The sequence below is a fragment of the Carex rostrata genome, chromosome 3, assembly GCF_964058835.1.
Source record: "Carex rostrata chromosome 3, lpCarRost1.2, whole genome shotgun sequence".
Taxonomy (NCBI): Eukaryota; Viridiplantae; Streptophyta; class Magnoliopsida; order Poales; family Cyperaceae; genus Carex; species Carex rostrata.
In genome coordinates, this window is record NC_135920.1 from 3,520,357 (window position 1) to 3,654,135 (window position 133,779).

A 133,779-nucleotide genomic window follows, 5' to 3' on the forward strand; every position below is an offset into this window, starting at 1 on the left:
ATATAAACACGGTAAATGTAACTGTTGATTTTGTTATTAATATAAATACGGTACGCATGTGAGTGTGTTGAGTATATTAAAGAAGCTTTTATAATCTTTCTTTCTAAAAACACAATGTCTTTAGTGTTTGTGAGGGGGGAGGGCAAAAAATCGGTTGTGCGAGGCATTCATGCGTGGAGGTTACCCCGCAGAAAACAGAGGCTACCACGCAAAAAATTGACGAAGCGGGGTGTCCATGCATAGGGGCAACCTTGCAGAAGCGGAGGCTTTCACGTATAAAATCAGTTGAGTGGGAGAAAGATCGATGGAGCGGGGCGCCCATGGATAGAAACTAATCGGACCAAACTCGTTTGATGACCAGTGTACGCCATTTGATTTTAATTTTTCACTTTGATTAACAGATATGATCGAATCCGAATTAAACCTACTTCGCCTGTCCAAATTAAATCCGAATTTCAATCCTTCCCGGTCTCTTTGTCACCACATTTTTTTTAGTTTTGAAGGAAAATGAGAAGCTCAAAAACATCCCGCCTCCAAAATGATATTTCCTCGTCCTCTGACGCTTGAATCCGTATCCTTTCAGGATACCTGATTAAATATGACTGAAACGGACGGTCCAGATTTACTCTCAGTCAGTGACCTTCTGTTTCAGTCAAATTCAGTCAGGTACATGGGAGGATACGGATTCCTGACGCTTCCTATATACCTTCTTTGTGGAATTTTTTTGATAAACCATAATTAAGAAAATAATTTTTACTGATCCAACATGATTGCTTTTTTTTTTTCAAAAACCAGAAGGACCGGAGGAGCCCTCCGGTCTCAAATTTTGCCTTTTCTCAAGACCGGAGGAGCCCTCCGGTCTTAACAATTTTTTAATTTTTCCTCACCTTTTTGACTGATAGTGGTGCGGCGGATCGTGCAGCGACTCATTTTTTTTTCTTTTTTTCACCTTTTTTTTTCTCACCAAAAAACAGAACAAAAGATATTGTTAGATGTAATTTAATATTATTATTTTTACATACACATAACAAAAGATATTGGAACTTATTTGATAGATTTAAATAATTTGAAAAATCATAACACATAATATTTTTACAAGTATTTTAAATTATCATGAAACAAACTCGAAATGATGCAACTTGGTTATGTGGACTTGGCAAATATAATGTAAATTATTCCTACAAATTCTAGTTTAATATTTAGTTTTTATATCGAAGTTGTTAAAAAAAAATGGAGATATTTATACCTTTCAATTTCATAGATAATTTAGTATGAAAATAATTTAATGAGAAGAATACAGGCGCACAGATTTAGGAGACGAGATAAGCAAATCATTCACCTCAACAAAAAAAAGAAAAAAAGATAAGCAAATCATCCTATTCTATTGGTCCATTTTTTATCAATTCAATCAATAACCTCCTGACGCGTATCAGCTAACGGAGGGGACCAAAGTTTGTTTTTTTCTTCTTCTTTTTTGAGAAAAGACAAACCTGAACTGATTCATTCAATTCCTTGCGACCACGTCAAAAAAAATTATTTAAGACCGACCGGCCATCCGGTCTTGGTTATTAATTTTTGGAGAGACCGGACCGGCCATCCGGTCTTAATTTGTTTAGGATTTTTTGGATCTTCTGTGAAACATGAATTGTAATGCAATTGTAGCGGAGAAAACCGATTAAAAGTTTGGGAGACCGGAGGGCTCCTCCGGTCTTGAGTAAAGAAAAATTTTAAGACCGGAGGGCTCCTCCGGTCCTTCTGGTTTTTGAAAAAAAAAAAAACAATCATGCTGGATCAGTAAAAAACATTTTCTTAATTATGGTTTATCAAAAAAATCCTTTGTTGTGCTCTCCCTCCTCAATCCTACCGGTCGTGTAATGTCTTAGAATTTAATTGTAATTATAATATATGAGAGATAAATAAGTAGTAATGGGTCTGGAATAATCAGTGTATGAGTGTATCAAGTCGAAAAAATTAGCTATATAGCTACAAATTAATATTCATTTAATTATTGTAATCAACATGATGTCTCTTGCATCAGATTACCCACATATTATCAAAATTCTCCAAAATCCCTCTAATTGCCATTTCCTTCCCGTGAAGAACATGGACAATTTGTGAGCTCGGTACCTCCATTTTTTATATAATAATGATATATTATATGTAAAAATAATATATCATTATTCCAAATAATTTTACATGTACAACTGAAGCATTCAAAATAATCTCATATACCTCTCTTTTTTGCCTCTATAATATCTTCATTTTTAAACTTTAGTAACTAAAATTTTTTAACTTAAATGTTAAAATAAAGTTGTTATGTATATCTATCCTATTTTCTCTGCACATTTAAAAAGATCATGATATCTTAATTTTGTTTTGATTATTATCGAGCTTGTAAATAAACTAATATGAATAATTTTTGAACGTTGAATTGATTTTTCAACTTACAGATTCATATAAAATAAAATAAAAAATGATAATATTTCACATGCATATAAACAATAATTTAAATCACTTCTAACTGTTATATTTTTGACAAATAAATTTTACATTTTTTGTTATTTAATAATAAAATCATATTAAAAACACAAAAAATGAAAACATCCGAACCATCTACTAAAATTATTCAAGATATCTTTCCGGATATGGTGTAAATAATTTCTAGATATTAATTTTTAACTTATTGATTAACATAAAAATAAGGGAAATTTTTTTTTATGCCACTCCAAAACATGGAATTTAGGAATTTGCCACCTCAAAACCTTAAATTAACTAATTGCCACTTCAAAATCATTATATTTAACAAATTGCCACAATTATACATATAATTTAGATATTTGATTAAATTTTTTTCTGAAAATTCAACAAATTTCAATAGTGACCAAAATACCCCGCTGAAGATGGGGATCTAAATGTGATTTTTCCGTAGTCTTCTGACAGCCCCTCTGAAATACAAGTAAACTATGAATACTCTCTGCCCGGGTTCAAATTTACCAGTTAGAACTGCTGTCTGCTCCTTGCCTGTTCGTGTACCGATTGGTACCGTTTGTTTCCTTGGAAACCTTTGTCAGTTTCCAATTTCTCCAAGTGTCTGTCTCTTGTGTATGCAGAGAGCTCTTTTACGCATCTCACCCAAAGACGTGTCCCAAACCGACTGAACCGTCTGATTCGGAGTCATAGAACACATTTAACATCGCAATTTCAGTTTCTTCTATGCATGACATCATGCATTAAAATGTTCTCCTTTAGCATAAAAAAAGATAAAAATTTAACCTTCATTAGAGATTTTCAACACAATATATGGCGCCAGACATCTTATGCTATTCATACCACCTCAGCCAAACTCAAATTTGTTTATCCATCCCTAACTGATAACATAGCTCCGCTTCTGATTTGAACCAAACTTTATTTATAATCAAAATTGTATAAGCTATTGACTATTTGAAGTTTTGCCATTAATTGACTTCTACCAAGTCATTTTCTTAAGTCAAAGTTGAATAAAAGTAAAACAACATTTCTCAACTTAATTATGCTTAATGCCTTGTCTTAATGTTTAATTAATTAAAACGAAATTAAAACGAAAGTATGGGAAATGAAACAAAATTGGTACCAGTATCCACCTCGTACCAGTTTGCCTACTGGTACACTGGTACCGGTGTTCTAGTGGTTCGGTTTCCTTATCAGAAACAAGGGGAAAGTCCCCCCGGTTCTAGGTACTTTAATATAACTTGATACATGCATATCTTTAACCTTGAGAGAACAAATAAACAAGGCTTTTATATGAAACTAGAACAAATAAATTTTGCAGGAAGGGCTCTATTGGACACCGCGCTGTCCTATTCTCCTATTTTGTATTATTGTCCCTGATTGCATTCTATGTTTACGGGTTGTGCACCGTTTGTCTTTTTCTATCAAATATATAATTCAGGAAGGGCTCGACGGAGAAGGTTTTAAGAGGAGACTGGAGAGACCAGTTGGATTTAAGGGGTTCAATTGAAGGGTAATTTTGAAAATATCAAAATATATTTTATTATACACTACTTTTTAGCAAATTTTAATTAAATATCTGAATTATATGTATAATTGTGACAATTTGCTAAATATAATAATTTTGGGGTGACAATTAGCTAATTTAAAGTTTTGGAGTGGCAAATTTCTAAATTCCATATTTTAGAGTGACATAAAAAAAATTTCCCTAAAATTAAAATTCAAAAGCTATAAATTTTTATGTTCATGTCAAAAAATCTATCACGTGCGATGGTTTTATTTTGTCATTCAAGTTTTATCATTATAGTTATTAGATTTTGAAAAATAAAGACACGATGACGATATAAAAATAAAATAAAAACATTTCAATCATTTTTCTTATTTATAGTCGTTGCCTGCACAGATGCAGAATCGGCAAAGATTTTCGAAATTTTTATTAATATCCAAAAAAAAAAAATTAAGATTTACAAATATGCATCTAAATTCAACTTATTTCCATATCTGTCCAAACTGAGAAATTATTTCTCGGATCCAGCTTCTATATCCATAAAATAATTTTTTGGAACCAGTGAGTCTCTTTTCGGAAAATTATTTTCCGGATTTAGGGTTTTGAAAAATAATCTCCTGGTATTGGGATTTTTTGATATTTTTTAATTAAATAGAAAGTGTTATGATTTATTTATTTTTTTGTATTCAAATATTAGAAATATTTTTATATTTCTTTGAAAATATATATAATTGAATTTATTAAAAAGACTGCGATAAATAATAAGAATTAATATTTTTAAGGCCGGATTTTTTGCGATTATAAGAATAATTCAAATTTTTTTTTGTGTTAATGAAAAAAATAAAAATATTTTGGATCTAAGTTATTGATCTCGATTCAAAATTCTCTTTTATGTAAATAAAGAAAATATCGTGGTCTTATATTTTAAAAAAAAAACAATTTGATCTGACATTTTGACAAACCGAAATTATTTTATATCAATTTTTTTCAAAATAGATGTAGTATCTTAGAATTTGAATGTACTAGAAGGACCACGATATTTTCTTTATTTACTCAGAGATTACTTTTGAACTGGGATCAATAACTCAGATCCAATTTTTTTTTCAATAACACGCAAAGAAATATTTTTAATTTTTCTTACAGCGACAAAAAATCCAGCTTGAAAAATAATGATCTGGGTTATATGTCACAATCTTTCTAATAAATTCAATTATATAGTATTTCATCTATTTTCAAAGAAATATAAAAAATATTTTTAATATTTCAATACAAAAAATAAATAAATCATAATATTTCTATTTAATTGAAAAACCCAACACCCCCCCCCCCCCCCCCCCCATCCTTAGAATTATTTTCCGGAACTTCAAATCCGGAAAATAATTTTACCCAAAGAGACTCTCTGAATCCGGAAAATTATTTTTCAGATATTGGGACTGGATCTGAGAAATAATTTATCGGATATTTGGCCAGATCTGAAAATAAGTTGACTTTGGGTGCATATTTGTAAATTTTGAAATAAATTTGGATATCAATAAAAATTTCGGAAAGATTTTGCTATTTGCAAACATCATTCTTGTTCTATAAATAGCACACTCAATAAATATACAGAGGTTTTCCATACATCTGTTGTGGTTTTCCTTGTCACTATGTTCTTGAAATGCTCTGCGCTGCAGACAGCTGAATAGTTGGGAGACAAGGTAATAAATTCAAGTAACAGAAAATAAATACAGTATAATATCAAATTATTTAATGAAGTAATTCAAATTTGACATGTATCTTATTCAACTAATAGAATTAAAAAATTTAATTAAAAATAAATAGATAATGTTTTGTAAAATATAAATAAGCACAATGCCACAATACTCATAAAGAGTCTCGCTAATACGATATCAACTCCAAAACTAATTGGATAAACTTCAAATGACTAATTCAAACTGTTCAAACTGATTTATTTTACGAGTAATGCGTTTACATGCAAAAAAATATTTATTTTAGTTATTTTAGTATCAAGTCAAACAGTAAAATATATTAAGAAAATAAATTTATTAAAATTAAATTAAAAACTCTTATGACCACTTGTCTTAATATTAAATAAATTATAAAAAAAATTACATGCAAATGCACAACTAATGAAGTATATTAGTTTGAACAGTTTAAATTTATCATTTAAAGTTGATTTAATAAATTTTAAAATTACTGTTATATAGACTGAAATAACACTGATACAAAACTCCAATGTAAAATAACACACTATAATTCGAATGTTCGTCAAAACAGATAAAAATATTAACAGAATAATTTTTGCTCCATGCAACGCACAAATCATATAAAGGCTCATAAGCTGTACGAAAGGCTCAAAACTTCTGTGTCAATATATTTACACGTCATCTAAAGGCTCAAAACTAATTTTTATTACAACTTTTGTAGTTTTCCGTCCTATTAACAGCCTATCGCTCTCGGTATTGGTCCATTCAAATTCCTAGGAGGCCACTTCAATCACTCTGTGTTTTTTTTTTGATTAAAAACCCGTAGGCATGCATTGATTGATAAGAAATTCTTACACACCGGTAGGGGTTTCATGGGCGGGCGGGTACGGGTACCCCGGTATACCCGGGACGGGTACAAGGGTATAGTCGGGTATATTTTTCAAAAACCATACCCTATCCGTCCTATATCCGTACCCGTGTATCCTTGACGGGTAGGGCGGGTACGGGTATTTTTTTTTTTTTTCTGGTTTTTTTTTTTCTGTTTTTTTGTTGGTTTTTTTTTTGCTGTTTTTTTTCTGGTTTTTTTGTGGTTTTTTTGTGGTTTTTTTGTGGTTTTTTTGTGGGAGGGAAAAACCGAATTTTTGAATTTTGAATTACAATGAACAGTGGTCGGATATCGGGTACGGGTATGGTCGGGTATTGGTCCAAAAAAACGAGTCCGGTCCGGTTTTTGCCCGTACCCGCGTACCCGAGTACCCGACCCATACCCGGGCTCGGGCACGGGTACCCCGGGCGGCGGGCACGGGCGGGTATGATCAGGTATACCCGACCCGGGTATTATTAATACTCTACACACCGGTACTAAAATTAAAGATTCTTGAAATAAAAAACGACTACTAGCTACTTATACAGGAATAATCCTTTTAGAGGAAAATTAAAGCTACCTAAAGATAACGAAATTATTGAAATTATTGAAGCTGACTAAATTCTACTGATCTTTCACTAGTCTTGTTGACCCAGTGATTCTCTTCTCTCATATTGTAGTAAAACGCTGATCATTGATTCTTTCTTGTATATTCAGACAAATTCTGTGCTTGGGTACCCTGTGAACACCCTCTTTGATCTTCTCACCCAGTTTGCCACACGTTGAGCTTCTTGTACTGCCTCCCTGAGGATTTGTTGAATTCTAACCCTGTGCTGTACCTGATGGTACAATCCGGTACACTCACACATCTTTCAGCCTTTGACTGAGATCGAATCCACATCTTTCGAAGAAGAGTGGGGTGTCTTTACCAACTGCGCTACGCAGGGGTGACACGTGCTACTGCCTCTGCTGCCTTCCAATGTGTTAGAGCTTCTGCATTCTGTCCTTTTCTTGTTGTGCTCTCTGTACATAGCACTGCACATAATATTTGGGAGATTTTGTTAATAGATGAAAAATTAAAGTGAGGAAATATAAATACAAGGAGCAGGACCACCAGTGAGATGTGCCCTTGCGTGCGGTCCACCGTATGCCACCGAGACCTCATTTGATAGATTTATTTGACAACGGTGGCTATCGACCAATGCCTACCAAACACTGGTGCGGATTTTGATGTACAAGCATAAATATTACCAGTGGCGGAGCCACTTGTATCCAGGGGTAGGCAGCCGCCTACCCCTGGATTTTGAAATACGGTACCAAATTCGTATATAGTTGGTTTGGATTTAGGTTTTGTCTACCTCTAGATTTGAGTTTTGTCTACTCCTGACTGAGTCAAAACTCTCAATTAGTGAAATTGGCCGAGTCATTACAATTTTGATAGTCTTTCATCAATCTATTTTGAAATATTCCGATAAGAAGAATGTTAATAAGAATGGTATGATCGTGGTATCACAATAAATTTGTTATTTTTCGTGAAAGGAATGGACTAAAATGTTTTATAAAGTAATATACTGAAATTTAATGTAATGCATTAAAATATTTTTATTATGTTTAACTATTCAAAATGAGCTGAATTTTAATAAAAGAGTCTTGTGAACTATGCTTCAAAGTAAACTTTCAAAAAAATTGAGTTTTCGATCTAATTCAGTGGATTTCTACCAATTTTCTCGATTTTAATTCATGGTTAATTACCGATTCCGCTTTCAATGAAAATTATTTAAATAAAATAATAATTATTATTAATATAATAATAATTTATTTTGCCTACCCCTAATGAAAATCCTAGCTATGCCACTGAATATTACATACCACATGAATATTTTTTTAGAAAAAGATTGAAGCAAGTTTTTTAAATTTTAATATTCTCGGAGGGCAAAAAAATATCGAATTGGATTTTAACAGTTAATCGGATTTAAACTCATTAACTAATTGAATACTTGATAAAAAAAAAAACAATGCTCTGATTTATACTTTTTAATACTCTGACTTGTAATTTCTGATGCGCTAACTTATAATTCTAATTATCAATCATAATTCAAAAAAAATATTTTGATTTTTAACACTAAATTTAATCTGAATTACAAGTCAAGTATTCAGAGGAGGACAATAAAATTTCAGGAGAGCAAAGTCGATCAAAACCGATAGATCACCATAAAACTCAAAATCCATAGCCCCCCCCCCCCCCCCCCCCCAAAAAAAAGTATGTAGGTCCGCCCCTGTATTTTATTTTTATTGTTCATAAATAATTTTTTATTTAAATTCCAAACTCATAATTTTTCATACAAAAAGTATTACATTCTAGCACGTGGATTATAATGTGCAAAATAGTCACAAGTATAAATTATATATGAACTTAATTTGTACCAACTTAATATGATAATATCTGATAGTAAAAGATATACATAATTGACTCTAGACAAAATTTTCAGCTTTAAGATTCATGCAATCAAATCCGAACTAATATTAAAGACCTCTCTATATTTTAAATGGAGATGGGATGAACTCTGTTTACAATTGAACGCCTGATATGCTGCTCTTTTGTGTATGCGAACTCTTGGAAAAAATGTGTCTGTGTGAGCGCACTACGGTGACTCCTTTACAGTAAATATCACCTCACTGTCTCTAGCTTACATCTCAATATCACGCTAGAAGAAGAAATCAAGTTACATCTCAACCGCCGTTTCCTATCCAAACTTTTTTTTTTTTTTTGGGAGAGAATGTCGTAGGCACAATCCAAACAATTGTGTCCATATATGATACGTATTAATCAATTATTTAATACGTGTTCTGGTTATTATGATATAATTCATCAATTCACTATATTGACTAATAATTTATTAACCATTATTTTTTGTTCTCAACCTTTTAGATAGTACAAAAATAACACTATTTAATTCCTATCCAAACAATATTATTTATCTATTATTTTACTTTTATTATTCACATAATATTATATCACTATTCTATACTTATTTTTTTATTTTTCAGAAGAGTAATACATTTTTTATTTGTAGAATTTTTCTTTAACTTTGTGTTATTTTATTAAAACCATATGTATACAAATGAAACCTCTTTTATTTACCAGTAGCACCCAGTCACAAGCTATGTTACTCGAATACTTCATATAAGATCTCGTACTCGTATCGAATATTGATACGTGTTCGAGACGCTAGCTGATGTATCGACTTATGTAGCTTATCCGTTGAAACTAGATACGGAATTATTACTGTGTGATATGATACGGCTGTCTGTATGAGATATGACGGGATACATTAATTATTTTGTCCGCTGTGCGGAGTTCACCGATTTTTGTTCCTGCACCGCCAGTACACCTCTGGATTGGCCCACGGGCCACAGCATTTATAATTATTTTTATTTTCCTTACTCCAAGTCCCTTTGAAAATAATTGAATTTTGATTGCTCTCGTGAATCGAATTCACGCCTTCTTAATTTTCATATCGTTATGTCCGTATTGTATTTGGTACGATACTCATATCAGTATCTATGCAACATAGTTCACAATTCACAACTTCATAACTTCATAAATTAACCACTTGCCTAGAAAGAAGAAAAATATACTATAGAATAGCTAAAATGCTCTGTTTTTTTTTTTTTTTTTTTTTCCTTTTTGAAATCACAGGCGGAGGATCGCTATAATCTAGGGCTAGGCAAAAAAACTCGAACTCATAACTCGCTCGTAACTCGCTCATTTATAGCTCGTTTAACTCGGCTCATTTACAACTCAGCTCATTTACAACTCGAGTTGGCCAACTCGTTTAATAAATGAGCTGAGTTCGAGTTGGCCCCAAAGCGCTCATTTATAACTCGAGTTACATAAAGTTACATAGTTTTGGTCACAATAAATCTCAAAATAATCAAACCCGAATATCTAGACTGTTATTTGTGCTTTGAGATTCGTGTAAAGTATGTTTGAACTTGTATTGTAATACTATCATTGGTTAAACGAGTTACAAACAAGTTGTGAGCCAACTCGAGTTGATAGCTAGCTGAGTTTGAATTTGTGTTGTAATACTATCACTGGTTAAACGAGTTATAAACGAGTTGTGAGCCAACTCGAGTTGATAACGAGCTGAGTTCGAGTTGGCTCTACAACTCGTTATTATCATCTCAACTCGAGTTGACTTGCTTGTTTATTAAACGAGCCGAGTTCGAGTTGGAGGTAACTCGCTCAAACTCGGCTCATTTACAGTAATAGTACAATCATTAAAAAAAATAACCTTCAAATCTCAGTACATGGGTGATGGGACTCACATGGTTGAAAAATAAAATTGATGTTCTGTTCAGGAAACATGATTCGTGTCAGACGAGCATACCCTAGTCCTGACTACTATTTTTTTTTTTAGGTGAAAGCCCTTAGGCCTTAGGCGTACCTAGTCCTGACTACTTGAACGCACATGCCCGCACATGCCCGAACAACAAATTTCTCTCTCCTCCCACTCCCTATAGTTTTTTTTTTTTTTTTTTTTCTCCTTTATTATATTTTTGCTACAAGCCAAACGGGGAACATAATTCTTCGCAAAAAATAAGCAAGTGTACTTATCAATTTTTTTTTCTTACTATCTTCCAAAAAAAAAAAAAACTATTTTTATGCAGATTTAATCTGCAGTACACCAGAACCGATTTTTTTTATTAATATCCATGATTAAATAGAAAAATACAGAAATATTTACGATTTCCGATTTTTTAAAACAAAAAATCTCTAGACGGTCGACTTTATTTTTGGACCGTCAGGATTCTCGGCAGTCCAAAAAAAAAAATGGAACGCCAAAATTCTCGACGGTTTGAGCATAATATCATTTTTTTTATTTGACATATTTGTTTCTGATTTGATATTCGATTTGTGATTTTTTTATTTTTTTTCAAATATTTTTATTTTTCTTTCAAAATAGATAAAATACTACATAATTGAATTTACTAGAAAGACTGCGACAAATAACCTGTATCAACATTTTTCGGTCGGAGTTTTTTTACAGTCATAAGAAAAATTAAAATATTTCTCTGTGTTAGTGAAAAAAAAAATTTCGATATGAGTTATTGATCACGTTCAAAAGTCACTTCTGAGTAAATAAATAAATTATCATGGTCCTTCTAGTATATTTAAATTCTAAAGTACTCCACCTATTTTTCCTAAAAGCTATGTTATATTTTTAATATTTTCATAAAATAACTTTTAAGGAAATAGATGGAGTACCTTAAAATTTGAATGTAATAGAAGAACCACGATAATTTCTTTATTTACACATAAGTGACTTTTGAACCGGGATCAATAACTCAGATTTAATTTTTTTTATTTTCCTTTCAGTAACACAGAGAAAATATTTTAATTTTTCATACAACTACAAAAAATCTCAATAGAAAAATATTGATCCAAATTATTTGTCGCAGTCTTTTTGGTAAATTCAATTCTATAGTATTTCATTTATTTTTAAAAAAATATAAAAAATTTCTAATATTTTAATAGAAAAAAATAAAATATCATAAAATCTTCTAATTAAAAAAAAATCAGAAATCAAATGTAAAACATTCGGCTGATTGTCAAATCACAAAAAAATGATATAATGACTAAAATATCGAGAATCTCAGCAGTATGGATAATTTTAAATGTTTTCAAAAGTGGTGGACATTTCTATATTTTTCTATTTAATTATCGATATTAATAACAAATCGGCCACCTGAAATAGAGATGCAGATTAAATCTATGACTATCTTTTAAGTAGTAGTCAGAAATATCATTGCTATTTTTAGGAAGTGCAGATTTAATCTGCGTTTCTATTTGAGGTGGAGCCTAATTATAAAAATAGAATTTAAAAATAAATATCAGGAATTAAGAAACAAAATTTTATTTTTACTAGAGATGTAAATTTGATCTGCGCTCGACTCGAAATAGGGATGCAGATTAAATCTACGATTGTTTTTTAGAAGTAGTCAGAAATATCACTGTTGTTTAGGAAGTGCTGATTTAATCTGCGTCTCTATTCAGAGCTGAGTCTAATAAAAATAGGATTTTTCTAAAAATATGTGTTTATTTTTGTAAGAAAGATAGTATAAAAAAATAAATCGGATGCACTTATATTCCGACCACATAGCATACAGCCGTTTGTGAAATCGAATCATCTCAAAACACGAGTTCCAGAAAACAATGGCGGCATCATCCAACAACGGAGCTTTAGCGGAGCAACAATTGTATCTCCCCCCATCTCTCCCTCTTGAAGGCCGTGTTGCTATTGTGACCGGCGGTGCCGGTGGCATCGGCTCAGCTGTCTCCTCACACCTCGCGTCTCTTGGTGCCAAGGTGGTGATTGCTTACATTGGCGATTCCGGCCCCGTGCAAAAGCTTGTTACTGCCATAAACTCCACTGCTTCATCTCCACGCGCTATCGCTGTGTCGTGCGACGTGTCGAAGGATTCTGATGTGAAATTGCTTTTTGATACCGCTGCCTCGACCTTTGGCCCCGACATCCATATATTGGTCACCACTGCAGCGGTTCTTGATTATGATTACCCAAAACTTGCCGAGACGAGCGAAGAAACGTATGACTACATGTTTAACACAAACACGAAGGGGACTTTTCTCTGCTGCCGCGAGGCGGCTAACCGGTTGATTCGGAACGGGAAGGGACGGATTGTCACATTCTCCACTTCAGTTATTGGGTCCCTTCGACCCGGGTTTTCCATCTATGCAGCCTCTAAGAGTGCAATTGAGACGATGACCAAGATAATGGCAAGGGAGCTGCGCGGAACTGGGATAACTGCGAACGCAGTTGCGCCAGGACCGACCGCAACTCCAATGTTTTACAATGGTAACTGTTTATTTCTTTAATTATAATCTTTTTCCGGGGTGTATGCATAAGTAATGCCTTAACTTGCAAGACTTTAAAAAAAATCATGTAATTGAGGACAAAGTCTTGGCACAGCATCTAATTAAATTCTTAACCAAAGAAATTGTATTAAATATTCTATCAATATCGCTGTAATTGGTGCTTAAAACCTCTCAGTACAAAAGAACTTTTACAACAATTTGGTATATTTTATGGACAAGGCTTTAAATTGCAATTATCGTGTCAACACGGAAAGGCTAAAAAGTAGCTATAGTTAGCTATTGCGCCGAAAAAGGTTGTAAGGTTATAGCTTTCAAGGTCCGAAAAAAGCTAAGCGCAGCTATTTAGAACTCTAATTATGGATGTAAAATTCATAATTAGTGCATTCTAACTACATTGTCATGTTCACTCTGTTTAATCATCCTAATAGAGTTGTTTAATATGTATCTATATTTTTTCTGTAACAGGTAAATCAGAAGAGGACCAATCGAATATCATAGCGGAAGTGCCGCTTGGCCGGCTGGGGCAGCCTGAGGATATCGCACAGCTTGTTGGATTCCTCGTCAGTGATGCCGGGGGGTGGGTCAATGCCCAAGTTGTACGTTGCAATGGTGGCAACGTCTAGGTTATTAAAGGGTTAATTGATTTGCACCGAGCCATCGATCTACTTTTTCTTTTTATTTAATTAGCACTATCCTTTTCTTATTAGATTGTGATTTGATTTGAGGTGGAATTAATGGGATCTTTAGTTTGGTTAAGTTTCAATTTGTTAAGATAGTAGCCAATGTTTTTCGGTGCTTGTAAGTTAAATGTTAGGAATAGTCCATGCATGTACTCGATGTGACAATGGAATAGATTAATTTTTTCGGGTATTAGATATAAAGTATTACTTGACTGAGAAATTTATTTATATGCAATTTAATGGGAAATGATATGCTTGAGTATCTCATTATTATCCTTATTTTTTTCGTATAGTCTATTATATTTTTTAAATATTAACTTTAGACATCAAATTTGAATTCGATGAAGTGTTAAACTGTTAATATTGTATTCTCAAGCGTCAATAAGGATGTGAGAAATTATCCTAAATAGTTGACTTATTAATTTTAATAAATAAAGTTTTTAGATAAAAAAATATTGTATAAATAAAGCCATAATTCTGATTAATCGAATTAATAATTTCACCGGTTGAATAAAGGAGTTCAAATCTGCTACAATTCCTCTCTTTTCCTCGTTTTCTTTCTCTTTCTCTCTCTAGATAGCATGGTATCTTGGTATGTTTGGATGAAGTGAGAATAGCACGCTAAATTGCTAACTCAGGTTTGAATGAAGCGAAAATAGCATGGTATCCTGGTATGTTTGGATGAAATGTGAATAGCATTCTAACTCAAATTTGGTTGTAAAATAAAAATAACTAGAATAGCTCTTTTGACATTTGTCTTATTACAATAGTTAAATTTAACTTTTAGTAAAAATAGACTATTCTAATAAGATAAAAGAGTTTAATTCACTACTCTAGCTTATTCAACCACATTCAAACAAAGAACAAGCTATTTCAAATAGCTTTTCTAAAAATAACATATTCTTACTCCAACCAAACATACACATGTGAATTGACAATACTAATTCGAATTAGTGAGCAATTTTTATTTTTTAACTAATCTGTTTAAATCATAAAATAGCTCCTAACGCGAATTAGTGAGCTATTCTTGCTGTTCTGAATTAGCGTCGACTTCATCCAACATAACTCCGGATTTGTATCCTGAATAAAGTTTTGTATGCATCTCCCGCAGGCTAGGATTAAATTTTTATAAACAGGCCAAAAGGCCCAAAATGAAATTTAGGCCTAATGGACAGATTAGGATTTCAGTTACCATCAATAGTATGGCCCAGTTTCAGATAAACTCTTGAGTTATCTGACAGGGAACATAGATTATCTTATGAAATGACTTAATTTTTTAGTTTATCCAAAACCGAGCCTTTATAGAAGTCACGCAACAATATTAATAGAAATTGGGCTACTTTAAGATTGGTGTTTTAGAAATCTGAATGGTCTGGAAATTTCACAGAACTCGAAATTTGAGATATCTCGGAGGATATGAATTTTTTTTTATTATTTTTTTTTGAGATGACGGAGGATATGAATTCAGTCGTGCATCGGTGCAGTACATTGTCAGGCGAGTCGGGGAGCAAAAGTCAGGTCACTTGGATTTATTGTAGCCAGACGAACTGCTGCTCTATGTAGCAAGTTGCTAACGTCAAGATTTTAATGGCATTTTTTTTTAGTGGGTCTATGGTACTATGCATATTACGATTTGGCACCATGCCATAGCTCTATATTCGAGTTTTCAAATCCTAACGGTCGATCCGAACCGTTCATCTTGTTCTCCATATTAATATGTGTTTGGAGACCAAATGTTACATTTTTTGAAATTTTTTTACTATTTTTTTAGATTTATTGAAAATCACTGTTTTTGGATGGTCCAGAATTTTCAGATCAAGTGATTTTCTAAATATCTAAAAAAATAGTAAAATTTTTTCAAAAAATGTAAAATTTGGTCTCCAAACACATATTAATATGGAGAACAAGATGAACGGTTCGGATCAACCGTTAGGATTTGAAAACTCGAATATAGAGCCGTAGCACGGTAACAACCCGTGATATGCATAGTACCATAGACTCACTCTTTTTTTTTTAATAAATGTTAGAAGTCAAGCTATCAAACTATTAAATATCTCTATTTATGACAACAAATAATTTCTCTCATCTGAATTTTGAATGCATGATTTCTCACATAATTACTATGTGCCTTTGAATCATTCTCAATCTTGATGGCAATTTAAAACTTCAAACTCTTACGGGATTAACGCATTGGTAATTGGAGAGAAGGGTTTTAATTGACAGTGGCATCATACGGAATTACGGTCTGCTGCTGAGTGTAAATTGGAGTAATGTGGTCTGACTGGCACTGGCAGTGGTAAATGCGAAAGGCAAGTACCAGATAGTTTCTTATAGAAAGAATATAAAGAGTTAGGCTGGGGTGCTATGGATAGCATAGTGGCCTCTATGCTACGGCTCAATATTTGAGTTTTCAAAATCCAAACGGTCGATCCGAACCGTTCATCTTATTCTCCATATTAATATTTGCTTGGAGACCAAATTTTATAATTTTCCGAATTTTTTTACTATTTATTAAGTCACTTTGAAAATCGCTAATCCAACGGTTTTACTGTTTTGTGCAGCCACCGTTGGATCAACAATTTTGTAAAATACTTAATAAATAGTAAAAAAATTCAGAAAAATGTAAAATTTGGTCTCCAAGCAGATATTAATATGGAGAATAAGATGAACGGTTCGGATCGACCGTTTGAATTTTGAAAACTCAAATATTGAGCCGTAGCATAGAGGCCACTATGCTATCCATAGCACCCCAGCCTAACTCGAATATAAATATGTTTGAGATCAGATTATTGCTTTCTTGAGGGATGTATTTGTAATTTTCCTATTTCAGCCGTTCCTTTTTTATTTGAAATTGAATTGATACTTTTAATGGATTTTGTATTGTGTTACATATCAATATCATATTAGCAAAGGTTCTCCCTATGTCAGATATTGTCACCAGTAAGAAGGTTCTCACTAGCCGGTACAGAATGCTTACCACTTTGTTTTTCAGTGTCGTAAAAAATGGGATAAACGACTGATTAGTTGGTAGTGGTAAAAATGGGATAAACAACCGATTAGCAAAATTACAAAATTACAAATAAATTGAAAATTGCAGAAGTTGAATCCAATTACGTTGAATAATCCAGCATAATTACCGTGAATCTTAACTGAAATATCAAACAAAAATATTGTTTTTGAAAATTGATTAAAACTAATTAATCTGTTCAATTTAATTATTTTATATGTTATTAAAAAAAATTAAGTTCATAATGCCTTGTTCCTTGAAAAAAACTCTTGATCGATACCATTGACTGAGTCACCTATTCAGATCCGGTTACGCAAGTGTATCCAGTCGGGTACTGATTCGGGTTGGGTCGTTTAAAGATGCCATTAATAGTAGGTGCATCTAGGGGTGGCAAAAAAGCTCGTAGCTCGTAGCTCGGTCATGATTCGCACCTAACTCGTTCATTACTGGATCGAGCTGTTAACGAGCTAACTAGTCACTAGCTCAGTCCAGGATTAACGAGTTCAAGCTGGGGCTTAGTTTGATTACCTGCTCACAAGCTAGCTTGGCTAGGCATCAATTTGTGACTTTGTATGAATTTGTGTGTATTTTATACTGTATAGCTCGATCCAAAAAGTTTGTAGAATTTATTTTCTTCTTAAAACAAGATCCAGCCATACCCAGCGAGTCTGCTCGGGCTGGTTTGTTACGATCTCAAGCTAAGGTTTTAGCTCTGATGCCCTAGGTCCAGCTCGTTTGGTTGTAGCTCGGTCCATAATTTAACAAGCTGAGCTAAAACCTAGCTCGGATCGAACTAGCTCGTTACCACTCCTAGCTGCATCCTTGACATGAGGGCCCCACTTGATGTCGTTTTTCTTGAGCAAAAATAAAAATAAAAAATCAACTTGCCTTTTGCGCTGCATCATTGACACTTGATGTCACAGTTCAATTTGCCGATTTGCGCTGTCCGAGTCAAATCAACTTGCATTTTGTTTGTTGTCACGTTACGCCGATCCAAACCGATTGCCTACATATTCGGTCAGATTGGCCTGTTCACATTATTTTGAACAAGCATCCTCCGTCCATTCAACTATAGTTTTTCCTGTAACGGGTCAGTTTCTGAGAAAATAGTGATCTGCTGATTCTATAACTGATTGTACCGAAAATAGTAGATCTTATTTAGAACGCATCGATCAGATGAGCAAAGACGGTTCAAATTATTGAAAGAACCTGGGCAATACACCGGTTTTAAATTGAAAAGCGTAATATTTGCTTGGTATATGCAGACCACGTTCATGCTAAGTTCCTGAGCTCACCTACCTGCTTTAGAAGCAAGATAATGGCAAATTGGGGGGCTTCGCGACCCGATTTTTTTGTAATAAACTTAGAAACCCTAGCTTTATCTCTCGCCTTCCAGAAATTCTCAATTCTTGGACGAAAAGAATACGGATCAATTGAAGAGCACGTATAGGTAATTCTATCTTTTTTGGCACTTTTCGTCCTCGATCTGTTCTATTTCTCATGCAAACAAAGAAAATTATGTTCCTTGAATTTCTTGGTTTTTCTTTATTGATTAAGCCCCGTACTATGAAATAAAAGTGCTTTGTTTCGAATAACCTCCGACGTTGTTGCAGTTGAATTTTATGTTATCGCTATGTTATGCAGATTGTTCTTAAATTTATAACAATAATAATAATACGAGTTTATGTAAGGATTTCACTAATATAATTGCCTATCTTGAGTAGCTTTGTTCATCAAATTATTGTCCATTGAGAAAATTTCAATATAATTTTCTTTGAGGAAAATTTGAATAGAATTTTTGCTATCTGGTACGGAGCTATGAATATTCAGAAGGCCTTTTCATGGAAATTATTTAAATTATATTGTTTTAGTATGCATAACCTTTCCCTTACTAAAGTTTCTACCTTTTCTTTACATATTCCATAGTTTGATAACTAATAGATACTTTGTTTTTCTGTAATTTAATCTCGGATACATAATACAAACTGTCTTATATAATACCAAATAACACACCATACTATCAAATGATCCCTCCTTATGCAACCCGCTTCTTGAAAACTTTAATAGTTGCAAACTTGTAATAAATCAATATTTCCTTTGCTATTGTACTAGCTTCTGAAAATTAAATGGCACAAGAGAGCTGGAAGCAGGAAACAGAAGAGACCGAGTTACGAGCACCAGATGCTCCGATTCTCTGTGCCAACAACTGTGGTTTCTATGGTAGTTCAGTTACAAACAACATGTGTTCAAAGTGCTATCGCGAGTTCATCAAGCAACAACCGCTCCTCTCCCAACCCACCCGACCTGCTGAGAAATCACATAGCATGGGCTCATCGTCATCTCTCCTGTCTGAACCAGCCGCTGCTGAGGCATCCACAGTTGCTGCAGAGGTGAATGCCACTGAGGATCTGAAGATGAACATGCCAGCGAACCGCTGTTTCTTTTGCAGGAAGAAAGTCGGTCTCACAGGCTTCCAGTGCCGGTGTGGTGGCACATTCTGCTCTCTGCACCGGTATTCTGATATTCATGAATGTTCCTTTGATTACAAATCCACAGGTCGTGCGGCAATTGCCAAAGGAAATCCGGTCGTGAAGGCTGATAAGATTGATAAGATATGATGTATGATTGCGGGTTAGGGAAGAAAAACAGATAGTTTCTTAGAAGTCAACTTCATTTGCTTGCTACTATGGACAGTTCAGCATCTCTCAATTGGGGTGGCGGGGATTGAAATTTGTGAAAAAAAAGATAAACCCCTGTGTATATTGTGTGAATTTCTTTTTAAAGTTCTTAAAAGTACCATCCGGGTCACAAATGGCATGGCGTAGGAATTGCAGGTGGGAGATTGGTGATTGTGATGTCATAATGTTGATTTGGGTATTGAATGGGAGGGTTCCTACTAGTGAGACTTGCACAAATTATGTCCCATTCGTTTCTCTTATAAATTAATTTATCTTTGCATGAGTTATTTTGTTTTTCACTATTTCACAACTTGCTAGTGTCATCATAGTTTTCTGGCATAAGTTGATAAGTGGAAATCTATCTGTCATGTATGGTTCTCTGCTCAGACGATTGTTTTTGTCTGGTTGGCCTTAGCTAGTAGTTATTGGGGATCAGGCATCAAGAAAAATTAATTTACGCAATCTTGCTCTTTTCATGTGATTGAGAAGCTATGAAGATTATAAATTTGCTGGCATGTATGGTTCTCTTGCTCTTTTGCGTATAGGAGAACTAGTGAATTGTGACTTTATGTTTCTAGTTAAACGGCGTTTATCTTTCCAGTAATTGGTAAAAAAAGGGGCTTTCAAAGGTAGTCCCAAGTATCAGCAGATGTTCTGGATGTATATTATATTTAACAATTTATATTTAATAAAATAGGAACAGCAGTGCAGTTGTCTACAGGTACCAGTGATTTGGTACCGCACAAAAACATAAATTTGTTTCAACTTCCAATTAAATAGTAGTGCCTATCCCACTTTTATCAAAAAGAAAATTTAATAAGAAAGGAAAAAACTTCATCTTCATGTTATTCAAATTACAAGGCTCTTTTTATTAATATATAATATATAATATATAATTTGTACGCTTTCGTTGTTCAGCATATATATTTAGATGTTTTTTAATAGTGACGGGGGTGGAGCTGGACTTTCTGACTATGGGGGTCATGAATTAGGATCAATCATATAAATTTTTTATGTTGCGAATGAGGATCATTTTACTCTAGATTATATAGAAAGCTGTGTATATATACAAAAAATTTGAAAAAAAAAATGAGAATCAATTAACTCTGATTGACTTTTACTCTCTCCGCCTCTGAATAGTGATCTCGTTTTTTACATAAACTGGAGTATGCACCCTTCAATGTACATGCAAAAATTTTGCAGTTACGGTCAGTTTCCCCAAGTTATCAGCCCTTGTAAAGTTATACCTGAGCCGTACTGGCAAAATATTGCTTCTAAAATCATCTGAGGCTCACTGCTGCTTATAAATTGTCTGGATTGTTGTACATATATTTGTTTTATTGAATACTCGTGAATTTTCTAGTTTGTCTAAATATATTCGTCTCATGGACAATGGGTTGCTGTGTTAGTGAAATGCTCGATGTCAGCATCCAGAGCTACTTTTTTGTTCTCCTGGCTTTAAATTGTGCATCAGTACAGTCTACCGCCTGTCTATAACTATAACAGTGGTTGCGCCTCTTATCTAACCCGAACTGTTGATTTTATGTTTATTCTTTAATCTGAACTATCTAATCTGTTTTAACTCAATGCAGATATTCCAATGTTATAACAGCTGCGGGCCTTTATCAAATCCAACTGTCGAACTCAATCATGGTTTAGATGACATGTTGCCCAATTGTGCCATCAGCAGAATTAAGCTACATGATCTATCACCGTAACTAATAAGCTTTCGTATTATATCATGTTATTCCGATCCCAACCATTCAACTTCGTTGAGATTCGTGTATGAAAAAAGTTTCTTCATTGAGATTCGCGCATGAAAAACTTTGATTGAGATGGGAATAACAGAACCAAACAGGCTCTCAAGTGCCCAAAATAATAATAATGTATAGATGGGGTTAAAGCCCAAAGCCTGTATTTCATTTTCCAATTCTGGGCCATTCTGAGAAGAAGGGAATAAAATTCAATCTGCTTCTAATTTACTAAATTGCCCTTGTCGTTGAGCCTGCCAATCAATCGACCGGATTCTGATCCAGGTCTCGCTGAAACCCTAACCCTAGCTCGAAGCTCCATTCATGGCCATCGCGAGAACAGGAGTTTACATTGATGACTATCTTGAGTGTAAGTCTGTTGTTTGTTTGTTTGTTTAGTCGTTTTGCATGTGTTCGTTGGTACCATTATTTACATATAAATCCTTGCAAAATGTTATTTACTATCAGAGTATCAATTTACCTCATCTGGGCAAAAGGAAAACTTTATGTGCAAATTGACAATTAATATTTATTTTACAGCCTGTACAGCAATGCTACAATGTTTACTTTGCCAGTGTATAAATGCAAAAACTCCTTTTATTTACTTCTTACATTAGAATCTAATTTTTTTGTAATAGATTCAAGCACATTGGCTGGAGATCTGCAGAGGATTCTTTTTACAATGAGAGAGCTTGATGAAAGAGCTCAAGGTGAATTTTTCCTTTAGACATCTACACTTATTCATTGAACCAGTGAATGTTACATTGGTATTTTTAATTGTCTCCTTTACATTGCTGTTGGTCAATTTGCTTTACGGTGTGCAGTGTGCACTTTGAATGAGATATGATGCACATTGGTCTTATTAATTGCATCTATTGTTTACTGCTTTAATTTATGATATTATACAGGTATTATTGGTCAGACAAAAGATCAAACGAAATACTACGTGGCAAAATCTTCTCACAGCTTAAATCATGAATTTGAAGATGAATCTGCTCTGGATAAATTGAAAAAAGAGATTGAAGCTAGTCAGGAAAATGCACTTGGCCTTTGTACAGAGAAAGTCTTGCTGGCGCGGCAAGCGTATGATCTAGTAAGTTTTTACACAGCTTAATTTACTCAAATATATACATCTATTGCATCACTATTAATTTATGAGAAAGATTACAGATTGAGAGCCATGTAAAGCGGCTCACAGAGGATTTGGAACAGTTTGCTGACGATCTAAAGCAAGGTGCTGTTGTAATCTTGTAAAAACACATGCATAATGTGACATATAAGTTTGTACCGTAAGAGGGAAATGAAAGTTTTATGAAAATATAGGTTAAGCCAACTATCATATGAGAACTAAAGCTGGTCTCTGAAAAAGTACCAGAATCATTTCCTGTTTTGTGATGTGAAACTAAGCACATTAAAGTAGGAGAATAGATAAAATCAAAACTGAAAAATGATTAAGATAAATAGAGGAATCGTTGGGATGCTTGGAGTAAAACCTCGTACTTACCTTGTGGTACGGCAAATACCAATGCATGATGCTAGAACCAAGCAAAAAGTACAGATCTTAAATCACTCCGGGGCCGTTCGGCAACAAAGGATTAAGCCTCCTTAAGACTTAATCCACTTCCTTTAACTTCTTTAGTCGCTTAATCCGGCTGAACACCGGTTCCTTAGCGCGGATTAAGATCACCTCCTTTAGCCTCCTTTTGCCCGGATCTTAATCCTCTGCCCGAACCTTAAGGCACCTTTGCCCCTTCATTTAGCTTCCTTACCTTTCATCCACAGATTAAGACAACCGAACATTGGTTCCTTAGCGCTCCTTAGGCTCTTAATCCCTTGTTGCCGAACGGCCCCTCCATGCTACCCTCATTCAATTGAGGCTATTGGTTCTCTTTTGGATCCAGAATACTACACAGGATGTACCTTGCACACCATTGCAAGACCTGGACTGGTACATTACCTGAGTGTTTTAAGACCGATCCTATAGGCTGTTTTCATGTATTCTTTATAAAAAAATATAATGTTGTGCTCAAATATTTCTTGATAAGCCATGACGTCATAATATAAAAATTTAGTATAACTAAAGAATGTATCAGTGTTTGGTATATCAACAGGAATAATCCCTGGTTAATTTTAACTTTTGACAGAGGGGAAATTACCTCCGGACGAACCAGCAGTACTGCCTCCACTCCCCGTTGCATCAAGGGAAGAAAGGCGTAAAGGGGGGAATGGCGGTTATATCACTCCACAATCCTCGAAGCGGTTGAAGCACGAGAGGGAATGGGACGTGGACCTCATGCCTCCTCCTGGAAGCAACAAGAAGAACAGCACTGCCACCTATGTCGAGCCCGACCAGCCAATTGACCCAAATGAGCCGACCTACTGCATCTGCCATCAGGTACCTTGCAAAGGATGTGTTATTTTATTCATCCTTGTCTATTTTATTTTAGTTGATTTATATTGAGAATTTTGGATTACTGAGATGTTGTTCCTTTCCAGGTGTCATATGGTGACATGATCGCTTGCGACAATGAGAATGTAAGTTATCTTACTTGTCTATGATTTATGAACTAGATCCAAGGCACACCTTAATACTGATGATTTACTGATTGGGTGTGTATTATGCTGACATTATGCCGGTTGCATTTTGTACTGCTTTATACCAGTATTAGGGTTAGTATGCATTCTGGTTGGATCAGATGATAACTGTTGCATCATTGCTGCTTTTGTTGATTTGGTTTTCCACTTAATTGTACGTCAATGAACGTGACTGATACTGGATAGTTGATCAAGTCTTATAATCAAGTGTGGCCAGTAGAACACCATAATTTTTTATTTTATGATAGTTCGATACCATACCTGCCAAGGCATGTACCAGTTACTTCACACCCCTCAGGTACCTAACTTGGGTAGTCAGTACTTGATTGTCTGTTCCATATCTCAAAGCTGCCCGTACATCCACAGTGGTCAAGATGTTGCCCACCTAAGTTACCTGAGGGGAATGTACAAGTGTGGTCTGTATTGAGCAAGGTAATTATCCTCGAGGGAAGATATTTGACTGATATGCTTTTCATGGATTATTTTCTCAGAAACCCAGAGTTTTTGTAAATCTAAAATGGATGTACTTTGTATATTTATGTGCTGGTAATGTGTATCATTCATCTACAGTGTGAAGGTGGTGAATGGTTTCATTATTCATGTGTCGGTCTTACGCCGGAGACAAGATTCAAGGGGAAGTGGTATTGTCCCACATGCAGAGACAGGAACGATTGATTTCAACCGCTTGCTTGTAAGGAAAAACTTGTATTGGTTATTCCTTTTGTTCTTTCTTCGGCTATTAATTGCTATCCTTGCTGTGATCAAGGCATGTATTGTTATTCCAACAGCATGTAGTATTCAGGCAACTTTTTTTTCTGATGTGGTTTCTCTTAACTAGATATGTAAATAATTGTGAATTTACAAGCTGTGTGTTGACAAATCTTTTCAATGTTGTAACTCAGAAAATCCAAGTAGCAATTATCATTTGTAAGATGTTCCAAACTTCCAGTGCCAGCTTTTATGTTGTTGAGATTGTCCCTTTTTTTCCCTTTTTTTGAAAAACCTGCAAATTTGTGAGGGAATTGAACTTTCAACTTTTGATTAACTAGGTGCTACTTCCCCCTTCTCATGTTGTGGAGATTGTCAAATCGTCAAATTTCTTATTGTGCACCCAATTTTCATGCACAGATGATCGCAAAATAAGAATAGCTAGAATAGTCAAATCAAGAATAGCTACAGTTTGTCTTATTAGAATAGTTAAATCTTAAAATTCTTAAGAATAGTCTATTTTAATAAGACAAAAGGTTTGGATTCACTGTTCTAGTTTTTTTAATCCAACCAAACACCAAATAAGCTATTCCGAATAGCTTAATTTCAAAAATAGTCTATTTTCAATTCAAACCAAACATACCCTAGATCGTTGAAACGGTTCAATTTATATCTCGTGTTTATATTTTGAGTTGGTTACAAGAGATGTAATTTCTATTTTTTTTTTTCTGCTCAATACTTTTTTAGCAAGTTCATACTTTTTGACTATATTGTATTTGCTTATTAGCTATGGATTACAAAAGGCTTTCCATGCTATAGTTTTAAAAATTTATCGTATAAATTTCAAACTTTAATCTAAGTAGCTTAGTAAATTGGTTATATAATAAAATATCAATTTTTATTATTTTTATTTTTTATGATTTATAAAAAATGATAAAAAAATGGCTTAAAACATTGGCAATTTTCTTTTATTTTTAAGTTATTTTTTACCATATTTCATAAATCATAAAAAGTAGTAAATTTTTTTCAAAAATAGTAAAAGTTGGCATTCTACAAGTTTATTATATAACTAATTTACTGAGCTACTTAGAACAAAGTTTGAAGTTTATACGATAGATTTTTGAGTCCGTAGTACGGAAGGCCTTATACTATCCATAGCATCTAAGCCTTATTCATTGTATTTTTAATTTATCAATAAAATATAAAATTAGAGGTTTGACTTTTTTTATCTTATTTAAAAAAAGAAAATATGCCTTCCACTTCTTGATTTTAGCCTGCTAACTTAGACTACTTCGACTGATTATTTCCATTTTTTTCTCGTTCTTCCTTCCAATTCAGCTACAATTCCATTCGCTGTACACTGTGCATTGTTGGGACGATGCAAATCTTAAAAAAAGTTGAAAATTAAAGTGAAATTGATAAGATCCTGACACGTCACTACTAAAAGGGCTGTGCCTGCGGGGGTGGTCCAGTTCGTATCTTTTTCCAGCCATTATTATTTTGCTTTCTCTGATGAACCACCCCTTACCATGCCAGCATGCCTCCTCCCGGTACGTTAATTATTAGGTCAACCTTTTGCTTTCCAACATGCAAAAGGAAAATATATATATATATATATATATATATATATATATATATATAGGAGGGTTTAAATGCACCCAAATGCACTCTATCTTTCAAATTCTTTTTCTCTGTTTTCAAAGTCCAAATAGTCAATCTGAACCATTAGATGCGATCTATATATTAAGATGTGCTTGGAGACCAAATTTTACATTTTTCTGAATTTTTTACTATTTATTAAGCTACTTTGAAAATCGCTGATCCAACGGTGGCTTCTGATTTTACTATTTTGTTAAGCCACCGTTGGATCAGCGATTTTCAAAGTGGATTAATAAATAGTAAAAAAAATTCAGAAAAATGTAAAATTTGGTCTCCAAGCACATTTCAATATAGAGATCACATCTAACGGTTCAGATTTGCTTTTTGAATTTTGAAAACGAAAAAATGACTTATAAGCATATACCCTCATATGCTTATGGAAGTAGAGTAGCCAACCTCTCTTTCTCTCTCTCTCTCTATATATATAGAGAGAGAGAGAGAGACTAATATGCTTTCGGTAGCATATAGGCCGAAGTGTTATTGGTCCAAATTTGAAATTTCAAAATCCAAAAAGTCGATCTGAACCGTTCAACTTGTTCTCCATATTAATATGTGCTTGGAGACCAAATTTTACATTTTTCTAAATTTTTTTACTATTTATTAAGTCACTTTGAAAATTACTGATCCAACGGTGGCTTAACAAAACAGTAAAATCAGAAGCCATCGTTGGATCAGTAATTTTCAAAGTGGCTTAATAAGTAGTAAAAAAGTTCCAAAAAATATAAAATTTGGTCTCCAAGCACATTTTAATATAAAAATCACATCTAACTGTTTGGATTGATTTTTTAGACTTTAAAAATTACAAAAGACTTAGTTGCATGGAATCTCAAAAACAATCAATTTGACATTAACCAACCTCACACACACACATAGCGAAAGCCCAAAATGATAATAATATATTGTAACCTGCTCGTGAAACTTTTTTTGTGCAGTTCGCAGCATCAAGTATTATAATTTATTGATAAACTAGTGATAAAGACAATATTATTTGTGTGGGAGGTCGTATGTCGAAATCTAGAAAAAATAATTATTCGTGAATATTAAACAGTTAAATGGTTTGACCTATGCTTTTACTTAAAAAAAAACGTGTTATAATGTGTCGATATTGAAATTTGATATGTTGGCTTCTATTTGCGTAAATTTCTGGTATGTACAGAAAAATAAATGTGAAAAATTAGTCAAGATGTATATTTGGTCATAAGAACAAAATGATAATATTTTTTCGAGTCAGAATTATCTTCTTTTGTTTTTCAAGAACCAGTCCAAATTCCCTGATCTGTACCAAATTAATTAATGTAGAAAATAACAAAGACCGGCGATCAGTGTCATGGAGCACAGGAATCTTGTGATAAATGAATTTTGGACTTCCAAATATTATAAAAAAGGTTGTGACAACTTAATACCAATTCTATACATTTACACAATCCACGAATACATTTAATAAATATAATTCATTGCAATTGTGATAAATTTTAAAAGACTTACGATCAGTTTTAAATGACGAATTCGAACCGTTGAAACTCTCCCACCTTACGAGTGGTGTTTCTACATGTAAAAATTTTAAACATTCAAATTAATTCCGTATAAAGTAAATCGGTCAAAATTAGAAGGATAATAAATTAATTTTAATGCATTTATTTTTTAAACATTTTTTGACCGCTTGATTTTATACTAAATTAATGTATACATGTAATAACTTTTCACACGTAGATGCATCACTTATAAAGTAGGCGGGTTTTAATGGTTTGGATTCGTCATTTAAAGCCGATTTAACCGGTTTTAGACTTGAGTTCACCAAAGAGCTTGGTGAACTTAAGAACACCCTAGTTCTACTTTATTTGTATTGTACTATTTGTTGAGATTACATTACAAATTTACAACATTTAATAAATATTAAGTTTATTTTATATAAAATTTGCTCGATCAAATACCAAGGGCATCTTATGATCATCTCTTGCTATCTATACAAATAACTAATAAGACGTCAATACAAGTAAATACGAAGATAGATTTCCATAAAAGAAGTAAATACGGAGATAAATATAATACGATTATGTATTTACAATTTTTTTTACACGAGTTGTATAATTAAAAGGAAAGACACAAATTGTGCCTTCTTAACCTTCATTTTATTTTTATAACTAAAAAATATTTAAAAAAACTAGCATGATTACTTCATTTTCTATATTATATGATAAGAATTAATTATAATACATCACTGCAATCTTTATAGTTTTGTTAAATTAATTAGTTAATAATATTGTTCTATAGATGTTGTTCTTTTGTGGTTGCTATGTGTAAGTATTTTTTTTATAATATATTGTATGGATAATTGTGAATGTTGTTACTGTTGTAGGCTGATATCAATGGTGATACCAGTAAGACATGTCTTTTATATGGTTTTCATGTTAATGAAAATCGGTGGGCACGTCCGCTTTTGTTAAATATTAATAATAATAATAATAATAATAATAATATCAATAATAAGTTGTCTTTTGGTTACCACAGACGAATTAATTTATCTCGTAAGAAGTAATATTACTATAAAGACTATAATTTCTTTTATTAATTTTTCAAAAAAACTGATATGATTGTTTCATTTTTCTGAGATTTTTTTTTCTCGACGTATAATATTTAGCATAACAAAATGAATTTTTTTTATAAACCATAATTAAGAAAATCATTTTTGCTAAACCAGTATGATTACTTTTTTTTTTTAGAAAAACCATAAAGACCGAATAGACTATTCAGTCGGAAAATTTTACTTTTTTGGGACCGACTGAATAGCCTATTCGGTCCCATGCTACTTCACAGTTTTTTGTGGCAGCGTCCACAGAAAATTTGGAAAATACCCCGACCGAGTAAGGCATTTGTCCCCGTTGCACAGACTGAGCAGGTCATTCGGTCCCCTTTATATTCGTCTCACTTACCCTTCCGATATCTTGTTATTTTGGTTATTTTGGTTTATCCTCCGTTCACTATAAATTGCACCCAATTAATATATTTCATTGCAAGTTGAACCAACAAACATATAATTAGGATGTAATATATATATTAAGATTAATCAAGGTCAGAGTTTGTGTTATATCCCGAAATTTTAAATCAAATTAATATGCTAAATTAAAAATTTCGCTCAAATTAAACTTTTATTTAATTAAATGATCATTCATATTATACCTGATTAAATTAAAATGAAACTAAAAATTCCGAGATATAATTGAGTTATGAAATTAATACATATTGAATTAAGATTTAAAACTAAACTATAAGATTTATAAATTAGTTCTAATTTTTCAAAAGGTTCGTAATTTAAAAATTAGATACGATTCCTGTTAGATTATTGAAAATATGGTTATTTTAAATTAACATGTATTGGTGATTAAATAAACTGAGTTCTAAAATTTGAAATGTAAGTATATGAATTATTCATAATTCGTACGAATAAATTCATAATTTGAAATGATGTATTTACAAATCTCGTTTATTAGAGAATTATAGAGATTTAATTAGATATATTTGTATATATAAATTGATATCAAATTATTCGGATCCTAAATTGAAAAAAAAACATTCGAAATATTCGTACGAATTTAATTATAAAATCTTACGAAGCCTCGACTCGAGTTCTAAATTGAAAGGATAAATTCTAATGAATTTCTAAAATTAGTTAGAGTAGTAATTAATTTAATAAGGGACCCAGGTTGACGGTTTTACCTTGTACCAACGGACATAATTTGGTCCCAATAAAAAACAGAATTAAAATACATCACCACACCAACCACACCAATGGCCGCAGGATTTGGTGTGAAAAGTTGTGAAATAGCTTGGGACCAAATAGGCTATTCGGTCTCAAAACAAGTAAAATTTTCAGACCGAATAGCTTATTCAGTCTTTATGATTTTTCTAAAAAAAAAATAAAAAATAAAATAATCATACTGTCATACTGATTTAGTAAAAATAATTTTTATAATTATGGTTTATAAAAAAAATTCTAACAAAATTTAATGAAATCGTAACATCTCCACCTTTGGGTTGGTTCGAGAAGTGTTCGACTATTCCAGTTGCATCTTTGCAAGGGCACAGTTGGAGCATCGTACGATGATCTGGATCGTCTGTTTTAGATCCTAATTATTGGTATGCTCACTAGCAATGAGAAATATGGTCCGTAGAAGTCAAGATAAACGGTTCATATCTCTTTTAATCCTCCAATTGTACACTTGAAGGTTGGATTTGATCCGGACCAGTCTGGGACGGCGCTCTAGATTTGTGAAATAGAAATGGGAAGAAAGAAGGGCAGACAAGGGCAAGTAGAGAAGCAAACCCTAGCTCCATCCATCCCAAATTCTCTCCAAATCCCATTTAACGAACCAATAAATAGATAAACGCATTTAAGACATCTACTTCTCTCTCTCTCTCTCCAATGGCGGGAGTGAAGGAGGAGGAAGAGGGGAGGAGCGAGAGTAGCTACGACACGTCGGAGGATGAAGGGACGGAGGATTATCGCCGGGGAGGCTACCACGCCGTACGGATCGGAGATACATTCAAACAGGGCACCTATGTCGTACAAGCAAAGCTCGGGTGGGGACATTTTTCTACTGTCTGGCTCGCTTGGGACACCTCTCACTCGGTAACAACCTATTCCTTATATTCGGTGCTTATAATTTGGTTTTACTTTTATTAGTTCGGGCAGTTCCAATGCAAGGTAGCTGCTATTAGCTGTTTGTGTTTGGTTATGAAATCCAAAATGGAGATTTGTGACTTAATTCCAAGAAGAATATATAAAGTATAATGATTTCTGACATCCATTCAGTTCATTTTTGGAATTAAATTTCAGTGATTACTTAAATGAAAGGTTCGGTATTCTTGTCGTCGTTCACTTTATCTATGCAGACTGTTAACTTGTCTGTTCTTACTTAGAAGTAGTTATTCTAGAGGGAGAATTAAACAAAGGAACAGCCCCCTGTTTTCATAATCAAATTGGTGTTTGGGGTAGTAACAATGCCTGAGTACCGTTCTTATTCCCCCCAAATTTCCTAACCAAACAGTGAACTGGAGTTCGAACCAGTTGGGCATGTTTATTGGAACAACTAGATTGTGAGATTAAATCAAATTTGATGGAGAACGCTCACATCATTCTCCCTCAATAAGAGATAGAACCCTTTTAACTTCTCATCTTTGTGTTTGCTTCGGAAAAGAAAAAAATACAAATAATTTAGGGGGACTTGTTGTCTGTTTTCAACTTTTAATGTTGTTGGTAGACGGTATTAATTTAATAGGATAAAGCTGACTCCAGTAGTTTGTATCTCTGGGTTGGTCTCTAATAATTTTAAGTAGGAAGCTTTAGCTTTCCTATTGCCAAAATCAAAACAATCTTCAGTAGGTAATGGCTATCCTTACCTTTGTACCCACCAAACCCTTAAACCAATTAATACCATCCTGTAACAATCATAAAATGTCTGAATGAAGTACCCAACAGATCCCTTAAAATTTCCCCTTTTCTTTCCAGCGATATGTCGCATTAAAGGTGCAAAAGAGTGCACAGCACTACGCTGAGGCAGCCATGGATGAAATAAAGATCCTAAAACAAGTTGCTGAAGGTGACCCAAGTGACACAAAATGTGTGGTCAAACTACTGGATCACTTTAAGCACTCTGGCCCCAACGGGTCCCACGTGTGCATGGTCTTTGAATTTTTAGGCGATAACCTCCTAACTCTTATCAAATATACAGACTACCGTGGTATCCCTCTTAACATGGTTAGAGAAATTTGTCGCCATGTTTTAATTGGTCTAGATTACCTCCACCGAGAACTCTCCATCATTCATACAGATTTAAAACCCGAAAACATTTTGTTGTTGTCGTCTATTGATTCATCAAAAGATCCGAGAAGGACGGCTGCAGAGCTTATTTTACCAAAAACAAATCAAGCCGATGATGCAGCAGTTACGAAGCAGGTTGTTATCGTAGCTTCTTCATCAAATGGTGGGCTGACAAAGAATCAGAAGAAGAAGATCAAGAGGAAGGCAAAGAAGGCTGCAGCGGCCACGTCAGCAACTGGTGCTGATGGTGCTGAAGAGTCGTCAGAGAAGGGGGATGCGGATTCTGATGCAGGTAGTGTAGAGGGAAAGGGTAAAGAGAATAGAAGAGGGAGTAAGGGGACAAGAAAGAGAATGGCAATGGAGGCCGATTTGAGGTAAACCTAAACAATTCATTATCTTAGAACTGCAAGTGGATAGAGAAAGCACTTTGTTGGACAATTTTGTCATAATTTTAGTTAACATCAAACTTGTTACATTACTGGCAAATAACATTCAATTCCAAGGTGAGACCAGGGAAAAAGAAAAAGTTCCTATGTTGCCTCTAGCTATTCGATATTAAGTAACTAAACCTCTTGTGGTATTGAATACCCTGTAGCTAAGTTGCAACATTGTCAAGATTTTAACAAACAGTTTGCTCTTCTTGTACATTAATTAGAGGATGTGCTGTTTTTTTGCATGAACACGAGAAAAGCTGGATGATAGTTGCCAATGTTAATACATTTGGTTTTATTTTTGTTATGGTATAACAGACGGCTATTGTTGTTCTTGCTTTTCCTCGGTTGTTGGATTTAGATTGCCTGCACACTAGTGTATATTATTGTAAATGAATGGAAGAAAAATGCTTCAGATTGCCCAAAAGTTTTTTATATATTTTTTTAATTTGGTTACGGAGATGTTATGCACAATCATACATGCATACCTTAAAATTTACAAAATGCAAGTACTTTCTCTGCAAAACAAAATACACAATGCATAAAGGAACATGCCATTACCGATGATTTAAACCTCACATCATACCTATGCCCAAATTATCATGCTTCATTATTTCTTTATACGTAACACAATTGGCAGTTTGGGTAGATTTTAAAAAAATTGAAGGGAATAGATGGAGGTCAAACTTCCATTTTTGTAGGCATGGCAGATAAATCTAATTCTGAACAGGTGTGGTGTACATGCAGTGTTGTAACTGTCTGTATTCGGCTAATAAAGAAAATTTATTTTTTTATAGGTGCAAGTTGGTGGACTTTGGTAATGCATGCTGGACGTACAAGCAGTTCACTAGTGATATCCAGACGAGACAGTACAGGTGTCCTGAGGTAATTCTGGGGTCAAAATACTCTACGTCGGCTGATGTGTGGTCGTTTGCATGCATCTGTTTTGAGCTTGCCACTGGAGATGTGCTTTTCGATCCGCACAGTGGGGACAATTTCGACCGTGATGAGGTCAGCTATCCATTTTTCGATTATTTGTGCTTTTTTGGATTTGCTTTGTTAAGCTTTGATGGTGTTATAGGAATTCATGTATGATTAGGTCATGAAGTTTTTGGAACTTTGTAAAATACTCATATCCAATTCTTGCAGTAATGGCCACTTCTGAAGGTGGCAGATCAGGGTGCATTAGGGTTATCTCAGAGTCTGGTTCAACCATTCAAGTCATGTTGGATTTAGGTTTACTCAGGAGTCAATCGGTTCTGGCTGGGCTGTTTTGGGTATAAAGTCAAAAGTTTTGACTCAGATTTTTGGGGTTCGAGGTATATTCAGTTATTCTAGTTCGAGATGGGAGCAATCTGGTTTAGTTTTTTGTTTGCATCACTTGAGCTTTGGTTTGATTTGTTTTCAGATTATGGACCAGCCAGTTATATTTTGGATTTATTGGGTTTGGATCTGCTTTAAGAATATTTGGGATCTTGCTAGGTCAATTTTTTTTTTTTGAGATTGGGGGGTTCCAGTGTCCTTCTATGTTGGTTCAGGTAATGCCAATCAGCTCTAGGTTAGTTGGGTATCTTAGACTATGGGTCTTATTTATTTTAGAAGAGTCCATAAGTTTCCAATCAGACTTGGATCAAGTCAAAGATCTTGAAACTTCAAAATTATCATTATCATAAGGCGCAATCTATTTCGTTTCATAGCTACTTTATGGAAACTTTTTACAGTGGAACCATTTTGCACATTATACAGTGGAAGAAAACTTACCTTGTTAGTTAATCCGTTTCATCCTGGTGGCTTGTCTTTTTGTTATTGTAAAGAGTCAGTGTATCAATTGTTACATTTTTGTATGGCGTAAAATAATATTTTGAAATTGCAGTATCAAATGCTATCTAATACTAATTTCATTTATACAGGATCTTCTTGCTCTGATGATGGAGCTTCTCGGTATGATGCCACGAAAGGTACGAACAATACATTCATGCATTTTTCCAAGGTCATATCTCTGTATTCGAATAACATACTGGCTAGGTTTCATGTTACTGAGAAACTGCAAGCATGTATTGTCCGGTATGGAAACTGTACCTGTTTACAAAGCATTTTACTGAGAAACTCATGGCTTTTTTCTTAGGTTTATATTTATATGTTAGCATAGACATGCATTTCTCATTCTTGATGTTGGCCCCAAAAAAAAGCAAAGCAGTAACCTTATATTAGTACCAAGCCATTTGGAACCAGTTCAGTACTGGTAGATTCTGTTCTGTACTGTGTCAAGTCATATTCCTTGCACTATACTTAAATAGCTGTCATTATTAGGATATTTGACTTAAGCATGTCATATCTTGTCTTCTGTAGATTGCCTTGGGGGGTCGGTACTCACGAGAGTTCTTCAACCGGTATGGTGACTTGAGGCACATTCGGCGGTTGCGGTTCTGGCCACTAAATAAGGTTCTAGTTGAAAAGTACGACTTCAATGAAAGGGATGCAAATGACTTGGCTGATTTTCTAGTACCAATTCTAGATTTTGTACCAGAGAAACGACCAACTGCAGCTCAGTTGCTCCAGCATCCCTGGCTCAATGCAGGGCCCTTCACACGTGAGCCTGCCCAACCTCCAAAGCAAGAACTCATTTCAATGAATGATGGTGAGTCTGATAAGCAGAGGAAAGAGAAAGAAGAGAGAGATGCAATGGCAGTTGAGCTCGGCAATATTGCCATTGACAGTTCGTCTAAAGTAGTTGCGAATGACACTCAATCAAATCCATCAATTGTTCTCTCATCTAGGTAGTATAAGAGATGTTTTTGTTAAGTTTGTTTATTTGGGTAGTTTGGGTGATAAACTTCTGATTTGAGAAGAATTAGATTATGGTAAATGTGGTTTAGATTTGGTAGTTTTTAGGTTCTGGCGCGGTTTGATTATCATGGGGCTGCTAAGAGTGTACCTCTTATGGATTGTGGATGTATTCTTTTTTTTTTGTAGAACGCCGAGCATTCTTCAGATTCTTTTAAGAAACATTTCGATGGGTGGATTTCTTTGCTTGTGGTAATAATAATAATAATAATAATACTAAACTATGACATAATTTAGGATTTGTATTGCACTTCAGATGTATATCTATATTATTAAAGTCAAGCACAAAAATGAGGCCCACTATGAAGTTTTGGCAAAACAACCGAGTCACAAAAAGCGCATCAATGCTAACATTTACATTGCAATATATATCTATCTACATGTTATACACAATTCACATATTCTCTGGACGCCAGCACAGCAGCACTCAGCCTAGATGTTTGCTTTCATAAATCAACCAAAGCATGCTCAAGATTTTAGTACTGAGACCATGTTTATAAAATTAAATGAAAAGCTCTTACCAGTAAGCAAAAAATGATTGAGATACACTAGAAAACAAAAATACCATGATAAATAACAAAATAACAAGGACAACAAAAATAATTGAAAAAAAAGGAGGGGAACAATTACAATTTATACAACAAGTTATTGCGCCATTCGCCTGACAATAGAGGCCATGTACTTGCCGTGATGTTCGGCAAGAGCTAACTCTGTCTTGGATGGGGGCCGAGACCCATCAGCAGACACAACTCCAGCACCGTACGGTGAACCACCTCTAATCTCATCCAATTGGTGCATGCCATCCCCAAATGTGTACCCAATGGGTACATATATCATCCCGTGGTGCACCAACTGTGTTATTGCTGTCCATCTGTTTGACAAGAAAACATGCACATGTCACTACGCCAGCCTTTCAAGGAACAAATTATAAGCAAATGCAGACCGATGTATTTACAAATGAGACACTTGCAAATATACAATAGCCAACAGAGATAGCTTGCTTGAAAGGTTACATCTGAAACCGGGATATTAATTCAAATAGTATAGTGTTTTTCAATGCTATTCCCTAATTCCTATAAGGATTTCCAAATGAGGTACCAGTATTTTAGCAGACAGTTGCTAATTTATACAATCTTGCGTATTATACCAAAATTTGTGTAGAGATTGGACGCCACAAGAACATGGCTAAGAAACCCAAACTTACCACGACTCCGAATCTTAGGTTACATTGTCTCTTGTTTAATTTAGCCTTATGTCTGCCAATGTAATAATCTTGGTACTGTTACCATACCTAGTGGCTAGAGCTATCTACATATTTGAACACCAATAACATCCGTGCCCTTTACATAAAACTTTGACCTGATTTTGAATCATTTTGACATAATTAAGTGGTGCAATTAATAGCTTGACTCTCCTCTTTTTGTTGATACATCTATGTCAAACTTTGAATGTATTTGCAATTCAGGCTCCATTGCCCAAAACATAGGAGAAGGCATAGTATGCATCTAAATTACAGTAATTCTCTAATCTAGGATAGCATGTTCTATTGAGCAGTGTCCATTTGCTCAAAAAGTACATCAAACCTGAGCTTGAAATCGGCAAATGCTGTTTATAGTAAATAAGTCAGACAGAACTCCAATCTTCACAATTTATTCTCCAAATTAGCTGATATACCTAAAATATATAACCTTCCGCCTTTCTAATTCACAGACAAATTCTATCTTATTAACAAAATCGACACCGATGGCTTATCACTATAAAGAATTCTCCTTTCTACGTTAAAAACTAAATGCACATCTGTTAGCAATCCAATCACCACCACACATTGGAAAACACATATCAAACAAACAGTTAGGAGATAAAAACAGAGGCAATAACCAAAGAAATTCTTACGCAGTAGTCTCTTGGCCACCACCTTGGGTCCCAGTACTGACAAAGAAGCCAGCTGGCTTCCCGGCCAATCTCTGCTCGTGCCACAGTTTCCCGCCCATTGAATCAAAAAGGGCTTTCATCTGAGCTGGCATAGCACCGAACCGGGTCGGGAATCCAAAAAGAATGCCATCTGCCTCCTCAAGCATATCCACCTGTATTTCAGGTATTTCAGTCCCTTTATCTGGCACTATCATCTGCTCCAGTGCTTCTTTGGAGAGCGTCTCGGGGACACGAAACAGCACCCCCTCAATTCCATCTACACTTTCAATTCCTTTCTTGATAGTTCGAGCCAGGATCTCCACGTGACCGTACATAGAGTAAAAAACGATGAAAATTCGAAGTGTCCGAGGATGTTCCTCGGAGATGGTGACGAGGGTCTTGAGATCGCCAGAGTAGGGGATCGGTGGAGGCGCCGAGGTATGGTTTCTAGGGGGCGAAGTAAGGATATGGTGCGTTTTCTTGCTAGGTACACAACCCCCTCCTTTCCCCATCGCCTAGTAAGAGAAAAGGGGAGAAAATGGGAGGAAGAACAAAATTTCCCGAATTATACCGGTTTGACCAGAATTACAGAAGAAACTGCTCGAGGAAATGTCACAATACTCAAAACTCAAGTTTAATTCCAGAATAGAGCGAAACGGAGTGTCTTAAATGCTATTGGTGAGGCTATCGTGGACTGAAGACGAGTTGTAACATCCGTTGATTTGTCTCTAGTCTGGAAAAGCTTAACCTTTTCAAGTCAAGTTCCATGGCGTCAGAGCTGCCTAAATCGGATCTTATATGGCAGTGCTCGTGCGTGATGCGATAAGATCCGTGAAACCGTAACAATAAAAACAATTAGTTGGGTTTTGGATCTTTTGGGAGAAAACAGTTGAGATGGCAAATTAGTTGGTTCGATTAATTGGCTATTTCATGTATAAATTAGTTGGGTTTTATTATCATTAAAATGTATAATTTAAATTATGAAAATGATACTATATTTTGAATATGGAATTGGTATTCAAGAATCAAGACTAAGAAGATCTACATCCCTGAAACTATTAGAGTTTTTAATCTGACATGGCAGTTTTTTATTTAGAAACTATGCATGAAAATTTATTATTAAGAAACTGTTTATAAACTCTATATTGGTTAAATGATTGACTCAAATTGTTTTTCCTTTTTAATCTATTGCTGACGTGGCTTAATAGAAACTCTAAAATGAGTTTCAGGTATGTAAGAGTTAAAAACTTTAGAGACCATAATTTTTAAAAAGTAGTTAATAGTTATTTAGAAATCCTGTTGAGTTTTAGGAATGTAGATGCTCTAACAAGTCGGCCATTTTCTTTCAATCGACATAATCATCATAATTTTATTTTGAACGATGAACTACGATACATAGTGCTAAGGAATTTTTGAAAATTTCTTATAAACTATTTGTCATTATTCGTATATCAACACACACACACAGCAAGTAAACAAATTATTTTTTTTTAATGCAGAGCAAGACTTTAAATAGCGCGCTATAACGACGCTATAGCACCGTTATAGCGTTTTCGGACTATAAAAGCTATAGCTCTATCGGCAACTTGGCGTTATAGCGTACTATTCTACACTATAACGGCGTTATATGGGCATAGCATTGTTTTTTTAACTGTTATGTTATGATGCGATAAACACTATTTAAACTTTTGACGCGGAGAGTTAAAATGCTTAAAAATTTAATAACTCAAAATTTATTAAAATATCAGCATAAAATCATATCGTCAAATATTTAATTTATGTCAATACTTTATCTACATATTTTTTTAAAAACCTTTGATATCCAATATCTTACATATCACATCTAGAGATTTAATTTTAAAGTGGTGGCATGGAAAACAAATGCATCTTAACTTTTAATATATATTTTTTTAAGAGTAAGGCTACGGTGTTATGGGTTGCATAGAGGGCTACGGTACTACGGTTCAATATTCGATTTTTTAAAATCCTAACGGTCGATCCAAACCGTTCATCTTGTTCTTCATATTAATATGTGTTTGGAGACTAAATTTTACATTTTTTTTAGAAATTTTTTACTATATTTTTAGATAGGTAGAAAATCAAATAATATCTGAATGGTGCATAATTTTTTAGATCAAGTAATTTTCTACCTATCTAGAAAAATAGTAATAAATTTTCAAAAAATATAAAATTTGGTCTCCAAATACATATTAATATGGAGAACAAGATGAACGGTTTGGATTAACCGTTAGAATTTTAAAAACTGAAATATTGAGCCGTAGCTCTGTAGTCCTCTATACAACCCATAGCACCGTAGCCTTACTCTTTTTTTAATTTACCGTGGATACTTGTACGCGTTATTAAGAAATATCAAATTATCATAAGCATTTAATTAATCAACCGCATTATTGCTAATTAATCAGTACTCCATCGATATGTTTAAATACATGAATTTGTACGACACTGAAACATAGTTCATAAACTGTCTTCAGTATCGGAAATAAATCTGCTGCGATTCCAAAGAATTGTAGCAGCCTGTGATTCCAAATCTCTCTATTCATTTTTCTTGAGATTCGTGCATAAGTAATAGCTTCTTTTGAGATCCGGGCATTCCATAAAATGAAGGGAGGGATTTTGAATCGCAGTCTCCCTGCGATTCTTTGGAATCATAGCATATTTATTTCCTTCAGTACCTGATGGAATATCAACATAACGCAGTCGTTGTCAATAACTAATTTCGATTTTATTTAAGGGACACTCATTTATAGGTCAAATCTTCTGACTAGCGATTTTTTATCAGGACCACGTTTTAGAAGTTGGCTAGTGAATTTACAGCTAGTGTTAGTTGGTACTGTTGAGATTTGTATGTTTATGTATTTATAGAAATTATAGGAACTTTTTGATAAGAAAAAAATTATAAAAATCGTAAGAACTTGAATGTAAGATTGGTACTTATAAAAACTCAAAGAAAACAAGGAAGAAATACAATTCAATTTTTCTGAAATTTCCACTTGGCATCAAGAAGAGCTAGGGTTAGCTGTTTTTTTTTTCCTCTCCTTTTTTTTTTTTTTTTTTTTTTTACTGTAGTAACTGTAGCTACAGATCTGATCCGATCCAAGGCAGAGAGGAGCCGCCAACTTTCGCCCAGTTGAATCGTCGGGCTTGAGCATCGCCGGAGCTCCGCCTAGCTGTTGCTGGTCGGATGACCTAGATCCGCAGGTCTGTCTCTGCTGCTTCCGCCTCTCCTGCACAGCCGCCAGAACCGCTGTTGGTTTTACCATTGATGACCTAGCTCCGCCATTGATGACTTAGCTCCGCCGTCAGCCGAGCACAGTAGAGCAGCAGCTCCGTTTTCAGCCAATAGCTTTGTATTTTTTTTTTCTGCACAACTCCTTTTTTTTCCTTTCTTTTGGACAACAGTGATATCTCACAAACATATCTATATCCCGACCCATATTTTGTACCAAAACCTGTGTTTAAAACCATTAAATCGGTTGTATTTCATTGAAATATCTATAGAATGTGGTACTGCTGCAAGTATGTTCTTATTTTGCAGGAATCAGGTGAAATCGAGGAAGAATATGGAATTTAGAAGTCTTTACACGACCCGTGTGTTAGTTTGTAATAATCTAGAAGTCAATAATACAATAAATTATCATAAAACTTTGTTCATGAATTGAATGTTTATATCATTTTGTTGCCTTGAGTATTATTGCATTTATGAATCATTTCGAGTTCATGACTGAAATTGTGAAACTCCATAATATAGATGATATATACTCTTAAAAGGTCACTGACCAAGGTAATTAGCAGGAACACTAATTACCGCTATAAGGTTAGTATGTGGATTAAAAGATGGTTAAGTTTTACAAACCACTTGACACAAGATATCATTTTAATCACATAGATACATGTTCTAGGAACATGGTATTTGACAGACCCCGAATGAGACATTAAATAGAATTGTGTTCGTGTCATTTATGTTTTCATTCAGTGTCACGTTCTACAGTATGAGATATTTATCGTTCCCACTGAGAAATGTGTATGTGTGATTGTTATCCACCGCTGTCCGTAAAAAGCAGTCATAACGGTAGCGTTTTCATATGTATAGCTTAGCTGAGGAAGTGATAGTCTGCCAAGAATACTATTTGTCCCTCGTATCTCTATACGAGCTATAGCATCATTGGGCCCCTTGGTAGAGTTAGATTATCTGCATGCGGTATAATTACAAGAGTAATTATATTTGATAATCTACTCAAGATCAAGAAAAGATTCAGTAAGCAAGGATGACACACATCTACCTTGAAACTGATCTGATAGCTATGAGACAGAAGAACAGACACAAGTAAATAGTTTACTGGATCGTGATATTGTACAGTACAACATCATCTGTGTAATTGGATGGTCATGATGTGTTGCCAGATACCACTCATGATTATAGAAGTTAAACCAGTTTTAACTCTATTTACCAACATAACACAGATCCTATTGGGTCACACCATATAGGAGCTACTCGGAGAATCTTACTGATTAATTATAAATTGATTATAATTAATATTAAGATGGTTATAATTAATTATATGTGATATAATTAAATTATAAATGTCATTTAGAATGACAAGCAGAAACAACGGTTAATTTATAAACGTACACGTTACGTTGTATAAAAGTTACCGAACAACAACCGAAAAGAAATATAATTGTATATGACAATTATATATATTTGATTTGGATTTTAATTTGTTAATTATGGATTTGAATTATGGGTTTAAAAGCCCAAAAATAATCAAAGCCTTAATTAAAATTAAAAGCCCAAAGTCAAAGCCCAAAATCAAAGCCTTTTACTATTCATGCCTTAATGGGCCAAGGGCAAAATGGTCATTTCACACCTATGCCACCTTGCATGACACCTTAGGGTGTAGAAGCATGGAGAAGAGTGTGGAAGGGGTATTTTGGTCATTTCACATATTAAAGCATGAGGTGTCAAGGTATTTTGGTAAATAGATTTGTTTTGAGGGGTATTTCGGTCTTTTGCGAACCTCCTCAAAACACTATAAATAGAGGGGTGAGGGTAGAGAGAAAACTTACTAATTCACATGTTAATCTGATTAATTCATTAATCGGAATTTCTCTCTTCCCCGGTTTCGTTTATTATGAGATTCGAAAAAATATATTTTTGCAAACTCTGCGGTATTTCTTGTTTTGCTTTTAAGTGAAACAGAATAACTTGGAGTCTTAAATATATTTAATCTGTCCCTTTTTGGTGAATAGTGTTTCTGCAGAATTCCGCGGTTTACGGTATTTCTGGCAGAAGAAATAAACTGCTCTCCGGTTAGTCCTGGTGGATAACCGATAGAGGTATTACACGTGTGATACTCCGAGTCAATTCCTTCCCTGGTGTAGCTCTTCTCGCTCGGTCTGCATTCCAACTGTGATTTGGAAACAAGGTATAAACATGTTATATTAATCTATTTAATTGATAAATAGATTTAAAGCTTTAGAAAATCAATTATGGAGTAGATCTGTAAATAAGATTAAATGGATCTTCCTGATTCATTTAATCCGTAGCTTAAGATAGATGTAAAAATTTTTGTTTTACTCTTTCCGCACCTTAAGCTAAATCAATGGGTTTGAATCGTCAAAAACCCGACACCGTGTACCATCTCATGCGGGCCGTATCAACCTTGACTGGACCACTGACACGACCGTTGACTCGACCACAGAAGAAACACAGGCATATGGCCCGTGTAGCATTTCACATAGGTCGTGTCAAGCATTTCCGGAAACAGATCCAGAATTTGGAAATAAGGCTAATTGAAGGAAGGTCGGCCAGAAAGCTATATAGGCGAGATTTCTTGCACCAAAGAGGTTGATACATAACATATCAAGTTTTTATATATATCATATGAAGCTTTTATATCTAGCATAAGTTTTTATATATAACATATCAATAAGAAAAAAGAAGCAAATATAAACAAAAAAAAAATACTTCAATACAAATCTTATTTGAAAGAGAAAATCGAGTACACAACATTTGTAGTTTTAAATTCACAAGATTCCTCAAAGATTGTTATAAATATAGACGAGATTGAACAAAGGAAAAAAAAAAGAAAAAGAAGAGAAGGACGAGTGATTAGGAAAAAAAAAATCTTTACTTTTTTTTTATGACAGAGAAAGATATAAAGTTTAAAAAAAGTGTTTGGGAGCAAAATGGGGGATTGAGGTATGGAGGACCAAAACATTTCTATTTATTTAATTTGGAACGTATAGTTAATATATTATATTGAATTCTTTTATTAATTTATAAAATACATCCTCCTCTTATTATTAGGACTTTCTATTGAGCTGATTTTATTGAATGCTCTGCTGTTATGATTAGGACCATCGACAATTCGACATTGTCCTTTTCTTTTCCATTTTTTATTGTTTAAGAAATAAAGTCTTCCATGATCCATACATCAAAGTACAAAACCAACTCACAACCAGAAGATAATACAAAAGACTTCACTTGTGCCACCGCACCTGTTTGTGTGTGCTGTACCAATAATGTGCATCGGAAATTGATTAATCAGGCACCTGAAAAGATCCCAACTCAACGAATCCAGAACTGGTGAATAAGTCTAGTCTTACGAGCTGATTCTGTCACACACATGACACAAAAAGGAGAGGCTACAATACAAAGCAATTTCATCAATTCTTTTTTTTAAAAGTTTGGGGCCGCCTCTGTGCATTCATCGCCCAAAACCAGGAATTTAACAACTCCAGTCCTACCAGAAAATCCTGCTGCATTAGTTCTGGTCGCCCCTTCAGGCAAACCTGCTACCACTTCTCTCATTAAATTAATGTATTCCACTACAAAATAAATAAAGAACACTACAGTACAAGGAAAGAAAACAAATTAAATCACAATAACAATAGTAGTTTCATCTCTCTCTAATATACACTTGATCTGAAATCAAATCGTCCCATCACACATTTCCATATTTTCAAGTGCAAATAAATATCAGAAATCACATGTTAGCCTCTGAACAAATCTCAGACGCATTGAAAGGTATCAACAATGTCCTCCAGAGGTCCGGCTTAAAGAAGACCTGCATCTTTGAGCGCCTTCTCAAAGTCTTCTTCGCTCCTCCAGTTTGGCACCTAATTATTTATACAAGTTAGACACTTCTTGCAATGCTTAGAAAAGATCATTGTTACAAGTTAAATTCACCAACTATCAAGTATCAACAAATTACCTGTTTCAAAAAAAAAAAAAAAATTACCTGTTTCAGATAAAATTTCAAAAGTAGCCAACTGTAATCATACCAATGTGATACAGAAGGTCAAGGAACAAGCACAGATAACAGATTAGATAGCATTATTAGTACCTCGGGAATGTAGTGCTCAAAGTGACGCTCTATCTTTTCCATAATCATCTGATCCCGATCCGTGCATATTAAATTAAACACAGCTCCTGTTTCCAAAAAAATTGTGCGAGTAAAGAAACAAAAAGATAGAAACTTCGAAAAAAAAAAAAAAAAATTGAGAAATGAATACTTACCTTTACGACCAAAGCGTCCAGCTCTTCCAATCCTATGCAGGTATACCTCGCAATCAGGCTCTGATGTACCATACTTCATAGGCAAATCATAGTTTATAACCAAGTTGACCTGCCAATTTTTGTACATAAAAAGATATATGACAGAGTCAGCACAGGGTAAATTACACGTGGAACCTTTGCATAACTGACAATCAAACTAACCCTCTTAACTAAAACCAGAGTCCAACTACAGTGGTGATTCGCTGACCTCACAAACAGGGGCGGATGGTAGTGTAATGAATAGAGGGCTAAGCCCCCCTATAAATTGAAAATTTGTAAATTTGTCCTTTGAATTTTGTAATTTTTGCATGCATCAATACTTTTAGTCCCCTTGTAAAATGAAACTACACTACACAGGTTTTTCAGCCCTCCAATCTCGATTTTCTAGTTCCGCTCCTGCTCACCAATGGGGTTGATTAGCTCAACCTTTGAAGTGTTACAGATGGCAATGCGTGTACATCCCAAATTTGTCAACTCTCAAGTTTGATTTGTACAAGTGGTAGAAAAACACTGAAAAATGAATGCATTAAACAAACCTCAACCTACATTCATTTAACATCTTAACTCTTGTACAAAACAAACAACAGTTTTTTTTTTACAAATTTTCGATGTGCAAATACATTGCTAGTGAAGTACATCAAGGATCAGCTATTTCAATTTATTGTTTGAAAACCAATCTAACATTTTAAAGTATTCACAAGCACCCTGTTGATCTTGACAACACTGTAGTTGCTTGTGAAGAGGGGTCTTGTGAAGCACATTGCTTGTGAAATACTCACAAGCCCCCTGTTGATCTTGACAACACTGTAGTTGGCTTATCGAAACACACAAATGCTGAAAGCTAAAGTATTCATCCAAGTTCATTGCCATAATTAGTATCAAGATTAGATAATTTTGTACTTCAGAAGACTAAATCACCTGTTTGGGGAATATTTGACAGCTACAAGGTAAGGCAACCATACTCTTAGAAGTTAAAAAGAGCTCCATTCCATTTTAGTATTGTTTGGTGCTACATTTGGTGTTTAGATACTGTTGAAATATATGAGAGCATATTAAAGTGCGTATGTACACACACACACACACACACACATGCACGCACACTCTGTACCTGTGCTTGATCAAAACCTCGGGCAAGAAGGTCGGTAGTAATAAGAACCTTCGTTAATCCACCTTTAAATTCTCTGATGATCTTGTCTCTATCTTCTTGCATCAAGGCACCTTGGATAGAGGTGCACTCATACCCCTCTTTGACAAGAGTACTGTGCAGCTTTTGTGTGCTATCACGTGTACGCACAAAAATAATGGTCTGCCCAATCTTCTGACCAAACTCAAAAATTTTGTCTTTTATCACTTCGAGTTTGGCCAGCTCGTCAGGGCACCGCACCTTATATTGTTTTACTTTTTCTAGAGTTAGATCTTCTTTCTTGACAAATATTTGGTTTCCATCCTTGACAACTTTTGAAACAAAGGCTTTCACTGTTTCACTGAACGTAGCAGAGAATAGAAGAACCTGATTTGCAGAAAAGATTTACTATGTTTAGCCTATTCGTCACAAATTTGAATTTCAAAGTAAACTGAGAGTACAATTAAAAGTATGACCTCCAACAAACAAAAGTGAAAACAGAAAAACATGAAGTGCATAATCTTTAAAACTCCAAGTAGCGTTCCTCGAGAATTTTGCCATGAGAAGGAAATTTTAGTACATATTTTTTTTGGATAGCATTTGAATGTATACCATCTAATGATGATCGATTATTGAAAGTTACAGTTTTAGAAAGAATGTAGCATTAATGAACAAAAGACAAACCTGACAGTGTGCACTGCTTCTTTGGATGTCCTTCATGATCCTTTCTGAGTCATCCCTGAACCCATCCTGCAATATGACCAAGTAACTTTTATTTGGATTTTTTTTCAAAGAAACTGAAACTACATAAGAGTGTGCACAACAATGTTTAATGCATAAACTTTGTCTTTTTCAAAGACCTCTCTCTCTCTCTCTAAGAGAGTGAGACAGAAGGATATAAAATGCCGTTTTAATGACATTTAGCCGTATGCCCTGACATGCTCATGGGGAGTGCACATTTGCAGGGTTGAATTGATAGATAACAATATCCTTTAAATGTAAAGCTACCAAAAGTAAGGCTACCGGAGAATGGACAATTGACATAAGGTTTTCATTATATAGATTAACAACAAACAGGTCAAGAGTTCTGTAATTAAAATGCAAGTTTTTGCCACACGTACAGCATTATTGATTTATTATGGAAAAGTCAGATTCAGCCTGTAATTCTATTACTGTCTATTGCATGGATCAGGACATCTAGCTCTGTTCAATAAACACCAGGAACTGCTAGCTAAAACTGTGCTAGCTACACAAAATGTAGGTTCTGCAATTTATTTGAGCTTTCGGTATATCTAATTTGAACACAAGATCAATTAGTTTCTAGTATGCTAAAAGAAACATCACGATAGTGCATTCAGATTAAAAATACCTCAGCAAGCATGTGATCAGCCTCATCAAATACGAGTATCTTGACATCCCTGGTGGACAGCTTTCGAGCTGACATCCATTTTTTTATTGTTCCTGGTGTACCTATCACCACTTGCTCCGTCACGGGTGGCCGTTTAGCAATCGGAACGAAGTTTGATGATTCTGATGGAATAGCACACATGGAGGTTATTCCACTGAACTTTCCCATTCTTAGCAGCACAGATTGGTTCTGCATCATTAGGTCAATACAATTAAACAGTTTCATATTGCTATTGGTATTTAGAAGATACTGTGATTTCAAAGCTAGACCAGTGCTATGAATTTGGTAAAGCAAATGAAAATAAATTTAAAATAAAAGAGAGAGAGCGACAGTTAAAAAGATACAATAAAGAAAAATATATACGAGATTCCAGAAAAATTAGTGTAAGAAGAATTCATCATCATGAGAACCCTAAAAAAAAATGCTGGTAACAATAGGCAGGTCATCACGAAGACGGCATTAGTATCCAAAACTAAGATCTTCTAATATTCAACATTTTCTGCAAAATATGCAATGGCATTTTTATTTCATTTCTTGGCCTCAGTTGCAAGGAAATGCAATATGTAAAATCTGTCCATCTTCCATATATTCTATATGAATTTACAAAACAGGAAGAGTAACAAACCTGTTGGGCTAGCTCCCTAGTTGGGCATATGCAGATAGCCTGAGGTGCCTTCAAATTCGGGTCCACCCGACTCAACATCCCAAGAACAAAACAAGTAGTCTTTCCAGAGCCATTGTGCGCTTGAGCAATCAAGTCTTTATAAGGCGGTGTGAGAATCATGGGAAGTGTCACGCCTTGTATTTTGCTTGGCCGGCTGAAACCCATTTCCACATACAGACCCTTTATGAGGTCGTCAGACAGCTTTAGGTCTTCAAATTTAAGAGCCGAGGTATATACAGTGTCACCAGAGACAACCTGTATAAGAATCATATTAATGTTCTCTTCTACAAATCACAGAAGATAAGTGTGGAGTTTGAAAATAACTCCTAAAAATTCTTATATATTTACTACTCGCTTTCAGTACCTGTCTGTATAAACAAGCCAGTACCAAATGTTTACTGATTTAATAGTTCACTTGTCGTGATATGATTTATTGTGTTTCAAGTTCAGATATTACTTTCATGCGAAAAAGATCATATGCAATTGAATTGACAAATTCAACAAAAATATCGATTAAGAAAAAGAACATGTGGGGACTATAACCCTCTTACCACACAAATTTGGCCAAGTAATTTCCCAATCAGAGTAGATTGCAAGCCGAAGTCAAACTTAGATACAGCAAAACTAAGCTGTGCAAAATTAAAACCCAATGAATTAAAAAAAATACTTCAGTATTATGTAAAATGAAAAAACCAACAGCTTTGATCTGAGAATCATCAGGATCTTCAAGAAGACCAGGATCAACGCCTTTGCTGTCAGAGACAGTGAGCTCCTCCAGCTTCTTCAACTCAGCCTCAGACTCCTCCTCCGCCACATCCGCCCACGACTTCTTCTCCTCTACCTTCACCGGTGCCACTTCAGACGAACCGCTTTCTTTATCCGCCATCGAGTAGAAGTGTCAAACCCAGAGAAACAGCGATGCCTTGATCTGACGCAAGTCAATTTTAACTTTTTCCCTGCACAAAACCGAATTTGCATCCTCTAAGTCTGAGATATCTCATAATTTGCGTGACTTTTTGGAAAATCTCAACCGTTTCAATACGTACTGCGCGAATCTCAAAGCTCAAATAATACTGCCCTCCTACGTCACCCCGAATAGGCACCGACACGTAGGTCACGCAAAATATGAGATATCTCAGAGGATACGCACTCCATAAAACCACGATCGTTTAAAATATCTGGGTTCTTAATCAATTTTAACTTTCTTACGGCCCAATACTTAGGCCCAATATCTTACTCTTTAGCCCATATAACCAGTCAACTACCTTTTTTTTTTCCTTTTTAAATTGCCAGTAAACTTCAGATGAAAATTTAGATGTGCTTCTGCACTTCCTTTCAGCAAAATTATGTCAACGATGGCAGACAGCGGAGAGGAAGAGAAGAAGAAACCGGAGTCATCTAATCCCTTGGTACAACTTTTTTTTTTTCCAATATGTCAGTAACGAATAATGATTACGAGTTATGGTTAACTCGCTTAGTAGTGAATTGTCTCGCTAGAAGATTTTGATTTTGTTGAGCTGAGGAACAATTACGCAGTTTGACTATGAGTTAAAGGTACTGTAATCGGAAAAACTCTGAAATAGGTGAGGCGATGATGAATACCAATTTGCTGTTCTGTTTATAGTCCAAGAAATATTACTCTAAAACGAATATTTATGGTTCCTTCCATTTTCACATCTATTATAGAAACCGTATTTATGGTTTCTACCATTTGCACATCTAATTGGGGTGTTCTCTCTTACAAAGTCAAAAGAGTACAATATATGAAAAAAAAGGTCATCCACTCAGATGCAATTTGGGTTTAGGCAGTATGAGATCAAGTGTTCATGTTCCACCAAGCCCCTATTTTCAACTAATTTCTCCAATTTGGTGTGCTTGGTCATTGTTAAGCTCTGATTCCATTGTTTAATGAAGGGCCTTTTAAAAATCACAAATAATATTTGGTTAGATGTAATACCAAAATTTCTTTAATATTGTTATAATTTGCATATATTTATAAGATATTTGCAAATGAATAGGCTACCATGAAATTTTACTTCCGTTGTTTTTTTTGACAATTCTTCTTTTCTTCTATTTAGCCCATTTTTTGAAAAATAGAAATAGACTAACACCATGTCAAACAGGTTTTGGTGTTGGATTAAGTTCATAGTCACTGATTACAAAATCAATTGGTTAAATTGATTTGGAAATATAGGGTCAAATTTTAATCTTTTGATTTGGATTAGTTCTCCTATTGACTTGCTTCTATCTGATACAATGTTTCCAAATTTGCATTGCGGTCATTTGGTGCAGTTTTTGGAGGTTAACTGCAGGAGTTCTGGTAAAATCAGGCGCTTTGCACAAGGAACTGAGTCAAGTTTCGCTCTTCGCATAATAAACAGTAAGTTAGAGATTGGGGACCCGTTGGCACTCTGCATTGCGGCTGTTAAAGAAGGAGAGGAGCCTGTCATTTTTGGGCCCAGTGCGCCTCTTTCCAACTATGGTGACGATTGGAAATTGGAGACTCTTGTCAATGATGGTAATACAAAACCTTCAATTTCTGATTTTTATTTTATTTCTATTATTTTTTTTTTTACCAAATTTATTTTGTGCATAGAGTACAGGTTTTAAGCACCTTCTGATCTCAATCTAACACTAATTGAGCCTTAATAGGTTCTTAAACAATATTTGTTACACTAATATAACAATAATCAAGTCTTTAGTTCCAAACAAGTTGGATAGGTTAGAAATGAAACCCAACTGAAGTCACAAAACCAAAGTCAATAAATACCATGTGTAGATCTTTTTTGTGCTCCCTATATCTCTCCATAAGCTGTTTTGTCGTCGATCTCCCGGGCATAAAACTAATTTGGTTTTTCGTAACGCTTGTCATCCTTCTTAAGCTATGCTCAATCACTCTCCCAAAACTTTATTGTATGACTCATAAGCTTAATTTCTCTGCAATTTGTACAGTTTTGAATATCTCATTTATTCTTAAAAATTGATACTAATATGCTTCTCTACTCGTCAGTCATCTTATTTGATCGGAAAATGCTATTGAACAACTTAGTTAGCCACACTATCGCGACGTCTCCAAGGCACCTCCACACCTCGATGGGATGTTATCAGACCCCAATATCTTGCCTACTTTTATCCTTTTTAAAACCTGTTTTATCTCAGACTTGAATTCTCTGAACAAATCGTTTATTGATGTCATCAGAGGAGTCATCCAGCTCCATCGTGGTGCTCTCATTCTCTCCATTGTACAATTTGTTGAAGTATTCTCTCCATCTGTTATTTATCTCGTCGTCTTTCACCAAAAGTCTATTATTCTCGTCCTTGATGCATTTAACTTGGTCAAAGTCTCTCGTCTTCCTATGTTAGAGTGTAATCTTATATGTTACACTAAATAAAAAAAAAAAAACATTAAATGCTGTTCCAGTTTGGTCTTGAATCAAAGTAGTGGAATAGCAATATTTCTTTCGATGCTCGTTACAGTTGATAAGTTCTAAAATAAACTAGTAGTTATTATTTTTATAATTTAAATCTTCTTATATTTTTCAGGAGAAGACCACACACCAATGAAGGAGGCATCCTTCCAAAAGGTGGAAATATTTATTTTTATTTTTACCTCCTTTTGTCATATATTATTTTGAAGTGGAGTTTCTTATTGAACTTCTCGAATTACAGGCCTCAAAGAAGCAGAATAATGATATTGATTATTCTTGGATGGTTACCTATCTTGGGAAGGTCTTGCTCGTCTTTGCGTTCATGTTCTTTATTGCAGGCGTATATTCTTACTTTCTCGCGGTGCTTCCAGACCTAATATCATCTCTCGGGTCGTATTGGGAAGGATCTACAACACTTGTTTCCTCTTAATCTGATTTTAATTTTCATACTTTGTGATTAATATGTTGATTTGATGTAATTGCAAGTTTTTGTAAAGACATTTTTATTTATTGTTGACTGAAAAAGATAGTTGCTCGCCTCGTAATATATTGCTTACAGTTGTCGCATATGTAATGAAATGGTTTGAACTATTCTTAAGCCGCAAGCCCGCAACTTTTTAATCTCAATTTGCTTCCCTTTGATTGTAAGAAAAGATAAGTGCACGAATCTGACATCTTGAAATGCGACCGCAGCATGTAACAAAGGTTTTTGATGGTGTTTTACATCTTGCCAAGGGCTTTCCCCCCAAAAAAAAAGAAAGTAGGTTTCACGGGATGAAAGAAAGGAAAAACATGACAGAGGTTCCACTTCCACAGGGTTAAAAAGGGGAATAAAGATTTTTACGTGCTAGGAAAAAAATTATTCAGGTTACCACATACATGTGAGGTTATGGTGTTTTATGATGTACATTTATCTAGTATGTTTTGATATATCAGGTATCAATTTTGTGTTAAGATCCGTACGGGATGAAAACCAAAACACTAGATGGGACATTTCGGCAACAAGAAATTAAGCTTTCTTAAGACTTAATCCACTTCCTTTAACATCCTTAACCGCTTAATTCTACCGAACACCCGTTCTTTAGTGCAGATTTAGATATCCTTTTAGTCTCTTTTTGCCTAAACCTTAATTCTCTGCTCAAATCTTGAAGCACCTCTACTCCTTCCTTTCGCTTTCTCAACTTTCCCCCACAAATTCAGACAATCAAACATCGATTTAAGGGTTTAGGGTTAATCGTTTGTATAAAACATCAACATCTATATATAAGCGCCAACAAAAACGGTGTAAACTGGCGACCATGCCTAGACCAACCTAGTGAAATTTGCCTGGCAGTATTAACCCGAACAATAATTAAGGTGCCCAGTCAAACTTAAATGAGCCCACATCTTTGACGATGGTTACCAACTTAGCAAATCTCTAGAATAAAAAAAAAAAATTAACAATTTCTTCTAGAGCACCCAAAAAAGTAGAATCACTATTTTACCTAAATCGTCAGTCTGCATTTTAAAATGTTCCAAGCATACATTCTTTCACGTTTTTTATTATTGCTACCTGGACAAGATAACAAAACCAAAGTCCCAAAATCGCTATAATCAACAAAAAACATAGAATTAGCCTATTTCCTATTCATACTTTACAATAACACAAACTGTACAACAAACAACATTATAACCTTTGTTTAATCCTTCTACTGTTGTCTACAAAATTATTTGTCCTGACAGAGACTACAGAAACCTTAAAAACCACAACTAAAACCAAAATTCCTTCACCAGTTGTGGAGCTGAGATGCAATGCTTTTCACGACAGGGTGGTACTCGGTGTGGAGAAACTTCTTTGCATTGTCATGGCCAGGTTGTCCAAGCCATTCATCATACAATGTCTTTGCAATAGGGTTATCAAAGGGGCTTGCTATCAGTACCTACAATATTTTAAATAATACTAAGTGGCACGACCTTGGGTAGACATCCACGTTGCAATAGAATTTGCAGGGAATGAACCAAAGAATATTTAACATACTGAACCAGAGCAACACTAAATAAAGAAATCTACATAAAAAAATAAAATAAAGAAAGAAATCTGCTATGTCAAAACTGTAATATAAGAGCTCACATCTTGCATATAAAGAGACTCCAACTGTTGGAGCAGCTCCTTGCCAGACTGGCTCTTCTTTGGTTTTATCTGACCTCCCCCATTCAAGCAGCCTGGGACATCATGAATTTATCAAAATTGAACCCAGTTTATTTATTTAATAATTGAAGATTATTTAACTATAAACTAAACTAAAAGTATTTAGCTTTGATATTCCCAAGAAATACCTGAAGGGCAAGCCATAACTTCAATAAAATGGTACTCGCATTTTCCCCTTTTAACTTTACTTACAATATTTTGCAAGTTCCTAAATCCATAACACAGTGCAAATTTTAGAACTTCTTTACCATCCACCTGCGAAAAAAAAAAACCCTCCAGCAGTATAAGTATGCTTCTATATATTTCTTGCAAGGAAAACAAAATGCTCTGTAATAAAATTTATCAAATTTCTGCTATTGTGCCCCGACCCTACTGCGCTACAGTGAGAGTCAGCAAACCCAAAGAGTAAAGATACAAAAAAGCTAGATGCTGGGCCAGCGACTTGCTTAGTGTCAAAATCACACAGCTTACTCAGATCTCAAAATCCAAATTTTCCTTTGCTAAAAATAAAAAGGTATTTATGCAAAAGGGAAATGACAAAAGCAGGTCTGTATAGTTCAATCATCAAAATTAGCAATTTGGATGATTAAGAAATAAATAAACAGTGTTTACCTCAAGCACCACCTCACGATGATCAGAGTTGCGCTGGGTTCTAAATTGAACAGGGCCGTCTATTTCTCTGTTAAAAAGCACTTTTGCTGCATGCCTGAAAACTGTTTCGGCATAGCCGCCTGATCCACCAGGCACCCCATAAAGTTGTCCTTTTGCATTCACATTTGTTAACCTGTGTCAGACCATATAAACAAAATTGTGTTCACATTTATACACCTTTTCTTTTAGGTATATACAAAATCTATAGATAACTAAAAGGCATACATTCTGTCTAGTGGAGCTTCCTCCAAAGCCACAAAATCAATTGACTTTGACTGCAATAGTAACATGCACCAATGTTATTGTACTCCCATAACTATATAGTTTAAAATAGAAAGCTTCATAGTAATCAAATATTGTATCTACCTGAATCAAGTCTAGCACTTCGCCAGTCGTCAAAACAGAATCTACCTCGGCAATATTTTTTTGATCCATTGAGAAAGTAAAGTCATCCCTCACAGCCTCAAGCTTCTTATCATAACACGGCATTACCGTCACATGGTATACATTGGATGGCCTGATATTGTAAGAAGCACCATGTAACTTTGATAGATGTTCATTAATTATCATAGAATACAATGATAGTTCAGGAATGAACCAAATCTGCTTATCTTTAATTGCCTGTATAACAATGTTGTTATACCAGCAAATGTCCAGTTGGAGCAGAACAACTAGGGGTGCAAACAGATCATATATGGATCGGATAGTGGTTAAACCATAGCCGTATCCACTTTTATTTTTCGGATACGGATCAGATATTAGACGAATACGGATCGGATATCCGTTTTTTTATAACAGTGAATCACATAAATTTGTTTATAATATATATTAAACTTTATGGTATATATCTACTATTCAAATACGGATAATTAAAATTTAAAGCCATATCTGTATCCGTATCCACACGGATATTCAGATATTGGATATCTGTATCTAATATTTGGATCCGGATCCGGTCAGATAATATCTGATCCATTTGCACCCCTAATAACAACCAAACCACTAGTTCTGGGCAGTATGTAAATAAAATGTTTTTTGGTGGTTTTCTACTGGAAGTTATGTACCTGAGCCTCAACTGAACCTCTCTAGTTTTGCATAAACATTCAACAAAAGAACTTACTTGAAGCCAAGTTTCTGAACCATATGATGCTTGATAGTTGAGCCAATTACTTGTTGTGGGCTCTTCACAGAGGAAATATAAGGCAGAATAAATGAGCCAAGAGTCTTTTCTGCATAGCATATCCATCCTGGTGCAATTCACAAAAATACTTGCATAAAAACCGGTGTAAATTTTTTCTTTTAAGATGTCAATGACATATGAACGTTAAATACTTGACTAAGCCTTAACTGGGAATCTTGAAAAGCCAAGAAAAACCGCATAAAAATTTGGTACGAACATAAACAACCAAACAAACAAAAAAAAATACACCATCTGAAACTATTGTTGACTATCTACCTTGGTTTTGTGACTCCGGTTGGGTTTCATTTCTGGCCTACCAACTTGTGAGGGACTAAGGGATTGGTTGTTGTTGTTGTTATCTGAAACTATTGTTGGCTGGTATTGCCTTGACACAGGTTAGATTCAAACAAACCTATTTTTTTTCCAAGGAAAAATCACTGTTGAGGTAATCACCAAAAAACCATATTTTGGTTCCCTATAATTTTTTTGAGTACTCTACCTTCTCCATCTCGCATATTATTTACAGGTTATATGACTGAATATTGCATTTTCAACATCTTCACAATCACTCAATCTCTAAATTTTAAAGAAAGAATCTAAGTTGGCTTACCTGGGCATGCAGATGAGAGCACAGGAAGGTTGGATTCACACTCTTTACCGCCAGAAGACTCATATTTACGGTACCGAGAAACAAATTCATTACACGACTCAATAAGAGACAGATCTCGACTAGAACTTGTGTCATATACAGCCTCAACTCCAACTGACTTGAACAAGCTAGTCAGCTTCTTGAAAACCTAAAGATAAATGGAAAAAAAAAAGGTTGGTGAGTGCATTTTACTCACTGTTTTACTAATTCTCAGTAAATTGACAGATATCTACATTTCTTATCAATTCCAAATTCTTATAAAGGACAGGTCCTTAATCTATTGAACACAACCCTCACCAAACTCTGCACCAACCAATTTTGTGGTCCCATAGACAAACTAAGTTATAAGTTACAACTCCAACCTTGCTGGAGTTATTGCCATAATCTTCCTTAATAACCATCTAGGCATTAAACTACCAGTAGAGTTCACTACTAGTTAGAAGGTTGCGCTGCAAACACAAGGCAGCAAAATACAGTGTAAAGTGTGCTCTCTATGTCACCTCATTTAACTTCAAAATATCATATATGTAACAAGTGTCATGCTATCCCCAAAAGCACAGGAAATAATGCATGAATACCCCATAAAGAACTACATACTTTTAAATAACAGATAAGTAGGGACGATTTCAATCCTTAAAAGAACTTGAAGATAAGTAGGGACGATTTCAATCCCCATAAACACTGTCAATATTGCTAGTAGCTTCACAAATACATAAATGAGATATCTTGCAGATACAAACTTGATGTCTTGATGTTTTTAGGGGCACATGTGAAGCATAAGCTTTTAAAAACATTTCAAAGGTAAAAGAAAACTATCATATAGAAAATTCTAGTAGAACCAAGTACCTGAGTAGGAGATAGGTCAAAGAAAGAAGCTAGAGATGCTCGTGATTGTGGTGAAACAGAAACAATTACTTTTTCCTCTGAATTTCTACAATGAGACAGAAACTCATCCAAGCTCTGTTTCTCAAGCATAACAGTCTCTGCAGAAGTCACACACCCACTACAAGTTCAAATTTTCAAATTTTTAAGTAAACATGATGAAGCTGTAAGGTTAACAGGAGAAAAAAGAGAATATATAAGAGAAGTACCTGCATGCCAAGCAGTCTTTCAGAGAAATTGTCACCTTCTCATCTTGTGCTTTTGTGCCAACATAGCTATCCTTGTCTTTTTTCTACAATTCATGGAATAGAAAATCAGCAATAAGCAATCTTTCAGGATTAGTTTTAGTAGTCATTTTTATTACAAGTCCATACACACTACACTACACTACCCCTCCCAGAACCCCCAATCCAGCTGCTGCTGGGATTTGAACCCAGGTCTTCACTGTATGAGACATGTGCCACAGAAATAATTTTGAAGCACCATCCATGAGGTGAACATGAGGGGAAAAGAGTCACTAATGAATGGGTTCAAGCACCATCCATGAGCACAAATATGAGTATCAATAAAATGTAACGGAAAGATGTTGCCTAGAAATCTTAAAAATACTGAAATTAGCTGTGCATTTATCCTATATGTCATCCTTCCTCACACATATCCATCTAATCGGTTTTTTTATTGGAAACCTAAAAACACTATATCTAGAATTGAGCGCAACAGCATGCAAACGAAAACGAAAACACTGATACCAGCTGTGAATACGATCTGAAGCCATCATATTTTAAAATTTAATACATACACACATTAAATATAAAACTAAACAGAATCAATCACTGGAACACGTAGTTAAAGATAAAAAGGAGTCTATTTTGACCTCACGAAGCGACTCGGACTTTACACGAGAAGAGGAGTTTAGAGAAACAATGCAATTCTGCGAAGGAGCAATGAAATCGTTCAGATCCGCCAGCCTTAGCGCCGGCGAGAACTTCTCTGACATCTCCGACGCGCAATCAGAACAATTTACCTTCTCTTTTAAAAGATCTCTCTCTCTCTCAATTTTAGTTTCGTCTTACAAGGAGAATAGGGAGAGATGCGATTGGAGGTTACAAGCTGGTCGGGGAATTGCGTTATCCGGCGCTTTCGTTTCTTCCTGCTGTTTTGGGAGTCCGAATAATTATTGTGATTTCCACATGAGGTAAGGGTGGTCATGCAGAAGGAGCGGAAGGCAATTCGGCTTTGTTTTGCTATATTTGTTTATTAGGCCTTGCGCTTTTTGACTTTTTTTTTTTTGGGTGATTGGAATATTGGATGAGCGAGCGGAAGAGGTCTGGAGTTTAGGTCGCTTGGGCTTAGTACGCCTGTTGGGCTATATGGCTCTTACACCGATTTTTTTTTTTTTTGCCAAATACCGAGTTTGTTAACATAAGGTGAAAAGAATCGCTATATGAAAAAAAATAATGAAATATAATATAAAAAAGATTATCATAGATCTGTCTGGTCCGTCCGAATTTCAAATAAAAGATTTACAATTGATATCCATTGCTTACATTTACTTTTAACTCTCCAACAAATTCCGTATAATTGAAGAGGAGCCTAACCCGGCTCTTATACCGTATAAGTGCCTTTTGCACATTTGAAGAGCAGTTCCTCGGACGGCTTGTTTTGCAGCCCAAACATTTATTTTCCACTTGTAATGTAAATAAGCAAATTACCCCACTTAACCCTGTCAAAATCGGTTATATATCTCAGCAGCAACTTGAACCATTTGCATCTCCAACTGCTTACGTTTCATAATCAGGTGCTTGCGTTTCATAATCGGGTTGTGGCATTAATAGGCACACATAAGAGAGGTATACTCTAACAAGAACTTCATCGCCGCTTTGTTTTGCGTCTAGGCCTACTAAGAAGCTTCAACATATTCTCAGTCAAGTCGATCGGTGAATCATCATCATGCTCATCCTGGTTATTTCTATTATCCCCAGAAGTTTGCGTCAGCCACCCCAACGCCTCGATCGCTGCATCTCTCTCGGCCAATTGCTTGTTCTTCTTTGGCTTACCCACAAATTGCATCCCCTTGAACTCCACTATAGCTCTAAACTCGTTTGTCTTAAGGTGTTTTGTTTTGTACTTTGGGGGAGTGTGACCAGCTCGCATCAGTAAGGTCTGAAGAAGGCTCTTCGGGTTCATCCCATCTTTGATTAGATTGTTGTTCTTATTGCTATTGTTATCAATTTTTGTTAATCGTGGTCTTGTTGTATTGCGGCCAAACACAAAGCGACCTTCACACAGGTCGCCAGCCACCAGCTCCTGCACAGCAAGCATGATGTACTTGCCTTCCTTGTGTATGTCAAGTGAGGGTTCCTCGAGCTGAATTAAAGTAGATAATTGTCAGATAGAAATATCAATTACTTCAAAACAAAGTTACTAATCGCATTAGACCAGCTAATAATGTAATTAACATGAAACCGTACTGTCAGGATAGATAACTCAAATGGTTTCAAAGTTACTAAATTCTTTGTTCAAGGCTTTTAACTAGGACTTATTTATTTTGCCCAAAAAAACACTACCATGACAAATTATTAAAAATAAGAAAGAGGAGGTTTCCAGTGCCACAACTGTTTTGCCCCAAGTTGCCACCACCCTTCTTTTGGCATGGAAATATACCGTTGGATGCCTAGCCACGTGGAAACATACTATTTGTTGTTAAATGACATCTCCTTGTAGAAAGTAAAATGGTTACAATAAAATATGCAATTGATTGGATTTTTTATTTAGCCAGCCAGACATGATAGTATGATAACCTTCTTATGTTGAAATTTCTTTCTCATAAAAAACATTCCAACACACAGCATATATATGCTTGCAGACTGTATATGAAAGAAATTCCACAATAAACTTAATAATTGACCTTCTTTTGTATAAGCTTGTCCAATTCTTCTTTGAGTTGAACATAGCACTCTGCAAGACTGGGATCCATAAACAAGTCAATATATCCATTTAGCATCTTTAAGTGTCCCGCCTAAGAAAATTATAAAAGAAGAACCGAAAAGAAATAGAGAATTAAGAAAAGATGAGAAGTTCGCATGAGAGTAACAATATATCAACAATACTTTTATTGAGGAAATAAGTGTAATTACAACCCAATTACCATTTCTCCTTTAATGAGAACCCCACCGAAAAGCATAACTATGGAATCAGATACACCAGTTGAATCCCGTATGAAGACTGCATTCATTTTCACCTTCTCACCAAATACAAGCCACGGATATGGGATTGTCTGGTACCTGGCATTAACTGAATTCTGGAGCAAAATTCAGATACCAAAATGAAAATGTACTTAATTGTTATGTATAAAACATATGCATTGTTTAAAACAAAGGGGGACAACAATACACTTACTGCATAAAGGAGGACTTGGCCATCATCCATGGTCTTGAAAGACATAGAGGTCTCTCTATGCTATAAAACAAAATGCCATGAAGAGTAAGTCAACTTTTTGTTAATATTTAATAATAAAAAAAAGCAGCGCCCAAAGATGATTATAAAGACGGACAATTTTGTTTATCCAATTTGCAAGTTATCTTATACTATGGTAAATGATATGCTATATAGTACTATTGTTGAGATTTATGTATGTTTATCGTTTATTGTATTAGAATAGTTTTGGGGGGGTCTATCGGTAAATAGGCTATTATGAAATAGTCTAGGGGTTATTTGTAATAGTACTTTGTAAGGCTCTATATAAGCCCAAATCATTACTCAATAAAATAACTTTTTTGCTGAAATCTTCGTGGTATCAGAGCCCTAAAAAAAAAACAACCTAACCCTATCTGCTACAGTACCTCACCGCTACAGTAACCAGGTCGCTACAGTACCGCCTCACTCCTATCTTCTCTTTCGCCGCTCGGTCTTCGCTTTTTCTAGAGTTGGCCGACCACCAAAGGTAGTCTCTTTGTGTTGATTGGCCGGCGTGGGGGGCCTCTACCCCACAATACCCGAGAAGCGGGTTTGGATAGAGGTTTGATCGGGTTTTTTGAACTCGAATCTTGATGAGATAGATCAATACCGGGTCAAGAAAAAGAAGAAGAGGGGGAGATGGGGAGACGAGGAGATGAGGTGGATCCAGGTCTTGAGGGAGCACGATCGGGTCTCTGCGAGAGATACGAGTGATCGGATCAAGAAAGGAAAGGAATCGCGTGTGATCTGTCTCGACCAATACCTTGGCACCTCATGATGATGCCATTGCTGAGATGATGCAGGAGGAGAGTCACATGAGGATGCATGCTGAGCCAAGTGGACCTTCAGGTGCGCGATCAGCTTTGGCTGCCTCGAGATCAAGTATGACAGGTGCCCAGGGGGAGACTCATAGGTGTTACAACTGCGGGGAAACAGGTCATTTGATCAAGGTTTGCCCTAAGTCACCAAATGAGAGAGATGCATGTGGTAGGGGGCAGTCTGGGAACTGTGAACGTGGCCGTGGGGGCCGAAGAGGTGGAAGAGGAGGCAATTGGGCAAATCTGATAGTTGCAAAGGAAGAGAAAGAAGCTATTGTGGGATTATCCGAGGAGGATCTGATCATGGAGATAGTCAGGAGGAGGCAGAAAGGAGCAAGTGAGAGGAAGAGTGTGGTCACTGACACACTTGCTCTTGCCTCTAAACCCACTACTAGATCACCAGATTGGATAGTAGACTCTGGTGCTGTTAGGAAGTTTTCTTCCTATACTCACCTAGCAGTCTCAGATAGCATTCAGATAGCCGATGGTACTGTCCGGCCCGTAGTTGGTAAGGGTACTATGAGATGTACCGATTCAGTGACACTGACAAATGTGTTGCATGCTCCTTCCTTTCCCGTAAACCTGGTGTCCATTAGTGCTATTATTCGTGAGTAGAAATGCATTGTGACATTTGATATTCCAAAGATGGTCTTTCAGGAGAAGGGGACAGGTCGAATACTTGGAACTGGCACATGGCGTGATGGGTTGTGGTACATGGATAGAAAAGGTATGGATACAGCGCTGACATCTGTGGTCAATAGAGTGGAGGCAGGAGGATCTGGGGTGAGTGTGGAGGATGAGTTGCTTCTGATTCATCGGCGGATGGGGCACTCTTCCTTCAGCCTACTGGAACGTTTGTATCCATCAAAGTATGAGAAAGCTGACAAACAGAAACTTGTGTGTGATGGATGTGAGTTTGGGAAGCACACAAGGAGTTCGTATGCAAGCTCAGGAATTAGGAGTTCTCATGCCTTTGATCTGGTACACTCGGATGTGGGCCTTGCTCAACAATTTCAATAAATGGGTATAGATTTTTTGTGACTTTCATCGATTGTTATTCACGTGTCACATGGTTGTACTTGATGAAAAACAAGAATGATGTACTTGCTTGCTTCAAGGATTTCCATAAGGCAGCTCAAACTCAGTTCGGTGCTGTGGTGAAGGCACTGAGATCTGATAATGGGACCGAATATACAAACAAGGCATTCGAGAAGTATTTGTCAGTTCATGGGATACATCATCAGACCACGTGCCCTTACACACCAGCACAAAATGGAGTGGCAGAGAGGAAGAATAGACACTTGTTGGAGGTAGCCCGGTGCATGATGATCTCCATGAATGTTCCGAAACATTTGTGGGGACAAGCAGTCATGACAGCCGCACAATTGATCAACAGAATGCCATCTAGAGTGTTGGATTGGCAGACTCTGTGTATGATGTTGAAAGGAGATAATGGGGGTATTCTTTCTCCAAAGGTATTTGGCTGTGTGTGTTTTGTGAAAGATAACAGACCAACAGTGGGAAAGTTGGATCCCAGGGCGGTGAAATGCATCTTTGTGAAAGACAACAGTCCAGTAGAGAGGAGATTGTTTGTGAGTATGGATGTTACATTTCGTGAGCTCGAACCTTACTACTCCTCAGAAACTACATCACCCTTTGGAGACTCGCTCAATACAGGAGGTATGAGGCGAGAGGGAGAGAGTAGTAGTGATGGTGAGTGTGAGTGGTATTCCTTGCCCACTGATGGATTCGACTAGGATTGAGCCGGAAAAGGAGGATTCGGCTAGGGTTGAGCCGAAAAATGAGGATTCGGCCAGGGTTGAGCCGCAAAGGGAGGATTCGACTGTGGGTGAGCTGAAAGTTGAGAGGAATGGGCCTGAAGGTGGTAGAACTCAGGCTCAGGGGGAGTCGAGATATCGTGAGGTGTATGTGAGAAGAAATAAACAGAGTGAGGGAGCCGTACCTACAGTGCCACCTGTGCCAAGTCCCTTGTCCCTGTCTAATCCGACTCCTGAGACACTTACATCATCCACCTCAGACTCAGAATACACAGGTGTTATGATTCCTCTCTCTACTCCTCCCACTCCTCTTTCAGTAAGGACTCCTCGCGAGAATGCATGCATTCCTCCTGACCGATATGGTTTTCTGCATGAGATTACTCAGTTTGTCTCTTACTCACACATATCACCGGTACATAGAGCATTCATTGCATCATTAACACTGTCTCTATCCCTAAGTGTTGGCAGGTTGCTAAAGAAGATCCGAAGTGGAAAGCAGCCATGTTAGAAGAGCTCAGTGCCCTTTGCAAGAACAAAACCTGAGAACTTGTGTCACTACCACCAGGCAAGAAGGCTGTTGGATGCAAGTGGGTCCTCACAGTAAAGCAGAATCCAGAGGGTCTGGTTGAGCGCTACAAGGCTCGGCTGGTAGCGAAGGGGTACAGTCAGACCTATGGCATTGACTATGATGAGACCTTTGCGCCCGTGGCGAAGATGAGCACAGTGAGGACACTGGTTTCCATGGCAGTGAATGAGGGATGGCAGTTACACCAACTCGATGTGAATAATGTTTTTCTTCATGGTGATCTGTTGGAGGAGGTGTACATGGAGGTTCCACCAGGGTTTGTCACAAACCAGACAGTGGGTAAGGTGTGCAGGCTCAAGAAGTCGCTCTATGGGTTGAAGCAATCTCCTCGGGCCTGGTTTGATAGGTTCAGGAAGGCTATGGTAAGCATGGGCTATCAGTAAATCAATGCTGACCACACTGTTTTCTCGACAACATGGTGGTCACATTACTATGCTGGCTGTGTATGTTGATGATATGATCATTACCTGGGATGATGAGGGGGGAATTGCACAGTTGAAAGCAAAATTGGGGAATGAATTCGAGGTGAAGGATTTGGGACAGCTTAGGTACTTCCTTCGGATTGAGGTGGCTCGCGAAGCAGAGGGGATTGTTCTATCCCAGAGGAAGTATGTCCTAGACTAGGGGATTGTTCTATCCCAGATGAAGTATGTCCTAGACTTGCTTACAGAGACAGGCATGTTGGGGTGCAGGCCTACAGTTTCTCCAATTGATGTGAAGGCCAAGATAAGTGCAGAGGCAGGAGAACAGGTTGATCGTGAGAGATACCAGAGACTGGTAGGCAGATTGATCTATTTGACACATACTCGTCCCGATATCTCATTTGCAGTGAGCGTAGTGAGCCGCTACATGCATGACCCTAGGAAGGGCCATATGAACGCAGTGTATCACATTCTGAGGTACCTGAAGAGTGCACCAGGGAATGACTTGATTTTCAGGCAGAATGGGCACATGAACATTGAGGGCTATTGATGACAGGAGGTCCACAGCTGGCTATTGCATGTTCGTAGGGGGCAACTTGGTCTCTTGGAAAAGCAAGAAGCAGCCAGTTGTTGCGAGATCGACAGCAGAAGCCGAGTACAGGGCTATGGCATTGGGAGTTGCGGAGATGGTATGGCTGAAGAGGTTGTTGAAAGAGCTCAAGGTGAATCATGGAGCTAAAATGAAATTGTGGTGCGATAGCAAGTCAGCGATCAGCATTGCCAATAATCCTGTGCAGCATGACAGAACCAAGCATGTGGAGATCGATAGGTTCTTCATAAAGGAAAAGCTAGAAAATAGACTATTGGAGCTGAGACATGTAGCTACTGGAGATCAAGTAGCTGACTGCCTCACCAAAGGACTTAGCTCAATAGATCTAAATAGATTTTGTGACAAGATGGGCTTGATGGATATCTTTTGCCCATCTTGAGGGGAGAGTGTTGAGATTTATGTATGTTTATCGTTTATTGTATTAGAATAGTTTTGGGGGATCTATCGGTAAATAGGCTATTATGAAATAGTCTAAGGGTTATTTGTAATAGTGCTTTGTAAGGCTCTATATAAGCCCAAATCATTAATTAATAAAGTAACTTTTTGGCTGAAATCTTCAACTATTTTCTTTTTAATGGAATGTGCTCAAATTCATCAAAGCCAATTGCAGATTTGATTGTTTAAACAACACATTATTTAAAATCATGTTCCTTCCAATGGTTCATTGTCAGTTGATAATAACCCAAGTAACTCTTAACAACTTGAAAAATGTTGGGTGTGATTTGCAAATACAATAGAACATTGTGTATAATTTGCAAAAACCCCAAATTGCTGAAATTTCAACAACACATGTCCTGATACCATGTTACAATTCTCTAAAAAACATAAACTGACAATAATGGTAGCCTCTATGTGTTTATCACTCTATTACTAACATTAACATAACGTACCACGACAGAAGAAATCCCAGGGAAAAGCCCAGAGCAAATGATGGCACGAACCAGGGACTGGTTATGGCTAAGGTTGTTGCATGTCCTGGCATCTGGATCTACCAGATCGGCATCTTTCAAGATATAGCTAAACTGCTTTCTAAGAGAGTGGATGGCTTGAAGAGTCTGAGCTGAGAGAAAATTTCGCCAACAATACTCGTAAGCTGAGCCTTCTCTCTCAGCATCTTTCCATCCCTCATATGCACGCACAAGTGCCATGTGGTCACTATAGTCCTTTGCTGAAAATCTTGATTTTGCAGTACCAGCCATCTACATTGGGAAAGGATGCCAAAAATACTCAACATACAAGACAGATTACAGAATGTTTCTAATAAAATTGCACTGATGTGTAGAGAGTTGATGGCTTGCTGCTGATCAGTATTGGTACATTTATGATTTACAAGTAACGATTAACTGTTATCTTTTACTAATCAATCCTTCTAGAATTTACGGTACTTTGTGCATGAAGAAATAGCAACAGAAGCCTATCATGTCCAATAATTGAAAAGGAGGCCGCATACTATTGGAGAAATTCCAAACAAGGGGCTGTGTTGTAACTACAGTCAGCTCTTCTTCAACAATACAAGTTCAAAGTTCAAAACTGTAAAATAACAGAAATAATTCTCGTAAACTCATTAATCCTTGTTCTCAAACCCCCTCGGTGTTGTTTTCAAGTTGGAATTCATGTTTAAATATAATGTAGTTTATTTTTCTCATTTCAGTTAGTACATTACTCCCATTTTAATAGCAATTGAAACTATAAACACTTAATGGATAACTAATAGCAGGTTCTTGTTCTCAAATTTCTCTGGCACTGGGAGGACTTTATTTGATCATACAAAAGATTTCTCCTCTATTGCTTTGATAGCGTGAGAGCATGGTAGCAAACTGGGGCCAGATGCGCTGTTGTCCATAAAGCAAGTAAGAACCCTTGACAAAACTAATAAATGAGCAAATAGTAAACTTACATCCTTCTTGTCTTGTGGTAGAAGGAAAGGATCACGAACACTTAGTCCCGAGACAACAGTCAAAACCGGATCAAGGCAACGAAAAACAGCACCCATTATTAACATCTTTCCTAGTTTGGGATCAACAGGAAGCATAGATAGATACCTCCCTGTGCCATGAAGCAAGAAAGAGAGAATCAAAATAAGCAAAAGGAATTCACCATAGCATAACTGTGCCAGATACATTGATAAACATACCGAGATTAGTGAGACTTTCATTTTCGTTCAATGCCCCAATCATCTTCAAGAAATCAACTGCATTCTGGACCTGCATGTCATACACATTTCAATGAAGGAACCCTAAAAGTGATTTATATCAGGAATCACTGTACAAATATGTCCCTGAACAAGTATAGCAGTATGTCTGACCAGGAATATGCTGCTTTAATGGACAACATACCAATTTTAAAGAGTGTTTATTATACTTCTCCTCAACTAAAATAAAAGTCTTATGGTCAGGTTAGTCTCACTCAAACCTCATTTGATACTAAAACAAGCCAACATAAAAACCCTTGAATTGAATACCGCAAGGGGTTCAGGAGGCTGAAGAGCTGCCGACAAAAATTCACCAATGCTGCCAAGTTGCAAGCTTTTAATTTGCAAGCATAGTGAGTTGAGCGGTGTTCTAAGCAACTCCGGCAACTGGTACTCAGAAAAGGCCTCATATACACATCTTGGATAGAGGTGATAACACTCTCCTGGTTGCACGCGTCCAGCTCTACCTTTTCTCTGAAATAAGACAACCGAAGAAAAAGAGGATCATAATAATTAGCAAGCGATAAATGATATTGAGGTCTACTGAGATGAAGTTGCAATTTGCAAACAAATTCGAAGGCACAAAATTCAAAACTCAACAAATAAGCTACTGGATTTGGACGAGTTGTGAAAAGACTTAAACATACTGCTTTGTCCAATAGTTGACTTACAAAAGGGGTCAACCCATAGTACCAAAGTTGAGCATTATATGGACTCTAAGCTAGTCCTCCTGTTAAGTCAAAACTGTGTAAAAAAGGAACAATGAAGAAATACAGTAGATCAAGAAAATAAAAGAAATACGGTACTAATTACACACCAACTATATGATCAAAGGATAAAAGGAAGTAAAGGATGAAATTGCAACTTTTACCTGACGGGCAGAGGCTTTGGAAATCCAAGATGGGAGCAAGCATGGGGTATTATTTAGAGCATCATAAGTGGTCTCCTTGGCTTTCCCACAATCCACCACAAAAACTATGTCATTTATTGTGATACTTGCTTCTGCCATGTTTGTGGCAAGGACTATTTTGCGTACATTCGGAGGTGGCCTCTCAAATATTAGTTTCTACAATAATCAGAAAATTAAAATTCTGTTCCTTCTCTTCTATTGACATGAACAAATACAGGGAAGTCAAAGTTGATTACTGAGTTTTCTGGCAACAAACTTTTTGTTTGGGTGTCCTTTGCATTTAACAGGTGAGTAAATTAGACTATGTCAGATTGATACTGGATAAAGTTGAGATTCCAAGCAACATTCTATCATAACTTGAGCAAGGCACTTCTGATACAAAATTTCGAACTCAACTGAATGACTTGATGGGGATCTAATGAAGGATATTACAAGACAGGATATTAGCCTTAGTAAACACTCTTTGCTATACTCTTAAACCAAAATTCACATATGTAACTAATACATACTACAATGGTAAACTTCCAATTACACCTAAAGAAAGGATATTACAAGAAATGGCTTAAGCTCAGAAAAAAGAAATTCAGAAAAAATATATGCATGAATTATCACTTACCTGCTCTGAAGTAGCCATTGAGCCATGGCATGTGAGGAGAGAAACCCTGTTAGGATCTCCAAGCAAAGGATGAGCTTTCAGCTGATCCCTCAAGCAGCTTATGTCATCCCACCCAGTCATAAATACCAAAACTGCCCCTGGACGCTCTTTCCTACATATATGGCATAATACAGCCTCTATGAGGTTAAAGCCGATGCAATCTGGGTTCCAGTTGGACAAAGAATCACGTGTTCTTGACCCATAGCACTCAAAGCTCGAGTTCTTACGAGCATCCTACATACACAGAAAGGGTAATTATTGGACAAGGTAACACAAGAAAAGAAACTGCACTGCGTCAACCAGTTCATACCAGTATAAACTAAGCTCCAATTAGTGTTGAAAAAGAAGCAAACATCATCCACATATATCCCAATCCGGATCTGCATGGATTTGGATATGGAAAATTTATTGCACAAGTTAATGCAGACACATAAACAGATATAGATTGGATATGGTAAATAACTAAATATGTCCGGTTATGGATATAGTGTGACCCTCAAAATGCAGATATGGGATATGATATCCATGTTGGCATTGACCCTAAAAGTCTATAAAGATATACTGGTACAGATATGGATTTTTGAAATGTGAATACAGACATGGATATCTGCAGACTCATTAGAAACATCTATTTAACAATGTTCTAATTTTCATGCATAGTTATTAAATATAAAAGTGGTTGCATTATTGATGCACAATTTTGTTAACTTGAAATGCGCATGTGAACAGATTTTTGCCCAAGTATAAATACCAAATTGATAGGTATTCATTCTCTACAAAAAAATGTTAATTCCCATGCTGGTATTGTAATTTGTATGTCTATTCATTAACTAAGCCGTTCATGTCCAAATCAGTATCCATCTGTAATCCAAATTTTATCCATATCCATGGTAGTGAGTATACAGTTTTTCAGTTTTGTCCCACCACTTATTATCCATATATGCATCTGCATCCATACTAATATTTGTCAAATGAGATATAAATAGGGATGTTATTTTACTTGTCTGCACCAGTTTCACCTCTAAGCCCAATACATTCAAATCTCCTAGAGAAAGCACAAAAGAAACTAAAATAATAGAAATATATTTTCTTTTTCAAATCAACCAATTTCTAGTATTACAAAAAATTCAACAAAAATAAACAACAAACTCAGTACAATGCAAATGTTATGTAATGTTAAAATAACGATGTTCATTTTCAAAGTGCACAAGGAAGCTATGAACAAATTTGGCTCATCTGATAAGCAAAAAATCAACAAATTTGATCTTTAAAATTACAGTAACTATATTAAGGGGAAAAGAAAGGAAATTGTAAAGGAGCTTATTCAGGCACCTATTTCAGTAAAGAAAAAAATATCGAATATGTACTAACCAGACAGGTACTTTACCAATATCCCAGGCCAATTCCTTGACCAACTTTTCCATCAGATCAATTGGTTTGTTAGTTCAATTCAGCAACAAACAACAGCAGTACCTCGACTAGAGAAGTGATCTGGTTTTTTCTCTTTCGGGCCGTCAATTGCCTCTGGGTTTTCCAAAGTTTATCTTGGCCATAATCATCTAATTGGTTTGATGATGTCAGCTTGTATCCAGTTCTCTCCAGTATATCTTCTAGAAAGTGTGCCATTACAGGGTATGTAAAACCCTAACATCAAATGAATGCAGTAACTAAGTACAATATTATCAAGGTTTACAATTTCAGCCAGGGAGCTAAAACTTCAGCTTCCGTGTTTCAAACTGTCTGCAATTATTGTACCAATGTTATGTATGATTTTCCCTCAATTGTGAAATTAAACAAGCAGATAAACCAACTAGGGCAAAAATCTGGCTAAACTGGTAAAGAACTCGTTAGTGTTATACCAGTCAAATGATATGTTAAATGTCGTTAGCAAGATCCTTGTTTAAATAAGTAGCTCATTAACAATGTAGCATAGCTAAGATTATTCAATTTTACCAGAATATATTGAGAAACAAATATAATCATATCATGATTAGTTAAAAGCTGACCGGTATATGAATGGTAGGAGCCCCACCAAAGTAGCTCGAAAACAATTCAGCATTTAGTGTGGCACTCATCAAAATTAACCTCAGGTCTTTACGGCGCAATAGTAGGTCTTTTAAGACAATCAACAAGAAATCTGGAAAAAAGAGCATACATGAAAAACCAACTTAAAATGAGGCTCTATAGTCACACCTGTTAACTAGGTTCAATCCCTTCAAAATGATTAAAATGTTTTCAGATGTTAGTTATAAATACAAGAAAAATTGGGTGTGGTTTGCACAAATTGTAAAACTATGCACCGGAATTTAAAAAAAATGCAGGTTGAAAATGTGTGTTTGCAAAACAGGTTTAAGAAAACAACCTTCATTCATGCCTCTTTCATGAATTTCATCCACAAAAACATGTGTTACACCATTCAAATTACGGTCTCCAAGTAACCTCCTCAGCAAAATACCACTCGTACAAAATAGAAGGTGTGTGTCTTTTCCTCTCATCCCCTCTAACCGAACTTTGTAGCCAACCTACAAATGAACAATAGAACTTCAAGGGCACTACTGTAATGGTTTCATGAAGTAAAGGGGTCTTTTGCAAATTACACTGGTATCTTACCAAACAGACCACAAATGAAGGCATTACACTTCTATGCATATCTTTAGATAACACCCAATACCCAATAGTCATAGGAACAATGATGTTGAGGGGAAATTGACCATGTAGCCCCTGATTTTTATAATATTTGGTTTGACAAATCATTCATATCATAACTAAGCATGCTACATGAATCTGAAGAATTCATCCAAATCACTTTGCTACAAACTTGATTTATTTTGTACCATCTTATGAGATAAATGTGGAGGGAAAAATTGTCCAGAATGACCAGAAGTATGCTTTCCATCACTTTAATATAAACAGTTGGGGAATAATCTGCAGATACCATACCGATATAGGCAAGTTGCTCAAGAAAGATATGTTAGGTTTTGTTTTGCAAACGGGGGCTTATTTGCAGAAAAGGTCCAAGAATATATAAAAAAAAAATTAAAAGAAAACCATCGTGGACTTACAGATTCGCCAAGTTTTTGTCCTCTTTCAGTAGAAACTCTTTCTGCAACAGTCATGGCAGAGATTCTTCGGGGTTGGGTGCAGATGATGTTACAAAAAGCCCCTCGACCTGACTCTATCTCTGATTCTAGTATATACTGAGGCAGCTGAGTTGTTTTCCCACAGCCAGTTTCTCCAGAAATAACTATCACCTGACAAACTATCCTTTTCAATGGAGAAAGAAAAAAGGATGAAATGTTCAATTGATGCACAGGCTCTTGTTGCTGAGATCAATCAAGCATTCAATCTAAGTTTTTTATTATTCTTGATATAATCAATTTCTTTGTGTTTTTCTAGGTATGTATACAGATTTTCTAACACTTTATTGAGCCATGAAAAATATCTCATTTAGAACAAATTCGAAGAAACTCCTATCATGTTGGTATTGAATCAGATGGCGCTGGTATATAACAGTCCACAGTCAGGTAAACTTGGGTTCAATCCGGAAGAAGTTGCCATATTTCAGAGGACTGGATAGTAAATTAAATGCAAACATACAGAAGTTTATACAACATCAACATGGTGTGCCAAATTGTTTGTTCATGGGTGCCATATTTCAGAAGAAGTTGCCAAATTGTTTGTTCATTCATTTATTTAGTTGTTATTTCTTTCTTTATTTCATTTTTTTTTTTTTTTTTTTGGGGGGGGGGGAATCCAACAAGACACAATTAGCAGAGCATATTTTACTATGCTACTAGAGAAAATAAACAACAAGGAGTTTATGATTTTTTTTTTTTTTTTGGAAACAATTAACTTAGCTAAGTTCAGGAACAAAAAGAAACAAAAACCCAAAAACAAGAAGGGACCTGATTGTGAGCAATGGCAGATAAAAGCCTTTCTTTTTCCCTGTAAGCTGGAAGTGACTTCCTGAAGTTTAGCATCTTAACGCCTTCTGGTGATTCCTATTTCAAAGAAAAACAGAACTCAAATTAAAATGAAACCCAAAATTAAGGCTTAATCTTTTATCAATTTTGACTGTGCTCCTGCAAAATATCAACATATAAGTGGGGGTAAAAAAGCACCAAATATCTTGCATAAATTCACAAGGCATCAGATGTCACTTTTTCCCTGTACAGAGGTTTAATCACATCATCCAGACCCCTCTTTTTGTTGGTTTTTTTCAATAGATCCACAAATGCTTTTGAACAGTCTCTCTGTAAATGGGGCAAGGGCACATATTTTCCAGTTTTTAATCACAAGGACAATAATGGTGCAGCTGATTGTACCATATTTTGCAAGGTTACATAATATTTCAAAAAAAATTGGGGCACAAAAGAAAATTCTTCAATTTTCAAAAGCAGTGGAAGTACCATGCATGCTCAATAGTACAACAATACCTGCCAGGTCCGTTGCAAATTTTTCATGCGAAAGCTCTTTCTATGAAGAATCTTCTCCATGACACACTCATCTATCAGAGAACCTTGGTTGGCATCCGGCTGGATTTCTTTTAAATCTTCGCTCATAGAGTTATCATTTGCTTTATTAGATCTCAACATGGCCCGGTCAAGGTGGTCTTGAACCAGACTTTCTACTCTCCTCTGCAAACTAAGAGGAATAACCACCTACGTTCCACATAAAGCAAGAATAAGAATTTTTCTTCTAGGAAAATTTAAGAAAAAAGGCTGCACCAAAATTCTCGGATTTTTGGCAGTTAGAAATCAGATTTTGAATTTGGAACTTACTAGAATTCTGAATTTCAGCCACAAAATGTCTGTGATGCACAGACTAATCAAGTAGAGCTACTAGATATTAATCATAGAGAAATAAGTAGCGAATCCTGAATTTTCAGGATTCTGAATTTGGAACTCACTAGAATTCTGAATTTTCAGCCACAAAATGTCTGTGATGCGCAGACTAATCAAGTAGAGCTAATAGATATTAATCATAGAGAAATAAGTAGCGAATCCAAAAAGTTAATTCTGAGAAGTTAATTGCTCAGAAGTTAGAAGTACATGTAGAAATTGAATGTTCGGTTTTTAATAACAACAGTAGAAAATCTAGATCACTTTAGCTGCAATAAGAAACATAGTCTGCTTAGCAGACTTTTAGAACTTGCCTCTCTTTGTGGTCGCTTGTCATCAAGGTCAGGCCGGTAGTTTGGCAAGGGAACTTTACTAGCTACCACCACTTTGCCATAAATCTCACTGCATAAATGCAGATGATGAGAGAACATAAAAAATCAACACCTAGACCAGCAAGAAATTGAAAAAAGAAACATCACAAACAATGAAATAAAATAATGCCAAGTTACCTATACAGACCCATTCGTCTAGCGAGGTGAGAGATTTGTTCATAATCTCTCCTATCTCTCTTATCTCTCGAGATAATCTCTTGCTCCTCAACATTTCGCAACAACATGTCAAGTTTCCACCTCCATTCGTCAATATTTGCCACCGAAGAAGAAGGCTATAATTGAAATAACCATTGATTAAGCTAACAAACTTATAAACAAGAGACGGTCTCTGAAAATTAGGAAGATAGAAACCCCCTACCTTGTGATCTTCAAACTCGCATTCGTACTCGTCGTCTGAGAACTGATCGACGGCGTAGCCACACAAGGAGCGGTTCCGTCCGACGCGGCATGGAGACCGAAGATCTCCAGCGATGTTAGAAATGGAGGAGAGCAAGCCAGTGAAAGAACCCGGAGGAGACCTGTCCACTCTGAGGAGAAGCACCAGTGCGCGTCGCATGACTCCACCTATGGAGGCATGACCACTCTCAGGAGTAGCGAGGTAAATAGCTCAAGCCTCAAGTAGTCGAGTATTTGCACGGTACATAGCCAGACTTTAAAGTTTGTACTGTTGATTGTTGGGCCCGCTTTCAATGTTGCTCGATGAAGTTTGTAAGAGAAGGCCGTAGTGGGCCGAAAAATTACTTACCAGGTTGGGCCTTATACTGTTTACAAATGACCCGTCTCTTATTTTCCAGTTGCTCTTCGCAGTATAGAATCATAGAATACCCCGACCAAACGAAAACCATTTCAGTCGTTTTGAGATTCACGCCAGATTAAAACGGACAATTCAGATCTCAAGTATTGCATTGGATCTGAAATTCTCCCGCGACTTGATCGTGACTCGTCGGTCGTGAGCATAAAGAAAAGCCGCTATTTGAAACTTCCACAGATTTCTGCAACAGAATCTGCACAGACTTTTGTTAAACGGATGAACTATTGAAGTTAACCTTGACAGTGTTTGACTTACGAGAGATTTCCAACACCATGGACTGTTGGCTATCGAATTCATATCACCCAAGTAAGAAGTAACAAAATATTTCTGTTTAGATCTTAGACCATCTGATCAGAATTCGTACAAATATTAAAGTGACTATGTTCATTTCACCTCAAACTGATCAATCTGAATCCAAACATATCAAATATTATGTTACCTCTTGACTACCTGGCGGCCTGACTAGCAATAATTCTTAGTTTTTCCCGACCAGTGCCACTCTATTGTTTTGGACTCTTTTGGTGTAAACGGCACTATGTTTTCGAAAAGGTAAACTTATGGTCTCAGGACATTAAATTGGTTATTTGCCACTTCAAAATTTTAAAATTTGAAAAATGCCAATTCGAAATTAGAAATTATTCTAATGCCACTCTAAACTTAATTAATTTTTAATTTTTGTCACTCCAAATAATTAATGACTAAAATATCCTCTCTATTTTTCAAACCTCCAATTCTCACCATTTTCATGGCGCCTCTACTCCTCTTCTCGCTCATTCTCCTCTTCTCCAATCCAACCACCTCCTCTTATTCCCACATTTCCGCCATTATTTCCACGAAAGGCATAGATTTCGTGAAATATCTCTTGGTAAACAAAGCAGTCAAGACCATAACGCCGCTGGAGCTGCCTGACATACAAAAAACCTCGAAAATCTCTTTGATCGGTTACATGACTATGGTTGCCTTCGATCTGACACTCTATGAGCTGAATGTGACGAGTTCAAGTGTGAATTTGGGGGATTCCGGGGTTGAGATAGTGGCGTCTGAGGAGAGGAAGAGGATAGCTGAATGTGACACTCTTTCGCCATCAGAGGGATAGAAGAAGAGAGTCGGATGGAGAGGAAGAGGACCAGTAGACCAAAGTTTTGTTATGGAGAGGGTATTTTAGTCATTAATTATTTGGAGTGACAAAATAAAAAAATTAACTAAGTTTACAGTGAAATTAGAATGATTTCTAATTTCGGGATGGTATTTTTCAAATTTTAAGATTTTAGAGTAGCAAATAACCAATTTTTCCTTGATTTAATGACAAAGGTAATATTTTATGTATGGGAGGGGTTGCAGCTTCGCAGATTCAAAATTGAAAAAAAATATTTTTTTTGTAAATATTAAATAATTGAGTGACTAAACCTCTAACATTTAAAAAAAAATACTAGATTTCATTCATTTTCTGTATATCATCGTAGTAAATGACCACGTGTCAGGGATGGGCACATGCAAAACAATATGCATCAAGTTTGAGAACTAACAACACGCAAAACAAGGTCTTAGGACTCGCATGTGGACACATGCAAAACAATACACACCTAGTTTGCGAGCTAACTTTTGATTTAGTGGTATAAAAAAACAAAATCTTCTGTGGGACTCGCAGGATTGAAATAAGAATGGAAGGTTCTTTATGAATTTTGAAATTTAAAAGAGTAGATCTTCATCTTTTATCTCGAAAAAAAAAACCTGCACCTAATTCTTCATGCCAGCAAGATAATTCTCAAATCAAGCCGAAAATATTTCAAAAATAGAAAAAAGGAATTTTAGATATGTCATCAAGCCAATTAACTATGTACCAAATTTCATATAATGAGCAGAATATAACATTTCATCAAATGTATATCAATTTCAACGTTGTTTAATGAATGATTAAACCTTTTTTTTTTTAAATCTTCACAGATGTTACAAAGTCATGAACGGAACTCGAACTATGGATGATTAAACTAACATCATAGTTTACAACTTTTAAGTGTGCAAGCACACACAAATATAGATTAGGTTTGTAATGTCAGATTTTCAAATTTTAAAGTAATTTGTGACGATTGTCAAGACAATCTTATCATTTGTCAACGAATACCAACCTTGAAAGTTACCATCGCGTTTATCAACAATAGGTGCAACTCAGTCGCAAGTCTGAACCAGCTTCTTTTTTTTAATTAAGTATTAAATTTTCTTGTATATTGCAGGCTGCAGCTCTGGAAAATCAATGATATACAGTGTAATCTTATGACATGTTGTATTACTTAGAAAACTTGGTTATGAAAATATTATTGCACTAAAGCTAAGTTCATCAAAATCGGGTCTCCAACTGCTGGTACGGTGGTACCAGAATACCAGCACAAGTTAATCCATCCTATCGGTTCTTATATTTCCGGATTAACAGATGCGGCAGCATTCTTTTCAATTCTCAAGGCAAAAAAATAATAATAAATAATAATCAATCTAACCTAATCTTGTTTTGCAGAAGCAAAGTTGCAGCCGCCACAAAAAGAAATCATGATCAGAAGAAAATTATTATTTCAAAACACCAGCTGCATTATCCAGCGCCTTCTTCACAATCTTAAACTTCCCAACAAAGCCCTTGTTTGGGGCGACAACATACTGCTTCACAAAAAACAGAATGCCACTCCTCAAAATCTCAAGCTCAGGCAAATTTGCTATCCTTGTAAACACATTCCACACCAATGAATCCTCCATGTTAAACACAAACTCAAACAGCATCCTGAAATGCATAACCCGCTTCGGGGTTAGCTGCACAGGATCAGCAAAATCAACTGATTTTAAAACTGCAAGGGAGAGGGAGAAATTAGCAAGCATCTCAGCCATGAATCTTGCCAAATTCATTGACCGGATCAGTTCCATAGAGTCGAGCTCTTTAAAGTGGTCCCACAAACAGTACTGGAGGCTGAACTTGTGGTTTTTGTCATGGCTGCATAGCTTGGAGGCCAGGACAGTGTAGTACTTGTTGAACATTTTCTCTTGTAAGCAACAGTGAACCAGGACCCGCATGATTTCCCTATCCTATGGTTGATAAACAAGAAGAGTTGTCAAAAAGTTTAAAAACTAGAAAGCACTCATGCCCTGTTAACCCTTGACTTGAACATTTTTTTATGAATTGAGTGCTGGACTTTTATCACATAAATAGGAAATCTTGTTGGAGTGAGGCTATGGTAATATGCATATTACGGATAGACCCGTGTTATAAATCCATATCTCTATTTTTGAAGTTCGAACAGTTGATCCAAAATGTTAAACATAATCTTAATATCAAAATGTACTTGGAGACCAAAATTTTACTATTTTTTTAGATAGGTAGAAAATCGCAACTTTTGGATGGTCCAGAATTTTCAAATCAGCTGACTTTCTACCTATATAAAAAATAGTAAAAAAATTTCTAAGAAATATAAAATTTGGTCTACAAGTACATTTTGATATGAGATCATGTTGAACAGTTCAGATTGACTGTTCCAACTTTAAAAACAGAGATATGAGTCCATAGCAAACCGTAGTGTAATATGCATATATATTACCATAGCCCAACTCATCTTGTTGAACAAATGGTTCAAATAAAAAATGCCGATGCCAACAAAAGCAGCATAAAAGGAAAAAGAGATCCCTAAATGCCAAGTTGCCAACATGGACAAAACTGAACAAAAGATTAATCAAAAACAAAGACAAAAGCACCAAGTCATACTACCACAAGCACAAAATTCCAGAAGCACAATAGAAAGCAAACAAAGCAAAGAAAAGAAATTAAATATATTAAACCTGCTTGCCAGAAATGTCAAGTCGGAGAAGCTTCTCAAAGGCATCTAAATAATCCTCCCCACTCATTATAATACAAAATATAGCCCTCCTCAGGTCAGTGTTCATCCTCTGAGAAGATGCCAGTTGGACAAGCTTTTGTGTCTCCAAATCCTCTGTGCTGAATGTAGTGGCTACAAACTCTACATTCTCTGACATGTTGGCCAGGTCACCTGATAACCACCACTGCCCCTTCTTGTCAGGATCAAGTAGTTTCCGCCACTTGAGCCCCCGCAAGAGTATCTCATCTGCTCTTAGCTGTTATTGATAGTTCATTAAAAATGCAGTGATTAGATTCTATTAGTCCAAATTTCCATGTTTGCTCCTGCGAAACCTTAGAGATTATGCACACTCAGTCATTACATAAATCAGGGAGAATGAGGCTTTTGGCAATACTTCCCTTGCTTTATAGGCTACATGCCGCATTTCCAATTTCACAGAGACAAACAAGATACTTTAACACATTACATGGACAAACATCAGAAATACAAATATTCATCACATTGAACATAAAATATCCACCATCAATGCAGGCCACGTTCAATAATAGAAAAATCAGAGTTCTCAGAAAAACCAAAAGATAATATAGTTTACCTTTTGCAGCCACTTCTTTAGACGAGTGTGATGTGTTGGATCCTCTTTGGTCCTTTTTTTGTTGTTTTTGATATCACATATTGTATCAAGCATAAACTCCATCTACATAAACAGTGGGAAAGAAGTATGAAAATATCCAATTTGATCCTGTTAGGGGGATAGAGACAGAAAAGCATAGTCAACTCACTCTTTTACTATTTATCTTTGAATTCTCATCTTGTGTCCCACTAGGGCTAGTTTTAATCTCATTAACTCTGTGCTGGATACCAAGCACAAAATCTTTCATGGAAGTTGGGTCATCACTTCTTAGCTTCATTCCACAGCCTAGCCATTTTGAAAGTAATTTCCATTACATATGAACATAATTATATTATTGCCAACATTATACCATCACAGCTGGTATGTACTAATACAGATTAGGACACTCCTTTTAACCCTTGTTCCCTACCGTCTTATCAGAATTTTTAGATGAATGGTCAAGGAGGCGAATTTGGTTAAATTGGGCCTTAATTATGCAATTCCAAGGAGTAAAAACAGTTAATAATGCCAAAATAGAAATCTGACAGTCACTCGTAACAATGAACAAAATTGATGCCATAATTGTAGGTATGAACCTAAGAATTCAGAAGGTATATCTAAATGCAAAATGAAGTAAAAAAAACTAAGGTACTTTAAATGTAAAATGTGTTAAAAATGAATCCCTAAACTCTTTATACAGTAAAACAATCAGAATGGTATGTACACTGTAGAGTAGTCAAGATAGTGGCAACATCCAATTCTGTCAGCCGCTTGCTCAATTCAGTCAGAAGATCATACATCAACTCACTGCACATAAAAAGAGGCAATGTACAATAAGTAATATCAACAGAAACAGCTTGGATTTAAAACTGTTTAATTTTTTCATAAAATAAAAATAACATAAATTCTTAAGATTTACTGTTTGAAAAATATTTCTACTCGAACCTTTTTTAGCATAATATCTACTTTACTGTACTATAAAAGTCAACATTTGCCGCACTTGTATTTCCCAGACAACAATTTAAATAACTGAAGACCGATGTTAAGTCCAGAAATGGCCAAACTAGCCCTCAGATATTTTATACAACCAAGTTACTTAAATTCATACAAAATTGAAAATTAATCTCTAAACCTGCTTGAATTGAGTATAATTAAATTTGAAAACCAATCTCTAAATTCATAGCAACAGAAGCTCACTAGAGGAAGAGCAAATTAGTTAACACTTAACAAAACATATATCCTTATTCTTTGCAAGCAGTTCCAAGTATATTGACTGTCAGTTTGCAAATGAAATAATGTACCTGGAAAAGACCCCAAAAATGCACAAGTAGCACAACAATAAGGTCAGGTTCCTAAGAGAGAGACTGTCTTCCTTTGAGTACTCATCCTGAGAGAAAGGGAAAAGAAATAACATGATTTACAGAAAATTAAAGGCTTCCGCAGATATGGAAAAGTATATTCCCGGACAGTAATAGCCTAATATGTGCGATTAAGGTAGATCAGGAAGCACGATAGACTAGAAGTCATATTAAAATGTCAATCTGATCTTATATACCTCAAGGAATTAATAAAATTGATCTGATTTCAATTTAATCTAGGATATGCTTTCAAAGGACCTTGCTAATATAATAGATTTCTTCACGTCTCTTCTAGACAATTTTATATTACCTAGCCCCCATATTTTGAACTTTGAAGCTAGAGGTCTCAATGAAGCCTAAACAAAATGCCAGTAGGTACATATAGGTGTGAACCTCGACCAAAATGGAACCAAAATCACTGATTTGAATAATTTGATCCTAAATCCAAACAATTAAGTTGTACCTGAAATATTTTAGCAAGAGAAGCAAGAAGCTTTGCACCGAAGTCTACTCCAACTAGACAAGCCATACCAGCCACAAAAGCTCCAAACACAGCAGCATACCTAAACAGATAATAAAATTATGCGTTGTACCTATGAATATTATTAATTTCTCAAAAGTAATTGAATGCGATAATGCAAGTGCCCCATTAAATTATTGGATCACATAGTAAAGCCATGATGGTTTGTCAATGGAACTATGACACACCAACAAGCATATCTATACTTCTATACCAACTGATATGACACTGCAAAGAACATATTTATACCAACTCCAATGCCATTCGCATGACTATTAAGAAAACAAGGTCGAGAGAAAAGAGAAAGTGGCTCACTGTTCATTGCCACGGGGCCCTCTCGAACATGATGCCAACACCTCCTCACCAATTACCTGACAGCCAATACTCCTAGGCACTGACTGTAGAATATAATTATAAAGAATGTGAAGAACGTGTATAGGAAAATTAATTGTAGCAAGATTTGAATCAGCCAAACTCATTGGCTTAGCAGTTCAGTTCCAGACTAGAATTCTATGGCAGGTTGGGTCAAGTTGTACTGATTTTTTTTTATACAAATGTTGCCGAGTAAATATGACCTGTGAACACCCCTATGCCTAATAAGCCACAAATGAGCTGTTGGCCAAAGTTCATATGAACCTAAGAGATAAATCTGATACAATTCTGCACAATCAGATCCAGAACTATACAATAGCAGGTACTGGAATCCATTGCTCCTACAATTATAAAGTAACTACATAATAGCAGATATAGATATAGATATAATACCCAAAATATGGCAGCAATTTCCTCTGTAATAGACTCTACATTAGACTCAGACAGTCGATTTAAAAGACCTGGAATAAATCTGAGTTCATCAAACAAACTCATTATATGATAGAAAAAAAGTGCAAAATAAAAAAAATAAAAAACTAAAATCATACCTCTCACTCTGCGGCGAATTTGAGCAATCTCTTCGGATTCGACATTTGCAGTTGCACGCAAATGAGGTGCCACATACTTTGCCTTAACACTTAAGTTCACAACAGGCTCATCTTCTGACATCTCATTCCCCTGTTTTGTTTCTTCGCCTTCTTTAGTCTCCTTTTCAACAACCTTTTTCTTTCTCTTTTGTTTTTTCATCTTACCAGCCTCAGAAGTACTTGCTTCATTAACTGTATTTCCCTCCTCATTTTGGAGTTTACTGTGCTTTCTTTTCTTTTTTCTTTTCTTATCTGCCTCAGAACTACCTTCATCGGTTGTGTTTCCGTCTTCACTTGGGAGTTTAGTTTGCTTTCTTTTTTGTTTCTTCTTTTTATCTGGCACAGGACTTTCTGCTCTCACTGGTAAATCTCCATCTGACTCATAATTCATTCCATTATCAGGGTCTATATCAGAAAATAGGCCCTCAAATAGAGTATTCATTCCATCATCAGGACCAGCCAGCTTTCCTTTCTTCACCTTGAGCTTTTTTGCAAGCCTCCTCTCTAGTTCAAGATCCTCCTCTGCAGTGGTAGTTCCACTGCCCATCTCCAATTCAAGAAACTCTTGGAACTTGCTCCTGGACTTCGTCTTTGGACCATTCTGGTGCCTTAACCGAGATTTCTTCTTATCTGAAACCAAAAAAAGCACTTGAATTGAAATTATATGATGCAAAAGGCAGAAAATGAACTGGAATTAATGCCCAACTTTGTGATGAAAAATGTGTCCAACTTTGTTGAGAAAAAGGCATCAGCCCAATTGCATTACCGACATAATCCTTACATTTAATAGTTAATGAACTGGAATTAATTCCCAACTAAGAAACCCACTGTGACACCACTCAGCTACACACACAGAGTTGGACACCAGTACACAACTGCCACAACAATTGTGTAGGGTCAAGACTCTTTATTTTCCCATTTATTTTTTGTTCTTTTGCATCACAGGTATTTTGGTGCCCCAAAACTCAATCTCTACTCCCTTTTACAATCACAAAGCAACATAACAGAACTTCAACTTATTACAGGAACTTGTCAGAATTTTTATTCAAGAACTGGTACCATTGGTACCATCTCTCTAAACTCAGGGACTGTTGGCAAAAGGTGCAATTGAATCCTCAAAAACATTGCAAAAGGCAGAAAACCTGTCGAAGGTTTCACCTACCCATGATAGATTGGTGATGGAAGTCAGAAGCAAGCCTTTCCAGCAGGGGGCGGAACCAGAATCGGAATATGAGGGAAAAAAAAGGAAAATTTGGCAGGCACCACCGCCTTCGTCTATTGAACAGGGAAATTAGACAGAGTGCGGCGCCTATGTAACAGCGAGAGAGAAACGGGCCAAGTTATAGTAGGGTCCGAAGCTCGGCCCGTACTCGAATTATATTTAGACGAGTTTTGATAGGCCCGTTGAACAACTTAAATTCCGACCCGATCCGATCTCATCACCTCTCTCTCGCCTCTCTCGCCTCCTTGTTGGAACTTGGAAGTGGGAACAACGATCCTTCACCTCTCGCCTCCCTGCTATCTGGCATGGACGGAGACAGGAGTGGAGACAAATGGAGAGAATAAAAGGGAGCAGCTTTGGTTTCTCATGGGCGGATGAGGTGGAGAGAGAAGAGGAACGAGAAAAGAAAAATCAAAATCGAATTCAGAAAGAGAAAGAAATCGGGAAACTATCAAGGATTCCTTGATCTGATCCTACCGAAATTTTTTTAAGGTGCGGCTGCACCGAATTTATTTTGAAGCGTAAGAATTTTTTTCAAATTTGTGTAACTAATATTTTTCACCGCAGCTGAGGAAAAAAATCGGCACCGAAATTTTTTTCACGTGAAAGGGCTCTGCACCAAAATTTGTTGTTGGTTCTCTTTTTTTCTAAAAAACTAATTCCGATCATTCCTTTTGTAACATATTATAACGAGGAGGTTTCAAATGTATTTATTTTTTTACCTTCATTGTATCTTTATTTTTAGATACTTTAATAAATTAATCAAAAATAAAACCGTTAGATATGAATTACATCATTTTATCTATACGCATGTAAAATATTATGACATTTCAACTTTATTTTGATTTTCATCAAGAACTTGTAAAAATATACTAATGTGGATAATTTGTAGACATTGATTTTTTAACTTATTGATTCACACAAAAAAAAAAATTGTAATGTGATATTTTTTTATGAACAGAGAGAAAATAACATATATCACATTTTATGGTTTTATTTTGATGTTTATGTTTTAAATTTTGAGTTATTAATATTTTAAAGTTGAAGGCACCATGGAAGCACGGAAAATTGAGACATTTGAACCCTCCTCTATTATATTATTTTATTTGTAAATTAACAAATACTCCTAAATGTTCATGATCCGCACAAGAAAACATACATGAAATAAGGGCACAATCTCATTTTTTCATATTTTTTCAAAATTTTAAATCTAATGACAAATTCAACTGGGTTGACATTTTCCCTGTTTTTCATGTTGAATGCATCCATATAAAAATTATAATTTTTAGAGTCCATTTATACAAGATCGAGTGGTCGAAATATAAATTTATTATAATTAATCTACTCTAGTTAGCTCAATTCATTTTTGAACCACTTGTCTGATATAAATTAAAGCTTCAGAGATAATAAAATTTTGTATATCTCGTGAAAATAAAGATCAGAGAATTGTATTTGTCATCTGAATTTCAATTTTTTTAATATAAATGAAAACGTGATGTTGCGACATTTTGTGATACCAAAATAGGGGTGAAAACGGTAATATCTGATTCGATATCCGAATATTTATATGGAAATGGATACTAATATAATTTTACATTTTATTTATTTATATCCGATTAGTAAATATATATTATATGTTTGAGATGGGCTACGGTGAATTGCGAAGTAAAGCGACTATTTTACTTCACGCTTATATTTTACGATTTTAAAGTTCAAAACGTCGATCCGAACCGTTCATCTTGTTCTCCATATTGAAATGTGCTTGGAGACCAAATTTTACATTTTTTGGAATTTTTTTACTATTTATTAAGCAATTTTGAAAGTCGCTGATCTGATGGTCCAGAAAATTTTACTGTTTTACTGTTCACAGCAAAACAGCAAATTTCAAAAATACTTAATAAATAGTAACAAAATTCCAAAAAAATATAAAATTTGGTATCCAAGCACATTTCAATATGGATTAAACATCTAACGGTTTGGATAGGTCGTTTGAACTTTCAAAATAAAAATATGGCGTGAAGTAGAAATGTATTTTACTTCGCAACTCACCGTAACCCATCTCTATATGTTTTATTATATATTATGAAAACATATTGTTATTCATCATTATAACTAAATAAATATTATAAACTTTAGTGTTATTTAATATGTTTTAATATTATTTTTAATAAATATTTTATCCAATCTGTATATGTATTCAAAAAAATTTAAAATTATAATTTTACCACTGTCTACTTCGTATCTGCTTTGTTTTCATCTCTAGTAACCAAAAACATCTTGTATTGACACTTCTCAAAAATTTAAACTTCAAGTACTCATTTTCAGACGCCATAATATGTTTTCAAACTCCTCGATTCTTTTTTTTTTTTTCTCTACGGCTTGGTAACACTAACTAAGTCTTTAAAAAAAAAAACAAATTATTCATTTTCAATTTCAAACACCATCAAATGTTTTCAGCCAACTTGAAAGAAAAAATAAAGACAAGTGTGCATCTTGTAATAATTGTGTATTGTATAATAACAAGCGTGCATTATACGATATTAAATTACACTAATAATTGTAGAGTTGTACTTTAGAAACCGAGGCATTCAGACACAAAGAGTGTTTAGTCACTTTATAATTTAAATTTTGTTAGTTATATATATTGAAATTTAATTAAATATTTTATGCTTTGTGTTTTTATATAGTGCAACCTTCATAAGAAATATCAAATTTGTATTTGTAGTTTGTAGTTAAAATTTCAAATTGTGACTGTGAAGACTTGGATTTAATTTCTACCTGTCGCGTATTGAACATTTTTTGCATTTTACGGTTTAACACTTCCAATCTATTTTTTTTAGTTACACACCTATTTAGAAATGAATCAGTACCCATGAGTAAAGTTAGGGTACTCTTAAGCTCAAATTGACTTCAAACAATAAATTTAAACGGTTAAAATCGGTCTAATTGACGAGTGATGTGCTTACATACAAAATTTAAATTTTTTGAATTAATTTATATAAGTCGAGTGGTAAAAAAATTATGAAAAATAAATGCATTGAAATTAACTTATAATTTTTCTTTTACTGCTTGACTTTATTTATACTAAATTAAATTGGAAATTTATAATTTTATATAAAAACACATTTAAATCAGTTTCAATAGTTTAAATTTATTATATTTGAATCCAACCCGCTAGAGTTTGAAGTTAAGTTCACGGAACCTTTTGTATGGTACCGGTAGCAGTTGTCAGTTGTATATACCCTGATAGCTTCTGTCGGATTTTCAAAAAAAAAAAAAATCACGGAACCTTTGAGTGAGCTTAGTAACACCCTAGTTCTACTCAACACACATTGCCCATCACGTACGAAATGCATATGTTATATTAAAATAAATTCAAATGTACTGATGCTTTCATTGTTCTCGATCTTATATGTAACAATTCAAAAGCTTTATAAAATTTTATGCGTACATTATGAAGAATACAGTAAGAATAAAGTCAGATTTTGAAAGAGTAATAGAAGTTGTGGGCTTGAGGCGGCCTTTAAAAATTTTAATGTTACCGTACTGGAATTGAGCCGAACTTTTTATTAATATTCAAAAAAATAATTAAATTTTAAAAACGTATTTCAATTTTCAATAAAATTCCAAAAATATTCAATCAGCTGGATTATCCAGCGGATTTAGAAAACACTTTTCCGCTGGATAATTTAGCGGATTTGGATTTTTTTTTGAGATGTTTTAATTGTTTGAATATATTATGTGAAGTTTTATTTGTAAATTGTTTGAATATTTGAATATATTGGTAGTTTAAGCTAATTGTTAAATGAGAATTAAGATGTACACAATTGAAGATTGAATTGCAGATAATAATCAAATTGTTTCAGCAAATAAGACATTAATTAAACCACTAACAATAAATATCATAAATTAAAATTCAAACAATATAAAAGCAAATTTAATTGTCACTGCAAGTTAAAATTAGAACAATATAAAAAAATTAAAAAATTATTATCCAAAGAATTGGTTATGTTTGAAATTTTGTCAAAAACTAGAGTACTTTTTGAAATTTGATTATTTTTTTTGGATAATAATAAAAATTTCGGAAAATCCTCTCATAGATGTTGAAAATTTGAGATTCTAACCATATCCTAATAAGAATATAATTGACTTTATTGTTAGCGTAAATTATCAAAGTGTAATTTTGAAAAATAATTAACTGTTTCATCTCCAGTAGAGAGTACCGTTGACTTCAGTTTGAGTGCAGAATATCAAAAGCGTAGATCTCCGGAAATGATGAACTGTTCTGGTTTAATATGCAAAAAACATAAAAAAAAAAAAAAAAAAAAATGGAAGGGAAGGAATAAACCAGTTATCACTTATCAGTTATGGCTGTTCTCACTTTTTATTGGGAAACTTCATTGTACGCGTAGCAATTTGATTCGGCCACATGCAGTTTTTCATTCTATTTGACGGATCCGACTCTGCTGCTTTTCTATAAGAAAAGCAGGATCCTGCTTTTCCGATCCTAACCATTCAAAATTTTCTATTCACGTATCTCTATAAAAAAAACTTTTCTGTGCACAAATCTCAACAAATTTAAATGGTTGGGATCTGAAAAGCAGGACCCTGCTTTTCTTTTATAAAAGCAGCAGAGTTTATTCCCTATTTGACTTGTCTGCTGAAAGACTGAAAGTCCGAAACTGTGAAATGAAACGTGACTAACGAGAATACTTAAATCTCCCTGGCTCTCTGGACGAGTGCGTATCCTCTGAGATATCTCAACTTTTGCGTGACCAACGTGTCCGGTGTCTATTCGGGGGTGATGTAGGGGTCAGTATTATGTGTGCTTTGAGATTCGTGCAGAGCGTTTTTAAACGGTTGGGATTTTCAATAAAGTCACGTAAATTTTGAGATATCTCACAGGATACGAATTCGTCTCTGGACCGGCTATATGTGGGGCCCTCAAATCAGAAACGAATATTTTTCCGTCCAATTACATAACGAATGTTTCTATTAATCGTTGTTATCGTTATCAACTAAACTGTTGTGGCTTCAATTTTCGTTATTTAAGAAATCATATGTTATTTTTTTCTTTCTCAGAAAAATATACTGAAATATATGATACTTGATATTATTTAATTTAAACAAAAAAAGTAAAGTTATGTGTTTTTTAAGTCAATGGGAAATTAAAATGCTGTGACGTTGTGTTTTAGATTGCTATCAAATGATCTCAATTTGATAGTCAAATTAAGCATTTGAAATCATAGTCACATGCAAGATTCGCAAATTATTCGCGAATTATTCATTTTTTTGGTGATGACGAACCGAACGTTGAATTATTCAGTTGACCGAACTTTGATCAAATTATTTGTAAATAATTCATAAATTTTATGAATTATTCCTTAACTTTTTTTTATTTTTTCCTATAATATTTTTTTGTTTTTATTTTTTATTTTTGCTCCCTTGTGGGATTGGGATCTCTGATCTAGATAATTCTGAATCATTCTCGAATTATACTGAACATATATGAATAGTTAGAATCAAAATACATATATGGATATTGAACTGAATAATTTATGAATATCGATAGAACGAACAAGATAAATTAAGAACAGAGCACACAAATGCAAAAAAATTATAATATGCGGCTTTTGAAATACGAGGTAGATGATAAATGACATCTACTATTTTATTTGCATAATAAATGACGAGCTCATAGAATATTATAATGTCTTTAAAAAATAGGATTTAAAACGAATTGATAGAAAATTGAGATTCATATTTGTTTCCTGTATATGATAAATTATTTCTGCTTTATACATCTCCGTTCTTATATTAAGTATGTCGATGTCCTGCTCCGCCAACGGCTTTGATTAAAAGATGAAATTCCATATTGAATATTAACCCTCATATCAAATATTATGATTCTATGCATCCATTTTATGTTTTTTTTTACGTGTAGACATCTAAATTTATTTAGACACGTACTAGCTATACGTACTATCCACATGCAAATTATATCATCTTTATGAATAATCATAATTTCCTTCTATTTTTTAAATGTTATTTAAAGAATTTTGAATTGATTGATGATTGATTAGTCATGTATTAATTTCTTTCTATTTTTTATATCATTTAAGGAATGTTGTTTGTTATATTTTAATATGTCATTTTGTATGAATTTTTATTATGAAAATATACGCCATTGAATATGTTATTTAATATGTCATTTTAAAAATATTATTTATATGAGGAGGGTTCAAATGCACCCAAATTTTTGTGCACTCAGACTGAATTTTTTTTTCCCACATAAACAGTAAAATCTAGTTCAAAATTTTCAATTCCTTTACCCATTCCTATTCCATACTAGGCTGCCGATCAGGCCCTCAGGGAGCACTGGAGCTTCACCAACACGATACTAGTCTATAGTAAATAGTAATAGAGGATCTGAAACACAACTTTACCTAATTACCTTCCAAGTTGTTTTTTAGGAGGATGATATTTTAAGCCTGAATTACTTCTGGTAACCACTATTATGGATTTAAAAAAAAAATATTTTAAGCCTGAATTTGTGATATCGAGCGCAAGAGAAAATTTGTTACCAATTATATCCCGATAAGGATTCTTTGTATATTTTCTAAGATTCTGTGAGCAATTAACGCACTATTTAATAAAAAAAAATTAAGAGTACTAATTTTGTAATTCTTTTATTTTTTATTTTTTTCCATTCTCAATCTACGCCCAGAAATTAATTTTAGAGACTACTAGCGGCATCTATACCACACGACATTTATTGCTAATTCATGCCAAAATTTGTTGATAGTTCAAGACTTCACTTAAGTTTAATTTATAAGTTCGGTAAATTTAAATTTTTATGCTGAATATTTCTATTTTAGTATGTTTTTTATTTTTTCCATTTCATTTTTGAAGGATTTAATTAACCCGTGTTACATGTAAGTTTTTTTATAGTTTGCTATTTCTATTTTTCTATAATTGTTGATATTCGACCGTCTAAGTTTTGAATTTTTGTTAAACACCTTAAGTCCACACTTAAATTTATATGCAATATGTTATTTGGCGAGCGTTCAAATGCCTCAATTTTTTGTGCCTTCATTATATCTCCATTTTTAAAAACTTTAATAACTCAAAATTTGAAACTTAAAAGTCAAAACAAAACGGTGGATATGATCTTCATAATTTTATCTATGCATATGCAAAATGTCACGACATTTCAACTTTGTTTTGATTGTTATCAAGAGATTGTAAAAAAATGTACTAATGTGGATAATTTTTAAATGTTGATTTTTCAACTTATTAATTAACATAAAAACAAAATTAAAATGTGATAATATTTTATAAGCATATAGAGAAAATAACATAGATCACATCTAATGGTTTTATTTTGACCTTTATAATCTAAATTTTGAGTTATTAAATTTTTTAAAAATGAAGACATGATGGAGACACAAAAAATGGACGCATTTAGACCCTCATGTTATTTTACATTAGGTTGTACTTATAAACTTATTTAAAAAAATATTATTTGTTAGTGAATATGTTATTTTGTATGAGATTTTGTTAAGAAAATATATTAAAAAGATAAAAAACATATATGTTATTTAATATATCATTCAATGAACGTTATTTTCATGTAGATGTCATTTAATATGTTATTTAAAAAAATATATTATTTGTTATTTAATTTATTTTTTATAAAAGTATGTCATTATATATAATTTTTTATTATGTTTCATTTCAATTTACGGACATAATACTAATAAATAAATAAAAAGTATCTAATAAGACAGAACCGGTATAAGAAAAATAAATTCTTTACAACTCTGAAAAAGTAAAATAAATAATTAGATGCACAAGGGGCATTTTTGGAAAACCAGGCGACGACTTACAGACAGGTAAGTCGGGTCCTCGCCTCGAAGGGGGTAAGAATCTTTTTTGTCCAAGCTCTCAGAATTCTTTCTATCTTTGAAAAAATTCCCTCTTTTTTTTTTTTTCAAAATACATTTTCCTTCAATCGCCCTTAGAACTTCTAAAAGACTACAGTCACTCCAATAGGACCTCTACATATGTGCAAACAGCACAGCAGACATCGAGGGTATTTTCGGTATTTTTTAATAATTCCCACAAGCTACTAAGCTTCTAGTAGTTATCCAGCAAATAAAACACTTCACGCAGCAGCAGCAGCAGCAGTTGGAAAGTGACGGCGACTGAAATCTGACCAAAACGGAGAAGAACAGAATCCTTTTTCATTTTTTCATATTTGTTTCTCAAATTAATGGAGGTAATTAGGAGACAAAGCTTCGAATCTCTTTTCCTGCTGTTTCGTTTTTGTTGGAGATTTCTAATGACTTTGTTTTCTATTTGGTAGACAAGAACGGTTCAGGTGAAGAACGTATCAGATCTGGCCAGGGAGAGGGAGATTCGCGAGTTCTTCTCCTTCTCCGGTGAGATCGAGCATATAGACCTCAATAGGCAATCACTTTTCTATATTTTCGTAACTTTTAAACGATTTTCTCTCTATTTCATGTAATTCTAGAAATTAATATATGAATATTTTTTTTTCTTTTAACAGTGACGAATCAGGTACGCGGAGAGTTGCGTTTGTTACTTTTAAGGATCCAGTAGCACTTGAGATTGCTCTTCGTCTATCGGTACATGAAATTCCTTTCTTCTCCATTAGTTGATAAAATTTTGCGATATTTTTGTTATTAAAATCATAAAATAAGTTCCTTGCGTGCTAATTGAAACAAGAATACTACAACTAAAGCAACCATTGGTTGAACTTCTGCTCTGATATTAAGGTGTCTGAGCCTTAGAGATTCACATCCAATTGGAAGTATTAGAATGTACACAACACCATTAGCTGTAAATAGATGTTGATGCAACAACATAATTCATAGCTTTATTTTGCCCCATGCAGGGAGCCACAATTGTAGATCAAATTGTGGATATCAGCCCGGCTGAGAATTACATTTACATCCCTTTAACTTCTCAGGTACTTATCTCTTTACTATTTGTTCAGCAACTTATAGTTCGCCATTCATATATTCATGCCCATCTATTCTAAATTATACAGCAAGTTGTGGTTCATGAAGAAAGTGAGTTAAGGCAGGAGACAAATTCTGATTCGGCTGTAAATTTGACCCAAAGAACTGAGGTGGGTTTAAATTCCAGTGTATTTTTACTGAATATGACCTTTCTTTCTTGCTGCAATGTTCACATTATATTTCTGGATCATTTGTGACGTGTGCCCATCTTTCTGAAATTTGCCATTCCACTTTTGGGTTGTTTATAAATAGCATCGACACATTGAATCAAGGTTATATTAAGCCAATCACTTCTCCTCACAACTAATACATGTAAACTTTTTGAACAATTTTTTTATTTATCTTGCATGTGCTCAGAGAAAGGGCCACTAGATATATTTTTTTTAATAAAAGTAGGTATACCCCACCGATTTCATTACTTGAAAGTTGAAACCACAAATTGTTCGGAAGACTGGTACCAACTCTCTGGTACCAGCGTCTTTCCTTACACAGTTCCCTAACATATCTACTACAGACCTTACAACAAACTACAAGTTCATCCTTACAAATTAGTGCAAAATTATCAACAATTTAATGAAACATTCCTTGACAATTGCCTAGTAGTTAGCAAAGCATCACTCACAAATATTTCAACAAATTTTGGCTTTTGTTGCTAATATAGCAAATATTGCATTGCGTCCACATGTTCGATGAATATAACTTTGTTCTTCAAGTAAATTCAGTAGCAGAAATCTCTAACGCATACCTTTTGCTAAACTACCGGTCCATTCCTTGTGTAGGGTAAAGATGGGCTAAGCCCAGGTAGAGTTTATGTAAGTAAAGCACAAGATGTGGTACATACTATGATACAAAAGGGATCGACACTGGGCCAAGATGCCGTGAACCGAGCTAAGGCGTTTAATGAAAAACACCGGCTAAGGGCCAGTGCATCAGAAAAGGTCTCGTCCTTTGACCAGCGCATAGGCCTGTCACAGAAAATCAACATCGGCATTTCTGTGGTCAATGAGAAGGTGAAGTCTGTTGATCAGAAGCTACAAGTCTCTGATAAAACCATGGCTGCTATAACCGTTGCTGAGAGAAAACTTACTGACACTGGCACGGCTGTGAAAAGCAACAGGTTGGTTTTTTAATGGTAATTTCTTATGTTGTCTGTTCAACTTCTGTGCTACTTTTATTTGTATCTGTTATATTTTGTGGGTTTTTGCATGAATTAGGGAAGAAAATGGCAGGTTCTGAACAAAAAAATTGCTGTGAATTGATCAGCCTCAGTGCCTGTATGTTTGTTTCCTGCTATAATGTATACAATTTTTCAAGGATTTGCTCTGGCATAATTGTTAAAAGTTCAAAACCCATCCCCCTTGCTACATCACAAGTCATGTAATTTCTTGTACCAATAACTATGCATAGTACACATACTAAATTAACTTTACCTTGTTTAGATATGTAACCGCCAGTACAAGCTGGTTAAATGGAGCTTTTAGTAGGGTAGCAAGAGCTGGTCAATTTGCTGGCACAAAGACCAGAGAGAAGTTTCAGGTTGCTGTTTCTAATCTGACTGCCAAAGTAAGTGACAATGCTATCACTTTGCTATTGTTACTTGTTTGAAAGTCTATTCAATTTCATGTATTTAACATATAAGCTGGCAACATTTTAGTTCTTCATTGGGTTGGGTTTGGTGAATCTGGTCAGATCTGGTATGGTGCTTAGGTCTTTCAGGTTGTGCAATTGGGTTGGCTTTTCTTTATTTCAATATAAACTATGGTAAAGGTGGGAGTCGTTGGCTTGGCTTTGATCCATAATTTACCAGCTTTGTTATTTTGCTCCGAGTATTCTACTGTTAGGTTTTTAAGGTCCACTGCTTGTGGTTGTCAATACATACTGCAGTGTGTTACATTGGCACCACATCACTGCTCTTAGAGTAGTCTTTTTTTTTTTTTTAATCATTTCTAATTTGGACTCTTTTCCCTATCCAGGATCCTATTGCAGCCTGAGCTTGGTGGATCTGAGTTGCAGGAAAAGATTTAAGAAACCTCCAGTCAATATATTGTTTCGAATGTGATTTATCCATCTGTCTCCCTCCCCCAGTTTGAGTAAGTGGTTTTGCCAGTTTTGTGTAAATGTCTGAAAAATTAGACAACTTACCATTCTTTCAATTGTTTGTATGTCAAAATGTTGTGGCCAATGATTTATTTTTCTCAAAAATGAGAAATAGTGTTGTTATCAAAGTAATTTGTTGTCTAAAGGAACTATATTATTTTTCCCGAGTGGATTCTTCATAACTAAATGAATACTCTGTTGTCTTTTATTGGAAGTTTTGGAGTTGGTTGATACGTTAAATTGCCCTTCATTGCTTCAGTAAGATATGTATATCTAATATTAATCTGTCATTCTTATTTTGCTGCCTGTATCCACGTGGAAAGCTAACTATATTTTTTTTCCGCTGTCCGTAAAAATCTGTTTCAAACTCTGTAATTTATTTGTAAACTTGTTGATGTTTTGGCTATCCTGCAAGTTCTTTTGTGAGATTGAGGAACAATTAACCTGCACATTACATGTTGATTTATTTTCTCTGGAATTATTCACTTTATGCTCCAATATTCTGAGGCAGCATTTTTATCAAAATAATTATTATGGTACATTGCGATTCTTCGTGTATGTTTTGAAGTATTGCTACTTTGTTAGCCTAACCTTAGTAATCTTGCACATGTTGATTAAAACTTTTGTGATAGGTTGTATTATCTGCCAAATTGTTTGCAGCTGTCACAAGTGACAACCAACATAGAAGTTCGTTCAAAATGAAAAACGAACACTTTTGTTGCGTTCTTGCATCTGAAACATGCGTTTTTTTTTTTTTGGATTAAAGGGCCCGGTACATCTCAGATGTTATTCTCGAGAATTTAACTGGTGTCCTCTTGAAATAGAGACGAGCACTGCACTAAGCTTGCGGTTTGAAACATGCGTCAAGTTAAAAGTACATTTCGTGTAGAAATGAAATTCATAGCATAAAGTTTGATGCGCTGTGTACAAGTATATTACATGATGATAAACACGTACACAATTACGTTTATTTTCCTACACTGCAGTCGAAAGATTGGTGGCAATAAAATTTATTCCGCTTTCTAACTTCTGTGGCTTGTAATCTTTCCATTTCAATGTTTTTGAAAGAAGTTCCGGTTCACAACGTATCACTTTTCCATTTTAGTAGCCTACGTCAGAAATTCTTCAATTATAGTGACCTGATTTTCTAGGATGGGATGCTACAGGCGTAGGACTAATTGCTGTAATTAAGTGCAAGGGCTTTTACTAGAGGAGATAAACAACAGAAGAATTTGCACCGTAACAAGGCAAATTCACTTCGTGTAAAACTTGATAGCGTGAGCCCAATAATTTTTTGATTCTGTCTCAGAGGATGTATTTTTTCTGCTAGATAAAATATTATCAGTAACTATGTTACAATGTATACGACCAACCAATTTGGTCCTGCTAATAGGAATCTTTGTCTGCTTCATGTATGGTTGTGTTCTATTGCTACGTTCTACAGCTGATTCTTGTGTTGATGTATACATTTTTGTATGATACATGTATATACCGTATAACTAAATTTATGAGGAAGGTCGCTGAGCAAGAAGCTCAGCTTTGGAGACGAAGAGACCATGGAAACCATACGGTACACGATGTGGAAGAAGCACCTCAGCAACAATGTCAAGATTTGGGGAACGCGCATCCATTACCAAGAACCTCGACTCACCTGTTCCCTCATTATGCACATATGACACCAAGTACCCGTCGTCTTCCTCCTCACTGCCATCATTTGGTACAAAGAAAGGCTCTCCTCCGAAGCATCCCGGGCCAAAGTCACGACTTGCAACGACACAGTTCCCTGTGCCAGTCAGTGAGAAGTCAAGCTTTACAACCCCGGAAATTTTGGGCATGGGATTTCCCATCGCTAGGTAGGCATACTGGTTTCGCCTGCCCAAGTAGCCTGGATGGATCACTCCGAAGTCTAAGTTGCCGGCAGACAGAGGTTTTCTTGAAACTGCCCCTGTATTGAGGTTGATCCGGACCATCTCCACACAGCTGTGCACAAGATCCAGGTTCTCAAGCATGTGCTCGATAGACAGAATGTTTGGTGCCACCATCACAAGATACTTTTCGCCGGCCGCATTCTCTTCCTCCCATGCATTGATTGAGTGCATCATGTTGAATCCTGGCACATCAAACCATCTAATCTCAGACTCGTTTGTTGCGTAGCGTGGAAGCACTCCTAGTCGTGGCACCTTACCTCGATCAGAGCCTACAGGTGCGCTATTGCCCATTACCATGTCCATGGGTTTCATCACTACTTGGATGTCAGCAAACAACGCATAATTTTCGGTGATTGCAAAATCATGCATGAAGGATGGTTGTTGCATGGAAAAGATAGGGACATCAGCTAACTTATTGCCTGCTGGGTCAAAGCGGAAGTATGTGAGGAAGGGAGGTACAGGCCCGTAGCGGAAGGCAAAGGTTTCTCCTGTTACAGGGTCTTTCTTGGGGTGAGCAGTCATCCCCATCACCAATCGACCACCGAAATCACACCTTCCGATGGTAGAAATCTCTCCTGTGGCAGGGTCAACTTGCACGGCATACGGCAAGTCTGACTCACCCAAGGCATAAAGGCGGCCCGCAAAGAACACAAGGCTCGTGTTAGCCAAACCAACACCTTGAGTAGGGTTCATCTGGCCGGTAAGCACTCTTGCTGCCGTGACAGCACCACGCGCCATTCCAGCGAAGCCATGGAATCCAGAGAAGACGTTGGGCATCACCGGAGTACCAGCATCACGCTCGGTAAGGTACTTGTAGGTTTGGACATAACGGGAGCAGAGTGTGGCATCTCCGTCAGCAGAGAGGAGCAGGGAGTGAAGCATGCCATCACCGTCAAACAAGTGGTGGGGCCCACGGGGCAGGTATTGTGGGTTAGGTCCATTGCGGATGTAGGTGCCACCAGCGAGGCAGGGGGGGATGGAGCCACGAATGACGGGGCAACGCGTTGGAGGGAGCTCATCAACAGGAGCAAAGTTATCAAAGAGAACGTTGCGGGGGTCAACAGAGGGACGCAGCGCGGGCGGATCAATGAAAGTGTTGATCATGTCTTCGAGGGCATTACAAAATGCCATCGGAAGTGACAGCGGTGCTGCTGGCAGCATTGCTGATTTAGATCTAGGTCTAGTGGCAACTGGAGTCCTTGAACTTGAACGAGCATCATTTGTTCTCTCAGGGGCAGCTACCTTCGTCGGAGTAGGTTGTGCGGGATATTTAGAATTTGATGGTGGCGGTTGTGATGGTGGAGCTGGTTTTTCTTTGGTTAAAACAGCAGATACGGGGAGGAGGGGTGATCTCTTTGTTATTAATTTGTTGTTTGAAGGGTTGATGGAGAGGTAGGAGGTCGTTAAGGTCTTCATTTCAAGATCTTTGCTTTAACTCTGGGAACCACGGTGGTGTGTACTGTGTACGAGTTTAATTTGATGAGATTTTTCTCTGTGAATTCACAAGGGAACTAATGCGGTCCCCTGGTACTTATAAAAGTTGGTGGCGTGTTTTTCTCATGATGTAATAGCTCCAACATGTAATAATTGTGAACTATTATCATTTATCAATCTTAATAATTGATCAGAGGGGTATAGATATACGGTACGGATGGAATTCGGCGAAGATATTTTTTATGTTCATAACTAGTCTTATTCGTATTTTATTATATATAATCCGTTAATATTAATTTTATTTATATTCTAGTCTTATTCGTATTTTATTATATATAATCCGTTAATATTAATTTTATTTATATTATACTTTTAATATATAGGCGAAATAATTAATGAGACCATATAACTACGTACATTACAAAACATACAACTACAGAATATTTCTGAATATTTCCGAGTCCCAATCGAACTTGTTTATGTGGTAGTGAGACCATATTAGCTCCATGAATAGCCATTGGGGGACCCAAATGGATTATAGCCAGTAGAATATATCCAGTAGTATATTTGATATTTGTGACTAACCTGAATTTATATAATGTCTACTGTTGAATTTAATCTACGGTCAAGTAGAAACAAATTGTATGAACAAAAAGTCCAAATTGATTCGTGTGAAAAAAAGAAAGAAAGAAAGAAAAACATAATTTAATTTACTACTCCACTTTGAAGAATCGTTGATTCGTCAGGAGAACAAATATGTCAACTACTAAGGAAATAAATATGTATTGGGAGTTGGATTACGTGTCCTGCTGTATCGTGATCAAATTTGGAAAAATAGTCATGTCATGTAAATAGTCATAACACGTTAATCACGCCGTGACCACACGCGACGTGTCCAAACATGACCAGTCATGTTTTATCACGTTTAACTTTTTTTTTCATAATTTAGGTTAGTTCATTCTAGATTCACCCTTCGAGTAAGATCTAATGGTCCTAATTATACGTGACCGCATGTGTCGTGCCGTAATCAAATCTATTGTGTGATGTGCCCTGTCGTACCAAATTTTCCAAAGATGGTCATGACACATGACGTGAGTCACGTCACATAACCATCACATGTGCCGTGACGGAATCGTGTCTTGTCATGATGCATCTAGTCGTGTCGCGATTTTTTAGATCCCTATCTACTACTCTACTCTGATTCGTCAAGAAAAAAATGTACTCTTGTTAATATTTTGTGCTTACTGATCAAAATTCTGAATCCGCTCCTGCGAATAGCCGTACAATGCCTCAAAGGGAGAGCATCTCAAATGGCAGTGCAATTATGACACACAAACTTAACCGTCAGATTCACATTAAGGCCTTGTTCGGTTGCGTTATTGTTCCCGTGGAAAAAAAAAATTCAATTCAACTGAATTTTTTTTTTCTACGAAAATAGTACTTTTTAGTTCAATTCCTGTGCCCATGCTTATTCCTAATTAGAGACCGAACAGGCCCTAAAGGTGTACCAAGTGATGTGATTTTTTAGAGATTTTATATAACTGTATGAGATAACTAACGAGAGGTTAAGATTCCTTGCCATTGCTTTTTTTTCTGAGATTTAGTCTATCAGTTTTTATTTAATTTTTCATAAAGAATTCTATGTTCGGATTTGAACCCATAATTTCCCATGCAGAGGTGTTGCTTTTTTGCTACTATACCAAAAAGACTAATTCTCCCGTGCCATTGTTATATAACAGAGATCTATGAATATATGTAAGTTCCTTAAGCGCGCATTTGACCGAAAAAATATCTATGATAGGTCGTTAGTAGATGTACGAAGTGAGTTTGAATCTGGATCGTCCGTTATACGAAATTTAATTCAAAACTATGACAAATACATAAACATATAAAACACATCTTGTACGATGATATCATGAGATATAAAAATTATAATTTTTATTTCATTACTTAAAAAAATATAATTATTATTTAAATAAAATAATATAAAACTTCCCCAAATTACTAGTTAAAAAATATAAATTTGATAAATCAGTTTTTATCATAAAATAGAAAATAAAAGAAATGATATAAAATGTTATATATATGAGGAGGGTTCCAATGCCTCATATTTTTCATACTTCATCATACCTCATTTTATATCTTCGTTTTCAAAATTCAAATTGTCGATCTGAACCATTCAACATAATATTTATACTAAAATATGCATGGAGATGAAATTTTATATTTTTGAAATTTTTTTACTATTTTTTAAGATAGGTACAAAATTACTGTTTTTGGACCGTTCAAAAAACAATGAATTTCTATCCATCTTAAAAAATAGTAAAAAAATTTCAAAAATTATAAAATTTCATCCGTAACTATATTTTAGTATATATATCATGTTGAATGGTTCGGATCGACAATTTAAACTTTGAAAACGAAAATATAAAATATGAGGTATGAGAGACATGAGGCATTGAAACCCTCCTCAATCTAATCAAAATAAATAGAAATTATATATTTATACACACAAATAAAAAATGATCATATATAATTTAATATTGATCAATTATCTTATATAATTAACAGATATAAATAACTCTTAAATGTATTCATATTTGCATCCATATAATATAAGATAAGGAGGGTTCAAATGCTCCCATCATGCCTTTATTTTTAAAAACTTTAATAACTCAAAATTTAAATCTTAAAATTCAAAATAAAACCGTTGGATATGAACTACATCATTTTATCTATTTACGTGTAAAAAATTATGACATTTCAACTTTGTTTTGGTTGTCATCTTGAGCTTGTAAAAATGTATACTAATGTAGATAATTTATAGACGTTGATTTTTTTTTTAACTTATTGATTCACATAAAAGCAAAATCAAAATGTGATAATTTTTTACGGGCACATAGAGAAAATAACATAGATCATATCTAACGGTTTTATTTTGATGTTTAAGTTTTAAACTTTGAGTTATTTAAGTTTTCAAAATTGGAGATATAACGGAGGCACAAAAAATGAAGGCATTTGAACCCTTCTCATTTAAAATAATTAATTTTTTTTTTATCAATATCCATTTTATCAAATACAATAAAAAAACTAAAAAAACAAATAAACGGGCTCATTAACATCCGTAATAATTAGTCTAAGTCGGATATTTCCATGGATAAAAGATATCATAAAAAATCAATGGCCGTAGAAATTTTATACTGCAGATTCTTTGGCCTGTGCCGGGATATCAAATGAATTGAAATGCTGAATTCGTATCCTCTGCATTAACTCAAAAGGGAATCTTGATCATTCGATCTGTTTTAAGATTTGTGTGGACCATATCCGTAAAAATATTAAAGAGTCTCATACTATAGGCAAGAGTCAGATTTTATCCGTTTAAAATCAAATAGTTGGGATTTATTAATTCAAAAAAATTCTTTTGAGTTAATGCAGAGGATACGCATTCTGAAATGCTTGGGGTGGGTCCTACAATATCCCACCCAATCGGCCAATGGTTAATGGTGTTGACAAGCCTTATCACAATTTTTAATTTTGTTGAGAAATTTGGCCACTTTGCCCTTTTGTTAAACCCATAATGAGCGGATAAAAATAGAACATGTAAAATTATAAGTATTAAAAAAGGATTTTACTTACCGGATTTTGAAATTATAAGTTATTTTAGATAATTATCGAAACTGTCAAACTATAAACTATTGATAAATTTCCAGTCTGATCGGTCGGCTCCGACATGATATTAGATGGAAATTGCTTCCGTGCAAAAATGGTGTCATATTAACTATCCCGGTAGTATAAAAATGGACGTGTGAAGACGATTTTTTTTTATAAACCTTAAATAAAATAATTAATTTTATCAAACAAATTTGATTGCTTTTTTTTTTTTTTTTTCCAAAAATCATAAGAACCGAGATGCCATTCAGTCCCTCTTTTTTTTTTTTTTTTTTTTTGTGAAACCGAATGCCATTTCAGTCCCAGCCGTTTTCATAGATTTCGAGAAAAAAATACATTGAAAAATTGTAAAAATACCTGGGACCGAATTGCCATTTCGGTCCCAAAAATAAATAAATTTCGGGACCGAAATGGCATTTCAATTCTTATGATTTTTGTAAAAAAAAGTAATTATGTTGATTTCATAATTTTTTTTTTTAATTATGGTTTATAAAAAAAATTCTGTGAGGACAAGGTGCCGAGGGCAAAAGTGTCTACTGAAAGCAAAGCAAAATTGATGCTGCTATTTCCTTTTCAATGCATTGAAATTTTGAAATGACACCACCATCTTGGGTCCCATTTCTGTTTGCTAATTCGATCCGTCCTCTGGAATCTCCAATTTGTTTTCATTTCTGAGAACGATCAAAATCCAAATCGAATCCCAATTGCCAACCATGAGAAGGAAATTTTGTGATGTTGCGTGACAAAAATATGGAAAATATGATATATAATATCTATGTTAGTTGAAAATTCAGAAAACAATTTTAAACATTTAGAACGATTCAAAAATCCAAAGATAACCATCAAATTTGTCTACAAAAGACAATAAAAAAGGAATTTAGTTTCCACCATAAACTCTGAAAGACTAAAGCGTTTCTTGAGATAAAAGTTTGTGTACAGCAAAATAAGTTTTCAACTTAAATTAATTCAAAAATTACAATAATCTATAACTGAGTCACGCATAATGTGTGATAAAGGGGTACAATAGATTACTTGTCATATGACAATAATACTGATACGGACTCAAGGGTGGAACTAGAAAAAATTAGAGGGGTTATAAATTATAAAATATAAAAGTTAAAGTGAGCGCACTGTATATAGAAGAATAAATATACATGCTAGTTTGATTTAAGGGAATATTCAATACAATATTTTAGTCTCCAAACATATTTTAGTATGGAGGTTAGGTTGAACGGTTTGGATCGACTGTTTGAACTTTGAAAATGATAGAGAGAGATGGAGGCACAAAAACATGGAGGCATTTGAACCCTCATCATTTTAGTATATATATCATGTTGAATGGTTCAGATCGACAATTTAAACTTTGAAAACGAAGATATAAAATATGAGGTATGAGAGATATGAGACATTGAAACCCTCCTCAATCTAATCAAAATAAATAGAAACTATATAGTTATACACACAAATAAAAAATGATCATATATAATTTAATATTGATCAATTATCTTATATAATTAACAGATATAAATAACTCTTAAATGTATTCATATTTGCATCCATATAATATAAGATAAGGAGGGTTCAAATGCCTCTATCATATTTTCATTTTTAAAAACTTTAATAACTCAAAATTTAAATATTAAAATTCAAAATAAAACCGTTGGATATGAACTACATCATTTTATCTATTTACGTGTAAAAAATTATGACATTTCAACTTTGTTTTGGTTGTCATCTTGAGCTTGTAAAAATGTATACTAATGTAGATAATTTCTAGACGTTGATTTTTGAACTTATTGTTTCACATAAAAGCAAAATCAAAATGTGATAATTTTTTATGGGCACATAGAGAAAATAACATAGATTATATCTAACGGTTTTATTTTGACGTTTAAGTTTTAAACTTTGAGTTATTTAAGTTTTTAAAATTAGAGGCATAATGGAGGCATAAAAAATAAAGACATTTGAATCCTTCTAATTTAAAATAATGTTTTTTTTTAATCAATATCCATTTTATCAAATACAATAAAAGAACTAAAAAAACAAATAAATGGGCTCATTAACATCCGTAATAATTAGTGTAAGTCGGATATTTCCATGGATAAAAGATATCATAAAAAATCAATGGCCGTAGAAATTTTATACTGTAGATTCTTTGGCCTGTGCCGGGATATCAAATGAATTGAAATGCTGAATTCGTATCCTCTGCATTAACTCAAAAGGGAATCTTTTGAGTTAATGAATCTTGATCATTCGATCTGTTTTAAGATTCGTATGGACTATATCCGTATAAATATTAAAGAGTCCTCATATTATAGGCAAGAGTCAGATTTTATCCGTTTAAAATTAAACAGTTGAGATTCATTAATTCAAATTTTTTTTTTTGAGTTAATGCAGAGGATACGCATTCTGAAATGCTTGAGGTGGGACCTACAATATCCCACCCAATCGGCCAATGGTAAATGGTGTTGACAAGCCTTATCACAATTTTTAATTTTGTTGAGAATTTTGGCCACTTTGCCCTTTTGTTTAACCCATAATGAGCGGATAAAATAGAACATGTAAAATTATAAGTATTAAAAAAAGGATTTTACTTACCGGATTTTGAAATTATAAGTTATTTTAGATAATTATCGAAACTGTCAAACTATAAAACTATTGATAAATTTTCAGCCTGATGGGAGACAAGTATCCTTTCCATTATTGTAAAAGATTCCCTTCTTTGAGATTAACTGCTAGCCGTTTTGAGATTCGGGCTAATGCAGAGGACAGTATTATGGGGCTTTGAGATTCGTGCCAAGTTAAAAAAAAAAAAACAGTCCAGATAATTGTAAAAGATTCTCTATTAAGATATGGGGAGGATCTGAATTTATATTAAGTATTAACTATCCGGTAGTGTAAAAATAGACGTTTGAGGACAAAGGTGCCGAGGGCAAAAGTGTCCACTTAAAGCAAAGCTAAGATCGATGCTGCTATTTCCTTTTCAATGCATTGAAATTTTGAAATGACACCACCATCTTGGGTCCCATTTCTGTTTGCTAATTCGATCCGTCCTCTGGAGAAAGAAATTTTGTGATGTTGAGTGACAAAAATATGGAAAATATGATATATAATATCTATGTTAGTTGAAAATTCAGAAAGCAATTTTAAACATTTAGAACGATTCAAAAATCCAAAGATAACCATCAAATTTGTCTACAAAAGACAATAAAAAAGGAATTTAGTTTCCACCATAAACTCTGAAAGACTAAAGCGTTTCTTGAGATAAAAGTTTTAGTGTACAGCAAAATAAGTTTTCAACTTAAATTAATTCAAAAATTACAATAATCTATAACTGAGTCACGCATAATGTGTGATAAAGGGGTACAATAGATTACTTGTCATATGACAATAATACTGATACGGAGCAATAATGAAAGACTCAAGGGTGGAACTAGAAAAAAATTGGAGGGGTTATAAATTATAAAATATAGAAGTTAAAGTGAGCGCACTGTATATAGAAGAATAAATATACATGCTAGTTTGATTTAATATGGAATATTCAATATAATATCATAAGGAAAAAGCAAATTCTCAATCTTTGACCAAATGTGCTATCTCTCCTTTCTCGTTGAAATATTATATTATTGTCTTTTTTTTTATCATTGAAAAATAGATAGACAATTACTGAAAATATAGTTGAAATTTTAAAATTTAAATTTTTTACTCTTTTTTACTTTGTATTTTTTTTAATTCCTCTTATTTTCTCTTATTATGTATCATTACTTTTTTAAATATATTGTCGGCAAATTATTTCTTACCTATCTTAAAAGAAAAACAATAGTTTATGCTCAAGCTACACAATTCCTTTTAAAGTAAAAAAAAACAAAAGTTCCTCACTCTTGCTAAGCACAAATATAATCGAAATATTTTATTGAAGAGGGGCCTCCAAGTATAACACATACGTAAAATTAAGAAGAAATCAACTATTTTATCACATTAATAAATAACTAAGCGTATATTCTATAAACAATTATTTTAGAGTATGGACCCCCAATTGGCCCAATCACAATCCTTTGTCCCACAGTCTCTCTCATAAATTTAATGCGATGGTATCAATTATTACTTCCAACAAAATCGAGGCATTGCTAAAACTAGGAAATATCTTAGATATGATTCAAATTAAAGGATAAACTGTAATATAACTTGTGGAATAGATCTTCCAATCCAAGGTTAAATAAATTCCCATCACAAATGTTATGGTTCTTGCTTAAGAACAAATTTTCTGGTGGAAATCTTTTGATCCCTGCTTCTAATATCTAAATTTTCTGGTGGAAATCTTTTGATCCCTACTTCTAATATCTAAATTTTCTGGTGGAAATCTTTTGGTCTGTTTTTCTCTTCCGGCTTGATATTAGCATGTCCCTCTCTCTGCTCATTTTTTTTAGCAACTTTTTGTGTAATTAGTGTTCAATATATATAGTTGTTACAAAGATTCCGCACCAATAAGCTTATTGATCGAGTTGTATGTATATAAGAACATCAAATAGTCAAGTCTTTAACTAGATGTACAAGTTTAAATAATGGACAATGCTAATATAATTATTAAAACATACAAGTTTTTGTATATATGGTCCATAAAAGCATTTGCCATATATATATAGTGGTTTGCAACTCGGGCGGGTACGGGTACCCCGGGTATACCCGTCTCGGGTACGGGTATACCCGGGTACAAGGGTATTCGGGTACGGGTATGGCGGGTATAATTTTCAAAACCCATACCCTACCCGTCCTATACCCTTACCCGTGTACCCTTGACGGGTAAGGCGGGTACGGGTACGGGTATGGCGGGTACGGGTATTTTTTTTTATTTTTGCTGTTTTTTTTTCTGGTTTTTTCTGGTTTTTTCTGATTTTTTCTGGTTTTTTCTGGTTTTTCCTGATTTTTCTGGTTTTTTTCTGATTTTTTTGGGGGGAAAAATTAAATTTTTTGAATTTTGAACTGTGATGAACAGTACTCGGGTATACGGGTATGGGTACTCGGGTAGTCGGGTACGGGTTTAGTCGGGTACGGGTTAACTCGGGTAGGGTAAACTCGGGTATTGGTCTAAAATAACGGGTCCGGTCCGGTTTTTGCCCGTACCCGCGTACCCGAGTACCCGACCCATACCCGGGCTAGGGCACGGGTACCCTAGCTGGCGGGTACGGGCGGGTATACCCTTAACGGGTTTTATTCAACCACTATATATATATATAGGGTGCTCTTAAGCTTACCAAAGTTTTGGTGAGTTTAACTCTAAAACTCATCAAATCGATTTCAAATGACGAATCCGAACCGTTGAAACCCGCCTACCTTATGTGTGATGCATCTACATGTAAAATTTTTAAACATTCAAATTAATTTAGTATAAAGTCAAGCGGTCAAAAACATTCAAAATATGAATGGACTAAAATTAATGTATTAACCTTCTAATTTTGACCGCTTGACCTTATACTAGATTAATTCGAATGTTTAAAAATTTCACATGTAGATGCATCACACGTAAGGAAGGTGGGTTTCAACGATTCAGATTCGTCATTTGAAATCGATTTGATGAGTTTTAGAGTTAAGCTCACCAAAGTTTTGGTGAGCTTAAGAGCACCCTATATATACTGCGATTATAACTATAAATATCTAAAAGTCCAATATTAACACCTGATAATATAGATCTAAATATTGATATTATTTTTTCTGTAAATATCCGGTATAAGGAAACTTAAGTCTGAGGCACAAAATGCAGGTAATGTAATATTTGAGTTTTAACTCAATTTTTGAGGTAATGTAATATTGAGTTTTAACTCAATTTTTGAGGTGATGTACTGTTTGAATTTCAAATCGAATCCTCTAATGTGTGGTTTGAATTTCAATCCGGATTTTCCGATTAAAATCTGGATCAATTTAATCTAAGCAATTCAAGATCCATAGGAGTAGGACTGTAGGAGATGTGATTCGTCAAATCCTCAGGTGCTGGATGCGAGTATGAGGTGGTGGATATGTGTGTATTTTTATTTTGGAAATGGATAAACCAACGGTTTTCTGTTACAATAAGTTGGAAACCAGAACTGGAGGCGATGCTTAAGATTCTGTAAGCACTCCTGTCTTCTATTGCTATCTCATTTTCTAAACTCCACTCACTACTCATGTTTTTGCCGTGTATCAGAATCTCTGATAGATTTTTTCTATTCTTTCCAATAATTGCTATCACATTCATCACAAATTTTTTTTAGAAACCATAAATAAAAATATATATTTTATCAAACTAACTTGATTGCTTTGTTTTTTACAAAAATCATAAGACCTGAGAAGCCATTTCGGTCCCGTATTTTTTTTTTTGGACCGAATTGTCATTTTGGTCCTAGTCGTTTTCACAGATTTCGAGTAAAGAATACGTTGAAAAATTGTGAAAATACCTCGAACCGAATTACCATTTCGGTCCCGAAAAAAAAAGAAAATTTCAGACCGAAATGACATTTCAGTTCTTATAGTTTTTGTAAAAAAAAGGTAATCATGTTGGTTTCATATATAGGAACCTGTTACGGTGCTACGCGTAGCATAGAGGCCCTCCATGCAACGGCTCAATATTCGACTTTTCAAAATCCTAACGGTCGATCCGAACTGTTCATCTTGTTCTCCATATTAATATGTATTTGGAGACCAAATTTTACATTTTTTTGGAATTTTTTTACTATTTTTTTAGATTTATTGAAAATTGCTGTTTTTTAATGGTTCAGATTTGCTGAAAACAACGATTTTCAATAAATCTAAAAAAATAGTAAAAAAGTTCCAAAAAATGTAAATTTGGTCTCCAAACACATATTAATATGGAGAACACGATGAACGGTTCAGATCGACCATTAGGATTTTGAAAAGTCGAATATTGAGCCGTTGCATGGAGGGTATCTATGCTACGTGTAGCATGCTAGTATATTCCTATCTATAGAGATGGGCTATGGTGCATTGCAATGCATGAGCACTCTTGTGCATTGGACTATAAATCACAGATTCAAAGTCCAAATGACCGATCCAAACTGTTAATCTTGTTCTCCATATTAATATGTGCTTGGAGACCAAATTTTATATTTTTTGAATTTTTTTTTACTATTTATTAAGCCACTTTGAAAATATGGATGAACAGTAAAAACAGTAAAAGTTTCTGGACCACCGGATTGGCGAAAGGTGGTCGCATTTAGGGGATGCGGCCGTGTCAAAATTCAAATTTTTCAGAAAACATGATTATTTGGTTTATTATTTTTTGGGGTATAGTATTTTTAAAAATTTCGGACCAAAACCATTGAAGACTTGCCAAAATCAAGTAACATATTTCACTGCTGTAAAAAACACCAACAATCATATCTCAATTTCTCCATTCTTATATTAAACATGTAGATGTCTTGATCTACCAACAATTATGATTAAAAGGTAAAATTTCGGATTGAATATCAGTTTTCCAATTAAATAATTTGCCTTCTTTAGATTCAATACATCTTTTCAAATTTTTTTACGTTTTAAATTCTTAATTTATTTGGACACATTCTCCTCACACGTATTGTACACAATATATGATTAGAATTAAAATTAAATAAACTTAAATTAACTGTGCTACAATGAAAAAACTATTAATGTCTTATTATTCTTGTTCTCATTCAATTTTTCTTTGATTTTCTTGATCCTTGATCCAATACTACATAATCTCACCGAATAAGAAATAGAATAAAGCAAATTTATGAACACTAATATATATGATCTCACCGTACTAAAAATATATTGTTTAAACTTTCTAAGGAAAGAGAATAAAAAAAAAAATTTGATTACAATATTATCCGGTTAAGACGCATACCCATTGTTACTACAGTTAACCAGCACACCTCTTATGATATCAAGCTCTATTGTTTCAATCACTTCAATACTTTTCTTTGATCTCCTGATTCTTGTGACTTCAGTATTTTCTTTGATTTTTCTGATCTTCCTTCCTTTCTTTCCTTTTCATATTTTCTTTTCCATTTTCAAGACGTTGCACTACATTAAAGATGATCGCGTCGGCAGCCCGGCAATAATACTTCAAGAACTTTTTTTCATGTTATATTTGATTCATTTATTGTAGATCAAATAATTTTTTCTCTGTTTCTAGAGCAAGGAAAATCACATTCATATAACATTTAGGCAGTAATGACAACGATATAAATAGTTTCTTGTGGATAGAGTTGTCATCGGATGTATGCGTGTTCGGTGGTGGAGTGGAAATCATGCAAGCCTGTATACCTTGCTGATAGCCACACTATTTAATCATAAGTGTTGTAATTGGGTGATACCGTAATATAGGATGAGTCTAGAACTATAATTTTGTAAATAAAATTTTCTTTATTAATTAATCACTAGTGTTACCGACGTCGTGTCGGCTAACCTTAAAAAAAAAAAAAATGATTTCTTGTATTTTGGAAATCGCAAGTTCAATCTGGCTGATAAGGATTTTCGGATAGTATTTCTTGTTTTCTAATTGCAAATGTCCATGAGAGAAAATGTTAATTGTTCACACAAAAGTATGCACAAAGTTTCAGTACAGCAAGCTGTACCTTTTAATCTTGATTACACTTTCGACTCAGATTGCAAGTGTACAATCATAATCGCGTAGTATTATCAGGTATCGATCCACAGGGACGGTTGAAACTTAACTGGACTTTATTTAAATTAAATAAACTCTAGAAGTTGCAAATGTGATTTTGGTGTTTTAAAAAGATAAATAATAATATTCAAAACAAAAAATATTTTTGGGGTTTTGTTTAATAAGAATAAAAAGGCGTTTCCAGGGTTTCAGACTTATCTCAGTTCTGCCTCTCAGTCCCTGACACGGGTCGTATCAGGTAATACGGGTCGTACATCTTCCTGTCCGACCCGTACTGACTTCGAGTTAATGCACCAGTTACTGTTTCTTTGTGCTGTTCCTTTGTGTAGGGTTCAACTGACCAGACCTAATGTTTCTAAACCTCAACTGTCGTATATTGGTTTATTGACTTGGTATGGAATTGCAATATTTACCCTTGTCGGATTCTAGACCTCAACTTTCATATCGGTTCGAATTACCTAGTTGCTTGTTTGGTATACTAAAGGTAACCTCTTATCTGTCGATAAGAGAAAATGTTCACCTTTCGGATCACTAAACCTACCTCATGTACTTAGCTTTGGTTGAGAGATTATAAAGGTTGTAATGCGCTACAGACGTGGCCATTCATCTATTGGCAAACCAATAATAATCAAACAATTTCTGCTAAGCAATTAAAATCAAACACAATCAAGCAAACACAAATTCTAACACAAGGATCAAATAACTATCATGCAAAACAAAACATTCGATTATATCTTAACCCTAGAAACTAAAAGAAGAGAAAGCAAATAAAACAAGTAAAGATAATGATAAGAGAGCTCATGGCAAAACTCGAGGAACGAAGAAGATCCGTCGCAAAACTCTCATTTTTCGCCTCTCTACTTGTTCTCCAAGCCAAGCCCTCGCTCTCAAACCTTAGGTTGATCCAGCATGCCCAGATCCCCTCCCTGGTGCAGGGAATCACGTTTTTAAAGACCCAAGACCGACTTTCCTTCATTCAGACTTCTTTCCCAATTTCTAGATTTTATGCCAGATTTGTCTGACAAGACCTGTGTCAAAACTTGTCCGATCTGTGTAGAAAAGTCAGAAAACAGATGTCTGACAAGGGCCGTGTCAAGGCTTGTTTGACCCGTGTAGAAAAGTCAGAAAACAGATTTGTCTGACAAGGGCCGTGTCAAGGCTTGTCCGACCCGTGCAGAAAAGTCAGAAAACAGATTTTCTTCCCATTTTTGCCCGTTTCCTGCAAGATAAGAATAAAAGCGTAGCAGTACCATATTCTATAGATATTTAATGGAATAAACATGGTTTTACTGTTTTGGGTACATGTTTTGGTACAGAATTCGGTCGGAAATAGAGATATAATAGCGTGATATCATTAATTTCTAATGATCTATCTAATTTCTTTGTTAATTTATTTGTATTTGCGTGATTTTCTATCAGCTCTTAATTTGTCAGTATCTTATATTAAGGGTAACTAGATAATTGTATATTGGCTGTGTTAATATATTCTACGCTAGTATCGCTTTTGCCACACACTCAAGCGACATGCCTATCTCAGGTCCCACTGAATGATCGACATATATTCAGGTTCCACTGAACGATCATGAATAAAGTATAAACAACCTCCAAACTTACAAAAAAAAATATTATTGAAAAGAAGGGGAAAAATGAGGACTTCATACAAGTTCCAAAGTAACTTAAAACTGAATACGTACAACTCTTCTCTCTCCGTTCACGCATACATCTTCTTTGTCAGATAATGCAAATTTCAAAGCAATAGTAAGGCGGACAGAGATATACACGGTTGCCACAAAATTAATTTCTCAGTCCGACAATGATCTGCGCAATTTTTATTTATTTTTAGAAATAAAAAAAAATCAATTTTTCGGAAACAAGATGAACTGCTTTACAAAATCAATCATTCAATCCCACTGATTTTCACAATTGATTTGATCTCATTGGCCCTGGATTTCACTGGATAATTAAATTAATCAATATTTGCGGTAGCTTAATTCACCATATATTACATAATTAAGGCCAACATCTGCAGAACATGGTAAATTAATTAGATGAATTGACAAGGTTTACTAAATTTGAAGTTTTTGGATATAACATTCAATTGCAGAAGCAAAAACCATCACAAGGTTTTTGCTAAATTTGAAGTTTTTGGTTATATCCACTAACATTCAATTGCAGAAGCAAAAACCATCACAAGGTTTACTAAATTTGTAAAGTTTTCTGACTAAATATATTAAGAAAGATAATGTAGTGAAAATTAACACCACATTTAGCACATCTCTACAAAGAATCAAACTTGTTGGCTTCGATCAGTCAGCTTCATGGGGCCTGAATTCTAACACCTAACTAATAATTGTTCCATGGTTTCTGTTCTTGACAACTACACATTGCTTAGGTCCTTATCTTCTCCTATTCATGCCACGGAGAGGTTCCATATTGAAAATGTGACCTAAATAATAGGGTCAAAAACTCGAAATCCAAGGCATCTAATTAAATCTCCCTACTGTTTGAAATACCATGTGATGAATCTAGCAGATAATCCCACATTCTTTATCTAATAGGGTACACCGTACACATTGCTTAGGTCCTTCTCCTATTCTGGCACAGAGAGGTTCCATAATGGAAATGTGACCTAATAATAGAGTCGAAAACTCGAAATCCACACATCTAAATCTCCCTACTATTTGAAATACCATGTGATAAATCTAGCAGATAATCCCACATTTTTTATCTAATAGGGTATTGTAGTATATCTATGTGTACCAATTGGTGCAAGTTACCAGTTCATACCACTATTGATCTTATTGAAAAAAAAAAAAAAAAAAAAACAAGAACATTAAGACAACTTAAAAAATTTCAATTTCCAATACAATACATAATTATGAAAACAAGAAACACAAATCTTGTTCTAAGCAACTAAGCACACCTACAAGCTACTAGTCATACTAATTTCCAAATGGCAATAGTAAATTGCCCCGTGCAAATTTTTTATTCATTTTTTGGACATGCTCTGGCGCACATCCATGAAAACACAGACACAGAGTGACCCACTATTTTGTTTTGAGAAACAGTGAAGACTAAAATATATAGGAAAATTTAACTTTTAGTCGAAAACTTTTTCAATAGAACCAAGTTGGTCCTTGAACTTTCATATGCATCAACTTGGTTCTTGAATTTAAAAAAAAGAACCATATTAGTCCCTTTAATTTTCAAAAGGGACTACATTAGTCCTTTCATCAAACTTTTTGTTGATGCTGATTAATTTATTATACACGTTAATTTCGATCTGCCGGATGGATAACAATCAAGTACAAAGAAAGGGTAATTCTGATTCAGACTGAAGATTTTGCTTTATTTTTTTTTATCATATATGAATAATTATAATAAGAGTTTCACATATGATTGGGCTCAACAAAAATAAAATAATTTCAGCCAATTTGCGATACTGGTAATACTGTTATGGATTCAGGGACTTATTTGTAAGGGAAAATGGTATTGGAGGTACAATCTGTTAAATTCATACAAGCTTGAAATTAAATCTTGTCAGAGGGGCCTTAATACAAATATTTGAGGGCCGATAAAGGAATTGAAATCTGAATTGAATTGGACTTTCTGGCTTGATTAGAAATTTAAAATGGAATTAAAATGGAGAATTGGATTTAAATGGTTGGGCCTTCGGCCTAGCTGGAAAATGTAAATTTTTGAACTGAGCCTTAATGCTTTTGGACCAAGGCTTTCAACTTTTCAAGGATTTGCTCTGAGAACTTGCAGCCCCAGATCATAGTAATGTGACTACTTTAAACCAATAACTATGCATCCTACACATAATAAATTAACTTTACGTTGCTTAGGTCCTTCTCCTATTCCGGCACAAAGAGGTTCCATAATGGAAATGTGACCTAATAATAGGGTAGAAAACTCGAAATCCACGCATCTAAATCTCCCTACTGTTTGAAATACCATGTGATGAATCTAGCAGATAATCCCACATTCTTTATCTAATAGGGTACACATTGCTTAGGTCCTTCTCCTATTCTGGCACAGAGAGGTTCCATAATGGAAATGTGACCTAATAATAGGGTCGAAAACTCGAAATCCACACATCTAAATCTCCCTACTATTTGAAATACCATGTGATAAATCTAGCAGATAATCCCACATTTTTTATCTAATAGGGTATTGTAGTATATCTCTGTGTACCAATTGGTGCAAGTTACCAGTTCATACCACTATTGATCTTATTGAAAAAAAAAAAAAAAAAAAAAACAAAACAAGAACATTAAGACAACTTAAAAAATTTCAATTTCCAATACAATACATAATTATGAAAACAAGAAACACAAATCATGTTCTAAGCAACTAAGCACACCTACAAGCTACTAGTCATACTAATTTCCAAATGGCAATAGTAAATTGCCCCGTGCAAATTTTTTATTCATTTTTTGGACATGCTCTGGCGCACATCCATGAAAACACAGAGACAGAGTGACCCACTATTTTGTTTTGAGAAACAGTGAAGACTAAAATATATAGGAAAATTTAACTTTTAGTCGAAAACTTTTTCAATAGAACCAAGTTGGTCCTTGAACTTTCATATGCATCAACTTGGTTCTTGAATTTAAAAAAAAGAACCATATTAGTCCCTTTAATTTTCAAAAGGGACTACATTAGTCCTTTCATCAAACTTTTTGTTGATGTTGATTAATTTATTATACACGTTGATTTCGATCTGCCGGATGGATAACAATCAAGTACAAAGAAAGGGTAATTCTGATTCAGACTGAAGATTTTGCTTTATTTTTTTTTTATCATATATGAATAATTATAATGAGAGTTTCACACATGATTGGGCTCAACAAAAATAAAATAATTTCAGCCAATTTGCGATACTGGTAATACTGTTATGGATTCAGGGACTTATTTGTAAGGGAAAATGGTATTGGAGGTACAATCTGTTAAATTCATACAAGCTTGAAATTAAAGCTTGTCAGAGGGGCCTTAATGCAAATATTTGAGGGCCTATAAAGGAATTGAAATCTGAATTGAATTGGACTTTCTGGCTTGATTAGAAATTTAAAATGGAATTAAAATGGAGAATTGGATTTAAATGGTTGGGCCTTCGGCCTAGCTGGAAAATGTAAATTTTTGAACTGAGCCTTAATGCTTTTGGACCAAGGCTTTCAACTTTTCAAGGATTTGCTCTGAGAACTTGCAGCCCCAGATCATAGTAATGTAACTACTTAAACCAATAACTATGCATCCTACACATAATAAATTAACTTTACGTTGCTTAGAATAGGGGTGTAAACGGTCGGATACGGATTGGATAGTGGTCTTACCGTATTTGTATTCGTTATAATTTTTCGAATACAGATGCAGATATGGATAGTCTCGGATACAGATACGGATCGGATATCGGACGCATACGGATATTTTTTATAATTAGCTTGTTGATTACAAAACATATATTATATTATTAAAATATTAGTCACTAATTATGTCATAGTGTTATATTATTCATCAAAATATATATCTATATGCAATTTAATAAATTATTGATATAATATGCAATTTAATAAATCAATTTAAGAACATATAGCACATTTGTTGTAGTTTAAAAGTGTAAACGGTCGGATACGGATAGTTAAAAGTCTTACCGTATCCTTATCCGTTATAATTTTTCGGATATGGATAGTCTCGGATATGGATATGGATCGGATAATTTAGGTAATTTTCTAGATTCGGATTTGGAAGAAATCGGATAATATCTGATCTGTATACACCCCTAGCTTAGATACTTGACTGCCAGTACAAGCTGTTTTTTTAAGGCATAAAGGCCAGATAAAAGTTTCAGGTTTCTGTGTCGAATCTGATGGCCAAGTTAAGTGACAATGCTACCACTTTTCTATTGTTTATTTGTATAAAAGTCTATTCAATTTCGTGTATTTCACATATAAGCTGGCAACATTTTAGTTCTTCACATATAAGCTGCCAGTACAAGCTGGTTAAATGAGGCTTCTAGTAAGGTAGCAAGAGCTGGTCAATTTGCTGGCATAAAGACCAGAAGGAAGTTTCAGGTTGCTGTGTCGAATCTAACGACCAAGTGACGATGCTACCACTTTTCTATTGTTTATTTGTTTAAAAGTCTATTCAAGTTCATGTATTTCACATATAAGCTGGCAACATTTTAGTTCTTCATTTTAGGGGACATTACAAAGTGCAGAATGGTCCGTGCTATGGATCAAGATCTCCGTTTACAAAATTCAAACAATCCATCCGAACAATTCAACATGATCTTCATATAAAAATGTGCTTGAAGACCAAATTTTATATTATTTAAAATTTGTTTATTTTTTTTTTATATAGGTAGAAAATCACCTAATGCGTCAAGGTTGTGCTCTATTTGCTACATGCTAGCACTTTGATTCTTGTGTTGAATCACTTATTTTTGTATGATACATGAATAGACAATAGAATTAAAATTTATGAGAAATGTCGCTGAGAAAGAAGCTCAGCTTTGGAGACGAAGAGACCATGGAAACCATACGGTATACGATGTGGAAGAAGCACCTCCGCCACGATGTCAAGATTTGCGGAACGCGCATCCATTACCACAAATCTTGACTCACCGGTCCCCTCATTATGGATATAGGACACCAAGTACCCATCATCTTCCTCCTCACTGCCCTCATTTGGTACAAAGAAGGGCTCTCCTCCGAAGCATCCTGGGCCAAAATAACGACTTGCAATGACACAGTTCCCTGTGCCAATCAGTGAGAAGTCAAGCTTCACAATCCCAGAAGCTTTGGACAAGAGATCTCCCACCGCTAGGTAAGCATATCGGTTTCGCCGGCCAAGGTAGCCTGGGTGGATCACTCCTAAATCTAAGTTGCAGGCAGACAGAGGTTTCCTTGAGACTGCCCCTGTATTGAGGTTGATACGGACCATCTCCACACAGTTGTGGACTAGATCCAGCTGCTCTAGCATGTGCTCAACAGACAGCACGTTCGGTGCCACCAGCACAAGATACTTTTCGCCGTTCGCATTCTCTTCTTCCCATGCATTGATCGAGTGCATCATGTTGAATCCTGGCACTTCAAACCATCTAATCTCAGACTCGTTTGTTGCGTAGCGTGGAAGCACTCCTAGTCGTGGCACCTTACCTCGATCAGAGCCTACAAGTGCGCTATTGCCCATTACCATGTCCATGGGTTTCATCACTACTTGGATGTCAGCAAACAACGCATAATTCTCCGTGATTGCAAAATCATGCATGAAAGATGGTTGTTGCACGGAAAAGATGGGGACATCAGCCAACTTATTGCCTGCCGGGTCAAAGTAGAAGTACGTGAGGAAGGGAGGCACAAGCCCGTAGCGGAAGGCAAAGGTCTCTCCTGTTACAGGGTCCTTCTTGGGGTGAGCAGTCATCCCCATCACCAATTGACCACCGAAATCACACCTTCCGATGGTGGAGATCTCTCCTGTGGAAGAGTCAATGTGCACGGCATATGGCATGTCTGGCTCACCCAGGGCATAAAGGCGACCTGCAAAGAACACAAGGCTTGTATTAGCCAATCCAAAACCTTGAATAGGGTTTATCTGGCCGGTGAGCACTCTTGCTGCTGTGACAACACCACGTGCCATTCCAGCGAAGCCATGGAATCCAGAGAAGACGTTTGGCATCACAGGAGTACCGGCATCACGCTCGGTAAGGTACTTGTAGGTTTGGACATAACGGGAGCAGAGTGTGGCGTCTCCGTCAGCAGAGAGGAGCAGGGAGTGAAGCATTCCATCACCGTCAAACAAGTGGTGGGGTCCACGGGGCAGGTATTGTGGGTTGGGTCCATTGCGGATGTAGGTGCCACCAGCAAGGCAGGGGGGAATGGAGCCGCGAATGACAGGGCAGTGTGTCGGAGGGAGCTCGTCAACAGGAGCAAAGTTATCAGAGAGGACATTGCGAGGATCAACAGAGGGACGCAACACCGGTGGATCAATGAAGGTGTTGATTATGTCTTCAAGGGCATTACAAAATGCCATCGGCAGTGACAGAGGTGCTTCCGGCAGCATTTCTGATCTAGTTCTAGGTCTAGTGGCAACTGTAGTCCTTGAACTTGAACGAGCATCATTTGCTCTCTCCGGGGCTGCTACCTTCGTCGGAGTAGGTCGAGCGGGATATTTTGAATTCGGCAGTGCAGATACCAGGAGCAGAGGTGATCTCTTTGTTCTTATTATGTTGTGTGAAGGGTTGATAAAGAGGTAGGTGGTCGTTGAGGCCTCCATTTCAAGGTCTGTTTGTCCAATATTCTCGGGTGTGAGGTTCTGTAAAGCACGGTGGTGTGTACTGTGTATGAGTTTGAGATTTTTTTTTTGTGGATTCACAAGAGAACCAATGCTTGGTACTTATAGAAGTTGGTGGAGGCCGGGGTTGTTATCATGATTTTTGCTTCAAGAAATAATTATGAATTACTATCATTTATGGATCTTAATAATTAGTCTAATTTCGATATATTATCATTTTAAGGAATTAAGTTCAATTTTATTGAACATGTTCTTCTTCATAGGACATAATTAATATATATATATATATATATATATATATATATTATCATTTTAAGGAACCAATGCTTTGATCTTAGATCGAAATGGTAGTTTCTGAGTTTTGGTTCTACCAATTTGTTTTTTAATTTTCAAAGTTCAAAACGTCGATCCGAACCGTTTAAGTTGATTTCTATATTAAAATGTGCTTGGAGACCAAATTTTACATTTTTTAGAATTTTTTTTCTATTTATTAAGGCACTTTGAAAATCACTGATCTAATGGTGGCTTCTGATTTTATTGTTTTGTTAAGCCACCGTTGGATCAACGATTTTCAAAGTGGCTTAATAAATAGTAAAAAAATTCAGAAAAATGTAAAATTTGGTCTCCAAGCACATTTTAATATAGAGATAAACTTGAATGGTTCGGATCGGCGTTTTGAACTTTGAAAATTGAAAAACGAATTGGTAGCACCAAAGTTCAGGAACTACCACTTTGATCTTAGCCAACCTCTATATATATATATATATAGAGAGAGAGAGAGAGAGAGAGTGACTAATGTGCATTCAAATGCATATGGGCAGAAATACATACGGTCCAAATTCGACTTTTCAAAATCCAAACGATTGATCCGAACTGTTCATCTTGTTCTCCATATTAATATGTGCTTGGAGACCAAATTTTACATTTTTCTGAATTTTTTTACTATTTATTAAGTATTTTACAAAATTGTTGATCCAACGGTGGCTTAACAAAACAGTAAAATCAGCAGCTACCGTTCAGATCGACATTTTGAACTTTGAAAATTGAAAAACGAATTGGTAGCACCAAAGCTCAGGAACTACCACTTTGATCTTAACCAACCTCTCTCTCTCTCTCTCTATATATATATATATAAGGGGTCTGTCTAAATTGCTGCTGGCAGCATTTCAGCAGAGGTGCTGCCGGGGCTATATTTAGCCGTGTGATGTCCAAACAACAAATCCAAACCGTTAGATGTTTAATCTATATTATAACCTACTTGGAGACCAAATTTTACATTTTTTGGAATTTTTTTACTATATATTAAGCTGGTTTGAAAACTGCTGATTTCAGTAAATTTCTGCAGCATTGAAATCAGCGGTTTTCAAACCAGCTTAATATATAGTAAAAAAATTCCAAAAAATGTAAAATTTGGTCTCCAAGTAGATTATAACATAGATTAAACATCTAACGGTTTAGATTTGTCATTTGAACAACAAAAAATAGAAAAAACAGTGGCAGCACCGTCGGCAGAAATGCTGCCGGCAGCAAATTAACCACAGCCTATATATAAGTATAAGTATGCGGTAATATCCGGTAATATGTGATAATTTGCAGTAATATGCATTATCATACAAATAAGTATGCTGTAATATGTGGTAATATTAATATGTGGCCGAATATGCAGAACCGTATATATTGACCGCATACATATTTCTATGCGAATTACAACCGAATACGCATATGCGGCCGCATTTTATTACTCTGAATATATATGTGGTTTCAATTTTTTTTTTTTATCATTTTAAACTTAATTTGTTGTTGGACGTAACATCTTTAGCAGTCCTTAAAATTGAAATATTTCACTCTTAGCATGTCCTTCAAAGAAGAACATGCTGGATTGCCGGGCAACAGAATTTAAATGAAGAAAATGTTAATTTTACTCGTGTGGAGAAAAAAAGGTTTAAGGAGAGAAGTTAAAACCTCATAATTAATGGAAGCCATGCATGTTCCCTGGGCTAAGTCTCCTTAAAACACTATTATGGTGCGTTTGGATGGAGCAAAAATAGCACTAATCCGAGAATAACACTATTCTTTTGAGCTATTCGATGTTTAAATAAAGCAAAAATAGCACTAATTCACTATTATTAATTTGTTTGTCTTATATGGGTTAGCTCACTATTATACTAATCCAATCAAAAATTGAGTTAGCTACTATTCTCAAAACTTAAGATTAGCTCTATTCTTGCTCTATTCTTTATGTCATCCAAAAAGAAATCTAAGAAGGCTTAACACTATATTGTTCAATATGTACAACAACAACAACAACCAAGCCTTTAGTCCCAACACATTTAGGCTCGATAATAATGATGTGTACTTCCTGGATGATATGGAAAAGTAGAAACGAGAAAGTGTTTTCAGACAAAGATCAAAGAGTGCAATCAGTGGTGTATAAGATTTGTCAAGAGGCAGAGATGTGAATTGCATGTGCAAATGGTGTGCAGGATGTTAATTAATGTGTGCAGTTGAGTGAACAATTCAGTACAGAGGATGATGGTTCGGTTTAGAGAAGGGACATATTGCGTATAGTGGTTTTTGTTTCTGTTTTTTTTTTTTTTTCTCTTTAATTGTTGTTACGATTGATAGCTGCTATCAATCTTTCAAAAAAAGAAAAAAAGAATCATGGTCTTTACAAAATAAAATATTAGTTCGTTGTTTATTTGCTTGAGATCCTAATCCAGCTTACCATCCACGAGTAAAACATTTTTAAATATTTTTATTTCATGAAGCATTGAGATAACTTTTGGGTCACGAAAAATTGGTGTCGTATTGGGTACTATAAAAATAGTCGTTTGAGGATGAGGTGCCGACGGCAAAAATGTCCACTGAAAGCAAAGAAAAATAGCAGCCACTGCCAAGTCAATTTAAAAAAAAAAAAAAAGTAAAAACAAAGAAAAATAGCAGCCACTGCCAGATGTCATTTTTTAAGTATAAAAATCACGTACCTCAACAGATGTCAATGAGATGCGGTGCTTAACATGATGGGTCCATAGAAGAGGACTAAATGTGTCAGGATCATGCACACCATCTGGAAAACCGGCCTGAGACGACGGATCCGCTCCAGTCGGATCCACCGAGGACGTGCCAGCTCCAGTCGGATCCACAGCATCTGCACCCGGCTCAGCATCTGCACCCGCTACAGCCGGACCTGCTGCAGGCTCAGCTCGTACTCCCCACCGTCTAACTCTAGGCATACTACATTTACAAAAAAAAATTAATCAAAACATACAATTTATATAATATTTTTTTTAATAAAATTTAATATATTCAGAATATATAATTATAATTAATATAGTGAGTCTATGGTACTATGCATATCACGGGTTGGTCCGTGCTACGGCTCGATATTCGAGTTTTCAAAATCCTAATGGTTGATCCAAACCGTTCATATACATGCAATTTACTTACAATTTTGGGTTTACTTTTTTCCGATTTATTGAAAATCATATACATGCAATTATTTTGGGTTTACTTTTTTTAGATTTATTGAAAATCACTGTTTTTGCATGGTCCACAATTTTGATATACATGCAATTCTTTGAAATTTTAAACCGCACAAAATATTTGCAGTCCTAAATTTTAAAATAAAAAAATTAGATATACATGCAATTTACTGACAATAAAAAAATATATATGTCATTTTTAAACAAATATTGATACTTCAAAATAATTACTTTTACTTCAAATTATTTTGTATTGATATATACATGTTTTTCATGAACTAACACAAAAATAATTTTCAAAAAATAAATATGCATATTTTTAAATCATAAACCCAAAAACTAAATTCTTAAACAGTTCAACCATTTGAACCATAAATTCTAACCCTAAATTGAACCGTAAACCCTAAATTTGTAAGTAATTCACAATTGACAAACATAAACCCTAAATTTAACTATAAACCCTAAATTTAAAAAAAAAATCACAATTCACAACTATAAACCCTAAATTGAACCATATGACATTCAAGCAATTTTACCATAAATCATAATCCTAAATTCGAGCAATTGAACCAATTCAAGCAATTCAAGCAATTCAAGCATCCAATTCAAGCAATCAAGCAATTCAACCATCTAATTCAAGCATCCAATTCAAGCATGTCATTGCCACAATTCAAGCATCCAATCGTACCAATTCGACCAATTCAATCAATTCAACTAATTACTCACATTTAACCCTAAACATCGAATCGAACCAAACCGAATCACATTACACCATTTAATCACATTTAACCCAAACCCTAAACCCTAATCGAATAAAAAAAAAGAACTCACTTGTTCGATCGAGAGAGAAGCGAATCGAGGCGCGAGGCAGTGACGATCGTGGTGCGAGGCAGAGAGGGGTCGGCTCGGCAGGACTTCCTTCTTTTTTTCACTTTTTTTGGTTTTTTTACGGATTAGATGAAGGCAGAGAGGAGGGGGAAGAAGGTGCTCACGGGTATATTGACATGGGTAGTGGGGCGCCCGTCCCTGGGGCGCTTCACTCAACGTTTGGGCCGTCACAACCCGGGGCGCCTCATATGTTGTATGGGCCGCCCGTCCTTCTGGCGCCTCATTTGGGTTTTTGGGCCGCCCGAAGCCCAAGCGGTCAGGGCAGAAATAAAAAAAAATGGTACACAGGGTTATTTTTAAAATTAATTTTTTTTTAAGGGATATTAATAAAAATGGCCGCATTTATAGATGGCACAAATGATGAACATTAGAATCATGGTCTTTACGGCCTACTATATGGAGGAAAATAGGTTCGATAATAATGATGTGTACTTCCTGGATGATATGGAAAAGTAGAAACGAGAAAGTGTTTTCAGACAAAGATCAAAGAGTGCAATCAGTGGTGTATAAGATTTGTCAGGAGGCAGAAATGTGGATTGCATGTGCAAATGGTGTGCAGGATGTTAATTAATGTGTGCAGTTGAGTGAACAATTCAGTACAGAGGATGATGGTTCGGTTTAGAGAAGGGACATATTGCGTATAGTGGTTTTTGTTTCTGTTTTTTTTTTTTCTCTTTAATTGTTGTTACGATTGATAGCTGCTATCAATCTTTCAAAAAAAAAAAAAGGAATCATGGTCTTTACAAAATAAAATATTAGTTCGTTGTTTATTTGCTTGAGATCCTAATCCAGCTTACCATCCACGAGTAAAACATTTTTAAATATTTTTATTTCATGAAGCATTGAGATAACTTTTGGGTCACGAAAAATTGGTGTCGTATTGGGTATTATAAAAATAGACGTTTGAGGATGAGGTGCCGACGGCAAAAATGTCCACTGAAAGCAAAGAAAAATAGCAGCCACTGCCAAGTCAATTTTTTTAAAAAAAAAGTAAAAAACAAAGAAAAAAGAAATCAATGCTGTTAATTATTTCCTTTTCAATGTATTTAAAATTTGAAATGGCAGCACCATCTTGGGTCCCATTCCTCTGTTTGCTAATTCGATCCTTCCTCTTGAATCTCCAATTTATTTTTATTTCTGACGACTAATATGCAAATTGAATCCCAATTGCAAATCATGAGAAAGAAACTTTGTGATGTTGCGTGACAAAAATATGTAAAATATGATATAAATATCTATGTTAGTTGAAAAGTTAGAAAGCAATTTTAATTAAATATTCAGAACGATTCAAAATTCAAAGTTAACCATCAAAGCTGTCTACAAAGACAATAAAAAAGGGATTAAGTTAGTCACCATAAACTATGAAAATTAAGCTAAAGCGTTCCTTGAGATTTTTGTTTTTTGGTGTGATAACTACAAAATAAGTTTTCAACTTAAATTAATTCAAAAATTACAATAACATAAAACTGAATCACACATAATATGATAAAGGGGTACTTGATACTTGTCGTATGAGAACAATACTGGTGTGGAGGAAAACTTAGGGGCAAGAAAATTGAGATTAGAGGGGGAGCTAAATAAGTTATTGTAGTATAATTTTGTTTTACAAGAGGGTTAAAGATATAAATATTTATAAAATATATAATATATAAAGAATTAAATTATTATTTTTTTAATTTGGAGGGTGGCTTAATCAACACATAGTTCTGTTCAAGGAGAAAGTGAGGGTGATGTATATATAAGAATAAATATACATATGGTTTTGAATTTAGTATGAAATATTCAATATAATTACATGAGTGATGCTATCATGCTTTGGGAATTAAAGAAGGTCTTTTAATTCCCACTCATATCTCTATTTTTAAAGTTTAAATAGTCAATCCGAACTTTTCAATATTTTCTTCATATTGAAATGTGCTTGGAGACAAAATTTTACATTTTTTGAAAATTTTTTACTATTTTTTTTTAGTATTTTTGAAAATCAGTGTTTTTTATTTCGGATTGACTATTTGAACTTTGAAAATAAAGATATGAGTGAAAATTAAAACACCCTCATTAATTCTCAAAGCATAGTTTAACATTTGATAAACACATCTAAAACACGAAAAGCTGCGTTGAATTAATGTTATGTCATTGTCGGGTTTTTTTTTTTTTATCATTTGTTATAAAAGAAGAAGAGTATACTCAAAGATAATGCTGACAATGATTTGAATTAGAGGAACAAAGAGACAAACTGAAAAATGGATAGGTAATTACTGAAAATATAGATTGAAATTTTATTTTATTTTACTTTGTATTAATTTTTGACTTTATTTAATTTTCTCTTATTATGTATCATTACTGGTGATTCAATTATTTTAATTGTATTATATATCGACAAATAATTTCTTACCTATTTCAAAGAAAAACAAAAGTTACAACTCAAGCTATTTAATTAGTGCCCTCTGTTACACAATTTTTCCTTTTTAAGTACAAATATTAAAATTTCCGCTCTCTACTTTTATTGCTTGTCTGCTTATCTTTTATTGAAGAGGCCCCAAGTATAATACACAGGACAAAGCTAAAGTTTCGAACTATATGGGTCAAATATATATGAGACTTAATCATATAAAAATTTTGTGTGAAAAAATGAAAGTCAATTTTAAACTTTTTTTTTATATTTTTCTCTAAATTATATAAAAAAATCACACATAAGTATGAAAACTAAAAAAAAAAAAAAATGAGAATCAATTGACCTCCATACTTCTCTTTACCTCCGCCTCTAATAATACACACTTGAAATTAGGAAGAAACCAGAACACACACATTGTCAAAACAAATCATTTTATCACTATAATAGGTGACTAAGCATATATTCGACAACGAGCCTTTAATTTAATAGCAGAAATATTGCTCTTGAAACCTGAAACGGAAAAACCAACCTTTATTAAAAAAACTAAATGTGTGTGTATTTGAAAAAAAAAGACATAGAAGACAGTCTGTTTCTAGAGTATGGACCCCCAATGAGCCCAATCTCAATCCTTGGTCCCGTAGTCTCTCTAGTACAGTTTTCTCTCTCAATTTTCAAAGCCAGTAGGCATCTCGATCGTACAGTTATGCCATGAATTATAACTACCAAATTGCTCCCGTGCCTGTTAAACCGCCCCTGCTCCAAGATAAAATTGGTGCCATATTAACTATCCGAGTAGTATAAAAACAGGAGAACGGAGCAGGTCCGAATCAGTCCGATGCCCGTGCCAAAATCAACTAACCTAACCTATACAACAACAAACTAGGCACTTTTTGCGAGAGAAAAAACGCATTTATGACAGTAATCCGTCGCAAAAAATACCGTCGCGAATAGAAAAACACGTTTATAACGGTATTCCGTCGTTAAAAATCACCTTTTATCCTCGCGAAAAGTGCCAGTCTTTTTATCCTAGCTATTTCACTGTTGTAAAAAGCTGATAGATACATCCTGTGTTTTATGTTATAGTAAAAATTCAAACAATTCGGATACTCAAAAGAAATTAAATTGAAATGATATATATCATCCAGATCGTGATGTTACATTTTTTAGACGTATTCCGTCTCTATATATCGTGTGAGACGTACTTATGGAATTGCTACCAATATATATTACAAATATTACAAAAAAGAGGGTTGAAATGTCTCTATTTTTTACGCTTCCATTATACCTCTATTTTTAGAACTACAATAACTTCAAATTTAAAACTTAAATGTCAAAACAAAATATGATCTATATGATTTACTCTATACATAAGTAAAAATAAATAACATTTTGATTTTGTTTTGATTAGTATCAAGAGCTTACAAAAAAACACAGATGTGGATAAATTTCAGATTGGTTTTCAATTTATTGATTCATCTTAAATCAAAATCTAAAATTCATAATTTTTTTATGTACATGTAGAAAAAATAATATAGATCACAACTAACAATTTTATTTTTACATATAAATTTTAGAATTTTTATCCATGAAGTCATTAGTAGGCATTTAAAGTCACTAATTAAAAAAAATAGAGTTTGTGTTATTAGAAAATTGAAAAATAATGATGGAGGCAAAATTTTAAAAGCATTTGAACATTTCTATGTACGGAAGGTCACAAAATTAAAAGGTTGTACATGCTCACAAAAGTATGTAATTGGGCTGTGCTCAGGATGGTGCTTAATTCGTTGTATAAAATAGAATCTGTCTTCTCATTATAGGTAATTTACGGTCTGATATGTCCAAAATGAACCACTAAAATTACAACACATCAATGATCAATCAATTGGTATTGTTGAGTAATTTTGTAATTAATCTGGGGGAGAAACGGAAATAGTCAGATCAATGATTAAGCCGAGTTTTTTAAAAATACCCAAATTTATAAATATTTTATTATAAATAACCACATTTTTCTCAAAATTTTATTTTTGCCCAAACCGTACAGATTATTTACGGTTTGAATTAAAAACTCAAACCGCAAATATTCCTTACGGTTTGAATTTTTTTTTCTTTAATTTAAAAATTCGGACAGTATATATTCCTTACGGTTTGATTTTTTTTTTTTTAGTCCAACTTTGCACATCTGATTAACATATCAAAACACCTTCAAAAATCATGAAAATTTACCGAAATTCATTCTTGACTTCATAGAACAATACTGTGAAGTTTTATACAAAATCACAAAACAGATCGTGAGATATCAGCTCTCAAAAATTGCCCGAACTGCTGAAGGAGTACTTCTGAGCCCAAATTTGCATCTCTGATTAACATATCAAAACACCTTCAAAAATCATGAAAATTTACCGACATGCATTCTTGACTTCATAGAACAAGACTGTGAAGTTTCATACAAAATCACAAAACAGATCGTGAGATATCGGCTCTCAAAAATTGCCTGAACTGCTGAAGGAGTGCTTCTGAGCCCAAATTTGCACCTCTGATTAACATATCAAAACACCTTAAAAAATTATGAAAATTTACCGACATGCATTCTTGACTTCATAGAACAAGATTGAAGTTTCATACAATATCTCAGAACAGATCGTGAGATTTACCGATATCTCACGATCTGTTTTGTGATTTTGTATGAAACTTCACAGTCTTATTCTATGAAGTCAAGAATGCATGTCGGTAAATTTTCATGATTTTTGAATGTGTTTTGATATGTTAATCAGAGGTGCAAATTTGGGCTGAGAAGCACTCCTTCAGCAGTTCGGGCAATTTTTGAGAGCCGATATCTCACGATCTGTTCTGACATATTGTATGAAACTTCACAGTCCTGTTCTATGAAGTCAAAAATGCATGTCGGTAAATTTTCATGATTTTTGAAGGTGTTTTGATATGTTAATCAGAGATGCAAATTTGGGCTCAGAAGTACTCCTTCAGCAGTTCGGGCAATTTTTGAGAGCTGATATCTCACGATCTGTTTTGTGATTTTGTATAAAACTTCACAGTATTGTTCTATGAAGTCAAGAATGCATGTCGGTAAATTTTCATGATTGTTGAAGGTGTAAGTGTTAGGGAGTGAGATGGATTCGGTGCGCGAGATGAGGGTGTTGGTAGAGGAGGGCAGAGGAGGGGATGCACTAAGATCGCTTCTGTCCATTTGCAATTAGGAGATATCGGTAGAATATGAGGAAACCAAATTAGAAGGTAGTGTATGAAGAAGAAGAAGAAGAACAATACTGGACATCTCTATTCAAAAGGAAAGGGCATAATGGTCAATTTAATTTTTAAAATAATTAAATAAAAAGTAAAATAAATAAAAGGGAATAGAAGAAAGAATGTTAAATTTGTATGAAGATATTGGATATTATGGTGTTTTGATGGGTAAATTGACTATTTCAACATTTTAGATGGGAACAGGAGAAATTTTCCCTTTTTTTTTAATATTTCATCTTCTCTAATATGTGTACAGTGCGATACTTTTATAGAAATCTAATCAGCTATTAATTACAAGTTACAAATTACCCTTAGTTATTGGAGAGAACTGAAATTATGCTTAGACAGGTGTATAGAAATCTACACTGGGAATGTTGAGGCTGTTGGAGAAGAAAGGTGTGACTCTCCATTTGTTCAACAATGGACAACTCCATTTCATGTTTAATCTCATTTATTTTTCGAATTTTATATTTTTTTTTCTTGTTCCTTTAGCTAAACAAAAATTGAAAAGAAATATCATGTGATGATTAATTTTGTTTTTTTTATTAGTTTTTATTAATTTATTGGTGCCAACTTTGTTATGGATTTTAATTAATTTGTATTGATGTTTGCTCTAAGATTTAATCGTGGTTTTATATTTCTTGATGGAATTTTTTATTTGTTTACATTTCATTGACAATTTTTTAGGTAAGCAGTACAGATATATACAAAAAGTCAATAAGGCTATAATAGTAATTTCTCTATTAATTCATATTTTATAACTTTATATTTCTACAATTCCAATTGTCATGTTTGGCGAACGTAAATGGAATACTTTGGAAGAGTGACCAATTCTCAATTCCATAATTCCTCTATTCCTTCACTATTCTACCTATTGCCGAAAAGAAGGATAAGGGTAAGGAGAAAAGAAGAGAGGGATAAGAGTAAAATGGGTAATTTATACAGTTAAAATGAGTTTTATTGGAAATATCAATAAATTAAATTGGGTAAATTGGTGAGTTTTTAAATTTTAGAAGAGTAAATATGATATTATGAATTTTAGAAGGGAAAATACGTAATTTCAAGGTTTTTGAGGGGGATACATGAAATTCCTCCTATAATTAAATAGTTATACATAATTAATTGTTTAAAAGTCTATGCTTGTATGTGGATGATTGAAATTTTGATGAGTACAGGCTGAAATATTTATTTTTACTCCAATTTGATGAGCTGGCATTCTTCTATTTGTACATTTCTCTGGTGGACACATGGTTATGTTACGATTAGCAGGAGACCTAGCTAATCCTAGTGCGAGCCAGAAAAATGTAAATCAAATTTTACATTTTTAAAATTCTTTTTACTATTTTTAGATAGGTAAAAATATACTTTTGAATGATCCAGACTTTGTAAATAAAGTGATTTTTCAAACTATCTAAACAAATAGTAAAAAAATCCAAAAAAGGAAAATGAAAATTTGATACATTTTCATATGAAGATCAATGTTGAACGATCCATATTGACTGTTTGACTTTAAAAATGAAGATATAAGTCCATAGCATGAATTGACCCGTAATATGCATATTACCACAGCCTCACTCATTTTCTAAACAATATTTAAAGTTTATAGATTCAAAATTTGAAAAAAAAAAAATCAAAATTTAAAGAACTTTTTACTTCAAAATTATTGTTCTCTTAATTAATTTTTAACATCTTTCTTTTGAAAAATATTACATTTTTCAAAATTTTAGGATTGTGGCAATAGGGGTGAAAACGGAGCAGATTCGGAGTGGATGATGTTTATATCATATCCATATCCATCTTTCAGTGTGCATATATGACTACGGATACGGATAGTAAATGGATATCAAAATTCAAAGTCAAATTCGCCTTAAACAGATACAGATACAGAGTGGATAATCTACGAATACGGATACGAAACGAATAATTGTCAGATAATTGAGTCACATGCACTTTAAAATGCAAATACTAATTAAATAAAGTCAAATATGAAAATGAATGAATATTTTAAGTATTTAAATGTATAATTTAAGTTAATAATTTGTAAAAAAATTAGCAATAATGGCTATTTTAAAAAATAATACTAATGTATTGAATAGTTACATCAATAAATAGATAGAGATGGTCAAATGCATTGAATAGTCACAGAAACAATGACCCTCTAAAATAATTATACTATTGCATTGAATGTAATAGCAATAAATAGGGGTGCAAACGTATTAGATATTATTCGGTCGTATCTGAAAATTTCAATTATCCGCGTATCTGAATAGTAGATATGGTTTTAAATTTCAATTATCTGTATCTGTGCGGATACGGATACATATATGGTTTTAAATTTCAATTATCCGTATCCGAATAGTAGATATATACTATATAGTTTAATATATGTTATGAAAAAATTTATGTTATAAAAAGCGGATATCCGTATCTGGTTAATATCCGATTCGTATCCGTATCCGTTTAATATCCGATCCCTATCCGGAAAATAAAAACAGATACGGATATAATTTTACTACTATCCAATCCAATCCGTATCAGATCCGTTTGCACCCCTAGCAATAAACATGTGGCTCTAACTATAAGTATCGCAGCGGCTTAGTCCATCTGTTTGAACAAAGGGCCGCTAGTAGCAGAGAAAGCAGAAGCCCATTTTGAATGAAAAGTCCGAAATTCGGATATCTAGTTTAGTTAGTCCCACAACATATACACTAATTTAAACCAACATTATATACCGGGTATCCTTTAAAGTGAACGAAGTTAGAGAGCGGTAATAAGTTTTTGGTATCCGGGTATTATCGGATATCTGCTCCGTTTTTGCAGATGCAAAATTATTCGAATCTGAATCCGCAACTCTTGTCTTATTTATAAAAATTATTCGAATTCGTATCCGAAAATTATCCGCTCCGAATTAAACGGATACTGATTACAACCCGATACAGAGCGGATTCAGATTGGATAATCCGGATCCGTTTATCTATTCTAATTTTCTTTTTTGTTTGTTTTCCTATTGGCAAACTCTGTGCCTAATTTGTTTTAGTTGATCACTTTTTTGAACAATGGGTGTAGACTGGTACTGATGTGGCTCTTGGGTCTATAGTTTGGATGAATGTTGTAGACGATTTTTTTTTTTAAATCATCACAAAAAAAAATCGGATATCAATTTGATTATAAAGTTTTTAGAGAAATTTGAAAAATGAAGTTCGATAAGAAATTTTAAAAACCAAAATTGAAGTTCGGTATAGACTTTGAATCTGGTTTTGAGGAATCCTCTCATACGTCACAGAAAATCTAGAGAAAATGAAATCGAACTTTGACTTTGGTTTTGGCTAGTTGAAGTTTAGATTCAACCAAAAGAAAGAAAGAGAAAAATCGAATTTAGAGTTCGGATTCAACTCAAAGAAAAAGAAGAAGAGGAAAACTGAACTTGAATTTCGGATTCAACAAAAAATAAAATAAAAGAATGAAAACCAAACTTGAAGTTCAGATTAAACCCCAAAAAAGAAAATGAAAACTGAACTTCATGTTCGGATTCAATAAAAAAAAAAAATTAAAACTGAAGTTCAACTTCCGTATGAGAAAGAAGAAAATAAACTTCAACTTCAGTTTGTCTTTTTTACTTTTATGAATTAGAACGAGTAGGATTGGATTTTTTTTATAAACCATAAATAGAAAATAGAAAATTAACAAACTAAGTTGATGGTTTCATTTTTTTTTACAAAAATCATAAGTACCGAGATGGTAATTTGGTCTGGATTATTTTTTTGTGTGTGTGCTGAAATGTTATCTCGGCCCCGTAATGTTTTCAGACCTTGGTGATTCGTTTGTTGGGGAAGATGGTATGGCCGAAATTGAAGATGACATTAGGGTTCAAGAGGTAGTGAAGGAGTGGCAAATGTCTATTTTCTTTATTAATCGGGGATTGCAGCATCCCTGTCCGGCATTTAATGACGATGTGCCGATGCCGTACAATGATGAAATTTTTTTGATTATCCACCCATACTCGATGGCCCATTTTCGGTGGGGCAGATGTTCAACTCCAAAGCCGATCTTAAATATGAGTTGGGTGGATTTGCCATGACACATAACTTAGAATTACAACAAACCCAAAGCAATTGTAATGTCTATGTGGTTATATGTAAAGCACAGGGGTGTCCATAGAGGTTATACGCAAAAACCACTGAGATAGACAATTGGACAATTGCAATAAGCCCATACGAGCACAGTTACAGTACTGCTTGTATAGTAGACAGTCGTCAGATGACTGCTAGGATGATTGCATATACAATCAGACCGGGTCTCATGTCGAACCTGGAGATCCCAATAAAAACATGTCGATTTGCAGTTAGAAATGTGCACAAAACGATTCAGCCTTCATACAATAAAATTTGGAGAGGGGGGGGGGGGGGGGGGGGAGAAGGCTATTGGTGATTTATTTGGTTCTTAGGAAAAAGCCTACGAACTGCTACCTTCTTTACTCGGTGCAATCCAGAGGTCTAACCTAGGTACAAAATACAGAATTGAGCATGAACCATCTACAAGATTGGGCGTCCATATTTTCACCTATGTGGCATGGACTTTCGGTCTATTCATTCAAGCCTGGCCATATCTATGACCAGTTATAAGTGTAGACGCCGGACACCTATCTGGTAGGTATAAAGGAAAACTATTTATGGCATGTGCTTATGATGCAGAACAACAATTGCTGCCAACAACATTCAGGATTGCATAAGAGGAGACTTCATCTAATTGGGGCTGGTTTATGCAATTTTTATGCAAAGATGTTGTCGGCCCTGGTGGTATATGTGATATATCATATTAGCATGTTGCAATCTGTTCAGTGTTTGATCAATCTGATTTAAGGTGGTGTGAGGAAAACGATGAAACAATTCATCGACTATGTTCTCAACATATTGCGTCAAATGTTTTCAAGTTGAGCAAGGATAAAAGGATAAAAAAATATATTCAAAAAATTTGTGGGTAAGATGAAACCTTGGAGGTTTGATGAAGGTATGGATTTGTAAATAAGTTATAAATCAGTTATAAATCAATTATAAATAAATTTTTAGAATTAATTGTATCGCTCGGGATTGTAAGGCATCTGCTCTGCATATACAACAGGGGCCGCACTGATATGATCCTCAAATTGGTTTCTCTAGTCCACATGGTGCCTGTTACTGAGCAAACTATTGCCATAGTTCCATGTGCGAAGCTCTTCAAGCAATTCAAACCCCTCTGAAGCCAGCGGAGGCACTATCTGAAATAATCCAAACTATCGAAAAACTCTTTCAAGATGGTGAATCTCTACATCCCAGAAATGGATGCACCACACACAAGATATAAACATTAGCATTTCTTTGT

General features: G+C 34.7%; 12 protein-coding genes and 1 pseudogene across 16 annotated transcripts; 6 read left to right on the top strand and 7 right to left on the bottom strand.

Moving 5' to 3' along the window:
• Positions 1-12,723: 12,723 nt before the first annotated feature.
• Positions 12,724-14,361, top strand: LOC144551899 (NADPH-dependent aldehyde reductase-like protein, chloroplastic). Its single transcript, XM_078299999.1, has 2 exons — positions 12,724-13,446; positions 13,932-14,361. Exons 1-2 carry the CDS (start codon positions 12,786-12,788, stop codon positions 14,087-14,089), a joined length of 819 nt encoding a protein of 272 aa, XP_078156125.1. The 5' UTR covers positions 12,724-12,785; the 3' UTR covers positions 14,090-14,361.
• A 3,834-nt stretch (positions 14,362-18,195) lies between these two features.
• Positions 18,196-20,118, top strand: LOC144550961 (zinc finger A20 and AN1 domain-containing stress-associated protein 6-like). The gene is made up of 2 exons (XM_078298719.1): positions 18,196-18,603; positions 19,266-20,118. Exon 2 carries the CDS (start codon positions 19,280-19,282, stop codon positions 19,769-19,771), a length of 492 nt encoding a protein of 163 aa, XP_078154845.1. The 5' UTR covers positions 18,196-18,603; positions 19,266-19,279; the 3' UTR covers positions 19,772-20,118.
• A 1,630-nt stretch (positions 20,119-21,748) lies between these two features.
• ING2 (PHD finger protein-like protein) lies at positions 21,749-25,119 on the top strand. Its single transcript, XM_078298720.1, has 7 exons — positions 21,749-21,952; positions 22,221-22,292; positions 22,491-22,675; positions 22,753-22,816; positions 23,727-23,977; positions 24,079-24,117; positions 24,748-25,119. The coding sequence occupies exons 1-7, from the start codon at positions 21,907-21,909 to the stop codon at positions 24,850-24,852; spliced, it is 762 nt and encodes a 253-aa protein (XP_078154846.1). The 5' UTR covers positions 21,749-21,906; the 3' UTR covers positions 24,853-25,119.
• Positions 25,120-30,789: 5,670 nt separating this feature from the next.
• Positions 30,790-35,817, top strand: LOC144550989 (uncharacterized). The gene is made up of 5 exons (XM_078298759.1): positions 30,790-31,171; positions 32,051-32,736; positions 33,591-33,804; positions 34,704-34,751; positions 35,143-35,817. Exons 1-5 carry the CDS (start codon positions 30,965-30,967, stop codon positions 35,572-35,574), a joined length of 1,587 nt encoding a protein of 528 aa, XP_078154885.1. The 5' UTR covers positions 30,790-30,964; the 3' UTR covers positions 35,575-35,817.
• A 294-nt stretch (positions 35,818-36,111) lies between these two features.
• Positions 36,112-38,282, bottom strand: LOC144550991 (putative NAD(P)H dehydrogenase (quinone) FQR1-like 2). The gene is made up of 2 exons (XM_078298761.1): positions 37,531-38,282; positions 36,112-36,508 (listed from the first exon to the last, which is right to left on the bottom strand). Exons 1-2 carry the CDS (start codon positions 38,058-38,060, stop codon positions 36,283-36,285), a joined length of 756 nt encoding a protein of 251 aa, XP_078154887.1. The 5' UTR covers positions 38,061-38,282; the 3' UTR covers positions 36,112-36,282.
• Positions 38,283-44,439: 6,157 nt separating this feature from the next.
• On the bottom strand, positions 44,440-49,290 carry LOC144550990 (DEAD-box ATP-dependent RNA helicase 38-like). Its single transcript, XM_078298760.1, has 8 exons — positions 49,023-49,290; positions 48,287-48,580; positions 47,623-47,850; positions 46,938-47,003; positions 46,239-46,640; positions 45,092-45,200; positions 44,919-45,004; positions 44,440-44,691 (listed from the first exon to the last, which is right to left on the bottom strand). The coding sequence occupies exons 1-8, from the start codon at positions 49,209-49,211 to the stop codon at positions 44,629-44,631; spliced, it is 1,437 nt and encodes a 478-aa protein (XP_078154886.1). The 5' UTR covers positions 49,212-49,290; the 3' UTR covers positions 44,440-44,628.
• Positions 49,291-49,610: 320 nt separating this feature from the next.
• Positions 49,611-52,358, top strand: LOC144550992 (maltase-glucoamylase, intestinal protein). The gene is made up of 4 exons (XM_078298762.1): positions 49,611-49,734; positions 50,618-50,843; positions 51,869-51,909; positions 51,995-52,358. Exons 1-4 carry the CDS (start codon positions 49,672-49,674, stop codon positions 52,181-52,183), a joined length of 519 nt encoding a protein of 172 aa, XP_078154888.1. The 5' UTR covers positions 49,611-49,671; the 3' UTR covers positions 52,184-52,358.
• Positions 52,359-53,231: 873 nt separating this feature from the next.
• NAR1 (ferredoxin hydrogenase) lies at positions 53,232-58,560 on the bottom strand. The gene is made up of 11 exons (XM_078298721.1): positions 58,178-58,560; positions 57,513-57,595; positions 57,268-57,424; positions 56,383-56,569; positions 55,713-55,839; positions 54,959-55,109; positions 54,818-54,867; positions 54,554-54,725; positions 54,070-54,196; positions 53,864-53,955; positions 53,232-53,672 (listed from the first exon to the last, which is right to left on the bottom strand). The coding sequence occupies exons 1-11, from the start codon at positions 58,298-58,300 to the stop codon at positions 53,520-53,522; spliced, it is 1,422 nt and encodes a 473-aa protein (XP_078154847.1). The 5' UTR covers positions 58,301-58,560; the 3' UTR covers positions 53,232-53,519.
• A 184-nt stretch (positions 58,561-58,744) lies between these two features.
• ABO6 (DEA(D/H)-box RNA helicase family protein) lies at positions 58,745-74,573 on the bottom strand. Of its 2 annotated transcripts, none has more exons than XM_078298723.1 (19): positions 74,321-74,573; positions 74,080-74,234; positions 73,885-73,972; positions 73,166-73,390; positions 72,635-72,730; positions 71,792-71,980; positions 71,092-71,251; positions 70,736-70,866; positions 70,203-70,373; positions 68,691-68,963; positions 68,036-68,230; positions 67,435-67,638; positions 67,108-67,177; positions 66,871-67,019; positions 65,864-66,172; positions 60,703-60,762; positions 60,452-60,604; positions 60,212-60,322; positions 58,745-59,670 (listed from the first exon to the last, which is right to left on the bottom strand). In XM_078298723.1, exons 1-19 carry the CDS (start codon positions 74,516-74,518, stop codon positions 59,173-59,175), a joined length of 3,435 nt encoding a protein of 1,144 aa, XP_078154849.1. In that variant the 5' UTR covers positions 74,519-74,573; the 3' UTR covers positions 58,745-59,172. The 2 variants fall into 2 exon arrangements, with proteins under 2 accessions (XP_078154849.1, XP_078154848.1); XM_078298722.1 differs by having other exon boundaries at positions 71,792-72,052.
• Positions 74,574-77,088: 2,515 nt separating this feature from the next.
• Positions 77,089-83,393, bottom strand: LOC144550993 (MIF4G domain-containing protein / MA3 domain-containing protein). Its single transcript, XM_078298763.1, has 11 exons — positions 83,234-83,393; positions 82,033-82,701; positions 81,878-81,945; positions 81,428-81,510; positions 81,056-81,155; positions 80,536-80,621; positions 79,959-80,041; positions 79,404-79,540; positions 79,217-79,318; positions 78,587-78,880; positions 77,089-77,839 (listed from the first exon to the last, which is right to left on the bottom strand). Exons 1-11 carry the CDS (start codon positions 83,235-83,237, stop codon positions 77,333-77,335), a joined length of 2,133 nt encoding a protein of 710 aa, XP_078154889.1. The 5' UTR covers positions 83,238-83,393; the 3' UTR covers positions 77,089-77,332.
• An 8,053-nt stretch (positions 83,394-91,446) lies between these two features.
• On the top strand, positions 91,447-94,677 carry LOC144550996 (RNA binding (RRM/RBD/RNP motifs) family protein). 3 transcript variants are annotated; one of them, XR_013510738.1, is made up of 9 exons: positions 91,447-91,574; positions 91,662-91,765; positions 91,866-91,944; positions 92,214-92,288; positions 92,370-92,450; positions 93,120-93,457; positions 93,555-93,614; positions 93,780-93,903; positions 94,314-94,677. XR_013510738.1 is itself a non-coding variant. In XM_078298766.1 (8 exons), exons 1-8 carry the CDS (start codon positions 91,569-91,571, stop codon positions 94,329-94,331), a joined length of 825 nt encoding a protein of 274 aa, XP_078154892.1. In that variant the 5' UTR covers positions 91,447-91,568; the 3' UTR covers positions 94,332-94,677. The 3 variants fall into 3 exon arrangements, 2 of the variants coding, with proteins under 2 accessions (XP_078154892.1, XP_078154893.1); XM_078298766.1 differs by lacking the exon at positions 93,555-93,614; XM_078298767.1 differs by lacking the exons at positions 93,555-93,614; positions 94,314-94,677 and having other exon boundaries at positions 93,120-93,472.
• A 1,116-nt stretch (positions 94,678-95,793) lies between these two features.
• On the bottom strand, positions 95,794-97,905 carry LOC144550995 (9-cis-epoxycarotenoid dioxygenase NCED1, chloroplastic-like). Its single transcript, XM_078298765.1, has one exon. The coding sequence runs from the start codon at positions 97,779-97,781 to the stop codon at positions 95,943-95,945; it is 1,839 nt and encodes a 612-aa protein (XP_078154891.1). The 5' UTR covers positions 97,782-97,905; the 3' UTR covers positions 95,794-95,942.
• An 18,497-nt stretch (positions 97,906-116,402) lies between these two features.
• LOC144550997 (9-cis-epoxycarotenoid dioxygenase NCED1, chloroplastic pseudogene) lies at positions 116,403-118,456 on the bottom strand (annotated as a pseudogene). Its single transcript, XR_013510739.1, has one exon. The product of XR_013510739.1 is annotated as a 9-cis-epoxycarotenoid dioxygenase NCED1, chloroplastic pseudogene (transcript).
• Positions 118,457-133,779: the final 15,323 nt, after the last annotated feature.

Bases quoted from the DNA above. Each gene is read 5' to 3' on its own strand.
- LOC144551899 (XM_078299999.1), top strand. From the start codon at position 12,786: ATGGCGGCATCATCCAACAACGGAGCTTTAGCGGAGCAACAATTGTAT. The intron at 13,447-13,931 runs GTAACTGTTTAT...TTTCTGTAACAG, and splicing joins AACTCCAATGTTTTACAATG to GTAAATCAGAAGAGGACCAA.
- LOC144550961 (XM_078298719.1), top strand. From the start codon at position 19,280: ATGGCACAAGAGAGCTGGAAGCAGGAAACAGAAGAGACCGAGTTACGA.
- ING2 (XM_078298720.1), top strand. From the start codon at position 21,907: ATGGCCATCGCGAGAACAGGAGTTTACATTGATGACTATCTTGAGT. The intron at 22,676-22,752 runs GTAAGTTTTTAC...GAAAGATTACAG, and splicing joins CGCGGCAAGCGTATGATCTA to ATTGAGAGCCATGTAAAGCG. The intron at 24,118-24,747 runs GTAAGTTATCTT...ATTCATCTACAG, and splicing joins TCGCTTGCGACAATGAGAAT to TGTGAAGGTGGTGAATGGTT.
- LOC144550989 (XM_078298759.1), top strand. From the start codon at position 30,965: ATGGCGGGAGTGAAGGAGGAGGAAGAGGGGAGGAGCGAGAGTAGCTAC. The intron at 31,172-32,050 runs GTAACAACCTAT...TTTTCTTTCCAG, and splicing joins CTTGGGACACCTCTCACTCG to CGATATGTCGCATTAAAGGT. The intron at 34,752-35,142 runs GTACGAACAATA...TGTCTTCTGTAG, and splicing joins TCGGTATGATGCCACGAAAG to ATTGCCTTGGGGGGTCGGTA.
- LOC144550991 (XM_078298761.1), bottom strand. From the start codon at position 38,060: ATGGGGAAAGGAGGGGGTTGTGTACCTAGCAAGAAAACGCACCATATC. The intron at 36,509-37,530 runs GTAAGAATTTCT...CTTGTCAAACAG, and splicing joins GGTGGCCAAGAGACTACTGC to ATGGACAGCAATAACACAGT.
- LOC144550990 (XM_078298760.1), bottom strand. From the start codon at position 49,211: ATGGCGGATAAAGAAAGCGGTTCGTCTGAAGTGGCACCGGTGAAGGTA. The intron at 47,851-48,286 runs GTTTGTTACTCT...CTAATGATGCAG, and splicing joins CTAGGGAGCTAGCCCAACAG to AACCAATCTGTGCTGCTAAG. The intron at 46,641-46,937 runs GTTTGTCTTTTG...TCTGCAAATCAG, and splicing joins GAAGCAGTGCACACTGTCAG to GTTCTTCTATTCTCTGCTAC.
- LOC144550992 (XM_078298762.1), top strand. From the start codon at position 49,672: ATGTCAACGATGGCAGACAGCGGAGAGGAAGAGAAGAAGAAACCGGAG. The intron at 49,735-50,617 runs GTACAACTTTTT...CATTTGGTGCAG, and splicing joins CGGAGTCATCTAATCCCTTG to TTTTTGGAGGTTAACTGCAG. The intron at 51,910-51,994 runs GTGGAAATATTT...CTCGAATTACAG, and splicing joins AGGAGGCATCCTTCCAAAAG to GCCTCAAAGAAGCAGAATAA.
- NAR1 (XM_078298721.1), bottom strand. From the start codon at position 58,300: ATGTCAGAGAAGTTCTCGCCGGCGCTAAGGCTGGCGGATCTGAACGAT. The intron at 57,425-57,512 runs GTACTTCTCTTA...TTGAACTTGTAG, and splicing joins AAAGACTGCTTGGCATGCAG to TGGGTGTGTGACTTCTGCAG. The intron at 54,726-54,817 runs GTATGCCTTTTA...GGTCTGACACAG, and splicing joins GAAGCTCCACTAGACAGAAT to GTTAACAAATGTGAATGCAA.
- ABO6 (XM_078298722.1), bottom strand. From the start codon at position 74,518: ATGCGACGCGCACTGGTGCTTCTCCTCAGAGTGGACAGGTCTCCTCCG. The intron at 73,391-73,884 runs GCAAGTTCTAAA...TGTGGAACGTAG, and splicing joins ACAAGCGACCACAAAGAGAG to GTGGTTATTCCTCTTAGTTT. The intron at 67,178-67,434 runs GTATTCAATTCA...TATGACATGCAG, and splicing joins AGCCTCCTGAACCCCTTGCG to GTCCAGAATGCAGTTGATTT.
- LOC144550993 (XM_078298763.1), bottom strand. The intron at 79,319-79,403 runs GTGAGTTGACTA...CTGTTTATGTAG, and splicing joins CAAAGATAAATAGTAAAAGA to ATGGAGTTTATGCTTGATAC. The intron at 78,881-79,216 runs GTAAACTATATT...TATCAATAACAG, and splicing joins TAAAGAAGTGGCTGCAAAAG to CTAAGAGCAGATGAGATACT.
- LOC144550996 (XM_078298766.1), top strand. The intron at 92,289-92,369 runs GTACTTATCTCT...TAAATTATACAG, and splicing joins ACATCCCTTTAACTTCTCAG to CAAGTTGTGGTTCATGAAGA. The intron at 92,451-93,119 runs GTGGGTTTAAAT...TTCCTTGTGTAG, and splicing joins ATTTGACCCAAAGAACTGAG to GGTAAAGATGGGCTAAGCCC.
- LOC144550995 (XM_078298765.1), bottom strand. From the start codon at position 97,781: ATGAAGACCTTAACGACCTCCTACCTCTCCATCAACCCTTCAAACAAC.